This window comes from Trachypithecus francoisi, unplaced genomic scaffold, assembly GCF_009764315.1.
Source record: "Trachypithecus francoisi isolate TF-2019V2 unplaced genomic scaffold, Tfra_2.0 Lachesis_group15, whole genome shotgun sequence".
In the NCBI taxonomy this organism is placed as follows: Eukaryota; Metazoa; Chordata; class Mammalia; order Primates; family Cercopithecidae; genus Trachypithecus; species Trachypithecus francoisi.
The window spans coordinates 75,318,283-75,462,461 of NW_022681460.1; the positions used below are offsets into that span (position 1 = coordinate 75,318,283).

At 35.4% G+C, this 144,179-nt stretch overlaps 1 long non-coding RNA gene across 1 annotated transcript; it reads right to left on the reverse strand.

Annotated features, from left to right (window-relative positions):
- Nucleotides 1-123,195: 123,195 nt before the first annotated feature.
- LOC117098060 lies at nucleotides 123,196-124,715 on the reverse strand. The gene is made up of 2 exons (XR_004443154.1): nucleotides 124,650-124,715; nucleotides 123,196-123,315 (listed from the first exon to the last, which is right to left on the reverse strand). It is a non-coding gene; the product is annotated as an uncharacterized LOC117098060 (long non-coding RNA).
- Nucleotides 124,716-144,179: the final 19,464 nt, after the last annotated feature.

Genomic DNA, 144,179 nt, shown 5'->3' on the forward strand with positions numbered 1-144,179 from the left:
AAGACATGACTGGCACTAGAGTGAACAGTTATATGCTGAAATCATATTAATTTTTAAAAACTAAATCTGAGCCTTGTTAATTAAAGATGACTGAAATGTAAATATGTCATATTATTTTGACCAAAGAATATGTCATGTTTTAATTTCAAATCAATCAGAAAATGATAGAGGAAAATTGAGAACATTTTATTGAAGGACAAAACTATAAATAATGTATTTTCTTTTATCCGTATACTCTATGTAAATGCTGTAAATGTTCTAAAGTGCAATAAAATTAAGAGAAATGAATAATCTTTTAGTTAACAGCATTTTAATTAGACATGTTATAAATATGGCAAAAAATTATTTACTGTATGCATAAATTATATAAGGCGCATATATATATTAGATTGCTAGGGGTACCAAAATGAACTACGTGGCTTAAACAACAGAATTTTCTTTTTTTCAATTTTGAAAGCTAAAGGTCCAAGAATAAGGGGTCAGTAAAGTTCATGTCTTCTAAGCACTCTCTCTTTGCCCTGTAATGGCCATTTTCTCCCTCTGTCTTAAAACGTCTTCCCTGTGTGTGTGCCTGTATTAATCTCCACTTCTTATAAAGAAACCAGTTAGATTAGATTTGAGCCCCCCCAACTAATGTGATAATTTAATTTTAATTATATTTTTAAAGACCCTATCTTTGAATATATCTGTATTCTGAGATACAGGGATCCAGGACTTCATTGTATGATTTCTGGGATGAGAGACACAATTTAGCCCATAACACTATATATGCACAGACACGGAATATGTACATCTTGCATATTGCAGGAACATATAAGTTTACCAAACTAAATGAGAATGATAGTGACACAGTAATGATTGCTTCTAGAAAAATTGGAAAATGGGCCAGAATTTATTGTTTAAAAAAATTGGCCATATATTTTAACCCTTTAATAGAGCATAACATAGACATATACAGTAAGTATAACATTTTGTAGGCTAGACACGCCCATAAAACTAGAGCCTAGATTACAAAATATGATGTTACTTGTTTTCCAGTAGACTTCATGCATTGTCTTTTAGGTACTGCCAACCAGGGATAAATACTAACATGACTTCTACATGATAGATTAGTGTTGTCCTTTTTTGTACCTTAGAAAGTATAAATTCATGAAATTTCTACCACAATCAAGACAGAAAACACTATCTGCCACCTCTAAAAGTTTCTCCCGTCACTTGGTAAAATCTCCCTTCTGCTCCTTACCCTTATCTATAGGTGACCTTTGATCTGCTCCGTAGTTATAAATTATAAATTTATAATTTATTATAATTATAAATTAGCTCATATTTTGTAGAACTTTATATAAATGAAAGCATATAGTTTATCTTCTTTTTTACCTGGCTTATTTCACTCAGCGTAATTATTTTGAGATTTTTATCTTCAATAAGGGGCATTATGAAAGAGAAAAACTGAAAAATCACAATACAAACAGTATAAAAATAAAGGAAACATAAAAGCTTATGAGAGAATATTATGAAATTACATCTCATAAAAATTGCAAATACAGATTAAATTTTAATTTTACAGAAGTATCTCAAAGTAATGAGAAATCTGAAACAATTTGTTTTAGAGTGGATTGTTAGTTAAGTAGTTAATTTTATTTCTCTATGTCAGCAAAGAATAATTCAAAATTGAAACAAAACAACTATTCACAATAACTTCAAGAATATCAAGAATTTAGGTAGAATTCATAGAAACTATGAATAAGCTCTGTACACTAAAACTACAAAGCACTGCTGAGAGAAAGTAAAGATGACATGAATAATGAATAATAAATATTGTGCTCATGGGTTGAAAGATTTAATCTTGCTAAGATGTTAATTTCCCTAAATCATCTATAGATTCAATATAATCCAAATCAAATTCCCAACAAGCTTTGTTGTGTACATTGTCAAACTATTCATAAGATTTATATAGAAATTAAATGGAGTTAGAAAAGACAAAGCAATTTTGGAAAATGAGAATAAAATTGAGACTATCTGATTTCAAGATTTACTAGAAAGCTTTGTTAATCAAAACAGCATGACATTAGCATAAAGAAAGAAACATATATCAATTGAAGAGAGCAGTCTAGAAATAGACCCAAATAGATGTGGTCAATTGATTTTCAAACATGCCAGGTTAGTTCAGTAACAAATAGTGCTGAGCAGTTGGCTTGTCATATGCAAAAGTGTGAAACACAAACTTGACTTCACACTGTACTCAAAAGTCAATTCAAAGTATATGTACTTTGATCACAAAAATATAAATGAAAACACGTTCACCAAAGCCTTCTATTTTAAAGTCCCCAGTATTTTGTTCAAGATAGTCGAAAATTGGAAACCACCCAAATGCCTATCAACAGGTGAATTCATAAACAATCCGCGGTAGATACATACAATGAAATATTACTCAGCAATTTAAAAAAAAAAAAAAACAGTTGAATACATCCAACAACACGGGTGAATCTCAAAAGTATTATGTCAAGTGAAAGGAGCCATACACAAGACAGTAAATAATTTATTATGTTGTGTCGAATTCTAGAAATAGCAAACTTAAAATGATAGAAGCAGAGCAGTGGTACCAGAGTCCAGGTAGAGGGAGAAAATGACTGCAAAGGAGCATTTTTTTATAAAACAATTGTGGTGGTGGCAATGTTACTTTATAAGTTTATTGCAATTGTAACATCAACACTGGTGAATTGCATTGTACATAAATTATAGATAATAAAATTGTTAAAATGTATCTTGTCATACAGACTCAGATACTTTGAAATATGCTTTCTACCATAGTTAACAGATCATTTCTATCTATATCCAGCACACATAATAGTACAAAAAGTGGTAGAGTAGAAAAAGGGGAGCCTACTCCTCAAATAATTTAATGAAGTTAGTAATATGGTAAGAACAAATTAAATGGAGATACTATATTAATATAAGCATAATAATCATAATCTAGTATCACCCCATCATAATTATAAAAATTCTAAACAAAGTATAGACAAATCAAGTCCATTTCATATAAAATGTATTATTAAAGAAGTTAGTTATCCAAAAGTTCTTTCTAATAGTGTTACAAATAACTTATTTTATTATCAGATTAATAGAGCTAAACACAAATCACAAAAATGGCAATATATTTCAATAGTCTTTCATGATAAAATTCACTGAAAGATTTTAATGACTAGAAATTTCTTAAACTGATATTCAGAAATGAGAAAGTTCTAGCTGACCTAATACCAGTAACATACTAAATAATAAAACTTAGACAAATTTGATTTTAGTTAGGAATAAAAATGCATTCCCTTTATCCCCACATTACTATTTTTATTCAACATATTCAATATTGTAATGAATATTATAATCAGTGAGAAAAAAATGCAACAAGCAAATATTATAAAAATTGCAAAGAAAGCAACACAGCTGTCTTTGTTTAAATATAACCACAATATAATCTACAGATAGCATATTACAAATAATAAAACAGAAAAAATAAAGCCAGAAGTGTAAGCCTAGCATCTTGAAGGTTAAATTCTAAGATTATTCTAAAACTGAATACACCAACCACAGATTCAGGAAGTGGTGCCAATCTAAAGAAAGATAAATGTAAAGAAAGCCAGATTAAGTGATATCTAGCAGATGATAAAACCATATCTTCAATTTGATGAAATAAAATCGCTATTATGCTAGACTTTCTGTTAAAATAGCCTTCAAAAATGAGATGAAATAAATACATTTCAATTGGGAAAAATTGTCAGCAGTCACAAACATGAAATAATACAGGAAAAGATATTTTTCAGGTTAAATGAAAACGGCAATGCATGAGAGCATGAATGTGTACAAGGAAATAAAGACAATAGAATACAGCAAATATGTGAAAAAACTAAATGAATATAGATGCATAAAACAGAAGTAATAATATCCTAAAAGATTTTAAAACACATGTTTAAAATTTCTACAACAATATTACAAAAAAGGGAAAGGGTAAACAAAGTTGAAGTATGTTATTAGACATTAATAAGTCAAAGCTGTGTCTCAAATGCCACAAAAATAGTAAATCAATGCAAAACTAATAGCTCATTGACAGAGAAACAGAATATGCTACAGTTATACCAATATATAGGGATTATAGGTCAGAGAACCAAAGGGTAGAAGTAGGAGTGACCCTGCCTACTTCCAATGTACTTTAGAGATATCGTGAATGGAGATAAGGGATGGGGCACAAAACTGTTCACTCCTGCATCAACCAGTCATTAGATTTTGACTAACCCTAAGAAGAAGGCAAACACCTGGGCAAAGCAGCTGCTTCCTGCTGAAGGCAGAGCCTAATGAATGACTCAGATGTGAGCCTTTAGCAGTCAAGAGTCCCGGTAGATGAAGAAATGAATACTTTGACCCAGAAAATGTGACCTTGAACACTACTCCAGAGTATTCACTACAATGATTTAGAATAAAAGATTAAAATCATTTATCTACTAAAAGGTAAGAAAGAAGGGAATATAAAAACAGCAGACTTGACAAACAGGAAGAAATAGCCAGTGGGTGGAATTGAGCTGAAATATGTAGCAGTTATATTAAACGGAAATTGGCCAAAGACCAAGATAGATATTATCAAACTGGAAATAAATAAAAAACAAAATATATAATGTTATTAAGAGGCACAGATTGAATACTATAAAAGAAAAAGAGAGAGACAGGTTGAAAATTTAGGAATAAAGAATATAAAATATTGAACCACTAAGAACAAGAAAGCTGGAATGACTATGCTAACAACAGAAATAAAATACCTCAAAATAATAATTATTCACTGTATTAGGAGAGTCATTTCACAGTTACATAAGGGTTAGTCAAGGATACCTCAGAACCCTAAGTGGCAAAAATGTAATAACAACTCAAAATTTAGGAAGCAAATCTTGTCAAACTGAAGGGAAAAATTAAAAAACCTATAAACATAAGTGTGATTTTAACACTCTTCTCTCAATAATTAATAGAATAAGTGGATAAAAAATAAGAATAAAGAATGTTTGGACAACATTATCCAGCTACTTGACCTAATTGATAATCCATTATCATTATAACTAATGACTATAAATTATACATTCTTTAACAGTAAACAAAATATATTTATCAATATTTGTCATATGCTAGAATATAAAACAAGTTTGAATAAACTTAAATTATTTGAATAATAAAAAGTAGAGTATCTGAACAAAAAATGTGTTAAATTAGAATATAACATGATATTGTAAAAATCCCAAATATGAAAAATAAACCCAGGGATGAAAGAAGATATCATAAAAGAACTTTTAGAATAATTAATAATCCCAAAGTATCAAAATTTGTGGCATGAAGCTGAAACAATTCATAGGGAAACATTTCTGAAATTAGAAGTTATTTGTAAAAGAACAGAAGGGTTTAAAAATTAGTGATCTAAGCTTCCATTTAAGAAACTTGAAAAATAGCATATTTTAGCCAGAGTATAAATAAAACAAAGACATGAAATGATAAAGAGAATAGCAGACATCGCTGAATTAAAAACCATACAAACAATAAAGAAAATAGAGGAAAAATGATGCAATTGATAAACCCCTAGAAATATAGAACAAAAAAAGATGACAAGGCAAAATTTCAATATAAAGGCTGCCAAAAGGATATCATTACCCCTAAGACATTGAAAAATAATAATGAACATATTATGAACAGTATTTTGTCAATAAATTTGATAACTTGGATGAAATGTAAAATTAAAATAAAAACAGAATGTACAAAAACTAAAATAAAAACAGAATGTACAAAAAACAAAAAAAAGAAAATGAAACAGAAAACCCTTATGGCTCTACATCAATTTAAAATATGGCACTTTTAACTGAAAAACTTCTCTGAAAAAAGTTCTAGGCCCAAATGTCTTTACTAGTAAATGCTGTCAAACATATAAGACAGATATAAAAATCTTACAAAAATACTTTCGGAAGACAGAGAAAAAAGGACCATATCACAAATCATTTTATGAGAATACTATTTTAAAGTAAAACTTCAGAAGAACATCACAAGAGAGAATATTATAGACCAATATTGCTCATAAGTTAGGTGATGAAATTAAGGTCATTAAGAAATCAAACATTCTAATATATAAATTTATATAAAACTATTAGTAGATTCCTGGAATACAGGATTGGCTTGACTTAAAAACAGTCAGTGTAATTCCTCATGTTAAGCAAATAAAGGAGAAAAAACATGATCAACTAACCGTATCCAGAACAATTATTTGATAAAATTCAACATTCATAGTAGAAATCATTAATACAGTAATCATTAATAGAACATTAATACAGTAGAAGGGCATTTCTCAATCTGATAAACGCCATCTAGAAAAAACATACAACCAGCAACTAACTATATATGTATCTTCTTAATTTTAGGCAACCAAACTGACTGTTATACAACAGAATGTTATATAAACAGAGATAGCCTTAAGACTATATATGTCTTATATATGTTTTCTCATATATATAAGAAACATTTATATATATGAAAAACATTTTATATATACATATGAGAGAAAACATGTATATGTTGACATTATAGTATGGAAAATATTTCTATATATAGAAAGTTTGGTTGCCTAAAATTAAGAACATAGCAAAGGTTCCTACTCTTACTATCTCAATTCAATATTGCACTGGAGGTCTTAGACATCAAAATAAAGCATGACAAATAAGTATGAATTATCATATTACAAGAAAGAAATAAAATTATTTTTTATCTCTAGACAACATAATTGTGTACATACACAATCTTTAATAATCTACAAAAACTAGAAAAAGTAATTTAGTCTAGCAGCCTTACAAAATAAAAAATGTATAATAGTTAAATATATTTGCATATACCACAGTAATTTAAAAGCAATTAGCAAATACATTCACAGAATAATAAAAAAAAATGCTTTAAAATAATCATAAAATAGGTGTAAAAGCATTACACAGAAAAACAGAAATCATTATTGTGAGAAATAAAATAGACTGAAGTAAGTGGCACACTACATCATGTTCTTAACACTTTTTAATATGTTAATTTTTTTCAACACAATCCAATTCAATGTCAAAATTTTGTTTTTTTGCTTTGGTAAGAATTGTCAAGATCATTTTAAAACCTAAAGTGTATCTAGATATGCAAAGCAAGTATAAGATTAAAAACATCTTCAAAAATGAAAGAAAATTGGAAGAATGATACTATGTACATTTTGAGCATTGTTTACATATTATGAATAAAAATTTCAAATATGCAGAAAAGTTAAAAGAACTATACAGTGAATACACATATACCCATCAGCCTAGCGCCCACAATTCTAACATTTGCTATATTGTTGTATCATATTTATCTATTCATCACTAATATACATGATAATATTTTTAATGACAATATGCATGGGTGATTGTATGTGAAGCTATGTATAAGAATACTAACAGCAATTACCTCGGAGAAGTGGGAATGCAGGTGACTCTAACATCTTCCTTATGATTCTTGGAAATCCTATTAATTCTTTTTAAAAAAAAAAACAAAAAATCTTTGTTCCCATCGTTATAAAATATTAAGATTTTTTTATTATGGACAAAAAATAATAATAAGGAGAGATTACACTCCAAAAGCACCAACTCACTTTTGGCACCACTTCCGTAAACTGAGCCAGACCAGCATTTTTGCTTCTTGAGGATAAATGTCCTTCCCTATCTTTTTTTCTTGTTTACCACTGGCATGCCAGTGCATGATACAGTGGCTGGCACTTTAAAAGTGCTCAATGGCTCTTTGTGGAATGAATGAGTTACAATTATAGTCCTATCAAGGTTAATGATTTGTCTTTTGGTAGAGTTTACACGCTTCTTGAGCCCTGGGAGGAGCATCTTCTTTAATGAATGGTGTGACTGATCCTGCTACCCTATAGAGTGGTTGTCCCTCTTTGAAAAGACCTGCCATGTGAGTGGATCATCATTTTGGGGGGCCCAAGGTAAACTTGAAAATTGTTATTTTGTGAATTTCTCTTCACATTCTTTACATTTCTGGTGTTCTTCAGGGTTTTCTTTTTCTCCTAAGGTTGTTTACTTAATTATAGTTTCAAAACAATACATTTCATTCTGTTTTGGTACGCAGTTCTATGATTTATGATAAATGTAGAGTATTACAGCCATCACCAAAATCAAAATATAAAGTATTTTCATCACCACAGAAAGTTTCCCTGACCCCTTTAGTCAGTCCTCTTTCCACATTCTCAGTTCCCATCAAATACTAATTAATTTTTATCTCTATAGATTGATATTTGCCAGAATGTTATATAAACAGAAAAATACAGTTTTAACATATGGCTTCTTTAATTTAGCATAATGCTATAGAGAGTCATTCATGTTGTTGCATATATTGGTAGTGTTTTCATTGCTGAGTAATATTCTATTACATGAATGTACTACAATTTGCATATTCATTCACCAATTGATAGCCATTTGTGTATTTCCGGTTTAAGGTTATATGAGACAAGCTACTATAAACATTTGAAATGGGAGAGCTCTTTTATCCCCCTTTCAGGACATGTGACAAGGGTGTGGCTTGCTCCTTCTGTCACCCTGCTGCTCAACCGCCTAGTGGGAGCATACAGACAGACAGGTGCAGAGCATGTGGGGAGCACTTTTGGGCTCCAGACCCATGACAGTATCTAGAGGTGAGTGTCTATGACCCCTGAAACCCGAGTGCGCATATGTTACAGTGTGCTCTTTCAGCTTTGCTGTTTGCAGACAACTTCTGTTAATCAGCTCGATAGACCCTCTGCCTTATCCTAAGGGCAGAGGGCCAGTGTGACAGTCTTCTTTGTCCTAAGTTCTTGCCTAGTGTGTGGGAAGAATCACACCACATGTGGGCTGGAAGGATGAGTACAAGGTTTTATTGAGTGGTGGAGGTGCTCTCGGCGAGAGAGATGGGGAAAAGGGAGTGGAGGATGGAGCAGAAAGGTAGTCTTCCTCTGAAGTCGGGCCACCCAGAAGCTGGATTCTTCTCTGACTGTCACCAGCTGAACTCCCCTAAGTGTCCAGACATCCTTCCTCTTCTCTCTTTCTCTGCCACGTTGCATTGTTCTGCCATCACTGGTCTGCTGGTTCTGATGTCCAGCCAATTGTGCGTGCCCCCTACAGTCTTGGGTTTAAATGGGCACAGGATCACACAGGCGGGCCAGAGTGATCATGCAAAATGCAGCATGTGGGCATGAAAACAGGAGCGCCCGGTTTCACTTAAATCCGTGGACACAGCCCGTAGGGTGGAACCCTGGCCTGGGACCCTGTCCTTCTCTAACCGGCACTTTCCTGCCCCTCTCCCATATCACATTCACATACAAGTCTTCTTATGTTCACATGTTTCCTTTATCCTTGGATAAATAAATGGGAATGAAATTGCTTCCACAAATACTAAGTATGTGTTTATGCACAAAGCACCAGATTGCTTTCCAAAATCAGGATAACGGTTACTTTTGGGAAAAAATTAGGCTCTGATCTCCAAGCACAGATAGGAGAATTGAGCTAATGGAAATACTTGCTAGTGAAAATATTGCACAGGAATGTTTTTTATATTGTTCTTAAGCCATATATTTATGTTTTGTTTACATTTTTACAGATGTATTACATTTTTCAATTCAGAAAGATGAAAAAATGGGGAGCGGGAGAACCTGAACCAAGAACATTATCCCCTCAATCAAGGTATGTGTTTAAATATTTGAAAAGAGCCCGAGTTCATTTATGTTTCCTATCTCACAAGACTGACATTTACAGCTAATGTTTAGTTAATTAGATTTAATATCCTATTCATATGGTAAACAAAATTTATTGGATGTTTACAACCTTCCCACCCAGTTTGAATAACAAAAGAATGATGAATAGTATATTAAATAATGTGGCTTGTTTGGTGTGAATTTGAGTGACTACAGTATATATCAAATATTTAATACTCTTTTGTGATAAATTTTTGATTATTACAGAAGACTTGAATGATTGGTAATCAGTCAGGCTTTAGTTTCTTTGTAACATTAGCTTGTCCACTATGTGACTTTTGTATCTTTTCAGTGTACCATATTTATATGTTACCTGACAGATGTTTGGACAGTTTCAAAAGTGCCAAAGTTGAAATATCTTCTAGTTAAAAATCTTCAAAAATTATCTCAAATATTTTTAGTTCCGACTCCCTTTTTCTTTTGGTGATGACTTAGTAGACTCGTACTTAAGACTGCTTAGACTTTATAAATCTCTTTTGTACATTGTTTTAACCAGCCCTTTAACATTTCAACAAGTTATAAACTTTCATTCAATCCTGTGACACTCCTGAGCATGGACTAGATGCATAGCTCTGTGTTAGTCACCGAGGGATAATAAAGATCAGTAGACATCTAATGCAAAAATGTGGAGTTGTCAGAAAAATCTGTTTTATTTTAGCAATGTTTATGGCTACTTGAATTTAAACAAGTATTTTTTTATTTTCCTTTGATTAAGCCTCATCAAATACAAATGTTGATTAAATCTTGTCAGTAGATGGATCTACATATTGAATTGATAGATAAAAGATTCATTCACAAGATGAAAACGAAAGCAAACAAAATAAAATCATTACCTTGGGGGAAATGCCAAAAGACATTATTAATGTCTTTCGTGAATTCACATCAGAGATGAGATTTTTTTTTTCTTTTTTGGTTTTACAGAGTTCTAATTTCATTAAAAATCACATTTATTTAAGATTTATAATAAAGTGTATTAAAATAAACCAAGTAACAAAACAGTGAATGCCTGATAAAAATAAATTGAATGCAAATGCCATTGATTACTCTGTAAATCTCTTTGTTTTCTGACCCCAACATCCTTACTGGCTGTGTCATTATTTGCTCATTCCTTTTACACATTGCTTTGACTAAACTGATTTTAATATTAACTATTTAATGATTTGATGAATTGACCATTTGCCAAACATCAAATTCAGATAAAATAGCAATAATACTTACATTTTTTGTGTGTTTAAAATATTAATGTTTTTACTGTTTGTGATACAGTCAATATTTTAAGATAATAAAAATATTATTATTCTGATTGAATACTGCAGTCTCCTTTCCAAAAGCATTCCTAGGTTCCCTACAGAACATAACAACATTGCTTAGCTTAATGTTTTAAGTCCCTCCACCATCTGTTTACTGATGTGTCTCATGCTTCTTTTGACACAGGTAGAAGACACAAGCAAAAGTGACCACTCTCTATTTTTATCAGCTACTATTTAAAATCAATATTAAAGAAACTAATCAAATGTTGAGGTTGCCAGAACTCTTCTTTTAGGTTTCCCTTATTCTCTGTTCTTTAAATATTAACAAAAAAAAAAAAAAAATAGTTGCCACATGCTCCCTCATTGTTGCTTTGTTGTTTTTTAGGTTGCACATCACTTTTGGACTACTTCTAGGAGAAATAACAGGTCAATTAGTGTGGGTTCCAAACACACCATCATTTTACAAAATACATTCATGGTAAAGAAAGAAATATTGATGACAAACACAATCAAGTAGCACATAATTCAAATATCTTAGAGGGAAATTCTGGCTTCCTAATAGCAATAATGTAACACATCAAGAATGTTTAATCTAATTTTTTAAATACAAATATTTTCACTTTGGGAACTTCCCCCTCCCTACTCTGTTTGAAAGAAAAAATGTTTTTTAGTCTTTTTGCCCTTCCAAGTACTTCTCAGTATCTGTCAGGAAAATAATTAAATAGGAAGCTAATTTTCAGTATTGAAAGGAGATGAAATCTGCTTTATTTCTTTAAAAAATTGAGTTGTGTTATCTAAGGCATAGCTTTCTACACATTATAATTATGTAATGTTATATTCTTCTTCTGTCCCCTCTTTATTCTTTAAAGGGAATGCCCAATTAAAAGAGATCACATTGATCTGATAGAAGACAAAAAGATTAAAGTCAATTATATGCATACCAGGGAAAAGGAACTTTTACTAAAAATCTGGGGTGACTTGTATTAGAAGTCTACCAGTATTCTGAGTCTATACCATCACCTTGAAATAGAAAATAGAATAGCTATATATTCATGGCAAATAATTTTAGAATAAACTGCAAACCAAAACAATGTGATAAATAGTTTCCTTGGGAGAATAAATACACTCTGGAACTCAAGTCATTCTGCATGGATATATTTTAGATTTCTAAAATGAAAAATGAAAACTCCCCAGGAATGGCCATCTTCCTAGTGTGGAATCTAGAATATACATTATGTATATTTTCAACCACTCTATTAACAGACTCAGCATATTCTTTCCTTTCAAGGCTTCACTCTCTATTTGCATTTAGCACCCTGCCTTTCACACTTCAGCTGTAGTATGCAAAATTTTACTCACTCTAACAAAAACAATCAGATCATTTCTCTGTGGGAGTATAACCCACATAGATCATGTTACTCGAGTTAACAGAGTATAAATGTTATAAATGTTCATCTTTCAGTTTGAATCACTATTGGAAAATCCTGGATTCTCCTGAAACCTTTTGAATCCCAGTGTGAAATAAAACATGAATCTATGAGCAATGTCAGAAAAAGGAACAGAGGATGGTGCCTCACTCAGGTTGGATCTGGGAGGTACTGATGTGGTTTCTACAGTCAGATCCTCCTGGCTCTCTCAGTAGCTCCGCTCTGGTAGTCTGAGATGTTAGATGAGGTAGCAGGTTCCATATTGCATCTATACTCTTAATAATTCTTTACTCTGCTAAGTAATATTGCATTTTATAAAATTAACAGGTTCAAAATCTGTAGGTTACCTTACCATTTTACACAGTCACCGGCATTCTACTGAATTTCTAAGTAAGAAAAAAAATGGACTTGTTTGTCCTAGCCATGGGAATGTTTCTCAAGTGGAAAGAAAAGTACATCCATTAGTCTAGTAAAGATCACAAGAATTCATTTATGGTCTTCACTGAAGAGCCCTTTCTGGTCAAAAAATCTTGCCAATATTAATGAGATTTTTTATCTTTACAGAAAGAAGGGAGGCCTGAAACAAGAGAGCACAGTAGTAGAGAAAAACATAATTAAACCGTTTGCCCTCTCTTTGAGCATATTGTTTCTTTTCAACTCCAAGACTAATTTTCAGTTATGATTTTATTGAGATATAATTCATATAGCACAGAGTTTATCATTTAAAGTGTACAGTTTAATGTTTTTTAAAAATATCCACAGATATTGGCAGCCACCACCAAAGTCCATTGTGGAATATTTTCATTACCTCAAAAAGAATTCTTATGCCTTTTATCAGTCATCCTTTTACTTTTTATACCTTTATACCTATATTAGCAACCACTACCGAAGTCCATTGTAGAATATTTTTATTATCTCAAAAATAAGCCTTATAACATTTATCTGTCACCCCTCCATTCCCCCAGCCCTAGGCAACCATTAAATTATTTTTGTCTCTGTAGATTTTCCTCTTATGAACATCTCATATAAATGGAATTAAGCAACATGTGGTCATTTGTAACTGCCCTCTTTCACCTAGTATAACATTTTCAAAGTCCATCCATGTTGTAGCATGTATCAGCAGTCCATTCCTACTCTTCTTCGTTGATGAATAATACTGTATTGTATGAATGTACCACATTTGATTATCCCTTCATGAATTGATGGAAATTTATTTCTTTCCACAATTTCACTATTATGAATAATGTTGTTATTTAACATTCATGTACAAGTTTTGAGGCGAAATTTCTTTTCATTCTCTTGGGTAAATGCCTAGGAGTGGAAGTAGTGAGTCAAATGGTAAATATGTTTAACCATTTCAGAAATGGTCAGACTGATTTTCAGAGTGACTACACCATCTTACATTCCAACCACCTATGTATAAGCCTTCTGAATTCTCCACATCCACACCACCTGTTATTATCTAGCTTTATAAATACAGTCATTCTGTATGTGCATAGGAAGAGGTATTTCATGGTGGTTTTGATTTGCATTTCTGTGGGGGCTAATGACATTAAACTACATACTTTAATAAGCATCTCTTCATGTGTTTATTGAACATATGTATGCTTCTTTGAAGAAACATTTGTTCAGATCCTTTGTCCATTTTTCATTGGATTATTTGTTTCACTATTATTGAGTTGAAAATATTCTTTATAGTTTTAGATAAAAACCCCTTATTGGAAATAAAATTTACAAATATTTTCTCCCATTTATGGATCTTTCTGTTTTCTTGAGGTACAACAGAAAAAAAAAAAAAAAACTGTATAGAATTTTGAAATTTGAGCAAATCTAACATCTATTTTCTTCTTTTGTTGTTCATGCTTTTGATGTTAAATATATGATTCTATGGCCAAATCCTAGGTCATAAAGTTTAAGCTTCACATTTTCTTCTAAAAGTTGTATAGCTTTAGTTCTTAATTTAATTATGTGGTCCATTTTTCATTTGTTTTTGTATATGGTGTGGGGTAAGAGTTCAATTTCTTTGCTTTGCAAAGGGGAAATCCAGTTGTTCTGTCACCATCTGCTAAAAATATAGTTATTTCCTCATTGAATGCTCTTGTCACACTTGCCAAAATCAGTTGAACCATAGATACATGGGTATATTTCCGGATTCTCAATTTTAGCTTTTTTATTTATACATGTCTACTTTCACTGGTAGTATGCTGTCTTAATTAATATTGCTTTGCCATAAGTCCAAATTGAGAACTGTGATTTCTTATTTTCAGATTGATTGGCTATTTGGGATTGCTTGCAATTCCATACAAATTTTAGGATTAACTTGCCAATTTTTATTTTAAAAAATCAAGCAAGATAGTATTTTTGTTATGTGATCTCTGGAGTATCGCTTCTCCAGCTGGAAACCTCTGTGTCTGCTGGTGCCTTTTCCTGAATTCTTGTCCGGCGTCCAGGAAGAATGAAATATGCAGACTAGTGGAGGGTGAGCAAGATAAAGAGGAGCTTTATTGACTGTTAGAACAGCTCAGAGGTGACATGCAGTGAGTAGCTCCTCTCTGTAGCCAGGACATCCTCTTGTCTCTGCAGCTCTCAGAGGAGGCCTGGAGAGGGTAGCTGCTCTCTGCAGATGGTCCTCCTGATGTCTGCCCAGCTCCTAGCAGAGAGGATTGCTCCTCTCTGCAGTTGGTCGTCCTACCTCTCCATCCTCTGCCCTGCTTCTGGCTGAGTCCAGGGCTTTCATAGACCTCTAAGGGGAGGGAGGAAGTGCCTGCTGACTGGCCCAGAAAAGGCACCACAAGTTTCCACTCTGGTCCGTGGGACTGAGCCTGGACCTCATCCCTCAGGCCCTCGCTGGCCTGAAGGTGCGGCCTTACTGGGGGCCCTCCCCTTTCTGCAGAGGAGCCTGTCTGCCTCCAGCCAGGGCTGCTTGTACCAAGGGATACCTGCAGGCCAGTGAGGAGCCACCCTTAGCCCCACCTCACCCTTCCCTCTCAGACTGGTGGGCCCCAAATTCCTGAGTGGACCAAAGCCTGGCATGTCAGCACTGCCCTTAGCCTGCACACACCCAGCAGGGCTGTGGTAGTGCGCCGTAGGCTGGGTCCCAGACCAGTTCCTAGATTGGAGCAGGCAGCGGGAGCAGAGAGAGGCCAGACAGTGGGAGCAAACACTCCCAAGCCTGCAGCAGTGGGAACAGACACTCCGGGGCTGGTGGGACTGGGAAGTAGAGATGGGAGGTAGGGTCCAGTGTGCAGACTGCAGAGACACAAAATTTTGCGCCTGGGAGGGGAGCTCCTGCCCAGTCAACTCAGAAGAGGCAGGGCTCCTGCTTTTCCCCAGCTCTTGCTGATTTCCTGGAGCACGCAGCCCCTGCCAGGTGCCAAAAGCAGGGAGAATCCAGGCACTTCTGAACATGTAAGGGCAGGGGTCTCTTCCAGGGCCCCCAAGATTGCAGGAACGCCTGAGTCTGCAGCAGTGGTTTGTGCGGTTGCAGCTGGGCCCAGAGGGGCAGAGATCCTGCCTCCTCCATGGAGTGGGAGGCCGCAGTCTTCAGTGCTGATTGGGAGGCTGCAGCTGCACCTGGATGGCAGGGATCCTGCCTGCTCCTGGCCCCCCAAGACCACAGGGAGGCTCAGATCTGTAGCCACAACTTGAATGGCTGCAGCCCCGCCCAGGACAGTGGGGCTCCTGCCTGCTCCATGGAACAGGAGGCCACGGTTTACAGCCATAGTTTGGGCAGTGGCCTCACCCCAACTCAGAAGGAGCAGGGCTCCTACTTGTCCGCAGCTCCCTCTGGCTTCACTGATAATGCAGTCCCAGCCATGCCTCCCTGCAACCGGCCTGATGGCAGTGGCCACTGCCATCAATTTGATAGGGACTACATTTAATATATAAATCATTGTGGGAAGTATTAACACTCTAAAAATGTCTTTCAATAGATGAACATAGGAGGTCCTTGCATTTATTAGTCTTCCTTAGTTTCTTTCAACAATAGTTTACAGTTTACAGACTACAATTCTTACATCTTTTTTTTTTTTTTGGTTAAAAGCATTTGCAAGAAATTATATTATGTTTCTCTCATTGATTGTAAATGGTATTATTCTCTTTCTTTCTTGAAATTTCAGTAGCGTTAGGAGTACAAGTGGTTTCTAGTTATGTGGATGAGTTGTATACTGGTAAGGTCTCGAGTTTTAGTGTACCCATCACCCAAGTAGTGTGCATTGTACCCAACAGGTGATTTTTATCCCTCACATTCCTCCCAATCTCCCCTCTTTTGAGTCTCCTATCCATTATACCACTCTGTGTGTCTTTTCATCCCATAGATTAGCTCCCACTTATAAGTGAGACCATGCGGTATTTGGTTTTATTTCTCAGTTACATCATTTAGGGTAATGGCCTCCAATTCCATCGAAGTTGCTATAAAAGACATCACTTCATTCTTTTCTGGCTTAGTAGTATTCTGGAATTATCTTCATAATTTCATTTTTGGATTGTTTATTTGGAGTATATGGAAATGCAACTTATTATTGTCTGTTAATGGATCTTGCAAATTTGTTGAACTCATCAACTAGCATTAACTCTAACAGTTTTTTAAAAATTAATTCTTTACAATTTTCTGTGTGTAAGGCTATGTCTTTAAAATAAGAATAGTTTTACTTCTTCTTTTCCACTACATGCTTTTTATTTAATCTTGTCCTAATTATCCTGGCTAGAACGAGTACAGTGTTGAATAGCAGTGGTAAAAACAACATTGTTGTCTTGTTCCTAATCTTAGGGATCTTAAGGCTCTCAGGAAAGCATATAGTCTTTCACCATTAAGGATGATGTTATCTATGGGTTACCATAGGTCTAATGAATCAGAATAGCATTCCTTCTGATTTTAGTTTGATGAGTGCTTCTATTAAGAAATGGTTTTGGATTTTTTTTCAAATGCTTTTCATCTATCCATTTAGATGATCATGTGGTTTTTCTTTTTAATACCATTGACATTGTATATTACATTAATTTGCTTTGGAATAAGTAAAACAACTTTAAATTTCTGGAATAAATTTATTTATTTATAATAGTGTATAACACTTTTTATATGTGGCTGGATTCAGTTTGCTTGTATGCTGTTTAGGATTTTTGCATCTGTTTTCATACTTGCCAGTCAGTAATTTTCTTGTGATGCCCTTGTTTGGTTTTAGTATTGGGGTCAGGGTATTACTGGTCTTACAGAATAAGATGGGAAATATTCCCTCTTGTAATTTTGGAAGAGTTTCAAAAGAATTTTTAATTCTTTAAACTTTTGGTAGACTTCACCAGTGAAGTCATCTGGGGCTGAGATTTTCTTGTGTGGATAGATTCAGATTACTAATTCAACTTCTTTATTTTTCATAGGCCTCCACAAATTATTTTTGTTTTGTTTTGTTTTGTTTTTGAGACAGAGTCTTGCTCTGTCACCCAGGCTAGGATACAGTGGTACTGTCTCAGCTCACTGCAACCTCCACTTCCCAGGTTCAAGCGATTCTCCTGCTTCAGCCTCCAGAGTAACTGGGACAACAGACGTGTCCTACCACGCCCGGTTAATTTTTGAATTTTTAGTAGAGATGGAGTTTCTCCATGTTGGCCAGACTGGTCTTGAACTTCTGGCCTCAGGTCATTTGCCTGCCTTGGCCTTCCAAAGTGTTGATATTACAGATATGAGCCACTGCATCTGGCCCAACTTGTATTTTTAATCTAAAATCATTTTTGGTAGTTTTCATCTTTCTGGGAATTTTTCCATTTTAACAAAGTTGTCTAATTAGTTGGCATTCAAATATTCATAGTATTCTTTTACAACCTTTTGTAATTTCTTTGAAGTTGGTTATAATGTTGCCTTCCACATTTCTAATTCTAGTAACTTGAGAATTTTCTCTTTTTAATTGAACTACCTAGCTAAGGTTTGTCAATTTGTTAATCTCTTCTAAAACTCAGTTTTCAATGTAATTGATTTTCTCTGTTGTTTTTCTATTATTTATTTCATTAATTCCCTCTCCAACTTTTATTCTATTACGCTTTCTGCTTGCTTTACATAGTTTGCTCTTTTTTTCCCAATGTCCTCATCATGTAAGTGGAAAATTGATTTCAGATCTTTATTCTTTCTAAATAAAGGTATATATAGTTATTAATCTCCCTGTAATCACTGCTTTAGTTACATACTATATGTTAGAACAAGTTCTTTATTTTTGTTAATCTGATAGTAATTTCAAATTTTCCTTTTGGCTTCTTCTTTGACTCATTGATTATTTAGGAATATGTGGTTTTATTTTCATATGTTTGTGAGTTTTCCAAATTTCTTTCTCTAATTGATATCTAATTTTATTCAGCCGTGGTTGGAGAAGGCACTTCACATCATTTGTAGGTTTTAAAATCTATTGAAGCTTATTTTGGGCCTAGCACATGGTCTACCTGGTGAGTTTCCAACTTCAATGAAGAAGAACTTATGTTCTGTTGCTGTTAGCTGGCATGTTTCACAGATATCTATGGTGTCCTAAAGATGTCCAGTTGGTTTATAATGTCGTTCCAGTCATTTGTTTTCTTGTTAATCTTTACAAGATTTTTTATCAATTATTGAAATTGATATATTGAACTTTCCAATTATTGCTGTAAAATTGGGTCTTTACTCCTTATTTTCTGTCAATTTTAGTTTCATGTATTTTCACACTCTGTTGTTAATTGCATATATGTTTACAATTGTTATATCCTTGTGGTAGGTGTATGTTTTTATTATTATAAAATATTTATCTGTCTAGTAACTTTTTAAAATTTGTTTTTAGGGCTATTTTCTCTGATGTCAGTAGAGCCACTGTATCTTTCTTGTGATGGCAGTTTGCATGAAATATCTTTTCCATCCTTTCAGACTATTGCATCTTTGAATCAGAAATATGTCTCATGTAGACAGAATAAGATTGATGCTTATTTTGTTTTGTTTTGCTTTAATCCTGTCTGGCAGTTTGCGTTTTCATTGGATTGTTTAATGTGTTCCAATTTAATATTACTGTGGATATAATTGCATTTAAATCTACCATTTTACCTTTTGTTCTCAATATGTGGCATATCTTTTTGTTCCTCTATCCTCCTTTAATATCTTTTTTTTGCTTTAAGTGAATATTTTATAATGTAACACTTTAGTAATTTTAATTATTTACTTTTTGAGTGTTTTCCTTAATGGTTGACCTAGGACTTGCCATCTGTATCTTAACTTTTCAGATACATCTCCATATTCACATTCGCTTAATTTCAGTGAAATACGTAAATTTTTTTCCCATATATCTCTATTCACTTTGAGGTATTATTGTTCTACATATTACATCTATGAATATTATGCACTCAGCAATACAGTTATAATTATTACTTTACATGATTTTGTCATTGAAAGAATAAATAAGTATATGTATAGGTTTCGTTATTTTAATCTTCTTATATATATCATTTCCGATTCTCTTTATTTTGAGTTACTGTCTTCAGTTATTTCTGTAGCCCAATAGCATCTTTACTATGCTGTGTCTAGTTGTAAATCACTTCTCATTTATTCTACTTGGAGTTCTTTGAGATTCTTAGATGCATATATTAATATTTTTCAAAAAATTTGGAAAATGTCAGCAATCATTTATTTTAATTTCTTTTCTGATTCTTTATTTATCTCTACCCACACTGATTCTCCTATTACATGTATATTAATGCACTTAAAGGTGACCAACACATCTCTGAAGCTTTGTTAAATTTTCTTCAATAATTTTTCTGGTTTTCTGATTGCATAATTTCTATTGGTCAATATTCAAGTTCACTAAGTCTTCTCCCAGTTTATATCTACTATTAAGGCCTTCTAGTAAATTTTTCATTTTAATTATTTTATACTTTAACTCCAGCATATCCATTTGGTTCTTTTTATACTATCTCTTTATTGATATTCTTTATTTAATGAGCTACTGTTATCATAACTTCATGTAATTTATCATTGTTTTCTTTAGTTCTTCAAACACATTTATGATGGAAATTTTTGTTAATCCCAAAATCTGGATCACTTTCACGGGCAGCTTATGTTGCCATTTCCAGAAAATTAGATGACTTGTTTTCCCCAGATTATGGGTCATTTTTTTCTGTTTCTGTTGTCTCATACTTTTGCATTGGAAACTGGACGTTTGTGATGTTATATTGTAGCAACTCAGGGTGCTGGTCACCTCCTTCCCTTTCCCCAAGACTTATTATTGTTATTTGCTATTTTACTTGTTTGTACATGGTTGGGTTATTTTACTGAATGCTCTACTCAGTGCTAAGTCTCTGATGTTGCTCCTTGGGGAATGTGGCTTTGGATATTCCCACTGTCACCTCGGAATATCTGTGATTTTGACAAGGATGTCTTTTCTTTTATTTGACTGCACTGACTTATCAGCCTCCACTGATTACAGACTGATTGCTCTATTTTTTCCCCCCAACAATGCCCTGGGATATATATTAATTCACATAACAATCTCATAAATTCTAATTTCTTTAAAGGGAAAGTTCCTAAGGTCCATGTCTCATATTTATTCTAACTCCAGAAAGTTTCTTCCAGATATTTATTCCATGCTTACCTCCAGCAAACCAGTAAGTCTATAGGCTTAGCCTGTGTCTACAATGAAGCTATCAATCTGGCTCCGGTTGCCTTTCGCTACATTATCCACTTTTTTTAAAAGTGTACCCTTAGGCTTGAAAATCTCCATCCTCTGTTGCAAAAGAAGGAAGTTTTTTGGAGAAGGCTTTTGATCCCTCTCTTCGACAGTATGTTCCCCTTACCCTCACGACCCTGGGCATGGCTGTGGAGTTGGGATTGACGGCAATGTCTGTGCTTCTCTCTGAATGACACCCTCCTTTTAGGAGTTGGGTGATTAATGTAGGAAATAACAACAGTGCCAGATTTCTTGGCTTGTTGTTTGGTGTGAAACCTGCACCCCATAAGCCAGGGCAAGAGGGAATGATGTCCTCACATTCTCCGCAGTGCCACTCCCAAGATAGAGCCTCCAAATGCCACTCCCAAGATAGAGCCTCCAAACCACATATGGGGGCTAGGTGGAAAAAAGAAAAAAAGGGATGCTCACCTCTCACCACACTCACCTGAAACTTAGCCTCAGTAACAGATAACCGGGAACAAGATGAGAAATCCTGGTGTTCTCCCCTTCCAGGAAGATAATCACTCTGACTGGGACTGGGAGTTGGGTGGGAAGAGATCTCTGTGCACTTAGTTGTAACACTGCAAAGTAGAGTTTCCATTATTGGGAGGAGGGAAAGCATGGATCCTGGTTCAGAAACCGTAAAGTCTGTTAATTCTTATCAAGTTTTCATTGATTTTCTTGCATAAATACATATTTATTTACTATATATCTTTAGGGCCATTTCCAGAAAATTAGATGGCTGTAATTTTTACAGTTTTCAACAATTTCACTGAAGAATGGGTTCATGGATCTCCTCATGTTGTTATACTGGATGTAGCTCCCTTATGTCTATTTTTAAGTCTCTTTGCATGTCATCATTCTTCTCAAACTGTGATTAATATCTGAGTATTCAAGATATTCCAGAAAGTTTGGCAAGGCAATATGATAAACTTGGAGTGGCTTTATACCCCTTGATTTAATGCACATATATAGAGTAAAATATATATATTATGGTACATATATTATTTTAATAACACATGTGATTCAGATAGGTTTTAAACATAAAATCTGAAACAAACAAACAAAAAAAGAAACCTCTTATATTAGGGTTTTCCAGAGGAACAGAACCAATAGGATATATATTCACTTTAAAGGAAGTTTATTAGGTTATTAGGGAGAATTGGCTCACATGATTACACGGTGAAATCTCATGATAGGCAAGCTAGGGAAAGAGAGAAACCAGTTAGTTCAAGTTGGAAAGCTTCAAAACCAGGGAAGCTAACAGTACAGCCTTCAGTCTATGGCTGAAGGTCAGAGAGACCCCATGAAGTCACTGTTGCAAGTCCCAGAATTCAAAGGCCGAATAACCTGGAGTCTGATGTCCAGTGGAAGGGGAGGGGAAGCAAGCATCTGGCATGGGAAGAAGAAAGAAAAACAACCAGAAGACTGATAGGTGAGATAAACAAACTTATCCCACCGTTTTCCACCTGTTTTGTTCTTGTTGCACTGGCAGCCGATTGGATGATCCCCACCCACATTGAAGGTGAGTCTTCCTCTCCCAATCCACCAACCCAAATGTCAATCTCCTCTGGCAACACTCTCGAAACACACCTAGAAACAATAAGTTACCAGCCATGTAAGCATCCCTCAGTCCAATCAAGTTGACACCTAATATTAACCATCACAACACTCTGGTAGTGGACTACCTGAGGCAACATTTCCAGACCCTTAGCATTACTAGCAACTTCCTACAGGATGTATATTGGGAAGATGGCAAGTGACCCACCTGTCAGTAGGCAAAGAGTAAAATTTGAAACCAAACTTGGCAAACAATACATAAAAATAAAATTACCTGTGATCTATAATAATATCTTCCTGAAAACTTAGAAGACTTGCTTATTCTGTGTTGTATATTAAATGATGTAATGTGCATTATGTTATGCAAAATTAAACTAAAAGATACAGTTTTCAAGGGCTCTCTAATTTAAAACAAGAGTATGAGCAAAGTACTGAATTCTTTCACAATTTAAAATGAAATGTAGAAGAGATTAATGTAATATAAGCCCACATAGTCTAACACACAACAAAAACAATTGTTTAAAGATTCAGTTCTAGTTACAAAAATATTCTATTACTTCTAAGGCCTACCCTTTGCCCTCAACTTCTATAGACATGTCCTTCTCAATAGCTCTTCATCTTTCTATATTCTTTCTTCTCTTCCCTCAAGATTTAACTATGCAGTTTTTTATGTTCATATGATTTTAACCACATTCTTGCACTTAATTATTCCCCAAAGAACATCTCTGTTTTGTCCTTTCTATCTCCCTTTATTCCACCAATCTAATTACATAGAGCATTGTGTTCCAGAAAAATACTGACAGATCATTTTCCCAGTCGACTTCCCCAACTATTAAGATGAATCTTACCCCTCACTTTCATTTTCTCCTTCTATTGACTCTAGTGCTGAATTTAGCACATCCTCTAAAATGAAAGTGTGCTAATGATTTCAGGGAACTATAAAACATGAAGATTACAAACATTTCGATACACTGCCAAGAGAACATAACACAGTACTCAATGTATCACCACTTGATAAATAGTTTCAGACTCTTAGGGTTTCTTCTGAAGCTAAAATTAGAAGTTTGAAGTGCTGTAATAGAATATCGTGTACATTCCTAATTTATGTTCAAGATACACAAATCATCAAGAAGAAATCTGCTTCTAAGATGCTGATTCTGAAATATGTTCCCAGTGTATTTTCAGAGAGTAGAATACTTCCCCGCTTGCCAGTTATCTTGTTATCTTTGGCGTTATATCGTTCTTTGCACAAAATGTGGTTCCTAACCTGAGTATTGACTGCCAAATTATTTCTTGCTACAAATATACAAACAAATACAGATTCCACCAGATGCTTTCTGTTGTCTTTCCTTTAGTTAACTTTTTGGTAGAATTCTTATTTGGGGTTGGTTTTCAAGTATGGAATTCCTACTCAAGGATTCCAGCTTATCCGTGGAATCATGCTGCACTCACACCCCAACTAAACCCAAAATCAGATTTTTAAAAATTCGTATATTAGCATCTTGTAAATTAAATTAGAAGTGTTCCACAGTACTGTGATCACCCATAATATCTAGTAAATAAGTCCTTAGTTGAAAAATAGCCTGTAATTTTGGAATTTAGCTGAATGATTTAAAATGTCATCTACGAAGGATAAGGTAATAGGTGCTCAAGTTCATACTGAAAGCTTTAAATCTGAATTCTGCCATTTACTGGCTATATGAATTTGAAAAAAAATAGTATACTCTATGTGTTACATTCCTTATTAAAATAGGTCTAATAAAGTATGACGTTCACAGGGTTAAGTGTGATAGTGCCTATAAAGATTAAATACGGGCCGGGTGTGGTGGTTCACGCCTGTAATCCCAGCATTTTGGAAGGTAGAGGCGGGTGGTTCCCAAGGTCAGGAGATTGAGACCATCCTGGCTAACACGGTGAAACCCCGTCTCTACCAAAAATACAAAAAATTAGCCAGGTGTGGTGACAGGCGCCTGTAGTACCAGCTACTCAGGATGCTGAGGCAAGAGAATCGCTTAAACCCAGGAGACGGAGGTTGCAGTGAGCTGAGATCGCGCTGCTGCACTGGAGCCTGGGCGATAAAGTGAGGCTCTATCTCAAAAAAAAAAAAAAAAAAAAAATTACACATGATAATAGTTAAAAAATGAACTCCTGCCATGTATGGAGTTTTAGCTTTTAATAATAAAAATTTAAACTACTTTGCCAAGAGCTGTATATTGTTTTTAAGATTATAAGTTGACTATATCATGTTACTTTTGCAATTAAAAAACCTGTTAAGTAATACACAGTTCTCTGAAGGTCACTTAGCTAGTAAATATATGAGCTGAGAGAGGGAACATAGAACTCAATATTACACAGTACTGAGTATAATCAAAAGCTCATAATATTTTAAAATAGCATTTATTGAGTGCTTAATAAGTGCGAGGGAGGGGTATGTTTTAATCATTTGCATTTTTAGGAACCCTTAAAAAAATCAGCTGTTCATATTCTCCATTTCCAGAAAACAATAACTTGTTTCTTCCATCTTTCTAATGAGTTAAATTACCCCCTAAACTATTACTTTTTTTTTTTTTTTTTTTTTTGTAGGAGCTACAAAAAGAGCTCCTTTGTCCAATACCCTTTACCAGAACCTGGAAGAACAGTTGATATCTGTGAGAAAGAATGAAGTTTATTGACCTTAAATACTAGGGAAAACTCTGCTGTCAGCCAACTCAATATTAATAGGTGTTGAATATCTACAGATATAAAATAAGTAAATAAATTTCTCTCTGTCTTTATAAAACATATGGATATCATTAAATTGAATTTTAAGTAGACTGACATAATGTGTTGTGGACTCTTCCAAAGGAAGATTTCCAGGGACATGGAAAGTTATTAAAATCATTTATTCTGTCTACTCAGGAGGCTGAGACAGGAGAATCATTTGAGGCCGGGAGGCAGAGGTTGCTGTGAGCCACGATCATGTCACTGAACTGCAGCCTGGATGACAGAGTGACTCTCTGTCCCCCCGCCAAAAAAAGAGAATTAATGTTCATAAATACAGTCAATTTGTATGCTGGTTCTTCGCCTGTCAATTTTCTTCTCAGTCAGATCTCTAAATGCCTAGTCTTTAAATGTCAAAATAATTATTTTGAAATTCATTATGCTGTCGATTTTATCAATAGCTCATTCCTTTTATTTAATATGCAGTATTCCAGTTTGTATATACCATAGTTTACCCACTCACCTTCTGTTTGACATTTGGATTGCTTCCAGTTTGGGGTTTTTACAAATTAAGGTGCTCTGAATATTCATGTAAAGTTTTTATATACCAGCATGTTTTCATTTCTACTGGGTTAGCACTTAGTAGTGGAATGGCTAGATCCCATGTTGGGTATATGTTTAACGTGAAGAAACCGCCAAACTATTTTCCAGAATGTATTATCTTATATTCCCACCAGCAGGTTATAAGAGTTCTAGATACTCCATATCTTTCTTAGGACATATTTTTAGTTAGATTTTTTAAATTTTATTTTAGACATTCTAAGAGATTTGAAGTTCTATTTATGATTTTAATTTGCTTTTCTCCAAGGAATAATGATGCTAAGCATTTGTGCATTTATTTTCAATCCTCATGCATGTCTCTGTGTGTGTGCAAAATGTTCAAATATTTTATTCACTTTTTAATTGGGTTGATTGTTACCTTATTATTGAACTGTGATAGGCCTCATACTTTCTGGATATAATTTATTTACTAGATATATGATTTGCAATTATTTTCTCCCTATAAGTGGCATGCTTATTCTTTTAGCAGTTTCTTTCAAAGAGCAGCTCTTAACTTTTACGACATTCAGTTAACCAGTTATTTTTCTTTTATAGATCATGCTTTTGGTATTGCATCTAAAACATTTTATGCCTAGCCTGAAGTCACAAAGATATGTTCCTATTTTTTTCTTTGATAAATCTTAAATTTTTTGCTTCATATTTAGGTCTAAGATTCATTTTTAGTTTTTTTATATGTGATATGATACAGGATTGAAATTCATTTTTATATGGATAGCTAAGTGTTTCAGCATCATTAATAGAAAAAGAAATTATTTATTGATTTTGGTGAATTAACATTGAAACTTTGTGAAAATCGGTTGACCATATGTGTTAGTCTATATCTGACCTCTATTCTATTTCACATTGCTTTGTCTATATGTATTATAATAAATCAGAATCTTGATTATTTAGCTTAGTAGTAACTCAAATTAAATCAGTCAGTGTAATAATAGTTGTCCAGTGTCATCTTCTTCTTTAGGTTGTTTGGGTTAGTTTAGATCTTTCGCATTTTCCTGTGGTTATTTGAATGAGCATGTTGATTGCTACAAAACAATTCTGCTTGAAATATTCTTAGAATTATGATGTAACCATACATCATTTAAAAAAAATGACCTCTTTAATAATGTGATACATGAACACATCATGTATCTCAATTAATTTAGATATTCTTCAATTTCTTTCAGCAATATTTTCTAGTTTTCAGTGTAAACATCTTACAGGTTTTAGTATTTTTATTCTCTAGTAGATTATAGTTCTTGATATTTCTATAAATCCTACTGTTGTCTTATTAGTTAAGTTTTGAATTGTTCATTGCCAGTGTATAGAAACATAACTGATATTAGATAAAATAGGCATTTTATCGTACAACATTGCAAAAAAACGAAAACTAATTCACGTATTAGTTCTTACTTGTTTTGTTGATACTACCTGTATGATTATGTTGCTTGTGAATAAAAAGTTACACTTCTTTTTTAATGGGAATGATTTTCATTTCTTTTGTTGTCGCACTATTTAAACCTTCAAAACAATATTTAATGGAAGTGTGATGGAGGACATCTTTGAATTATTCCTGATCTTAAGGGGGAAAAACATTCCATATTTTACTTTCCATTGATGTCCATTGTAGGTTTTTTTTTTTCAAGGAAAATAAATTATTTATTCTGATGACTTTTTGCTTATCATGCTGTGAGCAAGTAATATGCCATGATTTTACCCCTCCTAACTGATTTTCATAGATTTTATCATCAAATTGCTGATGTACAGTGAGGGAATGGATCAGCAAGGATATATATACTTATTTTTCAACCTGAAAAAACTGTCTTGCTTATGAAGATGCATTTCGAGGTTCAGTAGATCATTACTTGCTTTACTTTAGCTATGTAGACATTACCTAATCAAAAGACGGCAAAATAATGATTCAAATATATGCTTGAAATTCCAGTGAGTTCCGAATTCCTACACAAGTGTGTCAGAATATTTGGGTCTTTTTTTCTTTTCTTTTCTGTCTTTTTCTTTTTCTTTTTCTTTTTCTTTTTTTTTTTCTAAGACGAAGTGTTGCTCTGTTGCCCAAGCTGGAGTGCAGTTGTGTGATCTCTGCTCACTGTAACCTCCGCCTCCCAGGTTCAAGCAATTCTCATGCCTCAGCTTCCGCAGTAGCGGGGATTACAGGCACAAGCCATCATGCTGGCTACTTTTTGTGTTTTTAGTAGAGACGGGATTTCATCTTGTTGGCCAGGCTGGTCTTGAACTCCTGACCTCAAGTGATCTGCCTGCCTTGGCCTCCCAAAGTACTGGGATTACAGGCGTGAGCCATTTTCATAGCTGTCTTTTCCATTAGATTGAAGTTCCCAAGAGCAGGGAACACTGATACTAATATATGCAACCTTTGGTATTGATGCTTGGAAAACAGAAGAAAAAACAAGCAAAAAAAAAAAAAGATTAAAAAGGAGATGGAGGCTATAGAAGAAATAATATAATGGATGGACCTTCTCTTACCCTTACAGAACTTAAGATGCAATGAGGAAATCAAAGCTCTCACCACATTGAATAACTCAAGCAAGAGAATGTCTAGGTGAGAATAATAAGCAGTAGGATTTTAACTAGGAGCATTTAAGTGACATTTCAAAGCTCTCTAGTATACATTTAATTCATAGACTTTGTTTCTGGACAATTGTGTGACGTTTCTAATAATTAAATGTCACCTTCTTCCATTCTATGGTCACTGGGCAGCCAGTTGTTGATACTTTGTGTATTAAATAGCAAAGTCCATCTCAAGCTTGTCATTATATCTCTAAGCAAAGGTCAGGAATCTAAAGGATTTTGATTTGCCAGTTCTATTTAAATAGAATTTTTTTTTTTACTATTATTATTATACTTTAGTTCTAGGGTACATGTGCATAATGTGCAGGTTTGTTACATATGTATATTTGTGTCACGTTGGTGTGCTGCACCCATCAACTCGTCAGCACCCATCAACTCGTCATTTACATCAGGTATCACTCACAATGCAGTCCCTCCCCCCTCCTCCCTCCCCATAATAGGCCCTGGTGTGTGATGTTCCCCTTCCCGAGTCCAAGTGATCTCATTGTTCAGTTCCCACCTATGAGTGAGAACATGCAGTGTTTGGTTTTCTGTTCTTGCGATAGTTTGCTGAGAATGATGGTTTCCAGCTGCATCCATGTCCCTACAAAGGACACAAACTCATCCTTTTTCATGGCTGCACAGTATTCCATGGTGTACATGTGCCACATTTTCTTAATCCAGTCTGTCACTGATGGACATTTGGGTTGATTCCAAGTCTTTGCTGTTGTGAATAGTGCCACAATGAACATACGTGTGCATGTGTCTTTATAGCAGCATGATTTATAATCCTTTGGGTATATACCCAGTATGGGATGGCTGGGTCAAATGGTACTTCTAGTTCTAGATCCTTGAGGAATCGTCATACTGTTTTCCACAATGGTTGAACTAGTTTACAATCCCACCAACAGTGTAAAAGTGTTCCTATTTCTCCACATCCTCTCCAGCACCTGTTGTTTCCTGACTTTTTAATGATTGCCATTCTAACTGGTGTGAGATGGTATCTCATTGTGATTTTGATTTGCATTTCTCTGATGGCCAGTGATGATGAGCATTTTTTTAATGTGTCTGTAGGCTGTATGCATGTCTTCTTTTGAGGAATGTCTGTTCATATCCTTTGCCCACTTTTTGATGGGGTTGTTTGTTTTTTTTCTTGTAAATTTGTTTGAGTTCTTTGTAGGTTCTGGATATTAGCCCTTTGTCAGATGAGTAGATTGCAAAAATGTTCTCCCATTGTGTAGGTTGCCTGTTCAATTTGATGGTAGTTTTTTTTTGTTTGTTTGTTTTTGTTTTTTTGCTGTGCAGAAGCTCTTTAGTTTAATTAGATCCCATTTGTCAATTTTGGCTTTTGTTGCCATTGCTTTTGGTGTTTTAGATATGAAATCCAGGAAGAAGTTGAATCCCTAAATCGACCAATAACAGGCTCTGAAATTGAGGCAATGATTAATAACCTACCAACCAAACAAAGTCCAAGACCAGATGGATTCACAGCTGAATTCTACCAGAGGTACAAGGAGGAGCTGGTACCATTCCTTCTGAAACTATTCCAATCAATAGAAAAAGAGGGGATCCTCTCTAACTCATTTTATGAGGCCAACATCATCCTGATACCAAAGCCTGGCAGAGACACAACAAAAAAAGAGAATTTTAGACCAATATCCCTGATGAACATCGATGCAAAAATCCCCAGTAAAACACTGGTAAACGGAATCCAGCAGCACATCAAAAAGCTTATCCACCATGATCAAGTGGGCTTCATCCCTGGGATGCAAGGCGGGTTCAACATATGCAAATCAATAAACATAATCCAGTATATGAACAGAACCAGACACAAAAACCACATGATTATCTCAATAGATGCAGAAAAGGCCTTTGACAAAATTCAACAGCCCTTTTTGCTAAAAACGCTCAATAAATTCATTATTGATGGAACGTATCTCAAAATAATAAGACCTATTTATGACAAACCTACAACCAATATCATACCGAATGGGCAAAAACTGGAAGCATTCCCTTTGAAAACTGGCACAAGACAGGGATGCCCTCTCTCACCACTCCTATTCAACATAGTGTTGGAAGTTCTGGCTAGGGCAATCAGGCAAGAGAAAGAAATCAAGGGTATTCAATTAGGAAAAGAGGAAGTCAAATTGTCCCTGTTTGCAGATGACATGATTGTATATTTAGAAAACCCTATCACTTCAGTCCCAAATCTCCTTACGCTGATAAGCAACTTCAGCAAAGTCTCAGGATACAAAATTAATGTGCAAAAATCACAAGCATTCTTATACACCACTAACAGACAAACAGAGAGCCAAATAATGAATGAACTTCCATTCACAATGGCTTCAAAGAGAATAAAATACCTAGGAATCCAAATTACAAGGGATGTCAAGGACCTCTTCAAGGAGAACTACAAACCACTGCTCAGTGAAATCAAAGAGGACACCAACAAATGGAAGAACATACCATGCTCATGGATAGGAAGAATCAATATCGTGAAAATGGCCATACTGCCCAAGGTGATTTATAGATTCAATGCCATCCCCATCAAGCTACCAATGAGTTTCTTCACAGAATTGGAAAAAATTGCTTTAAAGTTCCTATGGAACCAAAAAAGAGCCTGCATTGCCAAGACAATCCTAAGTCAAAAGAACAAAGCTGGAGGCATCACGCTACCTGACTTCAAACTATACTACAAGGCTACAGTAACCAAAACAGCATGGTACTGGTACCAAAACAGAGATATAGACCAATGGAACAGAAGAGAGTGCTCAGAGGCCTGGCGCGGTGGCTCAAGCCTGTAATCCCAGCACTTTGGGAGGCTGAGATGGGCGGATCACGAGGTCAGGAGATCGAGACCATCCTGGCGAACACGGTGAAACCCCCTCTCTACTAAAAATACAAGAACTAGCCGGGCGAGGCGGCGGGCACCTGTAGTCCCAGCTACTCGGGAGGCTGAGGCAGGAGAATGGTGTAAACTTGGGAGGCGGAGCTTGCAGTGAGCTGAGATCCGGCCACTGCACTCCAGTCCGGGCGACAGAGCGAGACTCCGCCTCAAAAAAAAAAAAAAAAAAAAAGAGTGCTCAGAAATAATACCACACATCTACAGCCATATGATCTTTGACAAACCTGAGAAAAACAAGAAATGGGGAAAGGATTCCCTATTTAATAAATGGTACTGGGAAAATTGGCTAGCCATAAGTAGAAAGCTGAAACTGGATCCTTTCCTTACTCCTTATATGAAAATTAATTCAAGATGGATTAGAGACTTAAATGTTGAACCTAATACCATAAAAACCCTAGAAGAAAACCTAGGTAATACCATTCAAGACATAGGCATGGGCAAGGACTTCATGTCTAAAACATTGTAGGTTTTTAAAGATGTGTCCCATCCGTTTAAGTCCCCCCTAATCCAACGTTGGTGAGATTTTTTTTTCAGTTTTAGATGTTGGATTTTATAAAATACTGATTGTTTTAAGAAAACACCTATTAAGTTGACATATGGTTTTATTTTTTTAGTGTGTTCATAAAGCAAATGACATGAATTACTATCTAATGTGAATGCAAAGTTTCATTCCTGGGATTAAAATAAACTCAATCATTTTCCTATATTGCTGGATCCACTTTGCTAAAAATGTTAAAAGAATCATACACCTATATTCGTATGGTGTACTGATCTGTGTTTTTCTTTACTTGTATTCTGTGTGACAGACTTTGGTACCACAGCAATGTTGGTCTCTTTCAAGGATATTGGCATTATTCCCTCTTATTTTTTGGGGGGAAGATTTTATGTAGAATCTGTTTTCTTACTTGTTCTTTAAATGTGTTGGAAGAATTCATCGGAGAAATCATATAGGCGTGGCATGAACCAACATTGTCCAATGAAACACTTACATGTATGAAGCCAGTTACATGTATTTAGATCAAGAGATCAAGAAATAAGAAAAGATAAATGGGCCAGTAGTCTAATTAACTTTTAGATGTTGAAACATTTTTCCGTAAAATGAATAAAACCATCTACATATTAAATATTATTTTATTAACATGTTGATTTTGACTGTGTGCTTTTTTTTTTTTTTTTTTTTTTTTTTGAGACGGAGTCTCGCTCTGTAGCCCCGGCTGGAGTGCAGTGGCCGGATCTCAGCTCACTGCAAGCTCCGCCTCCCGGGTTTACGCCATTCTCCTGCCTCAGCCTCCCAAGTAGCTGGGACTACAGGCGCCCGCCAACTCGCCCGGCTAGTTTTCTGTATTTTTTAGTAGAGACGGGGTTTTGCCGTGTTAGCTAGGTTGGTCTCGATCTCCTGACCTCGCGATCCACCCGTCTCGGCCTCCCAAAGTGCTGGGATTACAGGCTTGAGCCACCGTGCCCGGCCGACTGTGTGCTTTTTTAAATGACAGAATGAAAGTTGCTAAATATGAGATATAATATCTAAATGTGTGCTTCATTATAAGATACAACTTTAAAATAATAATTTTTAATTCAGAACATTGGTGGTAACAGCAAATTATGATTCTATGTTTTATCTTGGTAAAAAAAATCAAAACATTTGACTATAGACACATATTTATAGTAATTAAAGAAACCAATGATTACCAATATATAAGTTGCATTTTTAATATTTGTTGACATATATAGGAGCAAAATGAGTTTTGTTTATTAATAATACCACCTATTTTACAGTTTTGCTGGTGATCAGTAAGATTATATTAAAAAACTCTTAGGTCTTCCCTATGCTTTTCTCACGAGGGATATATAAAATATAATTCTGCTTTAATCTCAGACTTACACATTCCTATTATTCTCCCTGCATGTATACTATTTCCTTTTTTAGTACATAATGTAGTTGCAGAGTTAGCAATATTAACAAACACATGTTTAAGAAACCATGACCTCTAAGTTAAGAACACATCTCTGGCATTAATGACTTCCAAATATATTTCACCTAAGGCCTTATAAGTCATTGATGTCTGGAAATGCCTAACCTTCGTTTCTTAATTATTATCTTAAGTTGTGAAAACTCTTACAAAGAACATAAAAATTAAACATATTTCCATTTGAGAAGGTCAAATGCTCTATTTTTGTGGGTACACTGTTATACTCTAGTACTAGTCAAAAGTCTAGTCAGTAAGCAGTAGAAAAACACTATTAATCTTAAGGAATTAATTTTCTAGAGTTCAACTTTGTAGTCTTGGTTACTGTTTAACTGATAATAGTATGAATTGTAATAACTAACAGGTTTGCAAAACTGTATATTATGTTCATCCCTGGGATAAAGTCTATATATCAAAGCTGTCGTAACTCTTCAAATAATAATATTGATAGAAATATTCCCACTAACATTTTGTACACACATTCCTGGCATATAATATCATATGACAATATGAAGATAGCAGTGGCTGGAAGGACTCTGAAAGGAAACATCCAAAGCATCATAATCACCTACTGATTGTATGGATGTTCCTTGTGTTAATTTGTTGAGCTGTATAATTGTGTTTTTTATGTGTATTAAAATTTTATAAAAAGTTTTGAAGCTTAAACTTTTTAAAGCATTTTATATACACAACTTATATACACATTTTATATACACAACTTAAAAAGCATTTTATATACACAACTCATGGGAAACAAACAGAATAGCTGAATGTATCTGTCATCCTTAGGCATTGATTGAAGAACTGGTAAATTCATAAACCCTATGTATTTACTGACACGAATACAAGTAAAAGAGTTTATTTATTCTTTCATTTATAATCAGAGTTTTGTTCAATGCAAAATCATTGACTTGAAAATGGAAAAGGAGAACTGTGAGATAATAAACCACAAAGTTTTTGTATATCAGGCAAATCTGTCACTTTATAGGTAGGAATATAGTAAATACTAATTATCAGATTACATCACTAAAGCATCTGTAGAAACCAAAAGCATGAACCCTGGAAGTTCCCTTCACTAGATGACTCCTTTTTAATCTGTTTGCTTTCATTCTGATGTTTCTCTTTAGACCTCTGCTTCCCAGGGCCTTTAGAGTCATGTATTAGTCTGTTCTCACACTGCTATGAAGAAATACCGAGACTGGGTAATTTGTAAAGAAAAAAGATTTAATTGACTAACAGTTTAGCATGGCTGGGGAGGCCTCAGGAAACTTACAATCATGGCAGAAGGTACCTCTTCACAGGGCAGCAGGAGAGAGAATGAGTGCCAGCAGGTGAAATGCCAGATGCTTATAAAATCATCAGATTATTATTATGGGGATTATTGTGGAGACTACACCTCAAGATGAGATTTGAGTGGGGACACAGCCAAACCACATCATTCTGCCCAGACCCTTCTCAAATCTCATGTCCTCACATTTTAAATCATAATCATGCCTTCCCCCAAAGGAAGACTAAGTCCCCCAAAGTCTTAATTCATTCCAGCATTAACTCAAAAGTCTGAACCCAAAGTTTCATCTTCCACCTATTAGCCTATAAAATCAAAAGCAAGTTAGTTACTTTTTAGATACAATGAGAATATAGGCATTGAGAGAAATTCACCTAAACAAATGGGCTACAGGTCCCATGTAAGTCTAAAATCCAATAGGGAAGTCATTAAGCCTAAAAGTTCCAAAATGATCTCCTTTGACTCCATGGCTCACATCTAGGTAATGCTGATGGCAAGAGGTGGGCTCCCACAGCCTTGTGCAGCTCCACCCCTGCAGCTTTGCAGAGTACAGCCCCTCTCCTGGTTGTTTTCATGGCAGGTGTTGCGTGTCTATGACTTTTCCAGGTGCACAGTGCAAGCTGTTGGTGGATCTACCATTGCAGGATCTGGAGGATGGTGACCTACTTCTTACAGCTCCACTAGGCGGTGCCACAGTGGAGACTCTGTTTGGGGACTCCAACCCCACATTTCCGCAGAGCACACAGCAGGAGGACCCTGGACCCTGGACCTGGGCCCACAAAATTATTTCTCCCTCCTCTGTCTCTGGGCCTGTGATGGGAGAGGCTGCTGTGAAGCCCTCTGATATGCCCTGTAAACATTTTCTCCACTGTCATGGCAATTAGCATTTGGCTCCTGCTTACTTGTTCAAATTTGTGCAGCTGGCTTGAATTTCTCCCCAGAAAATGGGTTTTTCCTTTCTAATTCATCATCAGGCTGCAAAGTTCCCAAACTTTTATGCTCTGTCACCTCTTGAATGCTTTGCTGCTTAGAAATTTCTTCTTCCAGATACCCTAAATATCTCTCTCAAGTTCAAAGTTCCACAGATCTCTAGGTCAGGGCAAAATGTCTCCAGTCTCTTTGCTGAAGCATAGTAAGAGTCAACTTTGCTCCAGTTCCCAACAAGTTCCTCAGCTCCATCTGAGACCACCTCTGTCTGAACTTCATTGTCCATATCACAACCAGCATTTTGGTCAAAGTCATTTAACAAGTTTCTAGGAAGTTCCAAACTTTCCCACATTTTCCTGTCTTCTGAGCCCTCCAAGTCTCCAGGAAGTTCCAAACTTCCCACATTTTCCTGTCTTCTTCTGAGCCTTCTAATTTGTATCAATCTCTGCTTGTTAACTAGTTCCAAAGTTACTTTTACGTTTTTGGGTATCCTTAGAGCAGCACCTTACTCCCTCAGTATCAATTTACTGTATTAGTCTGTTCTCACACTGCTATGAAAAAATATCCAAGACTGAGTAATTTATAAAGGAAATAGGTTTAATTGACTTACGATTCTGCATTGCTGGGGAGGCCTCAGGAAACTTACAATCATGGCAGAATGTAAAGGAGGAGCAGGCACCTTCTTCACAGGGCAGCAGGATGGAGTAAGTGCAGCAGGGGAAGTGTCAGACATTTATAAAACCATCAGATCTTATAAGAACTCACTCATTACAGGAGAACAGCATGGGGGAAACCACCCTCATGATTCAATTACCTCCCACCAGGTCCCTCCCATGACACGTGGTGATTATAGAGATTACAATTCAAGATGAGATTTAGGTGAGGTCATAGCCAAACCATATCAAGTCATAACCAACATTCTGTTGTGATCTATACCACACTGTCTTTGGGTTTTAAATCAAGACTCCATGATATCACCTCATCCCAATTGATCCAGCAATCATCAAAAACTAAAGCTATCATTTTTAAATGATTATAGTAGCTTTATCCTTTTTTAATGTGGTAATTATCTGTTAAAAATGTAAAGCAAATATATTTTGTGAATGTGCCTTTTGTTTATGCTCTCAGATAAACCATCTTCTATTCCACATGGCTTCTTCTGGAAAGTAGAAGCAAAGGAATCTCTGAGTCCGCCATGGATTTGAGTGAGAAGTGATTCTAGGTGTGGACACAGAGTTGAAAAATTCTGCTGTGTGATGAAGGAAGGAATAATAAGAAACTGAAATGAGAGAATCCAGGCTTGAGGACACGTATTTGGTTCCAGTAAGAAGGGCTAGTACACCAAACGGTAAAATTCTCATTATGGTTAATTTAGGAGGCTTGGAGATTTAGTAATTTACTCTAGACTAATAATCCTTTGTCAGATTCAATACCAAACTCGACAGAGAACATATGAACAAATTTGGAATACCATATGTCTGGAGAGCTATTTTGTACATTCCATAAGATGTCTACCCCACTGAGCTTTGTTTTTTTATTTTTTATTTTTTGTAAAATATTGTAAGCCACTATTGAAGAAAATTTCCAGGGATTTTTGTGTTAACCCTTCTTTCAGGAACTACTCCCAAGATTTTCTTATTCTGATAGTAATCCTGTAAGAATTGAGTTTCAATATTCATTTATAAACCTCTTAACTATACTGACTAATAGTCTTTCCCAGCTGAGACTGTGCTTGCAGTAATCAACACCAGCCCAACATTGTTACAGGCCTTTAAGGATATTCCAAGAACATCACACATCGAATGAAGTGATTTTTCAGGATTAGATATGTGCATTCTGCCATACATGGTAAGCCCATTCTGCCATCACACGAATCCAGCAAAACAGCTCCATTTGAGAAGATAAAGTGTTTTGTATGTGTTTGTTATGATCCATATTTCTCTCACAACCCTTCAGTAAAGCAGGGTTCCCAGGTTGCAGGCCTTACTACGGGGCATGTTCATCAATAAACCCTGAATGTTGCTTATTGGTGACTATAGTGCATGGAAATGTGTAGGGAGTCTAAAAGATATTCCTGGAGTAGAAGGAAAAATAAAACATGGCCTTTTTTACTGCTGTTGTAACAAATTAGCACACGTTTAGTAGTTTAAGATCATATAAATGTACTCTTAAAGTTCTAGATATGAGAAGTCTGAAAGAGGCAAACAGTTCTCTCTTCTTTTTAGGAGCTCTGAGGAGAACCTGTTTCCATAACTTTTCTGGCTGCTGGAGGCTACCTTCGTTGACTCATGGTCCCATCTTCTATCCACCAAATCAGCAGTGTAGCATCTTCCAATTTATATCTCTTGGTGGTGGCTTTCACATTGCCTTTGTCTTTTCTGACTGTGGTCCTTCTGCATCCTTATGAAAATCCTTTCAATCACATTGGAACCACCTAAATAAATCCAAGATAATCTTGCCTTCAGAAGATTATTGGCTTAATCACATCTGAAAAGTCCTTTTTGCAATATAAGGTAACACACAGTCTACATGGATCAGGACATGACCATCTTTCATGAGCCACTATCCTGTCTATCACACTTGGGTAATATGTACCAAGTGATATCAATCTAAATCCTAGACATGAGCATTCCTGCATGCAAGCCAGAGAGAAATAAATCAGAATATCTATACGAAAATGAGAAAGTTGCAGGAAAGTGATATGAGACAGTCTAGAGAACAAGTCAAATAATGTTTTATTGGAAAACAACCATTCTCATTCATTTGCAGATTGCCGATGACTGCTTTTATGTAACAATGGCAGAGTTGAGTAATTGTGACAGATAACGTATGGCTCACAAAACCAAAACTACTTACTATCTGGCCCTTTATGCAAAAAGTCTGCCAATCCCTTGTACAGATAATTACCTGAAAGGAAAGCTATAGCATTTCTTTTCGAAATGAGTATGATATTAGATTCCTAGGGCTGCTATAGAAAAGTACCACAAACAACATAAATTTATTCTTTCACAGTTCTAAGGATGAGAAATATAAAATTGACCGGGTCATACTTTTTCTGAAGACTCTGTCCTTCCCTGTCTCTTGTAGATTCTGGTGATTGTCAGCAGTTCTTGGCATTCCTTGGTAGTAGATGGACCACTCCAATCTCTGCCGCTGTTTTCACATGGCCTTTCCTGTACAGTAGACTCTCCTTATCTGTGGGAAATACATTCCCAGACACCCCGGGCATGCTGGAAACTGCAAATAGCACCAAACTCTACATATACTCTGCTTTTTCCTGTACATACAAACCTAAGATAAAATTTAATTTATAAATTAGGCACAGTAAAAGATTAGCAATAACATGATAAAAACTTTACATTACGTTATGCTATAATAAAAGTTATATGAATATAGTTTCTCTCAAAAAATGTTACTGTATTGTACTCGCTCTTCTTCTTGTGATCTGACAACTGAGACAGCTACTAAGTTCCTAATGGGCCAGTAGTGACACAGCATGAATTAAACCAAATGGTGCAAGATATCATCACACTACTCACAATGACATACACTTTAAGACAGGAATTGTTTATTTCTGGAATGTTCCATTTAATGTTTTTAGACCATAATTGACTGTCAGCAACTGAACCTACAGAAAGTAAAGCTGCAACTAAGTGAGACTACTGTATGTCTCTGTCAAAACTTCCCTCTTGCTATAAAGACATCACTCATTGGAATAGAGCCCTCTCTATCCAGTAGAGCCCCCCTTACCTTTATTATAACTTCAAAGACCTTATTTTCAAATAAGGTCACATTCAAAGTTTCCTGGGGTTAGGACTGTAACATACCTTTTATAGGAGACACAATTCAACCCATAACAGACAGAAACATAAGAAATGTTTTCCTAACGTGGACATGAACAGTGTCCTTCACTCCCACTCTGCCTGACCTCAATCAAAATATAGACTAAAGGCTGGGTGTGGTGGCTCACGCCTGTAATCCCACCACTCTGGGAGGCCAAGCCGGACAGATCACGAGGTCAGGAGATTGGGAACATCCTGGTTAACATGGTGAAACCCTGTCTCTACTAAAAATACAAAACATTAGCCAGGCGTGGTGGCGGATGCCTGTAGTCCTAGCTACCAGGGAGGCTGAGGCAGGAGAATGTTGTGAACCCAGGAGGCGGAGTGTGCAGTGAGCCGAGATGGCACCACTGCACTCCAGCCTGGGCAACAGAGTGAGACTCTATCTCAGAAAAGAAAAAAATAAAAAAAGATATAGACTAGATTCCTCCATCCAAGTAAAAGGTATCAACTCATTTAAGTAGCAGCGCAGTAGTTCCATTTGAAACAGGAATGCTAAAGATTAGCAGAGTAGCTTCAAATACATGCTGACTTCAATGAACCAACACTCTTGGTTCCCATGTGATTATGTAGCCTCATTTGAAAAACTGAACCAGTGCCTTTTGGTTTTGGTTTTGGTTTTACTCTTGACTCTCTGTGTCAAGATATGTGCCCACATATCCAAAGAAGGGGCAGAGAGAGAGAGATAAGAGAGACAGAAAAAATATGGCTATATTCTCCACAGCCAGGATACATTTTGAAATACCACAATCTCTTCTTGAATTCCTGAGATTTGGAACAGATTTTATCCAGAAGTTTTTTACTTGTGTTTCATGCCCCTAAGTAGTTTTGTTTTATACTGTCTATTAAATGGAAGCTGCCATAGTAGAGATTGTCATAATACTCTTGTAAATGTGCCCAAATGTTATTAAGCAATAAAACTTTCTCATAAATATAATTCATGAATATGAAAATGCTCATAAATGATATTTAATCCTTAAGGGGAGCCACAGAAGCTCTGAAACCGTGAGATGATATATCGGTTTTGGACTTTGTCTAAGCTTCTCTGGTACACTTTAAAGTTGAAAAGAATGAATACTGACTTAGAACTATAGTGCAAGTTATAAATTAGGAAAAATCATCATATCATAGGCTGTTCTGAGAAAAAATAGCATCCTCATTTGGGATCATTATTCGCTGTTGATTAGATTGTGTTGTTGGATCTATTTTATCTCCTAATTTATAGGATATTTCAAATATTTGTAGGAAAAGAAGAATTTAATTTTAATTTTAATTAATATTTTTACCCTTCAAAATGCTACATTTAAAAATAATAAACACACTAAGGGAAATTTTTTATTCATTTATGTTAACTTTCATACTACTTTATTCAAAATTTCATAATTATCATTTATCATATTTTTATTATAGTCATTTGTTTATGACTGTCACCCCTTCTAAACTGCAAAGACCTTGAAAGTAACACAGTGTTTCATTTAGCTCTGTAATCAGTGCCTGCATGTGAACATATTATAATCATTTAATGAATGTTCTTGTATTTTTTAAAAACTTAAATTGAGAATAAACTGGCAAAATTCCTAATAATTAAGCAGTATGCACATATCCAATAAAAACAAAATTTGTAAATAAATGGTAATGAATGTTATTGAAGAAAATCATTAATTACAGTTACTCACTGAATAAGATAGGGTTTGTGTTTTTATGGTCAGTGACAGGCAATATTCAATGGTGATCTCCTAAGATTATAATATGGCATTTTTACTGTACCTTTTCCATAATAAGCCATGTTTGGATATACAAATACCACTGTGTTACAATTGCCTGCAGCATTCAGGACAGTATCATGTTGCACAAGTCTGAAGCCTAGGAGCAAAAGATTATAAGTGCATAGTAGACTATATACCATCTGGGTTTGAATAAGCACACTCTATGAAGTCCACACAAGGACGAAATCACCTAAGGTCATTTTGCTTAGAACATATTATCATCATTAAGTGACACGTGTGTGTGTGTGTGTGTGTGTGTGTGTGTGTATGTATAAATTGAGATTTTATATGCATTGAAAGCAAGTTATCTGTTGTGGTGGTTTTCTGTTGTGTTCACTTTAATGTTCAACAAAACTTCATATGCTCTAAGAATTTGGGAATCCATGAATTTCCTGGTAGAAGATATATTAGTCAGGGTTCTCCAGAGAAACAGAACTAATAGGATATCTATCCATAGATAGATAGATAGAGATTAATTATAAGAATTGGCTTACACGATTATAGAGATGCTGAAAAGTCCCATAGTCTGCTGCCTGCAAGCAGGAGACCTGGGAAAGCTGGTAGTCTCATCAAGTCTAAATGCCTGAGAATCAGAGATGGCAGCCAGTGGTGTAAATCCTGGTCCAAGGGCAGAGAAAGACTAACGTCCCAGCTCAGCAGGCAGGAAGCAAAGGGGCAAATTACTCCTTCCTCCATCTTTTTGTTCTGTTCAGTCCTTCAGCGAACTGGATGATGGCCTCCCACTTTGAGGAGGACACTCTACTTGACTGAATCCAACAATTCAAATACTAATTTCATTCAGAAATGTTATCGCAGGCACACCCAGAAATAATGCTTAATCTAGGCAGCCTATGGCCCATTCCAGTTGACACATAAAATTAACCATCACAAATATTTAGAGAAACATGATTACATAGGCCTCTTTTAACCCTCTATAGAAATGTACTTATATATGTGATATATATGTATACATATATAATACACATAAAAGTTATAAAACATAACTTATACATGCTATATACATATATAACTTTTCAGTTTATAGTTAATATTTATGTTTCAAAAGACAGTCAATAAACACATATTGAACTCTGATCTGATTTCAAGCACTGTGCTAGGCCTTTGGGGCACAGGTTGAATAAAGCATAGCCCTCCTCTGCTCACATTCTTAGTAGTAACAACATCTACCAAGGGTCTTTCATATTTTGTGTAAATAATATTTTTAATACTATCACATACCTTTGAAACATTTTTTAGGAAGTGGCATGTTATGATTACCAACAAACATTTTGAGGTACTAAACCCTTCTCGGTTTTTGTTTAAGTTGTATTAAAATGCCTATTTAAAAGAGATTATTATAGTTCAGTGAAACTCTTTAAATACTTTCCAGAATAATCATGTATCAAAAAAGATTACTTAGTTATGTGTTTGTCATTTGTCTAACTAGTCTTGCTACATAATCTACAGCTGCTTTCCTGAGTTAGCAGTTGCTATCACTAAGTTATAATCTTCCTTCATCTCCTTTACCTGTTTCCTGCCCCATACAGTCAAACCACAAGTTCACAGCACGTTCATCTTTCAAGAGCAATCTAAAAAATCACCAGTGTTGTATCTGCACTAAGCTGGAAATAGCTCTGTTCTCCAAATTCTATGGTATTCTATCAGAACATGTTTCACTGAGGCTTTATGTATTTCAATGGAGCCATGTCACACGTTATCTACTAGGTGTGAGCTGCTAGGAGGAGAGAACATTTCTCACTCATATTTGAATTCACGTAATACCTAACAGAGTGCCTTACACAGGATGCATCGGAAAAGAAAATAGTTTTTGGATTAGTACATAAATTAGTAACATTTAATATTAACTCTTGGAAGTACTCTCATTCAATCACATACAAACCATCGGATAATATCCTATATGACTCTGAGAACACTCTCAATTGAATCAGAATTCAAGATTATTGGGATTTTGACATTTGTTCATTATATCTGGCTTTGGGAATACATGATAATTGGGTTGAGAGGGATATGAGGACTTTTACTGTCATCAACAATTGTTTTCTCAAAATAATTAATTGAGAGCTGTCTCTCAAACATATTCTAAGTAAAATATAATGAAATGAGAATAGGAAATTATAATTTTTGACCACATACAGAAAAGTTACGTTTATAATCTTAGACCTGTTTTAGCAATTAATAAATTAAAGTCATGTAAGATATTTTTCTGACAAATAAGTGTAAATGGAAATTTAACTTCTTTGGAATAACTGAGTTTCCACAATTAATGCCAATGTTTCTTCCATTTTTGGAAGACTAATACTTGACAGGCATACAAACCGGACTTTTATATTTCCCAAAAGAAGACATATGTACTTTTGGATACAGAAAATAAGTACCAGATCTTGTGTATTGTAAAGTGAAAAAAAAAAAAAAAAAGTTTCAATTTATTTTCTGAACCTCACTGATTACATAGAGGAAGGAAGTTAATACTTAGAGGGATACATTTTATTCCACCTTATTGGCTAGTGGCATTACATATGATCTCACATTTAATCATTAACACCTTTAAAACAAAATATATTTTTCCTGTTTCATAAATAAATAGTTGAGTTTTTGATACTTTTCTAAGGTTGAATAGCTAGTAACAGTTGGAATTAGAACCTAAATATGTCTAACTCTATATTCCATGTTCTTTCCACTTCCAGAAACTGTGATGTGTTAGTAAATGTTTAACAGATGGCTGGTGTGGGAGAGGCCTGATTTATAGCCTTGGTTGATTTTCAGGGCACACATGCTCTTGCCTTGATAAGTTTCAAACTACCAATACCACCTTAATAAAGATGGATTGACTGAAAAATTAACTCTTGGGTGCTGGGAACAACCACCTCCAGCACACTGCTACAACAAACGGTTTTGTTATGGGCAGTTATAGCATCAGGACAAGCTCATAGAGAGGACATCAGTTGTTCCACCTGTTAAGGCTGAGTCAAAATAGAAAGAAATGACATCCTAGGAGTTTGGAAAAATAAGAAATAGTGAGCAAACACCAAGTCAAAATCAAAAATTTATAGTGGTTATATACCAGGAAGAAAATAAGAGATTACATATGAGGAAGCCTAGAAAGTTATTTTTGTTGTCTTCAGCCCATATTTCTCCATGTCCCATTGTGAGATTTTTAAATATTATGTGAATGCATATCCCTCAGATCGCATAGTTTGTAATTGCAAAAACTGGAAACAATTTAAATGCCTATCAACAGTGGAATGCACAGATGGTAATACATGGTAAAATAGTCATATAATACCATACAGCAGTGGAAAAAAGTGAACTACCACATAAGTCAGCATGGATAAACCTCAAAAATATTAAAATGGAACAACATAATGGACACAAAAATACAAGCAGAGGAATTCCATTTAAATAAGTTTTTACAATAGGTAAAACTAATCAGTGTATTCATTTGCAATGTATATGCAGAGAGTAAATTCCATTAAAATAAGTCAAAGTAATGATTAAAAATCAATTCTGGGTAGTGGTTTTCTGTAAGAACAGAGATGGAAGATAGAATGTGGCTTGGGTATACAAGACGCTTTTGCATGTTGCTAATATTTTATTTCTTGATCTAATGTCTGGATATGTAACTATATATTTTATTTTGAATTTTATTTGTTCTTAAAATTTGCTTATCTGTTCACACACATGTCAATACAATAATTTGCAATAATATTTTGAAGACTCAATAACAATTCTAGCCACAATTGGTAGAAAGTGCATAAAATAATTTAAATTTATTACTTTTGCTCGTGGTGTATGCATAGTGTATTGTCATGTAAGCTGAGTGAAATGCAGTACTATATAAGATTTATAAGGGCTCTGTTTTCCTCACTTCTCTATATTTAGTGATTAGAGTGTCAAAGTACATAAAAGGCACTTGACAATTCTCAAATCTGATCCCCTTAACACTTGAACAACATATTTATAGTTGGTATAAAAATATTGGCCGGGCGCGGTGGCTCAAGCCTGTAATCCCAGCACTTTGGGAGGCCGAGACGGGCGGATCACGAGGTCAGGAGATCGAGACCATCCTGGCTAATACGGTGAAACCCCGTCTCTACTAAAAATACAAAAACTAGCCGGGCGAGGTGGCGGGCGCCTGTAGTCCCAGCTACTTGGGAGGCTGAGGCAGGAGAATGGCGGAAACCCAGGAGGCGGAGCTTGCAGTGAGCTGAGATCTGGCCACTGCACTCCAGTCCGGGCGACAGAGCGAGACTTCGCCTCAAAAAAAAAAAAAAAAAAAAAAAAAAAATATTGATATACCATTTTAAGAGCAGTCAAATATAAAAACAAACCCAAATTCAAAACAACAACAAAAAGTTCAAGAAACAGTTATTTAACATCATAAAACCTTAAGAATGTAAACATTCTAATAAAAATTAAAATATTTGGAAAATTTGAAAATTCATTTATATTAAAACCATGTAGTACAGTAAAACGAGAAGAATTGTTGAATATATACCGAAGTGTGTTAAATTTAACAACAGGTGTCAGTGTACTAAAAACAAAATTTTGTGCTTGTAAGACAGTAGTTTTATAATAATCATATATCATTATATATAAAACTAAAATAGGGATAAGATAAATCAAGCAGAGAAAAACCAATATAAACATCAATGTGCAGAGTAATAATTGAATATGATATTTTTATTAATGGTAAATCAACTATATATATAAGATTCATAACAGATCATTTGAATTAGTAGAACTGGATAAAAAGTATGCATATTTTGAACTCAATTAATTATCAATATTATTTGCTAATACAGTTTAAAATTATGTAATTATTTATTATTGCTATACATTGGATACTGGACCTTACACAACCTAGAGAGCTCACATTTAAGTAGTGACAATGTATACATTAAACATAATTATAATATCAAAATTGAACTAATAGTATAACTGAAAAGTATTAAGTAGGTCGGTGAGTACATACAGAAGAATTTGCAAGAAAGATAGTGTTGCCTTGTTTTATAAAAAAAATTATTTAGTATTTTTCTCATAAAACATTAAGATAACATTTTTCAAATTATTAAGAGAATATATTATCCATTATTCCACCAAATATCATCACTAAAACCTATATTCTTCAATCTTTTGTATACATGTTTTAACATTTTAATAATGAGGTAATCTATATTTGAGACCTACCTTATTCATCTAATATTATAAATAAAGCATTTTACGAATATCTTTGGTAAATAACTTAAAGTACTCTTTATTTGAATCCGTTTTGACAAGTACAATTACTGTTTCCAAGGATCTACATGCTTTTAGACCCTGTTACAGATTGCTGATTTAAAGATTTTTACCAATTCATGACATTAGAAATACGAGGAACAATTATTAACATTAGAAATACGAAGAACAATTATTTCTTTGACACAGCACTGCTTTGCAGATTGATTTGTACCCTATTATCAGAGACATTGAAAATACTTTCAAAAGTATGTTGACTGATTAGATTTCTTCTTTTATGTAGTATTCTATTATGTTCTTTTCTATTTTATTGGTGATTTGTTTATACATGTAAGATCTGCACAACGAAGAAGCTTTAAAACATCTTTGCAGAGAAATAGGGAAGGAAAAAATTAATCATTTTAACAAATGGACTAAACATATTGGTTTTCAAGTTAATAATCAAGCCCATATAATATATAACCCATCCCACATCTGTTTATTTGTGATAATAAGAAAATATTATTAAAACTTATGCTATAAGAACATATGAAAGGAGACTCAACGTAGTTTTCTTTTTTTTTTTTTTTTTTTGAGACGGAGTCTCGCTCTGTCGCCCAGGCTGGAGTGCAGTGGCCGGATCTCAGCTCACTGCAAGCTCCGCCTCCCGGGTTCACGCCATTCTCCTGCCTCAGCCTCCCGAGTAGCTGGGACTACAGGCGCCCGCCACCTTGCCCGGCTAGTTTTTTTGTATTTTTTAGTAGAGACGGGGTTTCACTGTGTTAGTCAGGATGGTCTACGATCTCCTGACCTCGTGATCCGCCCGTCTCGGCCTCCCAAAGTGCTGGGATTACAGGCTTGAGCCACCGCGCCCGGCCTTAACGTAGTTTTCAAATAACAAGGATAATAAACAGTAGAGAGCAGTGAAAAGGGAATGAAGACAAGAGAGGTAACATTACCAAAAGGCCCTATCACAATCTTAACACCAAGGACAGAATATTGCAAAAAGTCACTTACGATAGTAAAATAAACTCATTCTAATGTATTTGTCCCAATGTAATATTACTGTCTTTGTTTTGTAGGCATGTATCCTCAAAAGAGAAAGAAAGTGACTTGTGAAAGAAGGAGTATTGTTCAGTAAAGCCAAATTGTGGTTGATTGCCAACTCAAAATTTTGTACTAACATTATCTATAAAAATTGTGTTTGGTTTTATTTCACTGTGAAACACATTTTTAAAATATACATATTGTTATATTTTTGTATTATATTAATGACACCTGAATTATTTTGAGTCTTTTGTACCCATTTTATAAAATTTTCCATTTCACTGATTTCTGGCATTAATTTGTATTATTTCTTACTTCCTAGTTTCTTGGAGCTTACATTGTTCCTTTTTCTTTAGCTCTTATGGTGACAGTATAGGTAATTGATTTTCAATTTTTAGTATTTTTAATATATGCATTTAAACTATAATATTCTTTTAAGTATTTTGTAGTAGAATTTTACAGCCTTTGATAGATCATATTGTTATCCGTAATCACTTCAAATTATTTATTAATTTCCATTGTAATATCTTCTTGGACCAATGAGTTACTTTGTTTCATGTAAATATTCAAACATTTACTTATTTTTGTCTTTCAATAATAGAACCATAATTTAATTCATAGTTATCAGAAAACCTTTACTACATTAATTTCAAACTTTTGCTATTTTGCAGATGTATTGATGACACAACAGTGCATCTTAAAAAATTTACTGTATGCATTTTCTGGTTATTGATTGCAGTGCTCAGTATGTCACTAGAACAAACCGGTTACTTTTCTTGTTCAAATCTTATATATAGCTAATAATTTTTTTGACAACTTGTCTACCACTTATAGAATGAGGTATATTAAAATTTTCAAACATTATCATGAATTTGTCTATCTGTACTTTTGTTTTGGTCAGCTTTTTAAATATAATTGATGCCAACTTATAAAGAGTGTATAAATTTATAGTTGCATAAACTTCCTTTTAAATTGATTTTTATACACTTATGAAATGTCCATCTCCCATAATAGCTCCTGTATATCTTTTCCAATCATTTTATTCTGAATTTATCTGAGTTGTTTTTCTTCAACTTTTATTTTAAGTTCTGGGGTAAAAGTTCAGGATGTGCAGGTTTGTTACATAGGTAAATACGTGCCATAGTGGTTTGCTGCACAGATCAACCCCATCACCTATGTATTAAGCCCAGCATAGCAGTTTTTCTTGATGTTCTTCCTCCCCCTTCCACAATGGCCCCATAGGGCTGGACAGGCCCCAGTGTAGTGTTTCCTTCTCCATGTGTCCATGTGTTCTCATCGTTCATCTTCTACTTATAAGTGAGAACGTGCAGTGTTTGGTTTTCTGTTCCTGTGTTAGTTTGTTGAGGATAATGGCTTACAGCTGCATCCATGTCCCTTCAAAGGATTTGATCTTGTTCCTTTTTATGGCTGCATAGTATTTCATGGTGTATATGTACCATATTTTCTTTATCTAGTCTATCATTAACGGGCATTTGGGTTGATTCCATATTTTTGCTATTGTGAATATGCACCCAATTTTTAATACAGCTTCTATTAGAAATCATAGACTGAAAAATCTCAAAAATGTCCTCCTAATACATCAAGGAGGATATTAATGTAAACTGTTGATAATTCTATACATATTTATCTACTCTTAAATTACTAGCAAAGGAGAATCTACATATAGAAGAGATCACTTATTTTCATGTGTGAGAAAAAGAAGTGATAGCAAAGCTTACAGTTATGTAAATATTATTGACAACAAAGTGAACAAATTGGCCATCTATAGATATATTGATTATGTTGTAGTTGCGAGTATCATAATCAGAATATTGCCATTTTTTTCTCATAGATCATAGAGCAAGATATAGACAAATAAACATTTTGGCAGGAAATAAGCAAGTACATCCGGATGACAACAGCATTGTCCTGGTATTAAAATTAGTTTTCACTATATATTTTCTACAATTGTATGAAAATCCTTGTTTTTCCATAATAAAGGTAAATTTCAATGAATGGCTTTCCCTAATTTTATAGCTATCCAATGTCAAAGCAACAAACTGAACATTGCAAAACCTAGCCCAAAACCCATGTTTGGTTTGGTTTATGCAGTGCTAATTTATTTTTATTAATCAATTATATTGCTGATCCCAATGTGGAATGTTTTCAAAATACATAAAAATATAAATACAAAAATAAACATAATCTATTATTCCACTACCTACAGTCATTCACTACTAATGTGCTGGCATATTTCCTTTGAACCTTTACATATATAATTTTATACATAGTTGATAAGAATGTTTGTATATTTTACCCATTTATTTTTAAATCTCTCTTAAAAGCCTGATATCACAATACTCTTTCTACAAAACAAAAACAAAGTTAGATTAGTTTTATAGGATATTTTCAGTGGTCTATAGTTAAGCTGAAGGAGACATTTCTAAGTAGTTCATACACTTCAACAATAATTGAAAAACCTTTATTCCAATTTACTTTATTAAAGTCAAGTGGTTGACTCATATTTGGATCGCATTCGTGCATTCATAGAGTTATTAAATGATAGGATTGGTATTTGCTGCTGGTCACTTTGGATAAAATAATTCTAATGTCTTCATTATTTAATCTGTTAGCATTTAATCTGTTAGGATTTTCTGGAGTTTTCTGTCTGAAGTTAGATCATAAAAATTTGTGTTCCAGTGAGTAAAGTACCTAAGTATGCATAATTACATTAATTATTCATTGGAAGTTAAATGTCTTAAACTTTTCTCTAGATCTACAAATTGGTATCTATGTATTTTGCTCCCATGTCATGATGGATTACTATTCAAATAATTGATCAATAACTCATAGTTTCCCGGGTAGCAGAAATATGAGTGACTTATAAACTGAAATTACAACTTGTTGCAATGTGAATCATCTCAATTCTAAATTGTGTGTGTGTGTTTCCAAATTCTTGTCTTTGAAATGTTGTGAATTATTGGATGAACCGGTGAAATTATTTTGTGATGCCCCATTACATAGTACCAACCTTCATGGCACAATTTTCGGGTGAAAAAAAAAGAGAAAACAAAATATAATAATGTTACCAATAAAAAAATAGACTATTTGGTGTGAGAGCCAAATTTGTTTGCTAACCAAACCTTAAAATTAGAAAAAATTACTTACCTGTTCATTGGCAACTTTGGAGCAGTGCTTCCCCATCTGAAGGATGTGCCCCAATAATATTGAAGGTCTGATCTAAGAAATGACTCCTGCTCTGGGCAAATAGCTTGTTCCCAAAGAAAAACTGCAAAACTGAGCTGAATGTAAGCAATCATTTTATTTCAAATAAATCAATGATACTTAATTTTTACATGTAACTTGCAGAAAGAATGATTAAAATGGAAAACGGTGTTCGGGAGTGCTACACCAAAAAAACATTGTCCACTTGGAAAGAAATGAAATGTGAAAGTAAGCATTCTCTTAGCAAAACATATAAACATACACACACATAAACATTATGTAACATGAACATGTTCCGATTGTATTAAAACTTTTAAAAAATACCATTGTAAAAACAATGTTCCATTAAAAGGATGTAATTTATAATTCACTTAACCAATTACCCCCATAACATCGATGATTTTGGATGATAACTAGTTTAAATTACATCTGTTTCTCTCCCTAATCATACATTTTCCAGTTATGTAGTAATTCTTGGCACAGTCATTCGCCTGTGCCTTACAGTCACTTTCTCCTCTGTCTAGGTAGGCACTCTAGTGAAATGAAATTTTTTTCTGAAATAATAAAGCAGTTTGACATTATTCACTCCTCAATTTCATAATCTTTTAAATCTAAGTCCATTACATTTTTATCTGCTTTTAACATACTACTTATGTATTCTTTTGAGAAAGCATCCTGATTCTCACTTCAGTTACTTATGATTTAAATTTGCATACTGTCTTTCTTCTGAAAAGCTTATAGTGTTGAATAAAAACACTCTCAACTTTCATTAAACATCTGTCACAATCCAGTGCTAAAAAGCAGCAGGAAGCTTTACAACAATAACTAAAGAAATACATTGAAAAAAATAAATAAAGGGTAATAAGAAGAAATTTATTATACCATCATTCAGAGCCCTCTGATCTAGCTGCAAAATAATTTTTAACTATGAATATTGAATATTGAATAATGTTAAATGTATTTCTTACATATAATTCATTTTCTTGAGAAAGCTAAATAGGTGATTCTGAATATCATGTGTAATTTCTTACATCAGCAAATTCAACCCTTTATGTAAAATTCCTACATATTTATATTCTTACGTCCATCAGTGGAGACTGCGCCATTCATTTCTCAGTGCTGAAAGTAAAAAGTGAGTTGACTAGGTTGGCTAGGCAGTGGCAGTGGGGGCATAGTGTTTAAATCTCTATTTCCATAAGCAGATATTGAGGAATTTGGGTAAAAATAAGATAGCCATGAACAGTTACAAAAATTGAGTGAAAAGTATTCATCAAAAGAAAGAAGCCTGTATGTTAACAACTATTTGGGAGGACCTGAAAGAAAATCCAGGTGGTTTACAGTTCTGAGAGTAAGAGAACTCTGAAATATTAGCTGCTACCAAACTGAGAGGTCACGGAGCTAATTTCAACGGAATAATCTGGCAACACAGCCAAATCCAGGTCAGGCTTTATCAAGCTCCCATTTATGGAAAAAGGCAAGAAGACTACGGAAGGGTTGAAAAATACCAGAATATTCCGTAACAGAGGGACTTTCATATTAGTCAAATGAGGCACCTTTTTAAAATAAAAATTTACACTGAGAAGAAACTGTTCAGAGTAGAAATTCCATCTAAAATATGGACTCACTGGTCAGAGGAAGAGAAGTGTCATAAGATAAAAAAGAATACTGTGCTAGATAAGAAGCATAAAGCCCAGAAACACAAAAGATTTTATGATAATAAAAACAGGATAATGTAAGTTAGAAATGTAATCAAAGTATAAATAAAACCACATCTACTACAATTCAAAAAACTTAGAGTTAGATAGTTTGTTTTAAAAGGGGGTAACTTAAGGGCTGACAGTACTCAGGGAAGAGTCAGAAATGACAAAAGGATTGATTTTGACATTGAATGTTAAACTAGAAAACACAAGAGAATAAATAAATGCCACAGATATCATTATGAAATAAATAAGAGATGGAAAGGAGAAAAATAAAATGAAGATTTTTTAAAAGGATATTGTAAAAGGTGATGGTCAAAGAAGATCGGTAGTGAAAGACCAATCTCTATCTCCAGTTATAGAGATAATTGGAGTCTCCCATAATGGAAAAGAAAAGCACTGTAGCAGAAAAAAAAAATGTTAAAGTGTATAATTAATGCATATACTCTGAAATAAAATATGACTCAAACCTATGTATTAGGATGGCAAGCACACAAAAGGAAAAATATCCCAGAATGGGGAAAACCAAAATGTGTTCTAGTAATTCTGTTAAACTCTAAAGTAATACTTAGACTGAAAAAAAAAAAAAAAAAAAAAAGGGTACATCCATTTATAAGGATTAGCATCAGACATGTACATGAGAAAGATAAAGAGACCGAATCACATGGTAAGTATTTTTCTCTCTGATACAATGTGGACTCTGGAAATCACCTGTCAGAAGCAAAAAAATAATAATAATAACACATACACACACACACACACACACACAGTTGGTCTAACAGAAAAATTCAGTACTATGCTGTGAAGAAGAGAACTCTTTAAAGATATTCAGAAACATTAAAGGGCAGAAAGAATCAATATATAATAGGCAAATTGAAATAAGAGAAATGCATTCAAACTGCTAAACCCAGCAATATGACTTTCAGGTATATGCTCAACCGATATGTGCACCAAAAAACATACACAAGATTGACTATAGAATATTGAACATTGTAATGCTCAGTTGAAAAGAAACTATTTGTGATAGCAAAAATTTCAAAACAACAAATATTTCTGACAACATTGTAATGATTAAACAAATTTAATGTATTTTCAGAATAGAATACTATAACGGAATGATAATAAACAAATTATTACTACACATATAAATAGGATTAGAATCTTATAATATTAAGCCAAAATAACCAGACATAGGACTATACACTATATAAGTGAATTTGTATAAAATTCAAAAAATGAAAACCAAGATTATGATGATAAAATTCCAGAAAGCATTTAGATTTTAAGTGGGATGATGACTGGATGTATACAGAAATGGGGGGCGGGGGGTGGCTTTTTGTTGCTGGCATTGTTCTTTTTTTAATTGAATGTTGTTTACACAGGAAGATTTACTTTGTAGAAATTCTTTGAGGTAGAACAATCTGAGCATTTTTTCAATTTATATGGTTTATTTAGTCAAAAGTTGTATTTATTGACACTCAGCTATTATGAGCATAAGATGTAATTTTAGACATTAGAAATCTCCATTATCATACACCAATGACATCAGAGTATATGGTTAAAAGTGTGTGTGTGTGTGCATGTGTTCCTGTGTGTGTGTATTGTGTTGGGCTTATACATGTGAGATTAAGAAATGTAAGGAATGAAAAGGATTTCTATCCACTGATCCCTTGAACATGTATAGTTTAGTGATACAAGTTCTGATAAATAAATAAAATAAAGTAATAAAGTAATACTAATAAAGTATTAGATAAATACTACAAGTCAGGTTAAAAGGTCTAATATGTGTTTGATATTAGGAAATAATGATTTTAAAGGTTCTTTTACTTTTTATTAAGTACAATGTTAGCATACACTAAGATAGAAAATGTTAATTAATAAATTTTATGTGCTCATCATCCTTCATCAAAAATAAACAGTTCACCAGTCTTATTTCATCTGGGACCCCTACATTTGTCTGTATTTAGGAGAAACTACTATAAATTATTTTAATAAATATTTCAGAATTTGTATGTGCTATATTTTATTTTAGATAAATATCATGATATGTGTTGCTTAGCTCATTAACAATAAACTCTTGATATTATCTAATATTGACCAGGCTTAGTGGCTCAGGCATGTAATCGCAACACTTTGGGAGGCCAACGTGGGAACAAAGCTTGAGTCCAGAAGGTCAAGATTAGCCTGGGCAAAATAGCGAGACCTCATTGCTAAAAAAAATAATTTTAATTAGCCAACCGTGTTAGTGAACACCTGTAGCCCTAGCTACTTGGGAAGGCTTGCTTGAACCCGAGTTTGAGGCTGCAATGAGCTATGGTCACATCACTGTGCTTTAGCCCAGGTGACAGAGCAAGACCCTGTCTCAAAAATAAAATGCATAACTTTTTTTAAAAATCAATACTTAGAATATATTCAAGTTTTAGCAATAGTCTCAAAACAGTATATTTATAGTTTATTTGTTTCAGATGAGATGCAACAAAATGGTTGTTTGGGCTCTTGTTGTTGTTGTTGTTGTTTTTCTGTAACAGTCTTATTCATCTCTTTAGCGTATTTTCGCCATTGATATTCACAGGGAAACTAGGACGTTTGTTTTGCAAAATATACCAAACCCTGGATTCAGCCAAATACTCCATTATGACTTAATTTTTGTTTTATTCTATATATTTCCTGTACATTGACATCTATATAAATAAATATTCAATTAAATTCAGGTTTAAATTTTTAGGCAAAAATGCTTCATAGATTTTTCTATAACATTTTTATTACAACACATTGTAGAATACATAACATGCATTTCTCCACTATTACTGATGCCAAGATTAATCAATAAGTCCAGTTATTATCAATATGATCATTATTAAATGCACCTTCAACTTTTCATGTCACTATTTTAATACTCAGTACTAATGACTCATTTATCTATTAGAATAGCTAAGCTAAAATTCTTCTATAATGAAAAAAAGATCATTTACTGAGTTTTCTTGCTTACGTTGAAAAAAATATTATTCAGGAAAGCCATTTGACTTGTTTCTCTTTTTAAAAACGTCAATACTCAGATTATTGAGTTGATCTACTAACAGATTTTGAGATAGATAATGATCATGGGGGTGGGTGTTAATATGAATTCATTGATTTTTAAAAAGTTATTCTTTATTTTAAAATTAATTTAGATTCACATGCACTTGTAAGAAACAACACAGAAAGATCACATATACTCAGATTCCCTCACTGGTAACAATTTGAAAAACTAGAATAGAGTATTACATTCAGAAGACTGACATTGCAACAGTCCACTGATTTTATTCACATTCTCTGGTTTTACTTAAAGTTGGCTTTGTGTGTTAGTTCCATACATTTTGGTCACATATGTACATTTGTGTATCCACCATCGCATTAAAGATAAGGAATAGTTGCATCACCACATGTATTCTCAGACTGCCCTCTTGTCAGCATAGTTACATTCCCTGCTTCTCCCTCTCCCTAAACCCTGGCAACCAGTAAGTGGCTTTCTATGTCTACAATTTTACCTTTAAAATGATGTTATTTAAATAGAATCATATAGTATGTAATCTTTGGGATTGCTTTCTTTTTCCCCACACAGAATATTCCCTAAAAATGCATTCGAGTTAATGTATGTATTAATAATTCCTTCTTTTTACTGCTGAGTCTTATTCCATGGTATGCATGTACTACAGCATGTTTAATTAGTCCATTGAAGGATATCCGTGGTACTTCTAGGTTTGAGCTTTTAGTTGACTATTAATAAAAATGCAATAAATACTCACATACAGATTTGTAATGTAAACTTAATTTTTCAGTTCTCTGGGATGAATGCTTGGGTGTCATCCTATGGTATTTCCATATTTAGTTTTATAAGAAACGAGCAAACTGTTTTCCTGAATGGCTATATCATTTTATATTTCTACCAGGAATTTATGAATGATCTAGTTTCTCTGCATTCTCACTAGCATTTGGTGCTGTCATTATTTTTTATTTTATCCATTCTATTAATTATACAAATACATCTTATTTTGATTTTAATACTTAATGAATTAAGTATATTTTCATATGCTTAGTTACAACATGTGGATTCTCTTTGATGAAATGTCTATTTTCCCATTTTAAATTGAATTTTTAATGAAGAATTTTAATAGTTCTTATATTGTAGATACTGTTTCTTTATCAGATATGTGGTTTACAAAAATTTTCTCCCAGTTTGTAGTTTGTCTTTTTCCCCTCTTCACAGGTTCTTTCACAGAGCAGTCAGTTTTCTTCTTTTTAATTTTTTGGATTGTTAGTTTGGTTATCCATCCAGGAATATGAAGGCATAATTGACAAATAAAAATTACACGTATTTATGGTATATAGTCTGATGTTTTGATATATGTTTACATTGTGAAGTGATTAAACCAAGATACTTAACGTATCTATCACATCACATATATTTTATGTGATGAGAACATTTAAGACCTACTCTCTTAGCAATTTTCAAACATACGAAACATGATTATCAACTATGTCATCTTGCTGTGCAATACTCTCCAGAACTTATTAACCCTAATAGTTTTTAATTTTGATGGTGTCCACTTAATTAATTTTTCTTGTAGTGGATTGTGTTTTTGGTGTCAAGTCTAAAACGTCTGCCTAGTCCTTGATGTAGAAAGTTTTCTCCTATTTTTTCTAAGATTTTTATAGTTTTCTGTTTTACAATTTAATTCCCTAATCTATCTTGAGTTGATTTTTGAATGAAGTGTGAGACTTAAATTGAGGCTTGTTTTATTTTATTTTGCCTATGGCTGTGCAATTATTTTAACATCATTTATTGCAAAGGATATCCATACTTATATAATTACTTTTCTCCTTTGTAAAAAGTCAATCAGACATATTTATATGGGTCTATTTTCGAGTTATCTATTCTGCTCTATTGATCTATATGTCTCTCTATCAATATGGCACTATAATTATAATGATAGGTATAAAACAAGTACTAAAGTTAGATGGAGTCATTCTTTTACTTTATTCTATTTATCAAGATTGTTTTAGCTATTCTGAGTTTTCTTTCTGTATAAACTTTAAAAACAAGTTGTTTTTATGTCTACAAAAGTAACATAGTGGGATTTTGATAGGACTTTTGTTAAGCTTATAGATTAATTTGAGAAGAACTAAAATATTTATTAAGCTGACTCTTCCAATTCATGCGGATGGTATATCTCTTTATTTGCTTAAGTCTTACTTAATTTCAGTCATCTATTTTTGTAATTTTCAGCATACGCAACCTGTACCTATTTTGCTAAATGTATATCTGACAAGAATTTTAAAGTAACTGTCATAAAATGTACTCAAAAACAATTAAAATCATACTAAATTAAATAAAAATATCATATTCAGTGAAAAACATAAGTTGTAAAAAGGAACCAAATGCAAATCATAGAACCTAAAAATACAACAAACACAAAAAACCTTTTAAAAGTTTACTGGATGCATTCAACAGTAGAGTAGAAGTTACTGAGAGTAGAATTAGCTTGCAGGAGACTGGATCAATAGGGTTTACTCAGTCTGAGCACAGATATAAAACAGATTGCAGGAAAAATAAACACAGCCTCAGTCTAAGAGATCTGTTAGGTAGCAACCAAAAATTCCAACATTCATGTGATTGGATTCCCAAAATAGCAAAGAAAGATACTGGAGTAAAAAAGTACTCAATGAAACAACGGCAGAAATATTCCCTAATTTAGTAAAAAGGCATAAATCTTTAACTTCAAGAAAATGAACAAACCCCAAAGAGAATAAACTAAAAAAATCCACACCAAGACAGATTATAATTAATCTTCTGAGAACTAAAAACAAGGATCAAAACTTGAAGGCATTCAGAGAGAGATGATGCATTATTTACAGAGGCACATCAATTTGAATAGCAACCAATTTCTCAACAACAATCAGGTGGCCAAATAGGAATGGCACATTATTCAAGTGCTGAAAAAAATGAATTATTAACAGCAAATTCTGTATACATTGAAATTATCCTTCAGAAATTAAGGGAAATGACATTTTCACTCTAAAGAAACATGTATCACTAGCATACACACTACCACAAAATTTTAAATTATAGTTTTTAACCAGAAAGGAAATAATACAAGAAAGAGACATGGAGCATTAGGAAGAAACAGAAAAAAAAAAAAAAAAAAAGAAAAGAAAAGAATAAATATTGGTAAATACAATAAGTAGACTTCTCATGAGTTTTTTTTAAATTAAATATAGGATTAAAATGAAATGTATAGCACCAACTGACATTCAAGATCATAATATTTGTTAATACCAGTGGACTAATAAGTCAGCGACATATGCACATTGTGATCATCTGAAAAATCCCTCTTAAAACTGTACAAGGTGACGCATTTAAACATAAAAATAAGTCAAGATGAAACCCTGAAAGATGGTCAAGCAATCCGTGAGAATGCAAGAAAAAAGAAACAGAGGAATGAAATAATTAAACCCTAATGTAAGCCCTAACATAATAATCATCAATCATTACCTTAAAAGTAAATGGTTCAATTATTTGTTGTAATACAACAATGCAAAATGTAGTACAGGGAAAGGCAAAGTGGATAAAATAATAATAAAAGTAAATCCCACCCCTTAACTACATAAGCAACTCACTTCAATTTCAACACAATAGGTAGTTTGAAAATAGAGATAGAAAAATATACCCCATGGAAACATTTATCAAAAAAACACAAGTGACCGAGTTCACTAACATCAGATAAAATATACTTTAGAGCAAAGAAAATTACCAGGAGCAGAGAGGAACATACATACTGATAACAAGATCAATCCACAAAGATATAATTGTTCTAAATGTGTGCACACAAAAGAATCCCAAAATATAAGAATCAAAAACTTTGTGCTACTATATTACTACAAAATTTAAAAGTAAAAATATTACTACTAGAAATTAAAACCACTGTATGTATCTTTATATTTTATTATGATGCTGTTTCTCCATAGAAAAATCTAAAATAGAATATAGTACAAACTGTAGCACTATTTTTCACTTCACATACATATTTCCCTGGGTATGTTTGTAATACATTGATATATAATTAGATTTATTTGTGTTAAAACATATTCAGACTTCAGAGATGGCTAGCTTTTTTCTTGATTTGTTTATATTTAATTAAGTTTGAGATTATAATCAACCTGTAGATTCACAATTTCTCATGATCAATTTTTTCAGTACATGAACATGGCGTATCTCTTATTTAATTTGTCATTAGTCATTAATATTTTGTTTTTTTAAATAAACCTTATGCATACTATATTTTTCAGTTTATTTATATTTCAAGAGTTTAGATTCTATTTCCAGTGGTATTAGTTTTAAAATCCTTATATGTTCGTTGCAGATATATAGAAATGGAATTGATCATTGTATAGTACATAATTTTTATTCATTGGCTGATAGATTCACTTACTTTTTTCAACATTTTTTCTGTATTTTGTTTTAGATTGTTTCAGTTATAATTTTGTTGTCAATAAATAATGGAAATTTTACTTATTTTTTACAACATTTTTATTAGTTTTATGGTTTTATTTTTAATCTGTCATCGAGCTAATATAGAAATGTCATAAAATATGAAGTAGAAGTTGTGACTATGGGCATTGCTAATCATTCCAGATAGAAATAAACTTTCAGTAATTCCCCATTATATATGTTTTTTTCTGTGGTTTCTAGTAGTGTTTAGAAAATAAATTCCTTTCTATTTCTGATTTGCAATTAGGTTTTATCTTAAATGAATGTTGAGATTTATCAAATACTTTTTCATATCTATTCATATGAATACATGCTTAATTCCTTTTTATTGTAATAATAAGTTATATTAAAATTTTTAAAGCTAAATAAACATACTCTACTGGAATAAACCCATACTGGACATTATGTGGTAACTTAACATAGCAGGATTTGATTCCATAATATTCTGTTCAGGAGTTTGACATCTAAATTACTGATGAAAATTACTGTGTAAATGTGGTTGTCTGTTAAATCTTTGTCAGGTGTAATCGTACAAGTATGATGGGTTGAATTGTGTCTCCCTAAATTTTATAGGTTGAATTCCACACTCCTAGTATCTAAGAATGTGGTTGTATTTAAAGATAGTGTTTCTAAATCAGTAATTAATTTAAAATATGGTCATTGGGTTGGCCCCAATCAAGTGTGACTGATGTCCTTATAAGAAGAGGTAATTAACACAGACACACGTGGAAGAAAGACCATATAAAGAGAAAGGGAGAAAACAGCCATTCTACAAGCCAAGGAAAGAGTGCTCAGAAGAAACCCACCCTGATGGTACCTTAATCTTGGACTTCTGTTTCCAGAATTGCAAAAAAAAAAAGGCTGTTGTTTAAGCCATGTAGTCTGTGACATTTTGTTACAGCAGTCCTAACAAACTAATACAACTATTTTACATGAACTCCTAAAACGTGTTATGAAATGTCTTTAATATGGTTTGGCTGTACCCTCCCCCCACAACATACACACAAATCGCATCTTGAATTGTAGCTCCCATAATTTCCACTTGTCTTGGGAGAGACCCAGTGTGAGATTATTGAATCACGGGGCTGGGTTTTCCCATGCTGTTCTTGTGAGAGTAAATAATTCTCACAAGATCTGAGGGTTTTATAAAGGGCAGTTCCCCTACACACACTCTCTTGCCTGCCACCATGTAAGATGTGCCTTTGCTCCTCCTTCTCTTTCTGCAGTGATTGTGAGGCCTCCCCAGCCATGTGGAAATGTGAATCCATTAAACCTCTTTTTCTTTATAAATTACCCAGTCTTGGGTATTTCTTCATAGCAGTATGAAAATGGACTAATACAGTTTTTTTTTTGTTTGTTTGTTTGTTTGTTTGTTTGTTTGTTGGGACGGAGTCTCGCTCTGTCGCCCGGGCTGGAGTGCAGAGGCCGGATCTCAGCTCACTGCAAGCTCCGCCTGCCGGGTGTAGGCCATTCTCCTGCCTCAGCCTCCCAAGTAGCTGGGACTACAGGAGCCCACCACCTCGCCCGGCTAGTTTTTTTGTATTTTTTAGTACAGACGGGGTTTCACAGTGCTAGCCAGGATGGTCTCGATCTCCTGACCTCCTGATCCGCCCGTCTCAGTCTCCCAAAGTGCTGGGATTACAGGCTTGAGCCACTGGGCCGGGCGTTTGTTTGTTTTTATTTGTTTCTTTCTTTTTAAATTTTCTCTAAGAGTGGGTATTGCAATCTCTTGATTCTGTCTTTTGAGGTGTTTCATTTCTTCTTGTGTTTAGTTTGATAAACTGTGTTTTTCATGAAATTTGTTCATTTTATCTACCTACTAGAATTTACTTGCATAAAATTGCTTCAAGGTGCCATTTGCTTTTCCTTTTATTGGTTGAAGATCTGTAGTGATGCTCATCATTTATTATAAATTTTGGTAAATTTGTGTTTTCTCTCTTGTTTATCTGATTGGTCAGTTATATTGGACTTTTCTTAAATGAACCAGCCATTAATTTAAAAAAAAATATATTATTAATATGTCTTCTATTTTATTGGTTTTTATTGTTATCTTTACTATATGCTCTGTGTTAGATATACTTTTTTGTTTGTTTGTTTGTTTTGGTTTCTTAATGTCAGAGCTTATATCTTTGATTTTAAATGTGTCAATTTAAATCAGCACAGAAAAATATAACATTTCCTATAACCACTACTTGTGTTGCACCTCATATATTTTGAAAATTTGTCTTTTCATTATTATACAGTTCAAACACGTTTTTATGTCACTGTTGGAACAAACATGTATTTGTTGATATTAATTTTCTAATATTTAGATATTTGAAATGCCACTAGCATATTAGGTAAAATATTTAAGTATGAACTAAGCCAATTAAAAATTGAGATTCAGGAAGAGATATTAAAAGATTGATTTGGATTGAAGAAAAAATGGATAAGTTTGGTGGGACCTAGGGTGATCTTAAAACTTGTTTAACGAAGTATAATAGAGAATGAAAGTTTTGTAACAGTACAGAGATGGGTTAAAAGAAAAGATTCTTGTACTGAGTGCTGCCAATAATTCAAAAACAAAACGCTCAGTTAAATGAAACTACAGGCAATTAAGTAATGGATTGCTAAACCACTAGGCAGTAATTGTATACTCAAGAATATTGGTCAAACATAAATATATAGTATCAACTACAATCTGGGAGAAATGACATCTGTTAGTAGAGATTCTGTTTTATCTAAGTTAGCTAGTCATACACAGACCATTTTATAATAGTGTAAAGAATAGCAAAATGTGTGTATATAGCAAATACTTTTCTATATCTCGTATACTCCTATGCATTAGAATTATACTCCTTACCATACAAATTTGTTTATGTATGATAAAAACAGAAATTAGTGACACTGAATTCTATTTTGAAGCAAACTATTATATATCTATAATGCAGGCTTTTTTCTCTTCAAATGTCCTATCTTTAAGGAAACGTGTTGCTCATGTTTGTATCAAATCAACATTATGCCTTATGGCACAAAAGTGCTAATGAAACACAGCCACATATAATATTTTTACTTATATGAAAATAATTTTCTTGAGGCTGTGCTGACCCATTGAAATTAATCTTATTTAAAATCCAATATTATGCTTTGAAAATAAATTTAAAGCTTCAGTTCTTTTACCAAATTATCTTTTGTATATATAGATTATATAACTTTAATTACATTTATTATTTTGTCTTCTGCTGCTGAACAAAGCAGAAATGAATGTAATTCTTATGTTTTCAAAGACACATAAATGAAATATATGTTTGATCACTTATTCAAATACCATTATATGGGAAATGATTACTTATTAAATCTAGGGAGAAAATTGATTTTACTTTCTCTTCAGAACAGGTCACTCATAACTAGTTAATACATTTTATTCTTCACATTCATTTTTATGCAGTTTTTCTTACCATTTACTTTCTCAACTCGAAGCTTTCTGCTTGTAGACACAAACACATGTCCTCACATAAACACAGACATGAATGCACAGAAAACAGACTGATTGTGGAAACTTAAATAAATAGAGGTATATTCAACAGGAGCCATGTGAGGTCCATTTTTATTGGTATTTCTCTCAAGAAAAAAAATAAAGTGGTATACTTCTCATATAGTCAAATAATTTTAATTCAAAAAAAGAAACGTATTTTCTTTTGCCCATTAAAAATATATTATTTTCCTAGATTTTATTGTAATAAAATATACATATCATAAACTATATCATCTTAACTATTTTCACATGTACAGTTCAGTGTATTAAATATATTCTTAATGTGCGACCATCACTATCATTCATCTCTAAAAATCCTTTCATCTTATAAAACTAAAACTGTATACTCCCTGGTTTTCCTTCTCCCTAGCCCCAGAAAACTATCATTCAACTTTCTGTCTCTATGATTTACCTCATATATGTGGACTCACACAGTATTTGTAACTGGCTTATTTCACTTAGGTGACCTTAAGATTCATCCTTGTTGTAACATATGTCAAAATCTGCTTCTTTTTTAAGGCTGAATAATGTTCCATTGTATATACATACCACAATTTGCTTTTCCATTAATCCATCAATAAGACATTTGGTTTGGTTCCATCTTTTGGCTACTGTGAATAATGCTGTTGCAGATAATTAGGTGTACAAATATCTCTTTAAGATCTTTCTTTCAATTCTTTTGGGCATATACTCAGAAGTGAAATTGCTGAATTCTATGGTAATTATATTTATTATTATTTTTTTGAGAAAACACCATACTTGTTTTCTTATTGGGTGTGCCGTTTTGCATTTCCACAAGCATTGCAGTTTCTCAGTGTTTTCTTCAATAGTTGTTATTTTCTGGTTTGTTTGATAGTACCCATCATGATGCTTACAAAGTGGTATTTCATTGTAGTTTTGATCTGCATTTTCTTAATAGTGATACTGAGTATATTTTCATGTACTTATTGGACATTTCCATTATCTTGCTTTGAGAAATGCCTATTTAAGTTTTTTGCTAATTTTGGAATTGAGTTGTTTGCTTTTGTTGTTGTAGAGTTTTATAAGTTCTCTATATATTCTGGATATTAATTCCATATCAGAAAATATTTTTCCCATTCATCTAATGGACAGAGATAATTTTACTTTTTCCTTTCCAATTCAAATGCATTTTGGTTATTTTTGTTGCCTGATGTCTCTGACTAGAACTTCTAGTGCTTCGAAGTGATTAGTCTGAGCATCCTCGTCTTTTTCCCTCTTAGAGAAAAAGTTGTTAGACATTCCTCATTGAGTATGATGCTTCCTGCCTGTTTTTCTATTTGGCTTTATTACTTGAGGTAGTTTCCTTCTAAAAATAGTTTGTTGAGTATTTTTCCCATGCAAGGATGTTGAGTTTTGTCAAATGATTTTTTCTGCATCAATCAAGATAATTATGTTTTTTTCTTTCATTTATTTTGTTTATGTCTTGTTACATTTATAGATTTTCATAAGTTGAACCATTTTTGCATTCCAAGAATAAATCCTCCTTGGTCATTGTGTATAATCCTTTTAATATTCTGCTGAATTCCAGTTTCATAGTATTTTTTGAGAACTTTTATATTTATATTTTTAAAGAGATATTGGTATAGTTTTCTTATAGTGTCACTGATTTTGGTAGCAGGGTGCTATTTTTTTGGCTCTGCATCTCCAACCAAATCTCATCTCAAATTGTAATCTCCCACATGCGGAGGGAAGAACATGTTGGCAAGTGATTAGGTCAGGGGGGCAGATTCCTCCATGCTCTTCTCATTATTGTGAGGGAGTTCTCACGAGATCTGTTGGTTTTAAAAGTGGCAGTTTTTGCTGTGCGCTCTCTCTCTCTCTCTCTCGCTCTCTCTCTCTGCTGCCTTGTGAAAAAGGTATTTGCTTCTCCTTTGCCTTCTGCCATGATTGTAAGTTTCCTGAGGACTTCCCAGCCATGTGGAATTGTGAGTCAATTAAACTTCTTTCCTTTATAAATTATGGAGTCTCAGGAAATATTTCTACGGTATTGTGAAAATGGACTAATATGGAAATTGGCACCAAGATTGGGATACCTCTATAATGATAAACTGAAAATGTGGAAACAACTTTGGAACTGGGTAACAGGAAGAAGTTGCAACAGTCTGGAGGGCTCGGAAGAAGACGGGAAGATGTGAAAAAGTTTGGAACTTCCTAGAAAATTGTTGAATAACTTTGACCAAAATGCTGACAGTGATACAGATAATGAATTCCAGCCTGAGGTGATCTCAGATGGAGATGAACTTATTGGGAAGTGGAGTAATGGTGATTCTTGATATGCTTTAACAAAGAGACTGGTGACATTTTGTCCCTACCCTATAGATCTGTAAAATTTTGAACTTGAGAGAGTATTTAGGGTATCCAGCAGAAGAAATTTCAAAGCAGCGAAACATTAAAGAAGTGACCTGGCTTTTCCTGAAAGCATACACTTATATGCTCTCACAAAGGGATGATGTGAAATTGGAACTTATGTTTAAAATGGAAGCAGAGCATACAATTTTTGAAAACTTGCAGCCTGGCCATTTGATAGAAAAGAAACAAAAAAAAGCATTTTCTGGGGAGACATTCAAACTGGTTGCAGAAATTTTTATAAGTAACAAGGAGTCGAACATTAATAGCCAAGAAAATGGGAAGAAAATGTCTCCAGGGCATGTCGGAGGTCTTCACAGCAACCCTTACCATAACAAAGTTGGAGGCCTAGGAGGGAAAGATGGGTTATTAGCGGTCCCCAGGCCTCCCCTGCTGTATGCCACTCCAGGAGATGGCAACTTGCATCCCAACTGCTGCAATTCCAGCTGTGGCTAAAGGGGCTATGGTATAGCTTGGGTCATTGCTTCAGAGGGTACAAGCCCCAGCCTTGAAGGCTTCCATGTAGTGTTGAGCCTACACATGTGCAGACTACAAGAGTTGAGGTTTGGAAACCTCCACCTAGGTTTCATAGGATGTATGGAAACACCTGAATGTTCAGACAGAAGTCTGCTGCAAGGGCAGAGCCCTATGAAGAACCTCTGAAAGGATAGTGCAGAAGGGAAATGTGGGGTTGGGACCTCACACAGAATCTCCACTGAGGCACTGCCTAGTGGAGCTGTGATAAGAGGTCTACCATCATCCAGACCACAGAATGGTAGATTCACTGACATCTTGCACTGTGTACATGAAAAAGCCGCAGGCATTAAATGCCAGCTTGTGAAAGCAGCCGCAGGGGCTATAGCCTGCACCACCACTGTGGCAGAGCTACCCAAGGCTGTGGGGGCCTACCCCCTGCATCAGCGTTCCCTGGATGTGAGACATGGAGTCAAAGGAGATTTTGAAAATGTAAGATTTAATAACTGCCCAGTGGGATTTTGGACTTGAATGGGGCCTGTGTCCCCTTTGTTTTGGTCAATTTCTGCCTTTTGGAATGAAAACATTTACCCAACTCCTATGGCCCCATCGTATCTTGGAAGTACCTTTTTTTTTTTTTTTTTTTTTTTCCACAAGCAGAAGGGACTTACCTTGTCTCAGATGAAACTTTGAACTTGGACTTGTTAGTTAATACTGGAATGCGTTAAGACTTTGGAAGACTGTTGAGAAAGCATTATTGTGTTTAAAAATGTGAGAAGGACATGAGATTTCAAGGGGGTTGAGGGGAAGAATTATATGGTTTGGCTCTGTCTTCCCAAACAAATCTCATCTCTAATTGTAATCCCCACATGTCAATGGAGGGACCTGGTGGCTGGTGATTGGATAATGGGGGCAGTTTCCTCCGTGCTGTTCTTATTACAGTGAGGGAGTTCTCAGGAGATGTGATGATTTTAGCTGGGGAATGCTCTCATCCTTTCTCTCTTTCTGTCTCCAGCCCCCTTGTGAAGAAGGTACTTGCTTCCCCTTAACTTTCACCATGGTTGAAAGTTTCATGAGACATTCCCAGCCATAGAGAACTGTGAATCAGTGAAACCTCTTTTTTAAATAAATTACTCAGTGTCAGGTAGTATCATTATTGCAGTGTGAAAATGGACTAATACAGAGGAAAATGCTGGCCCCATAGTATGAGTTAGAGAATGTTCCCACGTCTCAATTTTTAGAAAAGGTTTGAGATGGATTAGTGGTGATTCTTCTTTCAATGTTTGGTAGAACATTTTTATATGCTTATAGCTTATGTGTCCTTCATTTCCTGCATTGCTGTCTTCTTCTATGTTTTGCTATTTCTTCTGTAGTGAAACATTTACATTGCTTTCCTATTTCCTTTTTTATATATTCTACAGTTAATGTCTATGTGGTTAATATGGAAATTACATTTAATTTAACATACTAAAGTTATATCCTAATCTTATGTCAGCTTAACTTCAATACCATATAATAATTTTAATGTATATTATTATGCAGTCATAATTGTAGCAGCTTCATTCCCATTCATTTTGGTTCTTGATGCCACAAGATATTTTTATACATTGTGTCCCCTAAAATATAAACATAATTATTATAAAATTTGTAGTTTTTAAAAATTATTTAGAAAACAAATGGTGAATTACCAGTAAAAGTAATAACAATACTAGCTTTTACACTAATAATTGCTTTTTGAAATTTTATTAGTCTTTTTTAAATCATGTAGAAAACAAAAAGTGAACTTATCAACCATTGTTAGAATAATAGTAGCTTTTGGCCGGGCACGGTGGCTCAAGCCTGTAATCCCAGCACTTTGGGAGGCTGAGATGGGCGGATCAGGAGGTCAGGAGATCAAGACCATCCTGGCTAACACGGTGAAACCCCGTCTCTACTAAAAAATACAAAAAACTAGCCGGGTGAGGTGGCAATGCCTGTAGTCCCAGCTACCCAGGAGGCTGAGGCAGGAGAATGGCGTGAACCCAGTAGGCGGAGCTTGCAGTGAGCTGAGATCCGGGCACAGCACTCCAGCCTTGGTGACAGAGCGATACTCGGTCTCAAAAAAAAAAAAAAAAAAAAAAAAAAGAATAATATTAGCTTTTATAACTGACAGTGTGCTTAATTTTACTAATGTATTTATTTCTTCATATGATTTCAAGTTATTGTCTGGTGCCCTTTTATGTCACCCTGCAGGACTCCCTTGAATATTTCTTGTAGGGAAGGGCTAGTGGTAACAAACTCCCTCAGCTTTTGTTTATCTGGGAACGTCTTAGTTTCTCCTCACTTCTGGAGGAGAATTTTACTGGATATAGGATTATTGGTTGACAAGTTTTTTTGTTTGTTTGATTTTGTTTTTAGCACTTTTAACCCCAAACTCCAAAGTTTTGATAAGAAAGTTGCTGATAATCTCATTATGGATACCTTGTATGTGAAGTCGTTTCTCTCTTGCTGCTTTCAAGATTTTCTTTGTCTGTCAAATGTTTCATTGCAATATGCCTTGGCATAAGTCTTTTTGAGTTCATCTTACTTGGAATATGTTAATCTTTTTAGATGTTTATATTCAGGTCTTTCATCCAATTTGGAAAGTATTCGTCCATTATTTCTTCACATATTCTCTTTAACCTTTCTCTCTTCTCTTTTTGGAACTCCCACAATGCATATGTTGGTTCATTTGGTGATGTCTCACAGGTTCCATAGACCTTTTCTGCAGTACTTCTTTTTCTCTTCCTCAAACTTGATATTTTCCATTATCCAATTTTCAAATTTACTGATTCTTTTTTCTGCCAGATAAAATTTGCCTCTGAATACCTCCATTATTTTTTTCATTTATGATATTATTCTTTCACTTCCAGAATCTTAGTTTTCTTTTAGATTTTCTATCTCCTTTATATTTCCATTTTGTTCAAACATTGGTTTCAGAGAGGTTTTGTTTGCTTTCACTTTTTCTATATCATCCTTTATTTCTTTGAGCAATGTTAAGATAGTTGTTTTAAAGTCTTTGTCTAGTAGGTCTTCCACCAGGTTGTTTTAAGGAACATTTCTGTTGATTAATTTTTCCCTATGAATTGGCTATACTATCCTGTTTCTCTTTAAATTTTACAATTTTTGTGTTGAAAACTGGATATTTGAACCTGATAATGTGGTAACTCTGAAGCTCAGGCTCTCTCCCTTCCCCATAATTTTCTATTTTTGTTTAGTGTTTTTAGGTTTTTAAAATTATTTTTGTAGGCCTTCCCTATGCCCAGGATCATCCTGAGGTTTAAATTTACAGTCTTCTCAGATCTTTTCTGAGTCCATACCTTTCCCTAGGCATGTGCCAACACTTTATATTTTTTTCTATTTTTTCCTAATTGTTTTTGAATGTCCTAGATTTTAGTATCTGGCATCCAAGAAGGAAAATAAGAAGAAAAAAAAAGAGAGAGAGAGAAAGAAAAAAGAATACTGACCACCCAGATCCCCTGGAAATCACTTCAGCCAAAGTGGGAGGGACTGACAACTAATGGAGTTTATATGCCACTCCAAAATATCTTACTGTCACACATGAACTATTTTTAGTTAAAGGCATTTAAAAAACAGGAGACACAAAAAGATTACTCTGACTTTCATGCTGTTTTTTAAAGTCAGAAGATGAAATTACCATATGAAAGATGCCCTCCCTATACTAGAAGGGAAATGACATTCTTACTAAGGTATATGTGTGTGTGTATATATATACACATAGATAGATAGATAGATAGATAGATAGATAGATAGATAGATAGACACACATACACATATATATGTGTGTGTGCATATATGTGTGTATGTGTGTGTATATATATATATATATCTTTAGGTCTTAATGTCCTTATATGGGCTCCTGTGTCACATAAAACTTACACTAAGTACATTTGTATATTTTTTTCTACTCATCTGTCAATTTTTTTCCTGTCCCAACAGATTAAACCTAAGACAGTAGAGGTAAAATTTTGCATCCCCTACAAAACATGGCAGGGATGTATACCATTAATTATTACTTGCCTCTTTGCTTATACCCCTGTGATCAGAAACAGTAATCAGAGATCAGAGCAAAAATCCCCAATACTTGAAGGACAATATATTTTTTGCCTATCCTGGCTCTTGCAAGCTGAATGCAGGTTCTTCCAGGAATACATGAACAGCTGTCTGTCATGGGGCTTCAGGTGCTAGATTGGAAGCTATTTCTATGCTGTGAGCTGAAATTTTTTGAAATTCACTGAAATTTATCATCGAAGCATTTGCCTGGAGGATTCTAGCCTTAAAAAGACTTCAGAGTTTGAAAATAGTTACATCATACAGATTCGTCAAGTGTTTTGTTGTTTACACTGAGAGATAGATTCCTTGCACTGTCTACTCTGATACCTTCCCCAAATCCATTCAACAACACAGGTTTCCAAAAAATCAAAACACTAAACATATGACCTAATTCCCTGTTTTTAGAAATAAAGGTTGTCAATAACATATAGAAAATTTTAACAGAAAAATTGCACTAACTGTATTTTAAGTGTCAGTAATAACTACCAATTGATAGGGTAATAAGAGTCCTGAACTGAGCACATATTTCAATAATAGAAGCATATTTATCCTGTTTTAGGACTCTGAGTGCTCTATAACACTTAATACTAATAAAAACTTTGGAAGATATCTGTCATTTCAATTCAATTATTTTATCAGTATTTATGTTGATTTTAAATAGATATTTCCCAGAATTATTTTAAGAATACATGCATTATTGAGTTTCCGAGCTTGTGAGACTCTTGTCTCATGCATTTAATTATCATGGAAAACCACCTCAGTGATCACGTTTCCCTGTGCAGATAATCCTGGAACGCTGTGTCCTAAATAAACATGAAGACAGATTCTTACCGGTCTTCATGTAGAGAGAAATGTTGAATGAAATAAAGCACTGATGTTAAATCATTGACATTGATGTTATCAGCTCATGCAGCATAATTGAACTATCCTCAAAGATATAAGAGGCTAAAAGGGAAATACATTTGATTCTTCAACATGAAGAGATTAGGTGCACTGAACCTCCTTGCAGTCAAAAATCTGCATGTAACTTTTGACTATCTACAAACTTAACTAATAGCCTGTTGACTGGAAGTATACCAACAATGTAGACAGTGGATTAACACATATTTTGTATATTGTATATATTATATACACTGTCTCACCATAAAATATAAAAGATAGAACAAAGAAAATGATATTAATAAAGTCATAAGGAACAGGAAATATATTTACTACTTATTAAGTGGAAGTGTGTCATCATAAAGATCTTCATCCTCTTCATCTTCACATTGAGTAGGCTGAGGAGGCAGAGTAGAGAAGGGTTTGGTCTTGCTGCTTCAGGAGTGGCAGAGATGGCAGACATAGAGAAGGTATAAGGGGAGGCAGCAGAGGCGGGCACACATGGGGAAATTTTATTGAAAAAAATCCTCATGTAAATGAACCCATGCAGTTCAAACCCATGTTGCTCAGTGGTGAATTGTTCTAATATACTGTGTTATCTGGCAAAATAATTTCTGAACCTTGGAACTAATTTTACTTGTCACTAAAATTATTGTAACATTTAATCAAGTAGTATAACATTCTTTGAGTTATTTCAGCTTAAGTATTTTAATCTAATATATTGCATATATATATATGATCTAGCACAATCCACAAACATCAGTCATATTTCCAACACACTTTAGCTAATGTATATACATGTTTTACAAAAGTCTTTCCTATGTCTAGAGATGATTCTTCCCTGTGGATTGACTTATATTTTGCTTGGATATAAATGGTAACAATAAACTTTCAGAATGCTTTAGTGTTAATAGATCAAAGGAAAATGAGTTCTAGAATTTTTCTTAAACTTAGGATAATCACTTGCTATAAATGGTATATTGCCTTTTTATTAATATAACGTAGTTACAGTTATAATTACAATTCATATTACAATTTATTTATATTGCATAGATGTAATTAATAGTGCCTTTTTACCCTTAAAATCACCCATTTAGAAAACAAATTGTATCGTCACTCGCTCACAAGTGTATTATAGAATGTGAAACAAATACTGTGACTTGTAAAGATTAATTAAAATTAGATATACGGACCATATTAATACCTTACCCCCACTGTAATATAATCTGTGTGAGGGTGAGGCATTCACACTCTATCACCAGCACCTAGTAAGGAATCTGATGTGAAAAAATATGTATTTAGTGAATTCATAGATGATAAAGCAAGGTGAGAGGACTAATGTACTAATGGTAGATTTAGGGTACAAAAAGATTGTAATAGACTGAAGTCAGTTGACTGAGACTAAAATCATATATGAGTAGAAATCCTTAATTGGTTTTCAAAATTTTTCTTTTAAAAAAATAAGATATCTTTTTATATCTAAAGACATATGGAAAATTTCAAGACTTTAAAAATATATGGATTTATTTATTCACTGCCTACTTCCAAAAATAAATAATTTTGCGACAGTGAAAGAAAATAGGATACTATGATTTATTTTATAATTTGCATACTATTAAATTGTATTGATCAGAAAGAAAAAATTCCACTCTACTTGGCACTGAGTGTACCATGTCTGTTTGATTGTTTAGCTTGGTGTTTAATGACTTAGAAAAAGAGAGACTCTGAGAATGTACAGGATATTTTAAATCAGTTCTACATTTGCTAAGGGAATTGAGACTATTTAGCATGGAGAGGAGAATACTTAACAGGTTATAATAATTGTTTGCAAATATTTGGAATACTGTAATATATAAAAGAGTGTTCAGATTTTGTTTATCTCTAGAGGGCAGAAATAAGACCAAACCAATAAATGAAAATTTTGAGGAGACAATTTTCAACTCTATGTGAGAATGTGCCAGAAATTAATACTGTTTAGCAGTATAATGAGCTGATTCAGAAAATATGGAATGCCATATGTTAGAGATGTCCGTCTTTCAGGAATAGAAGTTATTTCTTCCTTGGCAGAAAAAAGTTGAACATTTAAGATATTTAACAACCTTCAGATTCCACATATTTATTGTCATTATATCATACTGAGATATATGATAGAATGGGAGTTATGAATGTACTGATATGATTAAAACAAAAATTAGAATTGTAGGCCATTCAAATATACCACTTTTATACTAGGAGTATGGTCAATGTTATTAGGAAAATAACTATAATTATGACAAAATTGCCTTTCTCTAATCTCTAGCAGAATAGCTGGAGTGCCAAAATCTCAATGTTTATCTCTTTCTCTGGCAGTTTCTTTGGGAATGGTTCACAAGTTTTCTTTGAGTACATTAAACTCTGTCTCTTCTCATCTGTCACAGACAAAAAAAAAAAAAAAAAAGTCATTCTTCCATACCAGTAGTGAGCTGGGAGCTCCTTTCCATTATTTTTCTTTTTTGGAGGCAGATAATTTTCCCAGTACTTTATGAAAATTTTCTTTTACCGTTATCAAGTTACTCTTATAGAAATCAAGTTTTAAGGGAAACATCGTGGTATTTTCATGTTACTCTAAACGGGAAGAGCATTCTTCCATATATTATTAATTTTTAAAATTAATAGACAATAGTATTCTTGCCTTTGTAAGTTATTTTTTTAAATAAGATTCATAGTGTTTTGTGTTCCAGTTTTTAATTTAACTTGCTGTTTTAGTTTAAGACATTCTTCTGTAATTCAGAAATTAACATGTTTTCCTTAAAGATGGTTTGCAAGAAAATCAGGATAACACTACATTAGGGAAAAGTATAGAACTTCCATTCCCAGCGATATTTTTTTTCATCTTCACATTACTCAAGAAAGGAGAAAATATTTGTCCTCTCGTTTCCTTTTTTTAATTCTAACTGTTAAAACTTCCCCAATCTTCTATATAAAGTATTTTTAACTTATTCAGTGAAGATTGCAGAAGGTACCTATTGTCTCCTCAGTCTAACATTCTTCTCTTTTCTCTTCCCAGGAACTGCTCACACCTATTGCAATATCCACCAAATTATAGTAAAGAATGGGAAGGATCATGGCAGGATTGTAGCCACCATTGAAACAAGATTAATCTATCTTTTGTTGGAGATTAATTTGTAATGAGAAAAGAGAAAAGGGAAGAAAAAAAGGCAGCAAGAAAGGCAAGTGTGCTGAGAGGGTTTAAGTTTTTAGTTCTAGTTGGTCTGAAGGTGCGTTGACATTAACATTAAATTATTAAATGGAGGGGTTCTAACCTGACTTGGATTCCATGAGGCAATAAATTTCTTATCAAAGCTAGTGAAAATAAAATTTCTGGTCACTAAAAGCCAACAGATTAATAATTAATATGAAAAAACTATGTATTTGGTTAGGCTAGTTTCTGCGATCTTGTCAGGTATTAACCTTTAACTATAGGTTTAACTCAATTTCTTACTTATATTTTTTATACTATATTTTCCTGAAACACGTATTTTTAGCCCAAATTAAGGATCTCCACTTTCCTTCTTGTAAGCAGATTTAACACCAACACTACACAGGTTAAGAGGAACCTTAGAGCTAAGGCTGAGTGTCATTGCCTCCACGAGTACCTTTTAATTCTCCTCTCTTTCTTGACCATTTTAAAACTTTAGAACTGGTAGGATGCTGGAAAGTCAAAGGATCAACAGGGTCCTTAATGACTTTTTGTATTTTAATATTAACAAAGAAAGGAGATTCATGTTGATGGCAAAATTTATGAAGATTGGCATATCATAAGCTTCTGCTCATGTAATTTTAAGGAGGAAGCAGACAAAAATATGAATTCATCTCGAGGGCATCTTGTGAAAGCCAGATCCGAAGGTTTCTTTGACAGAACCTCCAACAGCCTGCGCACTGAGAGGAATGTGCACTGGGGTAGAGCTGTGGGAAGTTCCTGCCCTTTGCAGTGGGGAGGAGCCTGGCCTCTCTCTCCTTTCCAAGGTGGGGAACCTGGAAGTCAATCTGCAAGGCAGGAAGTACACTATCAGGACTCTGGCTTTGTGGATTGTCCTTGTTTCCCTTTTTTTTTTTTTTTCCTTTTTGCCCAGTAAATCCCATTTTCTCACCTTTCAAATAGTCTACAAGCCTAATGTTTCATGGTCATGTGACAAGGACCCCATCTTTAGCTGAAATAAGGGAAAACCCTGCAACAATCATAGTCTTTGTTTTTAAGCTGTTGTGCACAGTAAGCTGGAAGTATCTGGGAAGGTCTGTCACCCCCAGGAGCAGTCCCTAACCAATAAATGTCAAATGCAGAAAGTAAACACCCAAGCCTCCTTGCCCCTAATCAGTACCACCTTGAGATGTGTTCTCAGTGGCCTCTAGCACTCCTTGACAGGCTTCAGCCAGAGTTTTCTGAGACCGCTTAATATCAGGCTCTTGCTTGATTTCCTTCCCTGTCCTACTTCATTCCCTACTGGATTTCCATGAAATCACATTTTAATAAATCACTTTCACATGAGTCCTTATGTCAAGCACTTCTAGAAATCTTAAACTAACATATAAACTAATGATGTGAGAAGTAATATCCCAAGCCTAGGATTTTTGTCCATAAAGAAGAGAACCTATGAAAAAGGGACTGCTAATTATTCAAATTTTAATATGAGAAAAACTTACCCACTTTCTCTATAATCCTACCATTATGTTTTATTCTAATTTAGTATTACACATAATTTTCTTCTGAATTCTTCAATAGTAGCCAAATACAGCTCTTTATTATTTAACACTACACACCCTGTGAATATTTGTATACATTCATATAGAGCTATTTTATAGTGCACACTAACTATTCATAAAAATAAACAATAATTATCAAGTGTTTCTCAACCATAAATGGGGTAATTATCACTTTATTTTTGTAGTACTAAAGACAGGAATAATTTTATGAGCAAGTATATTCCCTCCAACCTAATCATCCACATAAAGCACTCACATACATTTATGATATAAAAGTATAAGACGCTGAAGTCAGAGTTCAAGCTCTTCTAAGACTTAAAGTGCCTCAATAGTGGAAAGGCAAGAGAGTTTATTCTTTTATTTATTTATTTAGTCCAATTATTTTGTACAATTTTAAAAATTTCTCTAGAACTTATGATTTTTAGAAAAATCTTTTAAAAAGATTTTTCGAACAAAATGAATCAGTGGATCATGACATTAAAATAACTGCTTATATTTTACAAGCTTAATAATCCTCATCACCAAAACTTAAATAGGATATTGTATGGAAGCCATTGGTACCCTGCTTGGTTCCCTTCCCTGAAGGATCTTTCTGTGAGTGTTATAGCAGCTCATGCCTTACAGCTGGTCCCTTCTCAAATTGCCATTCACCATACAGAAGCCACCTGGCCTGGGCAGTGTTACCAGATGTAGCAAATAAAAATGCATGACACACAATTAGATGTGAATTTCAGATAAACAACATATACTTATTTTAAGTATAAATACATCTCATGCAATATTTGAGACATATTTTTACTATAAGATTATTCACTGTTTATCTTAAATTCAAATGTAACTGAGGCTCCTGTATTTAATCTGGAAATCCTATGCCTAAAAAGTAACCTCCCTTCTCTATTCTCTTCCCTCTTCTCCAACCCTCCCTTCCTTCTAGATTGACAAACACGGGGAAAAAAAAGTGAACCCGCTTGTCTTAGGTGGGATCATGCTTGAGAAATATATGTGACCATTCTGAATAGTCTCTAGGTGAGACCTCCTCTTTGCTTAGTTTTGTTTCCCTACCTATATTAGTCACAGTTCCCAAGAGAAAGAGAACCAATAAAGTATAAGTAGATATATGGAAAGAGATTTATTATGAGGGGTTGGCTCACACAATTATGGAGGCTGAGAAGTCCTATGATCTGTTTTCCTTAATTTATTTTCCCTGAGATTATGCCTCAGTAATTAATCACTTTCACAAGAATCCCAAACTCAGGCTCTGTTTTTAGGGTACCAAACCTAAGATAGCTGATGCCAGGAGCGGTCCTAGGAAGTAATCCCAATGACAAATATTTCACAAATATGTGGAATATAAACTGACCAGAATACAGTGAGGATGGCAACTGTACTGGTAGGTGGGGTATTGATTACCTCTGGCATGCTATAGGATTTCAATTGCTGACTTTCACCATTAGTAAAGGAGAGTTGGAGAAGGCAACGGGGGCAAGACAGGCACTAGTGGGTGCAATGTCTGGCTTTTAATATGCATAAGAAAATAATAACTAAGAAAACAGTGGGATTATGTTATTGCTAAGTGCCACTGATGAAAGAGAAAGAGAAAACAGGTTCAACTGTATTGTATTTTTAATCAGTAATTTAGATTTTATTAATCATTATTTTATTTTATTTTTATTTTTTATTTTAATTTTTTGAGCAGGGGTTTCACTCTTGCTGCCCAGGCTGGGGTGCAATGGCTCAATCTTGGCTCACTGCAACCTCCGCTTCCCCAGTTCAAGTGGTTCTCCTGCCTCAGCCTCCCTAGTAGCTGGGATTACAGGCATGGGCCATCATGCCTGGCTAATTTTGTACTTTTAGTAGAGATGGGGTTTCTCCATGTTGGTTAGGCTGGTCTTGAACTCTGAACCTCAGGTGATCTGCCCCATATAGGCCTCCCAAAGTGCTGAGATTACAGGTATGAGCCACCGCGTCTGGCCGTTAATCATTATTTTAAAGAAAAATGTAAGAATCTGAGGACTTTATTGCCAGTCTTCAAAGGAGAATTCATCTTGTGTAGCCAGAGTAAATACTTAGCTGGAAACAAGGCATATGAGCTCATTATGACAGTGGCAGACTTTCAAAGGCTGAGACTCAGTCTACCAAATCTGTGCCAAAATCAGGGCCCTGTTAGGAAAGACATGGAACCCTGAAATTTGAGATGAGAATATCTTGAGAACCCTGATTTTACAGATTTCTTGGGACACTCAAGGCAAGCAAAATTGTCTCACTCTCCTTTGTTAGAAGATAGACTTAGCCCCTACTTTGCTTGAAGACAATGCTCAGACTCAAATGGGCTTCTCAAAGAAAACTTCTGCCATTCTCAAGTTCAGGGCAAGGCCATACGATCTTCAACAGGTAACTAGATAATTTTTGGAAAAATAGGTCTTGACCTCTTACTGGACCCTGACAGAAATTGAGTATGATGGATGATCAGAAGGCTGAAGTCAACTTCTCCAATGGGAAAGACTGATCCCTTGCCAGTTTCCAGAATTGAGCCAATTCTCCAAAGCAAAACTCATTGACTAAAGGAAGAACCTGGAACACTACAGCAAGTATCTATGACAGTGATTTCTCCAGTCCTTCCCCGGACAAACTTACAGCCACATATGTGGTAACCTTATATTGGGGAAAGGTGAATATTCAAATTTCTTCCAGGGATGCTGGATATGCAGTCTGCATTAATGCTAATGCAGAGATTCATAGTATGTTCATAACGAACCTTTTAGGATTCTTAGTTAGCTACAGGCAGTTAATAAATGGATAATGGCCCACATCCACCTCATGGTGAGTCCACTGAAGTAGCGAAAGCTAAATATAGACCCACCTAGTTGTCACTTTTCCAGTCTAAAACACATATGTGGAATGGACATGCTTAGCAGTTGGCAGAACCCGCACAACTGTTCCTTGACCTATAGAGTAATAACTATTGTAGTGACAAATGACAAGTAGAAATCCTCAAAGCTGATTCGTATATAATACCTAAAGCAATACCTACTATGAATGATAGAGATCTCTGCCACCCTGAAATATGTAAGGATGCAAATATTGTGATTCTCATCATATGTCTATTTAATTCATCATAATTCATTAGCTTAGCTTGACGAAAATGGATTGTCAGAAAGTTAAGTAATTTATACTCCTAAATGGAATTGTGGTTCTAGAAGTGGTGCCAATTCTAGATTAGGTTAAAACAGCCTATGTTATGCAGTATAGAGGTCTGTAATAAGGAGAATGTATTACTTTCAATTGCCATCAGGAAGGAGAATAGAGAAGTTCTCATTCACCTGAACAGACAAGTGTGTACACTGCCTCAAGTCCTGTCATAGTTTAGTCTGATAAAAACTGGACAATCTAGACATTCTGGAAATATTACATTTGCTTACTATGTTGATAATATTATGATACTCATAACTAGTGATCAAAAATTGCTAAGTATTCTGGATGCCTTGGTAAGACACACGTGCTCTAGTGGGAGAGGTAAGAACTTTCAGAAGTAAGGGACCTCTTACACTGGGAAATATTTTGAAGTCACATAGTCTGATATGTGCTGGGACATCCACTCCAGGATACATTGCAACTCCAAGTCTTTCTACCAGGAAAAAAACAAAAACAAAAAAAACATAAAGACTGGTAAGCCCTTTTAGGGTTAGAACAGCATATTTTACACTTGGGGTTCCTCCTTTGACCCATTTACCAGGTAACCTGGAAGGCTGCTAAGACTGACTGTGCCTCTAAGCAGAAAATGGCTCTGCTGTAGGTTCAGCTGTATAAGTAGTCCTGTAATTTGGGATATACAATCCAGAAGACTCTATGTTATTAGAGTTACCCATGTTTAAAAAGATGGGTGGGGCCTCTGACAAAGAACAGTGGAAGAGTCACAACACAGACCCATAAGACTCTGGTACAAGAGACATCTTTAACAGAGAACTCTCCACAATTGGAAAAATAGATCTTGCACTGCTACAGGGCCCTACTAGAAAGTCTCTGATCATGTTACTTCGAGCGCCCATGTAGCCATAATTACCCATAGTTAGCTGTCATGCCCACTAAATCATAGGTTTAGCCAGGCCTAGTTCCAAACAATTATAAAATGGAAGCATTACTGCTTGAGCAATGCTTCAGGGCAAAACTAAGATATAAAAGGCAAAGCGGGCTACAAACAATTGGTGTGGAGTCCCGTGTTATTTACCACCTAATGCCTCTTATTCAACTCATGCCAATGTCATATAGGTACCACTCATGATGAGCTGATGAAGGAGAAAATAACATCATGCCTGACCAGCCCATGGATAGTATCAGCTTGTTACATGGACTGAAGTAAAATATGGATTCCATATACTACTTTTAATATGGTTCTGAAAGAAAATGGTGAGGGAAAAATTATTTTAATAGGTTAAGCTTTAGGCAGCACATTTGATCATTCTCTTAGCTTAAAAGTGGCCGATTATAAGGATATGCACAGGCTTATTGGTAGTGAAAAACAGATTTGCTACATAGTAAAGGGCTACATATCAGTCAAAGTTAGAAGACAGAATATAGAACATGTACCAGTAATTTGAACAGGGAATTTTTAATAAAAATATTAACTAATAACAGGGATTAATTACCAAATAGTACAGTTGGTCTCTATACAATGGGTAAACAGAAAATACAAAGAATAGCCACTACCTCGAGGACTGAGGTAGAGCATGGAAAGAAAGAAACAATTTGGAAGAGTGTTCTAGAGAGAGGCTGAGATTTAAACTTATTGGAAAGGATATGACTGGGAAGTATTGCATGGCGCAGAAATTCTCTGAAGTGCCATAGGAGAAACTGCCCACTGGAGGGCCAATGAGACCGTAGAGGAAACTGACTAAGAGGGTAAGTTGTTGCTGAAACTTGCTGGCAAACTACTCTCAGGAATGCTGTCAAAACTTTCTAAGACTCCACCCTCTGGACTGCTGATAAAACAGGTTGGAAAACTGTCCTTAAGGGTGCTAGGAAAATTCAGACTGAATGTCACTGAGAGGGTATCCCTGCGTGTCTCACATGTTGCTGGCCATCACACAGCATAGAATCAAAAAAGAAGAGAGCACACCAGAACCAGAGGAAGAAAAGTCCCTTCCTCCTAGAGAGTCCCTGAAGTGCTCTTCACTGATAGAGACTAACATTGTGACTGCTGGCAAAGGAGAAGTATTTACAAGGTTCAGCTTGAGTATTACAAAGCAGGATAAAGATAGGTAGATTTTGAGATTTGATGCAGTAAATTGATAACTGAAACAGGCCTGGAAGAAACAACATTGGAAGACTGCAAAAAAGGATGTCTGAGGAAAAGACCTGTGGTTCTAATTATGGGAAGGGGCAGAAAGTGTGAGTATATTTTTAAATCAGTCAAATGCTTGCAAGAGAACATCCATTAGAGAAGGTGCCCCAAACAACCAAGTAGTCAAAATGGCATGGCTAACTGATTTCAGCCAGCCCCTCTATTTGGACACCATAGTGCTTATGCAGCGGGTTCATAAGTAAAGCAGCTGTAGTGGCTGAAACGTAGACTATCCATGAGCTCAACTGCATTGGAACTGTTTTACCAAGGCTGATCAGTCCACTGCTACTACTAAATGTGCATCCATCCAGTGACAAAGAACAATGCTGAGTCCTTGATATGACACCATTCCTTTAAGAGATCAACCAGTCATTTTGTGGTGTGTTAATTATATCAAATACTTTCAATATTAATGCATTCCAGGTATGGATTTCCCTTTTTTACCTGTTATATGGAATCCTATATATGATCACACCAGAACTAGGGGCATATTTTACAGAAAAGAATGTGGAAAGAGAAACCTGATCATAGAACCAACTATTTTAACACATAGTGCACCATTCAAAAGCTGCTGGCTTCATAAAACATTGGAAGGGCCTCTTGAATGTGTCATCTTGGAGAAGACATTCTGAGAGCTGGAAATAGCATTATACACAATGTGGCCATCATATGTAGTGTTTCCAGTAGTTGAATAGTGTTTCCAGTAGTTGAATAGTGTTTCCAGTAGTTGAATACCACTGGCCATCATATGTAGTGTTTCCAGTAGTTGAATACATAGGTTTAGGAACCAAGAGCTGAAAGTTGGTATGGCTCCACTCACCATCACTCCCTATGACTGTCTCGGGGAACTGTGTGTTCTTGCTGAAACTTTAGATGCAGTTTGTCAAGAGGTCTTTATCTAAGACATATTGATGTTTTACTAACAGCATAGTAAGTGTGCCATGGAAATAAAAGTGTGATTGCTACTCCTCATGTCAATAGACCAGCAGACTGTTAGGGGCAATTGACCCAAACATTTAAGAGAGTGTAGGATCACTGCTATATAAAAGAGACATCACAGAATATATTTGGCATTCTGATATTCTATTCACTGAGGCATCTATTTATGCTTGCATGACATTTTTTTAAAACATATATCTTGACATAATTTTAGACTTATACTGCAGTTGCAAAAATAGTATAGAAAGTTTCTATGTTTATTTCATATTAACTTCCTCTAGTATTAGAATCTTACATACACAATACCAGTCTCAAAACTAAGTAATTAACATAGGTACAATGCTATCAACTAAACTACAAACTTGAATTGAATTTCACTACTTTTCTTCATGAGTAGATTTTTACTAGTTTCTCCTTTTCTTGTCTGAAATTCAATGTGAGACCCCACATCACATTTAATTTTCATGGTTCCTTATTCTCCTCCTCTCTGTGACAGTTCATCGTTTCCATGATCTTTACACTTTTGAAAAGTAGGTCAGGTATTTTGCAGAATGTTTCTCATTTGGGATCATCTGAACATCTGACCGAGTTTGTGGATTTGGGGGAAGAATGCCACGCAGATGATATGCCCTTCTCATTGCATCACGTTAAGAAGCACATGATATCAATTGTCTTCTTACTTATTGCTGGTGACATTGAATTTGATTGTTTGTTTCAGATAATGTCTGTTAGAGTTCTCCACTGTAAAATTATCTTTTTATGTTTCCAGTCTATTCATTACACAAGCATTACTAGAACCAGCCCATCTTCAAGGGAAGAGAATTATGCTTCACCTCCTGGAGGGAGAAGTATCAAAAACTGGTAAACACATGTAAAAAAAAAAAAAAAAAAAAAAAAAAAAAGACATGGGAATTAATAAATAATTAGAGGAAGACACTTTATGGCAATGTAAATACCCTAATTTTCTTCCGTTTTCACCCACTAATTGTATGGCTCATCAATTCATTTTGCCTGCAGAAATTATTGCTGTGGTGCTCTTCTCCAGTGTTTTTCTATTTTTATTACTTCTACTTCCATTAATTGGAATGCTCCTTTAAGTAAGAATTGTCTCATTTCCCCATTTTTTTATTTACCGTATCATTTATTTACATCAGTATAGATTTGTTGATATTTAATCTTTGGATTATAATCCAATTCTATCATTTCATTGTTCAAATTGTTCCAGCTGTAGCCTATGAGAGCTCCTTCAGGCCAGCTTCTGTATCATACTATTTTTTATTTTTAGCAATTTATTACTTTCTGTCATTTCTGTTTTTAATTAGAAACGGCAATAACAGCAACCACAGCCTGATGAAGTCATGGCAAATAGGGGTTCAAAACCCTTTGTCACGCCACTCACCAAACCATTTGGAAGGTAGTGCCTGTCTAGCAGAAGGGGAATCTAGTAGCTGTGGTAGAGTGAGATGATGCTGTAAGACTAACTGTTGACCCACCGGGATCAGTTGGTTGCATTTCTTGCTATAAACCCTTTCCTTATAAATGTTTCCAAAAATTGTGAGCAAGTAACATGGCTGGATGAAGTAAACTTATTTAGAAAAGAAAGTGAATCTAAGTCATTCAAGCGGTGGTATTTACAGATGCCGACGTTGCAACATCCAGGCCCCTTCATTGCCACCCTCATTCCCTCCAGGTGAATTGAGTGTTGATTACTAATGGTGTAAAGATGCCCTCTTGTCTGGAGGATTCTCTCAGTTTAATGCAAGCTTTCTCATCCAGAGGTTAGATAGCTGCTCACCAGCCAGCAAACAGTGATGGAATGACATAGAGGTACAAACTACTGACCCCTTGCTTCAAGTTGAGAGCAAATCACTGGTCTGATTTGTGTCCCAGATTTCCCTGTGCATTAAGGCTCAGCTAGAATTCACTTGAGAACACATGCATGTTTGTTTTTCTCCTCCTGCCTTTATTCTATTCCTCTCACTTATCTTCTCTTAAGCACATGCCTCAATAAAACACTTTAAAGAGAATCCCTACCTTAAATATAAATAACTGACCTAAACAGATAGGAAGAGTATCAATGCCTGCTTAGTGAATATTCTGTTTTCAATGTCTTCACTATTAAACATAATTCTGGTAAGACCACCCCTATTCAAATCCACCCTTTGTACTTTCTTCTTCTTCAGTCAATATGTTCACCTATTCTCTTTATTTTACTTCCATGGATATCTCAGTCCTTGTCACTTCTCTTCATTCCTAGCATAATTGATTCACATGTGTGGCCTGGTATACTAAATGCCTCTGGTGTCTTCCTTTCTATTCCACCTTAAGTTTACTTACAGAATGATTTCCTCCGTGAAAATAATCATCAAATAACTTACTGTGCTCTATTGCACCCTCTTATGCATGGCCGTAGTGAGACCAAATCATTAATTGAATAGCTACCAAGACCCAGTACACTTCCAGATGCTTTACCTAAATTATAACATTTAATTGCATAAAGCAACTTTTTTATCTCTAGGAATCAGTACCATTTCTGAAAAACACACAGGGATGAATGAATGAAAAAGGGAGTAAAATAAGGGAAATGTTTTATGTATCTGAAGCAAAAGTCATAAATGGAATTGATGAACAGAAAAGAAATTCTGTCACCATCATGTTAAGTGGTTTCTTGTGTTGGCACAGAGAGTTTAGGTCAATGGTTTCAAAGTGTGGTGCAGGGACCCCAGCATTGCCTTGACAGCTAATGAAATGTGCAAAGCAATGACGGGGGTCCCACACTCCTGTAAAGCCAGACATTAACATTATTTGAAAAGAAGCAAAGCAATGTTTCTCTTCTCAATAATTTTTTTTTTAATTTTGAAAATAAAATCCTTTTTAATGAAAATGTTGTATTTATGTTCATTTTTATTTTTTTCTTCTAAAATAAATAAATAATATACATATATTTAATTGCTCAGTTTTAATTTTAATCAACAAAAGCTTTTCTGGATCGTCAATAAATTGGAAGACCACAGAATAGGCTCGGAGACCAAAAAGTTAAGAACTACTGGTTTAGGTCAGTTGCTCAATTTTAATTATATATTAATGGTGAAGGGGAGAATAAGCAGTTTTATTCTTAGTACGATATTTTTCCATATTAAAACTATATCCCATGGTATGTGTGTGTGTATATATATGTATATATATAAATATGTGTGTATATATATGTGTGTGTGTATATATATATTTCTGAAGTGTTTCAGTGCCTTTAATTTTAATTTAACTTAAAATTATAGTACACCAGCTCAGAACTACTCCCCATATCCCCAAACACTCACAGGTCCTACTTTTACAGAAATGTTTCAAAAGTACACTTGGCAGAAATTATAAAACCAGCCTATGATTTTAACACTTGAAACTTTAAAAGCGATAGAAAACTCTACAATTATATCTTACATCTAATATCTTAGATATTAAAGAAGATATATCATATACCTTAGAAATATTAAATATTAATCTAATATATTAAACATATAAGTAGAAATTTAAAATATTTTTAAAAAACATTAAGTTGCTTTCAATTTGAGAAACTTCCATTATAAAGTTTTTTTTTAATTCTGCATTTTATCTTGGAATATTGATATAGCATTTGAAGGACAGCAAGACTAGGATTGCCATTTATTGTGTTTTTGTTTGTTTGTTTCTTTGCTTGCTTTTATGGAGATGGAGTCTCGCTCTGTCGCCCGGGCTGAACTGCAGGGGCGTGATGTCAGTTCACTGCATCCTCTGCCTCCTAGGTTCAAGCAATTCTGTTTCAGCCACCCAAGTACCTGGGACTACAGATGTATGCTGCCACACTAGACTAATTTTTTGTATTTTAGTAGAGATGGGGTTTCACTGTGTTGCCCAGGCTGGTCTCAAATTCTGCTCTCAGGAAATCCATCCTCCTCAGCCTCCCAAAGTGCTAGGATTTCAGGCATGAGTCACCGTGCCAGGCCCATTTTCTATAGTTTTAATAGAAACAAATTGCATTGAGTTTGAAATTTCATTGGTGATTTATTTGTAATTCAATATATGTGAACACAAATGTATGAGTCACTGTTGATTGTTAAGTTATATCCAGCATTTATAATGTAGTTTCCTAAATAATTTTGAAATTGAAAATCAAACAGATAAAATATTTCATACACTCGGGATTATTAATATACTCAACAATATTTATATGCACAAAACTCTAGATCCAGGCCTACTTATAAACCTCAGTGAGAATATGTTGCTCTTTATTTAAAATCAAAATATAAGCCTATTAAGAAGTAACAAGCAATACCTAATGACTAACTTTACTTTAAATTTACAGTTATTTTTATTAGAGGATAAAATAATAACTTCAACAATCAGAATACAAGATAAACAAATGTTAAATTTTTCCTCTCTATTATTTTGGTTGATTTTGTTTTCAAAGGAAATTCTTTCCTTGAACCATAGGAAATGAGAACATTGTAAATGAACAAATTTGATAAAAGTTTTGCTACTGACATTTACATCTAAAACTGAGAATAACTCACTGTCAGTTTTTATCAGATTTTTAAAATTAGTTTGTAAAGTACATAAAGGTAAGTATTAAAAATTGTGATAAAGTTGACATGGTAATAAGAGGTACATGTGAGTAAATTTAATGGTGATAATGGGTCTAACAAGGGAGGAATGCCTGAATCCTGCCCCAAGTAAGCAAATCTGCCACCCAAAGTCTCTCTGGGAGTTTATGGACAGGGGATCAAGAAAACTAAAATAATATATTATTATTTTATTGAGCTTAGTCCAAAATTCCACTTAGATTTTGAACAAGTTGTACTGGACCCTGTTTAAATTACTTTAAAATCTATCCCAGGGAGATCTCAGGAGCTCCTTGAAATCATGAGAGTTTCAATTATTGCTCTATTTCTCAGGACTTCCAAAACCAGTATGCACGTTTGGCTTTCACCAGTCTGATGAGAAGCATATTGAGTACTAGCCTTGGACTGGTTAGTGGGCCATGTAAGAGGAAACAGAGGGTTGGGAAGAAAGACTGAAAGAGGTAATTTGACCCAAAGCCTAAGCCACATGTTTATCTTAGGCCAGGACAATAGCCTAAAGCCAGCTCCCAAACTGACAAGAAAAGGCCAAGGGGCCAATCAACACCATACTTCTGTGAAATTTTTGGAGGAAGGATGTTCAGAAAGGGTTTCCCCAATTAATCTCATAAGTGACAGCCTGACTTTAGGTTTTAGAATCTTTTATGTGGTTTTCTGCATTTTTAAATTTCTTTGAAAACCACCCTTGATGTAAACATGTTCAATCAGGGTTCTATAATATTTCTTATTCATATCAATATCTGCTATCCTTGAACACTACAGTGGGAGGGAAAAACAATAATGGAAAAGTATTGTTTTTGTTTGTTTGTTTTTTGGTTTTTGATTTCTTAGTGCTTCTCAACCACATGTAGTTACTGGGATACCTTTAGTGACTCAGAGCTCTAACTGCCCATTTTAGGAGGAAAATGAAATCAGAAAAGCAACGCCTAAACTTTTGAAGTCACTTCCTAGATCCTTCCTACACCTCTATGACTCTCTCCTGCTAGTTCTGACATCCATGACCTCAAGACCTTTTGATTATCCCTCTTTGGCACCTCCAGAAGCTTCAGACCTGGTTCAGAACAAAACATTGTTTAATCACAAGGCCAGCTTACATGTTGCACTACCAGTTGACCTATATTTTAGTTATCATTTTGTTTTTGTTCAGCTGTGTTACCCAAACACACCAATACCCAAACCCTGCCTTTAACACAAATAAATGGAAGTTTAATAAATTAGATCATTTCACTCTTGTAATTACATTAATTTAAGATTCAAATTCTTAACTTTCCTCTAAATCACTCCCACCATTTTCTTTTGGCCCAAATCAGAGTGGTTTTATGCAAGAACAGCCATAAAGCCCACAGCAGGAGGTGTCATTGAAAGAATATACCAACTCAGAACCACTCACCATGTCCCCAAACACACAAAGGTTCTACTTTTGCAAAGAAATTTTCAAAAGTACACTTGCAGACATTATAAAACGAGCCTTTGATTTAAACCTACATAACATATACGCAAATTCTTAAATGCTACTTCTTTAAACTTTATAATCTAAATATAATCCCTTAATACAATCCTATGTGAGCAAAAATAATAGTTCTGAGTTCTAAAATATAGTAAATAATATGTTGTGCAATGTTGTTTTTATTGGCTATAGGCCACAGATGAAACAGCGCTACCTGAAAGAAAACAGTAGAGACAATGGAATTCTTGGTTTATAAGGGCCAATTTTCATTGGTCCAAAAATGTCTATATTGTGTACTATGAATATTGTTGTATAATTAATTCTGCTCCCCCACCCCATTTATATGTTGAAGTCCTAACCTCCAGCACCTCAGAATGCGAACTTAGTTAGTTATAGAGTTAATGCAGATGTAATTAGTTAAGTCATGCTTGAGTAGGGTGGGACCCTGGTCCAACATTACTGGTGCTCTTATGAAGAGCGGAAATGGGAAGATAGACATGAACACAGGGAAAATGCAATGTGAAGATAAAGACAAGATCTGGGTGATGCTTCTACATACCAAGGAATGCTAAAGATTGCCAGAAAACCACCAAGAGCAAAAGACTAGATTCTTCTCTACAGCACTCAGAAAGGACCAATTCTAGGTGGAGCAAGATGGTGGAATACAAGGCTCCACTAAGCTGAGTGCAGTGGCTCATGCCTGTAATCCCAGCACTTTGGGAGGCCAAGGTGGGTGGATCATCTGAGGTCAGGAGTTCGAGACCAGCCTGGGCCAATATGGTGAAACCACATCTCTACTAAAACTACAAAAATTAGCAGGGCATGGTGTGGGCACCTGTAGTCCCAGCTACTTGGGAGGCTGAGACGGGAGAATTGCTTGAACCCAGGAGGCAAGGGTTGCAGTGAGCAGAGATTGTGCCACTGCGCTCCAGCCTGGGTGACAGAGTAAGACTCCATCTCAAAAAAAAAAAAAAGGCTCCACTAATCATTCCCCACACCAGGACACCAATTTAACAACTGTTTACACAGAAAAATCCTTCATAAGGGCCAAAACACAGGTGAGTACTCATAGTACCTAGTTTTAACTTCATATCGCCCAAACAGGCACTGAAAAGATATAAAAAAAAAACAGTCCTAAACCCCTGATGCCACCCCTTCCCTACCCTTGGCAGTAGTGGCATGGTGCAAAGAGTGTCTCCAGGCACTGGGGGAGGGAGAACACAGCAGGTATGAGGCATTGAACTCAGTGCTGCACTGTTAGAGAGGAAAGGAAAATTGAATCAAACTCGGCTGACTCCTGACCAAGGAGGGAGCATTTAAACCAGCCCTAGCCACAGAAAAATTACCTATCCTAAAGGATGGAACTTGAGTTCCCACAAACCTCATCACTGAGGGCCCAAGTACTCTGTGTCTTCAAATAAACTTGAAAGGCAATGTAGTCCATAAAGACTGCAACTCACAGGCGAGTCCTAGTGCTGAACTAGGCCGAGAGACAGTGGACTGGGAGGACATGTGACATGTTGAGAGACTAGCTGGGGTGACTAAGGGAGTGCCACTGGTATCACTTCCCTTAACCCCCGGCTACCCCAGTTTGGCTCCAAAAGAGATACCATCCTGGCTTGGGACGGTGGCTCACACCTGTAATCCCAGCACTTTGGAAGGCCAAGATGAGTGGATCACTTGAGATCAGGAGTTCAAGAACAGCCTGGACAACGTGATGAAACTCCGTCTGTACTAAAAATACAAAAATTAGCAGGGAATGGTGGTACATGCCTGTAATCCCAAGCACTCCGGAGGCTGAGGCAGGAGAATCGCTTGAATCTGAGAGGCAGAGGTTGCAGTGAGCCGAGATCATGCCACTGCACTCCAGTCTGGGTGACAAAGTAAGACTTTGTCTCAAAAAAAAAAAAAAAAAAAGAGAGATAAAAGAGATACTATCCTTCCACTTGAGAGCAGAGGGATTAGTGCAAAGGACTTTGTCTTTTATCTTGGATACCAGCTAAGCCACCACAGGACAGAGCAGCAATCAGAGTTGTGAGGTCCTCATTCTAAGCCTTAGCTCCCAGATGACATTCCTAGACACACCATGGCACAGAAGGAAAACTGTTGTCTTGAAGGAAAAAAAAACTCAGTGCTGGCAGCATTCATCATCTGCTAACTGGAGAGCCCTTGGGCCATGAATAGCCAGCAGCAATACCCGGGTACTATGTTGGGGGCTTTGGATGAGCCTCTGAAATTTGCTGGCTTCAGGTACCAGCACAGCCCACAGGCATGTAGAGCATCAAGCAAGCTCTTGGGTTCCCTGATTTCAGGACTTGACACTTGGATGGCATTTCTGGACCTGCCCTGGGCCAGAAGGGAGCCCACTGCTCTGAAGGTTGAGTCCCAGGCCAGGCAGCATTCTCCATGAACTGACTTAAGAGACCTTGGGTTGTGCACATGTACACTAGAACTTAAAGTATATTAAAAAAAAAAAAAAAAAAAGAGAGAGAGAGAGACCTTGGGTCTTAAGGGAACATTGACTGTAGTCTGGCAATACTCTTCATGGCCTGGGATGGCAATGTCTATAGGGTGAGGCTCTTCTGACAGTGAAAAGGGGAGGGAAGACTCAGAAGGACTGTGTCCCATGGTTTGAGTGCCAGCACAGCTGCAGTACAACAGAACACCAGGTAGACTTATCAGATTTTTGACTCTAGTCCCTGACTTCCTGATGGCAACTCTAGACCCATGTAGGGCCTGGAGACCTCCCTGCCCTGAAGGGAAGAGTACAGGCCTGACTGGCTTTGCAACCTGCTAGTTGTAGAGCCTCAGGACCTTGAGTGAACATAGGCAGTACCCAGGAAGTGGTGACAGCAGGTCTTGTGTGAGGTCCACTTCTGTGATAGCTTCAGATCTGACCCAGCACAGTGATACTGATGTTGACAACAAAGGTGCTTGTGTCACTCCAACCCCAGTTTTAGGTAGCTCAGAGAAGAGACAGAGAGACTCTGTTTGCAAGAAAATAAGGGAAGAGAACAAGTGTCACTCCGTAGTAATCCAGAGAATTCTCCCAGATCTTGTCCAGGACCATCAAGTAGGTTCCTCTATGAGCCTGTAAGAACCACAGCATTACTGGGCTTGGGGTACCTCTTAAAGCAAATACAGTGTAGATCACAACACCCAGGTCTTTGCAAATATCTGGAAAGCCTTTCCACGAAGTAGGACTAAAAATAAGCCCAGACAGTGAAGACTACAATAAATACCTAACTCTTCAATATCCAGACACCAAAGAACACCTGCTAGTATCAACGCCATGCATGAAAACATGACCTCACCAAATGAACTAAATAAGAAATCAGAGACCAAGCCTGGAAAAACAGATATATATGATGTTTCAGACAGAGGATTTAAAATAGCTGTGTTGTGGAAACTCAAAGAAATTAAAGATAACAGAGAGAAAGGCGACCGGGCGCGGTGGCTCAAGCCTGTAATCCCAGCACTTTGGGAGGCCGAAACGGGCGGATCACAAGGTCAGGAGATCAAGACCATCCTGGCTAACACGGTGAAACCCCGTCTCTTCTAAAAAATACAAAAAAAAAAAAAAACTAGCAGGGCGAGGTGGCGGGCGCCTGTAGTCCCAGCTATTCGGGAGGCTGAGGCAGGAGAATGGCGTAAACCCGGGAGGCAGAGTTTGCAGTGAGCTGAGAACCAGCCACTGCACTCCAGCCTGGGCGACAGAGCGAGACTCCGTCTCAAAAAAAAAAAAAAAAAAAAAAAAAAAAACACATACACACAGAAGGAATTCCGAATTCTATCAGATAAATTTAACAAAGAGATTGAAATAATTTTGAAAAAATCAAGCAGAAATTATGGAGCTGAAAATGCAACTGACATAGTGAAGAATGCATCAGAGTCATTTAATAGCAGAACTGATCAAGCAGAAGAAAGAATTAGTGAGCTAGAAGACAGCCTATTTGAACATGCACAGTTAGAGGAGACAAAATAAAATAAAATTAAAAATAATGAAGCACACCTACAGAATCTAGAAAATAGCCTCAAAAGAGCAAATCTAAGAGTTACTGGCCTTAAAGAGGAGGTAGAGAAAGAGATGGGGCAGAAACTTTATTCAAAGGGTTAATAACAGAGAACTTTCCAAACCTAAAGAAATGTATCAATAACCAAGCATAAGAAGGTTATAGAACACTAAGTACATTTAACATAAAGAAGATAATACAAGACATTCAATAATAAAACTCCCATAGCTCAAAAATAAAGGATTATAAAAACAGCAAGAGAACATGTAACATATAATGGAGCTCCAATATATATGTCAGCACACTTTCTAGTGGAAACCTTACAGGCCAGGTAACAGTAGCATGACATATTTAAAATGCTGAAGAAAAAATCCTTTTAACCCAGAGGAGTATATCTGGTGAAAATATCCTTCAAACAAGGAGAAATAAAGAATTTACCAGAGAAACAAAAGCTGGGGAATGTCATTAACGCTAGACGAGATCTACAAGAAATGTTAAAGGAAGTACTTCAATCAGAAGGAAAAGGACATTAATGAGCAACAATAAATAATCTGCATGTACAAAACTCGTTAGCAGTAGAAAAACACAAAATACTATGACACTGTAACTGCAGTGTGTGAACTAGTCTTATGCTAAGTAGAAAGAATAAATGCTGAAACAATAAAAAATTACCAATTAACTTTTGAACCAATCAAAAACTACCACAATTTTGAACCAATCAAAAATTACTACAACTTTTTAAGACATAGTACAATAAGATGTAAATAGAAATAACAAAAGTTAAAATGCAAGGAGACAAAGTTAAGGCATATAATTTTTATGAGTTTTCTTTTAGTTTGTTTGTTATTTTGTTTATGCAAATAGTCTTAAGTTGTTATCAGACTGAAGTAATGGATTATAAGATAGTATTTGTGAGCCTCATGGTAACCATAAACTAAAAAACATACAATGGAGACACAAAAAATAAAAAGCAACAAACTAAATCATATCACCAGAGAAAATTACCTTTACTAAAAGCACATAGGAAAGACAGAAAGAAGGAAGAGATGACCACAAAACATCCAGCAAACAAATTAACAAGACGGCAGGATTAAGTTCTTTCTTATCAATAATAACATTGAATGTAAATGGACTAAACTCTCCAATCAAAAGACATATGCTGGCTAAATGGAAAAAAACAAGATCCATTTATCTGTTTTCTACAAGAAATGCACTGTAACTATAAAAACACACATACACTGAAAATAAAAGGAGGGCATAAAACAGCAGGAGTCACTATATTGATATTAGAGGAAATAGATTTCAAGATAACAACTATAAGAAGAGGCAGAGAAAGTCACTAAATAAAAATAAAGTAGTTTATTCAGCAAAAAGATATAAAAGTTTTAAATATATACGCAACTAACACTGGAACACCCAGGTATATAAAGCAAATATTATCAGCAATAAAGGCAGAGACAGACCCTGATATGGTTTGGCTCTGTCCTCACCTAAATCTCACACTGAATTATAACTCCCATAATTCCCATGTGTTGTGGGAGGGACCTGGTGGAAGATAATTGAATCATGGGAGCCCTTTTCCCCTTGTTGTTCTCCTATGGTAGTAAATAAGTCTCACAAGATCTAATGGTTTTATAAGGGAAAACCACTTTCACTTGGCTCTCCACTCTTTTCTTGCTACCATGTGAGCTGTGCCTCTCACCTTCTGCCATGATTATGAGGCCGCCCCAGTAACATGGAACTATGAGTCCATTAAACCTGCTTTTCTTTTCTTTTTTTTTTTTTTTTTTTTTTTGTTGTTGTTGTTGAGATGTAGTCTCACTCTGTTACCCAGGCTGGAGAGTAATGGCATGATTTTGGGTAACTGTAGCCTCCGCCTCCTGGGTTCAAGTGATTCTCCTACCTCAGCCTCCTGAGTAGCTTGGATTACAGGTGCGTGCCACCATGCCTGGCTAATTTTTGTATTTTTAGTAGAGATGGGGTTTCACCATGTTGGTCAGGCTGGTCTTAAACTCCTGACTTTTTGATCCACCCACCTTGGCTTCCCAAAGTGCTAGAAACCTCCTTTTCTTATAAATTACCCAGTCTCGGTTATGTATTTATCAACAGTATGGAAACAATAAATTGGTATCGGGAATGGGACATGGTTGTAAAGACACCTGAAAATGTGTATGAAACTGGGTAATGGACAGACTTTGGAACAGTTTGGAGGACTCAGAAGAAGACAGAAAAATGTGAGAAAGTTTGGAACTTCCTAGAGACTTGTTGAATGGCTTTGACCAAAATACTGATAAGAATATGGACCATTAAATTCCATTTGAGGTGGTCTCAGATGAGGAAGTTGTTGGAAACTGGGATAAAGGTCACTCTTGCTATGTAATAGCAAAGAGACTGGTGGCATTTTACCCCTGCTTTAGAGAGTTGTGGAGCTTTCATCTTGAGAGAGATGATTTAGGTTATCTGGCAGAAGAAATTTCTAAGCAGCAAAACATTCAAGAGGTGACTTAGATGCTGTTAAAAGCATTCAATTTTAGAAGGGAAACAGAGCATAAACGTTCAGAAAATTTGCAGCTTGACAATGCAACAGAAAAGAAAAGTCCATTTTCTGAAATGAAATTTAAACCAGCCATAGAAATTTGCATAAGTAATGAGAAGTCAAATGTTAATCACCAAGACAACAGGTAAAATATTTCCAGGGCATTTTGGAGACCTTTGAGGCAACCTCTCCCATCACAGGCCTGGAGGCCTAGGAGGGAAAAATGATTTCATGGCCCAGGCCCAGGGCCACCCTGCTGTGTGCAGCCTAGGGACTTGGCATCCTAGGTCCCAGCTGCTCTAGCCATAGCTAAAAGGGCCAAGGTACAGCTAGGGCCATGGCTTCAAAACCAGAAAAAGATACATTTCAAAAAGGTCAACATCTCCAGTGAATATTGATGCAAAAATCCTCAACCCAATACTAGCAAACCAAATTCAGCAATAGCTAGAAAGATCATGTATCATGACCAAGTGGAATTTATCCCTATGATGCAAGGATGGTCCAACACACACAAATCAATCAATGTGATAAATCATATAAATGTAAAGAAAGATAAAAATTATATGATAATTTCAGTTAATGCTGAAAAAACATTGGATAATATTCTACATATATTAATCATGCAAAAACCTCAGAAAACTAAGGATAGAAGGAACATACTTCAACATAATAAAAGCCATATATGACATACCTATAGCTAGTGTCATACTGAATGGGGAAGCACTTAAAGCCTTTCCTCTAAATTCTAGAACACAACAAGGATGCTCACTATCACCACTATTATTCAGCATACTACTGGAAGTCCTAACTGAGGCAATCAGATGAAAGAAAGATATAAAAAGAGGTCAAATTGGAAAAGAATAAGTCAAATTATCCTTTTTTGCAAATGATATGATCTCATACATGGAAAAACCAAAAGACTACACAGAAAACTATTAGAACTTATAAACAAATTCAGTAAAGTTGCAGGATACAAAAATCAACATAAAAATCAGTTGCATTTCTATATTCCAACAGTGAACAATGTGAAAAGAAATTAAGAAAGTAATCTCATTTACAATAGCCACAGATAAATTTAAATACCCAGGAGTTAATTTGACCAAAGACATAAAGTATCTCCATTACAAAAATTATAAAACAATCATGAAAGAAATTGAAGAGAACATCAAAAAATGAAAAATATTCCTTGTTCATGGATTGGAAGAATCAATATTGTCAAAAATGTTCATACTATGCAAAGCCATCTAGGTATTCAATGCAATCTCTATCAAAATGCCAATGGCATTCTTCATAGAAACAGAAAAAAAGTTAAATTTTATATGGAACCACAAAAGACCCAGAATGGCCATAGCTATCGTAAGCTGAAAGAACAAACTGGAGGAATTGCATTACCTGACTTTAAATGATACTACAGAGATACAGTAACCAAAACAGTAAGGCACTGGCCTACAAACAGACACGTAGACCAATGGAACAGACTAGAGAACCTAGAAAAAAGTCCACACACCTAGAGTGAACTCATTTTCATGAAAGGTACCAAGAACATACACTGGCGAAAAGACAATCTGTTCAATAAATGGTGTTGGAAAAACCAAATATCCATATGCAGAAGTAAAAAACTAGACTCCTTCTTCTAACCAAATACAAAAATCAAATAAAAATAGGTTAAAGACTTTAATACCTCAAACCATGAAGCTACTACAAGAAAACATTGGAGAAAATCTTCAGGACATTGGTCTGGGTAAAAATTTCTTGAGCAGTACCCCACAAGCACAGGTGACCAAAGCAAAAATAAACAAATGGGATTACATCAAGTTAAAAAGCTTCTGTACAGCAAAGAGTACAATCAACAAAGTGAAGAGACAAACCAAGGAATGAGAGAAAATATATGTGCTAACCACCCATCTGAAAAAAAGATTAATAACCAGAATATATATGGAGCTACAACAAATCTATAGGAAAAAAATCTAATAATTAATCAAAAAATGGGCAAAAGATTTGGATAGTTCTCAAAAAAAGAAATACAAATGGCAATCAGGCATATGAAAAGATAGCCAACATCATTGATCATCAGAGAAATGAAAATCAAAACTACAATGAGATATCATCTCACCCCAGTTAAGATGGCTTATATTCAAAAGACAGGCGATAACAAATGCTGGTGAGGGTGTGAAGAAAAGGGAAGCCTCATACACTGTTGGTGGGAATGTAAATTAGTACAACCACTATAGAGAACAGCTTGAAGGTTCCTCAAAATACTAAAAATAGAGTTACCATATGATTCAGCAATCCCACAGCTGGGTATATACCTAAGAGAAAGAAAAACAGTGTATCAAAGAGATAGCCATACTCCTGTATTTGTTGCAGCACTGTTTACACTATGTAAGATTTGGAGGCAATCTAAGTATCCACCAACAGATGAATGGATAAGGAAAATGTGGTTCATGCACAATGAAGTACTATTCAGCCATAAAAAAGGATGAAATCTTGCCATTTGCCACAACTTAGTTGGAATTGGAGATCATTATGTTAATTGAAATAAGCCAGACACAGAAAGAAAAACATCATATGTTCTCACTTATTTGTGGGATCTAAAACTCAAAACAATTGAACTCATGGACATAAAAAGTAGAAAGATGGTTACCAGAGTCTAAAAAGGATAATGGAGGTGCAGGTGGGAGGGAGGTGGAGATGGTTAATAGGTACAAAAAGTAGAAAAAATGAATAAGGCCTACTATTTGATAGCACAAATGTTTATATAGTCAACAATAACTTAATTGTACAATTTAAAATAAAGAGTGTAATTTTTTTTTTGTAACTCAGAATAAATGCTTGAGGGGATGGATACCCCATTCTCCATGATGTGCTTATGTGACATTGCATTCCTGTATCAAAACACCTAATATATCCCATAAATATATACACTGACTGTGTACCCACAAAATGTTTTTTAAAATTTTTTTGAGAAGAAAGAACTGCCAGGTGCGGTGGCTCATGCCTGTAATTCCGGCACTTTGGGAGGCTGAGGGGAGCAGATCACCTGAGGTTGGGAGTTTGAGACCAGCCTGACCAACATAGAGAAATCCTGTCTCTACTAAAAATACAAAATTAGCTAGGCTTGGTGGAGCATGACTGTAATCTCAGCTACTCGGGAGGCTGAGGCAGGAGAATCTCTTGAGCCCAGGAGGCAGAGGTTACGGTGAGCTGAGATCGTGCCATTGCACTCCAACCTGGGCAACAAGATCAAAACTCCATGTCAGAAGAGGAAGGAAAGAAAGGAAAAGAAAAGAAAGGAAAGAAAGAACCAAGAACCAATTCTGCTTAATCCTTGATCTCAACCTTCTGGCCTCTTGAACTGTGAGACCATATGCTACTCTCTTTTAAGCCATTCAATTTATGGTACTTTGTTACGGAAGCCCTAGTAAATTAATACAAATATTTATAACTTATTTATTTGTTTATCAATTTGTTTGCAATCATCTAATGAATACTTGTGAAAATATCAACTGTTCTGTTCAAAGAGATGAGACTATGCTTCAGTAACAACATCAAAATAGTAGATTTCTGTAACAAAGCTTATTTCTAGTTTCACTACCTGTCTAGAGGATTGACTGGAGTCAGTTTGTCCCATCCCTCTTAACTGTAATTGCATTACAGATGTAATAGTTCACCATAACAGGGAGAAATATGGTGAATTACACTGGCTCTTAAAACTTCTCTCTGGAGGTGACACATAGCATACCATTGGCCAGTGAAAGTCACATGGCATCATTTAATATCAAAAGACAGGGAACAATCCTACAATAAGACCTAAAGGAAAAGAATCAAAATACATAAGAACAGTCTAATAATTGCCAACTGACTCCAATTTAACATATTATCATTAACATATATCACTATAATCTTGTTTTGGAACATTTCCATTGTCCCAAACACTTCCCTTTATTACACTAGCAGTCAATTTCTTCTTGCAACTTACCTTCCCTAGGAGAAGTGACTAAAATTTTGCATTCTGTCTATATGAATATCTTTTCTAGACATTTGGTATAAATGAAATCACACACTATGTAGTCTAGCTTCAAGTAACATTATATCTCGTTACATAAACTGTAAAATATTTACAGCAATATGACTTAATATGACTCAATTTTCACCTATCATCTGTTGTGCTATTGTTAGCATAAATTTCATTTATAAATCTGTTATAACCCTCAGCCTACACTTATACATTTTTGTCTTTAAGAATCAATTATCTTTTAAATATTTTTAAATGAAAAAAACAAGTCATATTAAACAAATATATAGTATTATTAAAACTCAAAGTAAGAAAATATACAACTCAATTTTAAAAATTGGACAAAAGACTTGAACAAATACTTTACTAAAGGAGAGGACACTAACTACTTTACAAAAGTAAACACCACCAGTGGCTTATAAGAATATAAGGATATGCTAAAAATCATTAACAGGGCAATTTAAATTGAAGTGAAAATGATTACTTCTATATGTCAAGGTTAAATTTTAAAAAATGACAAATGCAAGTATTGACAAGGATGTTGAGCTGAAACTGTCATGACTGGAACTCATAGCTGAAAGCCTTTTATAAAGTTTTACACATATACCATACTACTCCTATGTCTAAATAATTACTCTCCATTATGAAATCTATGTACACACACACACTTGAACACAAATGCTCGTAACCACATTTTTTTGTAATGGCCAACAACTTTAAATAATCTCAATATGCATCAACAGGTAAATGAAAACAAATTTTGGCATATAAATATAAGGATTACATCTTAACATAAAAAGAAATAAATTATTGATATATATATACATACATTTGTGTGTGTGTATGAATAAAACAATATGGATAAATCTCAACAAGATTGTAATAAGCTAAAGAACCCAGACACAAAAGACCACATACTGTGTGAATATATTTATAAGAGATTCTAGTGCAGACAAAGCAAATATAAAGTGAAATAAATCAAATCAATAATTGCCTAAGAGGATAAAAATGTTCTACATCTCGATTGTATGGTTACTATATATATTAATATATTGTCAGAACTCAGTATTTTGTATGAGCTCATGCAAGTGCCTTTTATCATACATAAAATATACATCTATAACGTTGATTTGAAAAATGCCTTTTTATCTGTAGTCACCCTGTATAATCTAGTAACAGACAGTAAGTAATATTTGCAATTCCCATGTTTAATACTAAATATGTTAGTGAATATCTCACTTTCCCCTTAATGTATGTTTATTATGACCTAAATTTCAATCCATCTTTGAAATAGATCCTTTGCATTCTTTCCAGTTTAACTTAAACCTCATAGAAGGGTAATATGAGAAAACTTTATGGTGATGGAATACATGTATATCTTGGTATGGTGGTAGAACCACAAGCCTACACGTGTGATAAAATTGTGTAGAACTAAATACATACATACACACACACTCACACACGACTGTAAGTAAAACTACTTTTTTGAGACATATTTATCTTTTTAATTAAGCTTTGTAATTTGCGATTATTGCATATTGACATACCAGTGTGAAAATCTAATAAAATTAGTGGATTGTATCGATGTTAATATCCTGGTTCTGATATTATAGTATAGTTTCGCAAGATGTTATAACTGGTGGTAAATGTGTAAAATGTATAAGGGATCTGTTTTATTTCTTACAATTGCATGTGAATCTACGATTATCTCAAAGTTAAAAACTGAATATGACCCAAGAGAAATTAGTTTATTAAAAATCTTCTACATTCACTGCTCTCACTTACACTATATCTTAGCAACCTGATTCAAAAAACAGGAACCTCTAAAGGCAAGTTTTCTTGAACAAAAATTTGATTTTATAGCTATATAAATCTCATTTAGTTGTCTTCGAAGTTGTTCCAGGTATAATTTCTGTTTTCTCTGATTTCCTGTTGCATTTTTTCTATTCATCATAGCACACTAAAAATTCACTGTAGTTGAACACACATTCTAGGACCTATAATCTATAACAATAATCTTGACTGATAAGTAAACAAAGCCATTTAGGAAGCATGTATAATGGGGCAGTCTTTAGATAGACACCTGTGTCATGTTCCTTTACTCAAACACATATGTAGTTCACAATAAGATAAAGAATTTAAACATTGGCCCCAGGGAGGAGACCCAGGAGTCTCTCCATGCCCTGACTTCTATGTATCACTCTCACAATACAAGACTATTGTTGGGCCTAATTTTCTTGGCAGTAGAATCACTGCGTGAGTACATATCAGAGATAGTAGGATAACCTTTCTCTCTCATCCACTCTGCAGGAGTAATGAGAATATATAGTACGGTTTCATAAATAGCTGTTGTCTTCGAGGGGTACTTCTTAGATGTGTTTTGCTCTTCCAAATATCAGTCTAATGCTGAGCCAGCCACGGAGAGGGATTAAATAACTGTTGCTTGGCTATTTATTCTTCATACTGAAATTTTTCATCCTAAAATAGAAGTAACAGGGAGAAAAATCTGCTGGAAAACTAAACTCTTGACACGGAAGAAGAGATAATAAAATTTCCAAGCCTACAGGAAAAGATTCTGTTCTTCATTTTCTTAAGCAGTTTAGTTACTTTTGAGTAAAAATGAGAGATTAGAAGAGTAGTATTTATTTTGTTTTGTTGCTAACGAGCAATCGGAAATAGTCACTAGTAGAACCTTGGAGAGTGCCTAGTCCAGTCAAGGTGACCATGACTAAAAGACCTCCAAATTAATACCGTAGAGAGTTGCCTTTAGCTCTTTATTCCTCATTTCTGCCACCAGCTATTCATTATAGTCTGTCCTATTTTTGCTGCTGTTTACTATTTTTATAAAGCAAACAAAGAATTTGTGGTTCTAATGACTGCCACCAAGACATGAGTGGATCTGTTCTTGGCCTGTTTAATCTTGGATCACTTAGTGTCACATTGCACTAGTGAACCCATCTTTAAAGCAATGGATGCTACCTTCATTTATACTTCTTGTTCCAAATCAATTAAATTGTTATAAACTACTTAAGATGACTTTTATTTTATACTTTAACTTAATGCTAAATGCATCTTTTCATGAAACAAACTCAAAGTTAAACCTGCCTTCAAGTCAGTAAATGCGTATAGTCCCGAAATGTCTTATTTCCTTAAAAACATATTCAATTTTCCCTTGTTAATTTTATTTTGTATGATTTTCTATGTTCTTTAAATAATAAGTTTCTAGGTTTGAACAGTGATCTATCAGAGGTAATTCTGCCTTAGGAGCTAATCAACCACCTGGGAATCAAGGACTCTGATTTTTAATTTCCTTTCTTTGACTAACTTGCCAAAATTTGGGGATAATTACTAATTTTGGGGACATTAAATTTGCCTTAAGTAGAGTAGGGTGAATAACATAGTAAGGATTTGGTGAGGTGGAACTAATGGATTTTAATACTTTGCAATCATAAAATATTTCAGGGGATATTTGGAAGTGGGTCTATGATTCTATCAAACTAAACTATTAAACCTGAAAATGAATGCTCAATCTCTGTAAATGTGTTTATTCAGTTTCTGAATTTTGCAGATTTCAAAGTTTTGATTTATTCAATGATAGGATAAGAACACGTAAAATTAAAGAAACATTTCTCTTGTTCATATTGAAAACATCTCTGAAGACTAAATAGTAAATGAGGCCTAAAATGAACAGTCAGCTTAAGCCCAGCAGGAGAGTTCCTCAGAGGGGAACAGATTTGGAAACTAACACTTTTCCATTTGCTGTGTCGCTACAGAGGTGTAAATTTCTGGGAAGTCATGCAGACTGCTTAAATGAGAAGATCTGCAAAGGGAAGAAAATTCTGCTTTTCTGGTCATCTCAAACTCCTATCCTTCCCGTGCAGCATAACCTTTTATTTCTTATCAATATATTATACCTTTCAAGATTATGTATCTACCATATATTCTAAATTGACTATTTGTCAGTCAGCTTTGCTTTTTATAAGAAAATTGAGCCAAGTTTAGAAAAGTGAAAGTTTCTGATGTTGCAATCAATGTAGATGGAAAGGGCATTGTTGATTCCAGCAGAACATAAAATAATGCATGTCCTTTCGGTTCAAAAAGGCTGATCACTGAGGTTTCCCAAACTCAAAGCATATGGAAGTCTATTGAGGTGAATTGTTAAGCTTTCTTCTATTAGACGTTCAACCGTTATTGTTAGTAACAGTAATTGCAACAATGATAGTGATACAACTTATTCAACATAGACTACTTGCTAGATATCCATGTATTTGTTTTCTGTATGCCATCTTTTATTTCCTCATAATCACTTTTGGAGGTATTTTTATCATCATCTTATAGGTGAACATGCTGCAACTTAGAGAAGTTGAGTAATTTACTTAAGTTAATACAACTCGTAAGTGGTGGATCTAGACACAAACTCAACTTTCTCTGACTCCAAAGACCATCATGCCACATTCCCTTGGCATTACCATCTCCCTTCAATAGAAAATGCTGTACTGCATTAGTCAGACTGAATGTTGGCCTCGGGATGTGATAGAATTCTGAGAACTAGGATGACTCCAATTTTCCTGACATGGAGTCTAAAATTTCCTAATTGAGCATTACATAAATTGGATCATTAGAAATTTCTTTGAAAAGTAAATACTATTTATTCACAGATGACTGAGAATACATATCAGTTTATCTTTTCAGCCATGGAGTGCTTGTGATCATGAAATGAGCATTTTAACAGAGAAGGTTGCAATCCAAGATAAGGGGAAGTCTGTGAAGTAGGGAAGCCTTCTACCCCAGGTCCCTTTCCAGTACCTATGTTTCGCGGTTCTCTGCTTTTCCTCCAGTCTTCTCATTATGGTCACCAGGTTTCCTTTCTCACTCCCATGTCTCTCTCACTCCCCATGATTTCCCCCCTCCTCCTCCCCGTTCCTTCTTTCTTTCTCTCCCTCCTTCCCACCTCTGACCTTTAAGTCTGAAGTCTACACAATGTGCCTACTCACACTTGCATATTCAAGTTTGTTTCATTTGGGGCTGGAGAAATTTAACAACTTAATTTATTTATTACCCCTCAGGGACAGAGTTAAAGTGTTAAGGCTGACCAATTGAGGTGTTCATTTGTTTGGTCACACCAACCTAATAAAAAACCTCTAAGTCACAATTCTCTCTTGAGGAAATCAGATTGAAGGACAACAGATAAAGTTATTTTTGGGACTTTAAGTGATTATAGAGACTTGTTAAAGGTGGATAAAGGCCGATTGGCATTGTGGAAAGATGAGTGTGCTGATCTCAGAGATCATCATTGATAACACTGAGTTTATAACTATATAATATTTGTCAATATGATAAATGGCAATTCTAGAACAGGACTAACAAACATTTTCTGCAAAGGCTAGAGAGTAAATATTTTCTGTCTCCATCATGATTTCTCAGTTTTGCCATTGTAGTGAGAAATTAGCTGCACACAATGAGTAAATAAATGACCATGACTCTGTTCCTACAATAAGTTTTTATTCACAAAAATGGGTAGATGGCAGAGTTGGCACACAGTGTATAATTTTTTGACCTCTATTCTAGATTCTTATTTTTCACTGCCTATATCTAACCAATCACCATAACTTAAATAATCTACCTCTAAACAGGTTTTATCATCTTCTTTCCCTTCCTAGGTGCTTATTATGTGATATTCCATGAGTTAATAAATGCTTATGCATTATCTCTTTTAAACTTTCCCAATGCCTGCCAGTTGTCCTTACTCTCCCAATTTTAAGGCTTAGAAAAATTGAGTAACCTGCCTCACACCAAGCAATTATTAAGTAGCTGGAATATGTCTCATGGGAAAGTCTATGGTTATAATAATCTCTGATCTTCCATCTAATATTTTTGCCTCAATTCCCAGCCCTGAACAAAGGTACTAGAATAATTAACCAAATCCCAAGCATACTCAGGTTCCTTACTTGATTAAAAGTCTTCAATGAGCTGGCCTCAGCTTACCTCTCCAGCTTTGCTCCAACAAGAACCTCCTTATTTTAACCCACCCCCACCCCATCACATAAACATTCCCATAGCTGAGTTTAGAGATCAGCCATACTAAACTGCTTTAAATCTCATTAAGTAAATAAAGCAGCTTCCATGCCAACATAGCTTTGCTCAGTTTGTTGTTAATTCCTGATGTCCCCTTTCCCTCCTCCCCTTCCTCTCTTTGTCTCACCTCTTTATCATTTTCTGTCTTTCCCTGTGTTTCCAATGTTTTTCCAAGAAAACTTTCTGGATGCAACTGTTCCATAGAAACTTTATCATTGTAACCAAATGTTTTTTCTTCATAGCACATATATTTTTGTATGTTTGTTTGCTTTACTGTATACAATTTTGGTTGTTTTTATATTATATCTGCCTCTTTCTATTATATAGACTAGTATATCATTGGTAGGTACAGAAAGCAGGGAAATTCTGGACAGAAGAGGAAGGGTCCCCAGCAAGAGCCCCACCCTCAAGCTGAAAAGCCTGGAACCGCAGCCCAAAGTGAGAACTTACATCCCTGTTTTCCAACTTCAATGTTGTCTTTTCCATAACCACCCATGACCCACCCTGCCCCCATCTTGTGCTCATCAAAACCCCAGCAGCGAGGAGAAGCAGCTTGACATTGGAGACAGCGGTTGAACGTAAGAGAGAAGCAGCTTGATTTCAGAGGGACAGCTTGATGGTGATGCTTGGGAGAGGAGCCCTACGGGGGATGACCAGACTCCAGGGAAAGATTACCTTCCCTAACTATGCCCTTCTCAGCTCCCCTTCCCACTGAGAGTCACGTTCACTGTCAATAAAACTTCCCACATTTACTATCTTCAGTTCAGTTGTGAAACCTCATTCTCACTGGATGCTGGACAAGAACTCAGGTGTCATGAGTGTGGGTGCAAAAGGCTGTCACACTGATCCTCTACCGAGCTGTTCCTATTTAAGCTGTCCACAGATGGCAAAGCTACAAGGGCATTGTTACACTTCCTCTGGGTATTCAGTGGTCACAGTCGCCCTCCTCTAGACACTGTCACAGGGCCAGTGTGAAGTCTCTTGTTGGGCCTCAACAGTGCTCACCCTGGCTCCTGCACCCACTCACCTGTGCTCTCCCTGCCACAAGGGGTGGAGCAGTGAACAAGTGGAGTTCGCCCCTGCCGACGCCCATGCACTCCAGTTCCCACCCATGATGGGTTCAGGACAATATCCTGCTTCACCATCTAGGATGGAATTTGGCTGCTCTTTACGCAGCTAGAAACTTTTACATAATTTTTAAGAGTAGAGAGTCATGTGGATATGAGGAGGGTACATGAAAAGGGTGACAAAATAATCTGGGGTTATTCAAAATATATATTAAGTCTTTGCAAATATGAAAGTGTACCTTGTTGAGAAAGGTCACAGATAGGTACAGATTTACAGGGATTTTATTTGTGAGTTTTTGTTTGGGGAGAGAAAGGAGAGCTACAATGTGAGAGACATGTATTATGATCTAAGCGATGTGACTGAGGTAGGGCTGCATCTATGGTACACACATTGCTTTATAGTGGAGATTTTATCTAGATAAAATAAGAATAGTCATATAATTAATAATACAGAACAGTATTTCATATCAAATGAAAATATTGTATGAAATAAAATATTCAAAGCACTGCGTTTAGGAGTATTCAAAAACTCTGGTGATGATAGTGACCCTCATGGAGATAATCAAGTGTTACAATTGTTCTAAGATGTAGATTTAAGAATGAAACCCTAAGCAAAAAATCTTTAAAAATAACTGAAACATCTTTTGAGATATTTGTCATGTTTAGTTTAAGACTATACTGAAAAATAATTTAACATGTAAAAGTACACGACATTTTTATATCAATTAGGGCAAATGTTTTCACAGTTTATTAATAATGTATTTGTCTTGCTATTTATGTTTCACAAAGCAGTACATTTTACTTGATTTTAGAGTTTCTGTTCTTTTATCTCTGGAACTGACTTTTTAGTATTTCAGTTAAAAAATTAAATTTTAAATGTTAAAAGCCCATTTATGCTACAAAGTAACATTGTAAGTTAGTTTGGAAGCTCTCCCACTAGACTGAAGGGGCCACATGGAGGTAAACAACACATTCTACAGAAATTACCAAAAAACAGTCACAGTGCTGGCAGTTATACAGCTAGGGATGAACAACTTGGGGAAAAGGAAGCTGCTTTGTGAATTTACCTGAAAATAGTGTCTACTAATGAACTATTCCAAGCACATTAGTGGCCTGAGGGAGTCTTCTCCATGTCTCAGAAGTGTAGTGCTTGATAGCTCACACACTTCACTCATAACAACTGTAGGATGATCCCAGCCTGCAGTCCTGTCTCTTAACAAGGATGCAAGGAATTCCCCAGAGACATCCCAGGAGAGACATTTCTGCATTATTGTTCCCAATCTCAGAAAAGCAAACAGAACATAAAGAAAACTACAGTTTTATAAATCCTGATTCCATAAAAATAGTTGGGAATATGAAATGCCAGTCTTGAAATTGTCAAAATATGCTGTTTTATCTTTTTTGGATAATAATGAGAAATAATGTGTAAAGCATCATATCTCATGAAGGGTAACATTGCCTCAAACCACTTCATGGAATGCTGTGTCTAAGTCCATTGCTGTTCAACCATAATGAACAGGTAACCATGGGATACAATGATTACATATGGTTTTAATGAGACTGATTTAATCTATAGAAAGTGTGAAGGTAGAAAATGACCTATTAGATTTGGTGGCAAATAAAGATCCATACATGTATCAACTGACAGAAGTTTACTTCTATTTTACAAAACAAAATTTAATGGTAGTGGGGTGATGAAATTCTTATGTTCATATTAAAAATCTCTGAAGGAATGATTGGTGTTCATCAACGCTAATACATTAAAAAATACTGGCTATGTTAGTAAACTTCAAACCTATGATTCTTAAGCTCTCCTTCCTGTCACCAAAACAAAAACTCACAAATATAATCCCTGTAAATCTGTACCTGTCTGTGACACTTCTAACAAAGAAATTCATAGAGATGCCACGGGATAGTTTAAATGTTCAGGGGAAACCACAGATATGTCATACAAACCACTAGACACTAGATTTTCTACATTCATTTTGAAAATGTCATATTTACAAAGGTGGGATTTAGAAATTTGCTGTGATCTACAGCAAGTACTACAGGAAATGAGGGTGGTACTCTCCAACGTATGAAAAGTTGTGCAGTGCCCAACTCGTGCACTCATCCCACTAGTAAGTAATTTTGGTTATTTAAAAATAAAATAAGTATGTATTTTTTCAATTTATGTGTATTATTTTTTCAAATGGATACTGTCTTCTTAGAACAAAAATAATTGTTGTTTGGACCTTTCTATTTACTAAACATAACTATTAGGTTTTTGGCTTTGCTTTTGGTCCTGTAATCAATGTAAAAAAAGTATTGAGAGACTGAGGTTCTGTGAATCCAGAAAGTTATAAAATCTCTTCTCTGATCTCATACAACATGAGTGCTAAAAAATATAACAAAACGACAAAGGAACAAAAATCTCTAACTGGATATTAGACATCAATGTCAAAAATATTTGATTCAAAACAAAAGGAGATAATTGTGCTATCAACATCTTCATCATTACTACGTACCTAATATGAAACTAATGACTACTACATGTAATTTCTAATTCTTATAGCAATCCACTTATATAGATATGAATGATGTTGTTGAAGATTTTACCTAATGAAATCAAGATTACGGAACAAGTAGATGGTCTGTCAGAACAAGTGGATTGCCATGTCTTCTTTCGGCATCCCAACACCTATTTCCTGAACTATTTTTCTTTTATATGCCAAGCATACTTGACACTAAGAATTCTAAAAAGGATACTCAGTTCGTTCTAATTGTGTTTACTTTGGAATTGAATTTTAAGAAGGAAGCTAATGAACTGAAATATTTGTAGAGTGATGAGGAGAGGAAATTTAATATTAAATTATGTGAAGAATTATTGAAAATGTAAAGATGTTTTCCTAGAAAGAAAATAGTTTTATGGAAACAAAATACTTTTCTAACATTTGAAGGATGATTAATTCAAAGAAACCTCACATTGATTTCATGTTGCTGGAGTAGAGGATCATCAGGGAGAGAGATAGTGGCTCAAGATAAATACGGATTTGCTATAATGAGAGTTTTCAAAAATGATATGAGTTGCATTTGGAAAGTAATGGCATTTCTATCTTTGTAGGCATTTAACGCAGATACTTATTGGAGTAATTAGTGGGTCAATTTTAGATGTGATGCCTGTGTTGGAAAACATTTGAACTAGAATACATACAGATTTCCAAAATTACCACTTCCCATAGTCAAGGTTGTACTGGCTACTAATAACGAAATTAGAAATACGATCAAATACTGGATTCCCTATGGCTCAGATGGACTCAGAGAGTTCTGACTGAGAGAGGAATTAGAGTCCACAGAATCAATTTAAGACAACAACAACTGAAATAAGAAATGAACAAACAAAAACTATTGAGAATTAGGAAGAGCGCAGTTCAGAGGAACCAAAGGTTGGGATTAAAGTCGGGGTAATAGAGTCAAGGAAGTGAACCTGAAAGAAGAGTAAGTCAAGATCAAAGTGGGAGTTGAAAGAAGTGAGGTGGAAGGTCTATGATTCAAATTTTAGCGACAATAGTTTGGTCCATTTGAGATCTGATGTAGAAATACTTTTGGCCTTGCCAAAATATCACATATTGTGATCATAATTTCATTAAGTTCATGATGTTAGCTGCCTTTTTTTGAATTGTCCCCTTGACATCAGTGTTCTTGAAAATCATGCAGGTTGCTATTTCTGAGAGTGCTTCTTTCCCTGTTCAATTGAAATGAATAATGGTTTACTAATAGAGTGACTCAAGCAGACAACTATAGAAACAATATTTAGATAGAATTAGTCAAAACAAACGCAATCTGTTTCAGGCATTAGTAGCTTTATTATATGGTTTATGAATTTATGTGGAATACAGAATCACATGGAGAATAATTTTGGTTAAACAATGTAGGCAAGAATAAGAACTATGAACAATTCAAGTGTCTTTTAAGCATACACTGCTGGACAAAAATCTCCCATCAGTTTCAGTAAGGATTGAACATTTTTCTTCCCTGGGCTAGAAATGCTCCAGAATGCCACCAGTTGAGGCATTCTTGAATCAAGCAGCAGGGGATTGCCAACAGTCTCAGGCCTTGTAATAGATTGTAAGGGACAGAGATGCCCCATTGAGAATCACAGGAACAACTGGCTCCAAACTATCTTGTCTTAGACTCTAAATCTTTTTAACAATGATGGAAGAGAGTTGCCAAGAGGAAGACTAGAAAAGAGATATGGGAAGAACTAAAAGAAAAACTTGTTTTCTGCTTACGGTAATCTGTATTTTCTGAAGTCAGACCTCCCTATTGTGCAATGAAATGCTGACAGCAGTAAATGAGAATAGGTTCTTGAACACAACAGCACAGTGCCAGAGGCTCTTTAACAGTACTCTCTGCTTACTATTGGGCTCAAAGTCAAATAAGTTAGTTGAGAGGCAGCAATAATCTGATGAGCCAGCACAAACTCTACCTGAGTGGAATGCTGTGGTCATCAGGTCTACCTTGCTATCAGCAATTAAAAATTAACCATGGCATTTTCAAAAGAAGAATGTAGCAATTCATATGAAGCTTATTTTCCACTTGACATAGGTCTTAACAGCATCTGCTTTCTCAAGTCAGGACAGATACATGCAATGAACCTCTTTTGTGTGCAATGTGCAAAGCTAGGTCATTAACACACCTGCCAGGAAAGCAAGGGGGAAGGAAAAAAACATTATTTCTCTTGGTAAACTCATTCATTTAAAACATCCAGTTTTTCCCGCGCTGTACTTTGAACACCCCTATTATCTCCTCTTGCCCTTACAAACAAGTGGTTTGAATTTTAATCAGCTGGATGCAATCAGGGGTTGAAATAAATAGTGTTATTGAATCATTTTTACAGAGAAAAGACAGTTGCATACCTATACTGTATATGTTTCTGATTTTCACAAGGGTGGAATGCCCTTGCTATGGACTGAAACAAACAATGTTTTATTTTTGTTTCAACCTCTGTTGACTTTCCTCTGCTTTCCTTTCCCCTAGAATGCCAGGGCCTCAGTTCCGAGAATAATTAGCAACACCCTCTGGTGATAACAGGGCCACAGCAACCCAACAGCGATATCTTACAGGCGCCAGCTGTGCTTCAGTATTTATTTATTAAGATCACAATATTTACACAGTATGAGTTCATTGAGATGGTGGGGAATTAAGCAATGCTCTAGCAGCTAAATTTTATGTGTATTTTAAAATGGAGATGAAAAAACTTCTAGGCTATGTACTGTTTACTTCCCTGGACAACAGAAAGAAAGAAGAAAGAAAGAGAGAAAGAGAAAATCAAGCTTCTAATTCCATTCCAGCCCGGTTTTGCTAGCAATTTGGTGTATAAGCCCTAGATGGGTTTTGCAGGCGTGCACTGCAGTGATTACTACAGTGAAACCTGCTTGTCCAACACAGAGGAGAAGCTTAACACTGCTGTAGGTGCATGGAATGACACTCAAAGAAACCAGGCAACAAGTTGTTATTGGCTGATAACTCTACTCAGCCCAGAGGTGTGAATGAGCAATCTAGAAATTTACTCCAAATCTCCCCTTCACATGAATTACTATAGTTTTTCATTGACTCTTCTGTAAGTATTTGTTATCACAGTGATAGGCCACACATGTTCTGATGTTCCTCTGCAAAGTGATTTGCTTTGCAAAACCCTATCTTAGGGAGGGTCTTTGATGTTGATAGATAATTTTAGGAATTTAGTTTGAAAAAAAATGATCAATGTGTATTTTAGGTGAGAAAATGATGAATGGCTGGAACAAGGAATGCATGCATTTTTTTTTAACATTTGGAACTTCCTGATATTTCTGTTTTGAAGTCCCTCAAGTAAGAGTTGGTTCTATTTTTAAAATATAAATATGATTAATTAATGGATAGGAATCATAGTTTATAGGAACAACAGGTTCATATGCCTGCTGTGCAATAACATATCCATTAAGCTGAGACAGCAAGGTTTGCAGCAAAGAAAGAGTTTAATGATCTCAGGGCACTGAATGAGGAGATAGGAGGAGCTCCTCAAATCCATCTCCCCAAAAAGTTCTAGGTTGGGGTTGTTAAGGAGATCACGAAATGTCAGGGGCTGGAAAATTGAAGTCATTGATTAGTCAGTGTAAGGAAGGTGAAATAATCAGAATACAGAAACTGCATTCTTTGGTGAGCTGGCTTCTTGCAGGATCCTTTTGACCAGCTGATGTCAGTACTTTCATCAGTATGCAGGACCTGAAGGAATAACTCAAAAAGAAAATTTAACATTTTGAAGTGTTCAAGTTATTCTCTATAGAGCAGTTAAGGAGAATTACAATCTTGCAAGACAGTCTACATGATTCTATGCCAATAGGCACCAAAACAAGCAGGTCAGAGAGTAAACTGACTTAATGACTAATACTGAATGTGCGGCAAAAATGATTTACTTTTATTTCTCCCTTTCTCTTCCCTGATTAATTTTATAAAGTTTATAGGGGCCATTTCAGTAAGATATTATGGTAAGTGAAATAAGCCAGGCACAAAAAGACAAATGCTACATGATCTCACTTATATGAGGAACCTAAAGAAATCAAACTCACAGAGGCAGAGAGAAGAATGGTGGGGTCTGGTGGGGGAGGGAATAGACTAGGGGAGCGGATATTGAATTGGAGGAGAGGGAAATGTGAAGATGTTAGTCAAAGGGTATAAACTTTTGGTTATGCAGGATGAATAATTCTGAAGCTCTCATGCAGCATGGTGGGTATGGTTAATAACACTGTATTGTATAGTTGAAATTTGCCAAGAGAATAGATCTTACATGTTCTTACCACACACACTCAAAAATGGTAATGAAGGAAATTATAACATTTTACCCCAAAATATAGCTCTCTGGAATGATTATTTTAGATTAAAAATTCTTAGAGATCAACAGGCTCTGGAAGAGACTTTCCCTTTATCTACATAAAGATAGGATGACCCACTAAAGGGAACAAGAACATTGTCCTTGTTTTTATTCATGTTCTTCCTGTTATTTCATTATCCAGGACAGGAAAGAAGACCAAAACTGTAACCATACCTGAACAGACTCTTTTTCAAGATAATTACTGTCTCCAAGGATCATTTAAATTCCGGAGATAACTATTTTCAGGTTAATTTCTGTTCCAGATCCAATCATTCTTTTTAGTAATCATTTATGCCCCTCAATAGAATTTCTCCTCTCCCATCTCTCATAACCTGTTTTACCAGGATCCAAGTCCTCATTGTTTCTGTAACCTTGAGATGACCTATAATTTTCCGTACCTCATTAGGAAGTTGGATCTTTATTCTGAATGCTTTCATATACGTGTTAAATAAATTTGGATGCCTTTTCTCCTGTTAATCAATCTTCCAAGTCAGATATTTTCAGTGAGCCCATAGGGACCAATGGCCTTGGCCCTACAGTAACTATGTTAGATGATGAATATGTTAATTTACTTGATAGTGGCAATAAATTCACAATATATACATATATTAAAACATCATGTTGTACGTCTTAAACATATACTTTTTTGTTTGTTTGTTTGTTTTTGAGATGGAGTCTCGCTCTGTCGCCAGGCTGGAGTGCAATGGCACAATCTCAGCTCACTGCAACCTGTATCTCCCAGGTTCAGGAAATTCTCCTGCCTCACCCTCCTGAGTAGCTGGGACTACAGGTGCGTGCCACCATGCCCAGCTAATTTTTGTATTTTTAGTAAAGACGAGGTTTCACCATGTTGGCCAGGATGGTTTCGATCTCCTGACCTCATGATCTGCCTGCCTCAGCCTCTCAAAGTGCTAGGATTACAGGTGTGAGCTACCGCGCCCAGCCATAAATATATAAAATTTTTATATGACAACTATGCCTCAAAAAAGCTGAGATTTAAAAAAGAAATCATAATAGAATGTGGGGCATTTGAATTGTTCTTTTATCATGGTTACCTCAAACAAGTCACATTTTCTTCATTAAATTTTTTCGTGTCATAAACATATAGAGAAAGATATTTGCCATCAAGTTATTAATGGTTCAATATTTTATCATCAGTTTTGAGCAGGTGTAGCGACTCATGCTTTTAATTCCAGCATTTTGAAAGGTCAAAGTAGGAGGATTGCTTGATGCCAGGAATGCAAGCCCAGCTTGGGCAATGTAGTGAGACCCCATCTCTACAAAAAATTTTTCAAAATTAGCCAGGTGTGGTGGTGCATGCCTGTAATTCTACCTACTTAGGAGGCTGAAGCACTAGGATGGCTTAAGCACAGGTGCTTGAGGCTTCAGTGAGCTATGATTGTACTATTGCGCTCTAGTTTGGGCAACAGAGTGAGACTCTGTCTCAAAAAAAATAGCTTAACATTTTTTAAATATTTTGATTAAGAGGGCTTAATGTAGTTGTGTAAATAGTCTTCAAAATTAATGAATAAATCATTTTCAAAATTTAATATGAGACATTCTGTCAGTATTGAAGAAAGTAGAAAGACTCCAAAATTGAGTTTTGTCAACAAGTAATAATAATGATAGGTTATCCTAATTATTAACAATATTACATCTAAGTATATTATATTTCTAATTATATTATTTATAAAACATTGTAAATTATGAAATAATATATTTAATTATTTAGAGTAATATGCTTATATAATTACACTTAATAAAGAACATTACTGACAAAAATCTTTCTTAAAATTGTTTCATATATTTGCATCAATTTTAAGAAAGACTTATCAGGTGATAATCTTGCACAAGGTCATAAATTATAAAGTTATTCTCAAACACTGGTTATTTTCATGCCAGCTTGATCCTTTTAAAAATTAAAAAGAGAATAATGCAGCAGTTCAGTTGACATTTAATATTGTATTGTCCGTATTACTTTATCTTTCATGGACCTTATTGCCTTTATTTTATTAAAATACAATAATCTAACTTGAATAAGAAATCTGATTTTCTCTATCATTTTAACTTCTGTTTAGAAAAGTAGCTGCAAAGGAACATGGTTTTTTTATATATATATATATAAACTTACTAGTAAAGTAACAGGTACACACAGAAAAGTGAACAGCAGATGATCACACAGATTAATGATTTACATCTGTATATCCAGACCCAGATCAAAGAATGAATTAATATCAGAAAACAGAACCCCTCTTTGGCACCTCCCATATTCTGTCTATGCCCTCCAGATAACTACTATTCTGATTTTCAAAGGCACAGATTAGTTTAAAGAATACTAACAGTCACAAAATTCCATATTAATTTCTACTTTAACCTTGTTAATATTCTGAATGTTAATGCATTAAAATGATTAAGGATAAAGATGGAAAGGGGGCGGGTGATCTTTCCTCCCCATTATAAGGGTCATGGCCAACATGCCTATAACAAAACATGGATTAATAAAAGAAAGGCATAACAGATTTATATACTATGGAAGCTTTCAAAATGAAGACCAAAGACCCTAGGAAAGCTATTTTTATCCCTAGAGTTGATGAACAATGGACAACTGTGTAAAACTGTGATTGGACAAAAAGAGTATGAGCTAATGAGAACAGACTGAGGAGAGAACCCAGCAAGGCCTATCAGTTCAGATTGTTGATGGAAAAAACAAACTCCATAAAATATTTAAAGAAGTTTATTCTGAGACAATATGAGTGACCACAGCCCAGGGAGCAGTCTCAAGAGGTCTTGAAAAAATGTGTCTGAGACAGTTGGATTACAGTTTGGTTCCATACATTTTAAGAAGACAGAAATTGTACGTATAATTATAAATCAATACATGGAAGCTGTACATAGCTTCAGCCTAATAGGGTGGAATATCTTGAAGCAGGTGCTAGGGGATAGGGGCTGCAGGGGCAATTAGGTAGATTCATAGATTTTTCTAACAGGAAATTGGCTGAAAAAGTCAAGCCTTATTTAAAGACTTGGAGTCATTAGAAAGAATTGCTTAAGATAAGGGGGTTACTGAAGTCATGGTTCTTATTATGTAGACGAAGCCTTATAGCTAGCAGTCTTCAGTGAGAATAGATGGTAAATGTCTCTTTTCAAACCTTAAATGTGTCAGATTCTCATTTAATCTTTCTTAGATTCTAGAAACACCTGAAAAGACAAAGTCTGGTTGCATTAATGGAGATTCTCAATGGATGCAAATATCCCCCACAAAAGAAGGGTTTGCAGGACCATTTTTAAATATGTCAGAAAAATATATTTTTGAATAAAATATTTTGATTTCCTTCCGGGTATGTTCTCATGTGATGCTATACCAGCTTCAGGTCAAAGGTGGAATCTTATTGCCACAAAGAGTCTGTTTTCTTCATCTTATGATCAGCATGTCAATGCTGGTCAGTTATATCTAAACTCCAAAAGGGATGGGGGGTATAATGAGGTGTGTTGACCACCCTACCTATCATGGCTGGCAATCAGGTTTTTCAGGTTTTTCTGCAGTCCCCTTGGCAAAGAGGCAGTCAACTCATTTTACTGAGGTGCTTAAAATTTTATTTTTGATTTACAGGATTTTTCTTGGCTTCTCTGTGCAGCATTCCATCCTCAGAGAAATACTTTGCTTCTGAGGCCTTTACTTTGGGGTATTATTTTCTAAGCCCCAATAATAGCAAGAAAAATGGCTCTGAATTTTAAGTGGAAGAGCATACATGCATCTGAATAGCAACTGCTGACAGGGAAAACTGCTGTGTTTATATTTAGAACAGAAAACAAGTCTGTTCTATCTTCACTTTACTACAGGCAAAATTCAGTAAGCTGCTGCTGCCTCAGACACTTTTACCTTGTAAATTGCCTGCAAGTGATTTAGTTCAAAGTTACAATGCTAGAAGAGTTTTTCAATTCTAGATAGAAATAATTCTAGATAAGATGGGAATCTAAACACTACCTAAAGCTAACAGTGGCTCAGTCTTGGTTGTTATTTGTTGTTGTTGTTGTTGTTGTTCAGTTTTAAGTGATCATATAAAATGTGCATTGAGAGACACTCAGGATTTTTTGATTCTCAAAAGCAGGCAGATTTCTTTAACTTTAATTAATGTTGAGAGACTCTCCAAAATAAATCATGAGATACATTTTTACATTTTGTTCCTCTGATGTAATTTAAGGACTATTTCAATACTCATGGCTTATAAATAATGGAGTACATGGAGCAACTTTCTACATAAAAAGCATAGTTCACCAATAGTGATATATAAAAGATGGCTTAATAATCCCCTGTAATCCCATTCAATTAGGGAGTATATTTTTGCATGTAAGTAAGTATTTAGTGATTTCCATTATTAAACATCTTTTTGCACTTGAGATCCTTGAATCTTTTCACTAATGAAGCAACACACCATTAACACTGTCTACTGAAACCCTGGAAATCTTAAATTATATAGAAAAAAATTAATGTATAGGAACAGAGTGTGCAAACTGACAGTGGAGAAGGCTGCCTTCCTATTATATATTCTGAATCTTAGATTAAAATCCTCAAAATGCATGCACTTTTTGGCAGGTTATAAATGAGTGGTCCTAGGACCATGGGGGCAGAGATCCTTCAGGACAACTCCTAATGACTTGAATGTTTCAGATACTCATTATTTCAAGAGGCAAGGACCTTCACTCATCAACCAGACTATTACCTCAAATGGAGAGGATGTAGGATTATACCAGCAAGCAAAAATATAAAACTGTTTAATTCAGATTTTTTTTTTTTTTTTTTTTTTTTTTTTTTTTTTTTTTTTTTTTGAGGCGGAGTCTCACTCTGTCGCCCGGACTGGAGTGCAGTGGCCGGATCTCAGCTCACTGCAAGCTCCGCCTCCTGGGTTTACACCATTCTCCTGCCTCAGCCTCCCTAGTAGCTGGGACTACAGGTGCCCGCCACCTCGCCCGGCTAGTTTTTGTATTTTTAGTAGAGACGGGGTTTCACCGTGTAGACCAGGATGGTCTCGATCTCCTGACCTCGTGATCCGCCCGTCTCAGCCTCCCAAAGTGCTGAGATTACAGGCTTGAGCCACCGCGCCCGGCTAATTCAGATTTTTTAAGTGATTTTTTTTCTCTGTCCAACTAAATGCAGCTCTCCCTATTTTTTGTTTATTTCATCTCATCAACTGTTCATCAAAGATGAATGGTTATTAACAGCCTCTGACAAAGTTTTAATGCATGTGGTCAGAACTGTAGACGGTTCAAAATAATATCCAACAGGTTAAACAGGACAAAATAAGAGTGATGCCATAAATGCTAAATGTCAGTGATGTGATCATTAAAAACATTAAATATTTTCCAAAAGATTCACATTATATAATGCATATTTAATATTTTTGTTTGTTTTGTAGTCAAATAATCCAGGTCTAATAAGTTTTGCACATATTATCTCATTTTTTAGCATTATTTTTAAAATTGATTTATGTCCTGGCATAATATGTTAAGATCGTTAATTTTATGTGTCAACTTACAGGGTTAAGGGATGCCATAAACCTGGTAAAACATTATTTTTTAGTACGTCTGTGAGGATGTTTCCAGAAGAAAATTGCATTTGAATCTGTAGGCTGAGTGAAGAAGATGGTCCTCACCAATGTGGGTGAGCATTATCCAACATGCTGAGAGACTGAATAGAAGATAAAAGCAGAGAAAAGGCAAAATTTGCTTTATATTTTTGAGTGTGGATATGTATCTTCTGCCCTCAGACATTGGTACTTTTGGTTTGGGTAATTTCAGGCTTGTTCCTGGATTTACACCATTGTCCCTCCAACCTCAGTGGTTCTCAGGGTTTCTGATTTGGACTGGGACTTATACCATTGGGATCTCTGGTCCTCAGACCTTAGGATTCAGACTGAATTAAACCACTGGCTTTCCTAGTTCTCCAGCAAACAGACAGCAGCTTATGGCTTCTGAGCCTTCACAGTTGTGTGAGTCAATTCCTATAGGTCTTCTCTTATATATATTATAATATATAATATACATAATGATATTATATTGTATACAGCATTAGTTCTATTTCTCTAGAGAACCTTGAATAATGCATATGCATGTAAATTTAAATAAATAATTCTAAAATGTATTCAAAATATTGAAATAGACTGGGTGCAGTGGCTCACACCTGTAATCCCAACATTTGGGGAAGTTCAAGGCAGGTGAATTGCTTGAGCTCAGGAGTTCAAGACCAGTCTGGGCAACATAGTGAGACCTTATATCTGCAAAAAATTTAAAAATTAGTCAGGCATGGTGGCATGTACCTGTAGTCCCAGCTTCTCAGGAGGTTGAGTCAGAAGGATCTCTTGAGCCTGAGAGGTCAAGGTTGCAGTGAGCCATGATTGTATCACTGCACTCCAGCCTGGCCTGCGTGACAGGGCAAGACATGGTTCCAAAACAACAACAACAACAACAACAACAACAACTACACTATATATATAGTGCATATATTTATATATTTTTTAGATCATGTCTTGCCTGTCTCATGCGTGAGAGAGAAATGTGAGGATGAGACAGAGAGGGAAAGAGAGAGAGAGAGAGATAAACATTTTACTAGATTTCTATTTTTTTTTTTTTTTTCTTGCTCTGTTGCCCAAGCTGGAGTGCAGTGGTACAATTTTGGCTCATTGCAATCTCTGTCTCTTAGGTTCAAGTGATTCTCCTGTCTCTGCCTCCCAAGTAGTTGGAATTACAGGCATGCACCACCATACCCAGCTATTTTTTTTTTTTTGTAGTTTTAGTAGGGACATGGTTTCACCATGTTGCTAAGGCTGGTCTTGAACTCTTGACCTCAAGGGATCTGCCTGCCTGATCCCACAAAGAACTGGGATTGCAGACATGAGCCACTTGTACCTGGTCCTTTCTCTAGATTTCCAAAATTTAAATTTGAAAAACATCTCTTGAATACAAAATACCCAATGCATTTATTTTAGTCTAATTTACTGCTACTTTCTTTATAAATTGAATCTTTTCACTTGTCCAAGAAGCCTGAGTCACATGATATTGCCTCTCCTCCCAGTCTGGAATTTATAGTAAAAATTCTAGTCATTTCCCTTGGACCTATCCTCAGTGAATAGTGTAGTTTATTCCTGGGCCATGTATGGCAGCATACATGATCTCAAACGAAGTGAAATGTTCTTTAGAGAACTTCTGTCTAGTCTGCTATTGCAGTTGTGAAAAAAAAAAAAAAAAATCACTGGAACTGAAATCTTGGGGGTATGTTCATTTTCTATCTGAGAAATAAAAACAAAACTCTAAGCCCCACAACCTACTGAATAGACCCTTTCTTGGCCAAGCAACCTTGAAAACTGAGTTCTCAGCCATGACAACATGGGAGGTCAGATACACCTTGTTATAGCCTCTCCATCGATAACCACCATTAGGTTTTCTTACATAAGGGCTAATCAGAAACTAGCCCTTTCAGAAGACTCCAACATTGGTATACCGACTGCCTGACTGCTGCCCCTTCTTTTTGCAGCTCCAACAAAACAACCCATCAGCATCTCTTCCTGGTAGGAGACCATCCACTATGGAGTCTACAGAGGATGATCAGTATGGTTTTCCTGTCCTCTGCTTCACCTTTTGACGTGACAGAGCCAGAAACTACACCCTTGGATCATGCTAATATCTCTATTTTCTGAACATGGATCCCACAGAGAATCATGAAGCTCAATTGCACAAGCATATGTTTCTCCTTTCATAAATATTCATTACTCTTCCTATAGCTTATTAAATACATATATTTGGTCCCCTTGCTCAGCATAAATTCCTCTTCCCTTTGTCCCTACCTCAAAGTGTCTGTGTCTGGCTTCTGACCAGAGGCTTCTCTTCTCAATCTGCCAGAATGGCCACTCTTCAGGCCACAAGCCTTCATGAAAAATAAAGTCCTCCTTTTCAAATATATGAACCTTGTCATTCTTCAGTTGACAATCAGATAATTATTTTAGGTGCTTGAATAAGTTTCTCAAACTCCTGATCATTTCCTGCTTTTTTAATAAAATGAAAATCTTGAGAATTTATTTCACAGAGTAGTAATAAGCTACACTCTTTCTATTTTCCTCTGGTGAATACTCCATTCTTTTAGGAACCCTGTATTCCACTCAATGCTGCCCCTAATGCCACAGGTGTGGAATTATCAGATTCCAGGTACAATAATCAGACTTGCTCACTCTCTTGGTGAAAGGGAATTGGGACACAAAAGATAGTAATCAAATAATGGTGGGTTTTGTAGTTTCTTATATGCACAAAACAGTGAACAAAACAGACAGAACTCCTGTCCTCACGGAGTTTTCATTCTAGTTCTAAACAACAATGTGTGTGTTTTTTCACATCAACCAATTATTTAATTATCGGCAAACACTGACTGGGTGTCCTACAATTTAACTCAATTCTGACCCTGACTAACTGGAATTAGAACAGGCCATATAGATTAAGGATTCAGTCTCACAAAATGTTCCTTACTTCAGATGCCAGTTGCAAGTAGAGGATCCCTAAGTTACTCACAACTCCTTTCCAACTTGGCTACAAGTTACAAGTCAGTGTTTCATGGGACGCCCTTCTCGTGTTCAATAATTTGCTGGGACAGTCCACAGAATCCAAGAAAACAGTTTACTTACTATTTAGTAATTAGAAATGCTTCTTTTTTTTTTTTTTGAGATGGAGTTTTGCTCTTGTTGTCCAGGCTGAAGTGCAATGGTACAATCTTGGCTCACTGCAACCTCTGCCTTCCGGGTTCAAGCAATTCTCCTGTCTCAGCCTCCTGAGTAGCTGGGATTACAGGCGCAGGCCACCACAGCCAGCTAATTTTTTTATTTTTAGTAGAGAGGGGGTTTCATTATATTGGTCAGGTTCATCTCGAACTCCTGACCTCAAGTGATCCACCTGCCTCCCAAGGTGCTAGGATTACAGGTGTGTGCCACCACGGCCAGTGTACAAATGCTATTTTAAAGGACACAAATGAACAGCCAGAAGTAAAGATACATGGGGTGAGATCCAGAAGGGTCCCAAGCACAGGAACTTCCATGCCAGTGTGCCACTCTCCTGGCATGTGCATACCTTCTTGTTCACCAATCCAGATGCTCTCCAAACCCCATTTTTAGGGTTTCTATGGAGGCTTTATTATTAAAGCACGATTGATTTAATCATTGGCCCTTAGTGATTAAGTCAGTCTCTAACCCCACTCCTTTTTCTGAAGATTGGGGGATGGGGTTGAATGTTCTAACCTCGAATTACATGATTGGTTCCCTTGGCAACAAGGCCTGTATTCTTAGGTACTTTCCAAAAGTCACCTCATTAACATAAACTCAGGTGGGGTTGAAAGGGGCTCGTTATGAATAACAAAAGATACTCCTTTCATTTTTATGCTCCTGAGCTATTTCAGGAACTGGGGTGATTGCGGGGGCATATAATAACAAAGACATTTCAATTACCTCTACCACTCAGAAAGTTACAACAATTTTAGAAGTTCTGTGCCAGGAACCAGGGACAAAGAGCAAACATATAACTATTATTATATCATAAAAATCACAAAAATAAACATTTCACTAGTAAAGGCCAGAGCATGTCAATAGTGAAAAGTATTGAGGAGAAAAATAAGCAACAGTGGGGAGAAGAAATGTTAGTACTAGGTGATTTGCTTTATGCGACCACCAGAGCCGGCGCCAGAGAAAAGGCAAGTAGGCAAGATAAAAAGAAACTTTATTAGCTAGCCAATGTGAAGGAAGAAAGGGCGAAGTTCACCGGTCTCCGGCGGCGGAGGCGGAGGAAGTCACTCCAGCGTTCTGGGGCGAGGTTGCTGGGTCCCCATACGAGGAGGGGGCCCAGAAGTTTGCGCCCGGCGCCTGCTGGGAGCGGCTTTTGTGTCTTGGGCCTGAGAGTGGGAGGGCGGTAGGCGGGATGCGGGCCGGTCGAGGGCCGTGCGGTGGGCGCAGCCAGGTAGGCTTCAGTTTCCTGGGTCGGACATCATGCTGTGCCTGCGCAGTTGACCTGTGCCTTTCCCGGGCGCAGGAAAGTTGGTGATGAAGAACCCGGAAGTATGCCATCTTAGTCACCTTTGTTCTTTGTTTCTCTCTCCCTCCGTCCAGACAGTCCAACCTTTTATTGATTATGATGATTGGGTCAGCATCCTCTGTTCGGCTGCTTCCTGCTGTCAGGGGGTGTTGTTATGACGGTCCATGGTTGGCACCTGGACGTAGGGATGTAGGAGCATCTGGTTGAAGGCGACACGGGTGATCTCTTGAACTTTGGCTCAGAGAAATTTGATTATAATGGGGGCAAAATATAGGATAAGACAGAGAATTAATACAGGGATGAGGAATGGGAGCACCTGTTGCATTATTGGTAATAACCATATGGGTGGACCAGGGGTTAAGGGAGTATTATAGTTTTTTAGTTTTGTTTTAATGTGGCTTAGGGTTTGGATATTAGTGTCAACTAGACCTGACTCATTTATGTAATAGCAACATTCTTCTCCTAAGAAAAGACATGTTCTTCCTTTTTCAGCTGGAAGAAGATCTAGTGCTCTCCTGTTCTGTGCTGCCACCTGAGCTACTGAAGTGATTTAGTGTTGTAAAGAGGCTAGACTTTCAGCCGACGCCTCTATAGCTTCTTGAATTTGGGCGGTTAGAGATCGGGTACATTGTACAGAGTAGGCAAGAGCCCCAGTTCCAAGTCCTAACGCCACTAAGGAGGAGGCTAGGGAAATCCTGATGACTAAGGGAAGGAAGACAGCCTGTTTTTGGAGATTATTAGGAGGAGAGTTAAATTGTAGGGTGAGTTCAGCCACTTCGGCTTTGCTATATACGGTTAAACTAGGTACTAAGGACACTGGGACACAGAGGGATTGGCTGATGGATGTGTGGTTAAGGACCTTGAAGACGGTTTTATTACACCAGAAATAACTTCCAACAGGGGCTGTCTGGGTCTTATTGGGCGATTGGGTGTACTTACACCAAGGAGGAGTTCGGGGCAGAGTAGCAGAAAGGGAGGATTGGATTTTTTGGGTTTTGGTATAGTGGGACTTGGAGTAAGAACGGTTTTTGCGAAGTGCCTGTAGAGTTAGTTGTAGCCTTGAAAGCAGTAGGTAAGGGGACTGCCACTAAGGGGGCTCTTTCAAGGGCTGCACAGAGGAAACACTGGGAGAGATTTGTTATGTGAGCTGCCTGTGTTAGATTTAACCCTTGACGGACAAGCTTTAACTATGAGAAGGGGTCCTTATGGGGGGGGGGGTGTAGTTGGTCTTGTAGGGCCTGTTCCTGTGATTGAATGGCTAAGATTAAATTTTGTAGGACATGTATATTTTTAGGGAGGGATTTTTGTTGAACAAGTGTCCTTTTTATTAAGAGGGTTGCAGTCGGATATGAATCTTAAATAGGATCTCTGTAGAGTCCTCCTTTTACTCCGCCAGCTGTTGGAGTGTATAAGAAGAGTAGTAATGTAAGTATAAAGTAGGACTCCATTTTGGCGTTTTTTAAGGGGGAGAGAAGGACATTGACTTAGTCAACAGCGGAGAGCTTTGCAGCTGATAGAGAAGAAGCAGAAGTATAAAGAGAAAAGAATTTAGATAACAGTAATTATTTTACCTGGTATTAGATGGGCAACAGTGGTGACGTAGCAGAGGTAGTTGCTAGGAGATGGCATTGTCCGCCACCGTTTAGATGTAAGGACACCGGTTTGCCTAGTGTCTGGAGTATTGTTTGGTTTTAGTTAAGACTAGGCCAGAGATCAGACACTGGTTTGCCTAGTGCCTTAGGTGCCTAAAGGTCTAAAACAATTATTAGAGGAGATATAAGAAGCAGGTAATAGAATGATGACAGTAATAGAATGATGAGAGAATAGTTAGGAAGGAGCCGAGGAAGAGGAGGGCAGGAATAGACTGAAGAGGAAGGCGGAATGAGAGTAAGAGACAGCTACCATAAGAATGAGAGGGAGTGTGGAAGGTGGGTAGGCGGAAGTGCTGAGGGATGGAAGGAGGGGCAGCCTCAACAATGGTAGGAGGGACTGAGGAGGAGGGTGGAACTACAGCAGGAGCGGAAGGGGAAGGTGGAGCAGAAGGGGAAGGTGGGGCCGAAGCGGGAGGGGGAAGTGGAGTATACCGCCGGAGTGGAAGGAGGGGAGCTGACACAGGCAAGTCAGACAGGAAAGATGACTCTTTTCTGACTTTGCTAGGTCTGTGCCTTAGCCAACTTGACTTGGGCTAAGGAACATTGGCTACACAAGTCTGGTCGAGAACGCAAGTCTTAAAACTTTTGTATATAATTTATTTTAGACTACTTACTTAAGTGCTGGCAGAAATTATTGAGGTTGATTAAAATGTTATGGTCTAGGGTACCTTCAGGCGGCCATTGAGACTGGTTGTCTAATTTATATTGTGGCCACGCCACAGTGGAGAGGAAAATCAGTTGCTTTCGTTTAAGATCTTACTCTAATTGTAAAGTTTTGAGATTTTTTGGAAGACACCTTAAAGGGGAGTCTCTAGGTATTTTGGATTGGGGGTTTCCCATTGCTTTCCTCTCACCTATAGGCGGAAATGGAAACCGAACTCTACCTGGCTACAAAGAGTCCTTTGGAGCCACTAGAGACCGGTGGGAGGCTCCTGGAGCCGGAATGGAGATTACCTCCAGGCGGATGTCTCTGTCCTGGATGGGTCTCACACGGACTGGAATGGAGTTCCTTTGGGCAGACATCTCTACCTTTGGGAAGTCTCCTGTGGGTCACCTGGTGACCAAAAGAAAAATATTGGGCCTGCGCAGGACTTCTGGCCAAGGAATATGAGAGGGAGGCAAGAGGTACTCACAAGGAGGGGGCCGGGGAAGTTCACGCCGCGTGCCTGCTGGGAGCAGCGCCTGCCCAGAGCAGCTTTTGTGTTTTGGGCCTGGGAGTGGAAGGGCGGTAGGCGGGATGCGGGCGGGTTGAGGGCCCTGCAGTGGGCGCAGCCAGGTAGGCTTCAGTTTCCTCGGTGGGATGTCATGCTGTGCCTGCGCAGTTGACCTGTGCCTTTCCCCGCGGGAAAGTTGGTGATGAAGAACCGGAAGTACGCCATCTTAGTCACCTTTGTTCTTTGTTTCCCTCTCCCTCCGTCCAGACACTAGGTGTTTGCAATCTTGAAGATCAGAAAACAATATCCCAGAATATGATCCATTGATGTGGTGAAATAAAGAAGCAACCTCAAGATCTCTCTAACCTCTCTCTTCCCTGCAGCCCTGTCTCAAACCCTCTGTCTTTTCCTAAGCACAAGGAGAGGCTTTACTTTAATATTCCCTTATGCTTTGAGATCACATCTGCCAAAGAAAACACAATTGCCTTCTACTCCTTCCCTGAAATTTTATTACCAGAAGACAGGAATGTAACCACATCTGGATGGACTCTGTCACAAGATACTGTCTCTGGACTCATTGAAATTCCTAAGAGAATCATTTACAGGATAATGTCTCCCTTCCAGGCCCATTTATCTCTCCTAAAATTATTTACTACTCCTCTAAAATTATCTATAGGCCCCCACTACCCTCTCCCCTATATATGGTATATTTATACTTTCACCATCTAGCTCTTCTTTGAGTCACATATTTTGTATGACTCTTATGGACATGTGCATGTCAATAAATTTGTATGCCTTTTCTCCTGTTAATCTATTGTTAGGTTATTTTGGAATGCTCAAACCTTCAGAGAAGGACAGGTTCTTTTAATTTCTGTGACATTTTTAAGATCTTTATGGTTAAAGAAAATGAAAGCAATACTAGTACAGCATTTTTGGTGCTTATTTCAATTAATGTCTTTGGTTGATACCTCTCTGCCCCCAAAATAGTTCACACTATCAGACTCAAACAATAAAAAAATTAAATATTATAGAAAAAATAATATTCTAGGGACACTCAATATCCCACATTATTATAAGAGATTTTTATTATAATTGATATTAGGTATCAACTTGATAGGATTGAAGGATGCCTAGATAGTTGCTAAAGTGTTGTTTCTGAATGTGTCTGAGAGAGTGTTGTCAGAGGAGACTGACATCTGAGTCAGTGGACTGGGAGAGAAAGACCCCACCCTCAATGTGGATGGGCACCATCCACTCGATTGCCAGTGCTACTAGAACAAAGCAGGCAGAAGAAGGTGGGATAAGCTGGCTTGCTAAGTCTCCTGGCTTTCATCTTTCTCCTGTGCTGGATGCTTCCTTCTGTTCTTCCTGCCCTTAGACATCATATTCTAGGATCTTCTGCCTTTGAACTCTTGGACCGGTGTAGGTCACATGAACTCTTGGACCGGTGTAGGTGTTTGCCAGAGGTTGTTGGGCCTTTGGCCACAGATTGAAGTTTGTACTGTTGGCTTCCCTGTTTTTGAGGCTTTTGGACTCTGACTGAGCCACTGTTGGTTTCTTTCTCTCTCAACTTGCAGATGGCCTATCTTGGGACTTCACTTTTTGATTATGTGAGATAATTCTTTCTAATAAACCTCCTTTCATGCATACATATGAAAAGGAATGTGTATATATATATATATATATATATGATAAGATATGTATTCCCAAACATATATCCTATTAATTCTGTCTCTCCAGAGAATCCTGACTAATACAACCTCCATTTAGAAATTGCTGACATAGACTATTAACATTAGAAAAATTCCCTGGGCACTGAGATCGTGATAAGCTCTCAGCATCCCTGCAATACTAGCAATGTGCAAAATATAGATTCACCAGTTGGGAATTCAGTAGTTTCTAAGTATATCCCTACTAGTATGATAACTTATTTATGTGACACAGACTGAATTGTCTATTCAGTGTCAGTTATTACTTATTTCTTATATACATTTCTCAAGAGTTACCAGAATCAACAAGTGAACGAGACCATAATTAATCTTGATCCCCAAAAACTCACATATATATTTTACACCTGTTATTTTGCATGCCAACCTGTATAAAACATAAATAGCTTTTTATTAAAAGAATTTTACACTATGTGAGGGTCTGTTAGCTAGAGAGAGAGTAGAGCATCTGAAGTCAGAGTTTATCCCAACTATAATTAATGTGTTTGGTCTACTTTTAGTTGTTTGGATTCCATGCAATTTATTTACTCTGAATGTTTACATCTATATAAAGTCACATATAAATATTATTGTTGTACGAGTTATTCATAAATTATTTTACGCAGATAGAAAAATGTATCCTTGGGAAGTTTGCATTTTTTAAAGCATTTCCAGAAAAGCTTCTCATAAAACCCTGGCCCTTAGAGCCAGGCTGGCAATCTTTGATATGCAAATGCAGGCCATTAGAACTGGGTCCACCCAACATGGTGATTCCCCTGACCTTCTTGCCCAGACTTTTAATAGCTTTGAAGATTGTAACATTGGACTAGAGAAGGAATGTACAGGATGTCATGCGCGTCCATGTGAAGAGACCACCAAACAGGGATTGTGTGAGTAATAAAACTTTTTAATCACCTGGGTGCAGGCGGGCTGAGTCCGAAAAGAGAGTCAGCGAAGGGAGGTAAGTGTGGGGCCATTTTATAGGATTTGGGTAGTTAAAGGAAAATTCCAGTCACAGGGTTGTTTTCTGGCGGGCAGGAGTGGGGGTCACAAGGTGCTCAGTGGGGGAGATTTTTGAGCCAGGATGAGCCAGGAAAAGGAATTTCACAAGGTAATGTCATCGCTTAAGGAAAGGACCGGCCATTTTCACTTCTTTTGTGGTGGAATGTCACCAGTTAAGGTGGGGCAGGGCCTTTTCACTTCTTTTGTGATTCTTCAGTTACTTCAGGTCATCTGGGGATATACCTGCAAGTCACAGGGGATGCGATGGCTTGGCTTGGGCTCAGAGGCCTGACACAGGACTCATAAAGAACTAACAGGTTCACAAATATCAAGCAAAACAAGAGTTAGCTAAATGGACTGTACTCAGAAAGTTAAAGCAAACTTTTTTACTTTTGCTTGGAATATTGTTAATCCTTGTTTTGGTTTTCAGAGTCAAGGAAACTTATTTAAACTATTTATGGTCTTTAATAATTGAGTAAGGTATACTCCTATGAACAAAATTTGGAGCATGCTTGTTTTTCTCTGCTTGGTTCCTCTAAAATTTGGAGACTATCGGGGAGTACTCTTAACTTATGGCAATGTAGTTGTTTGCATCAGTGCAGTAAGAATACATTTTTCTTTGTCAACAGGACACAATTGCAAAAACTGGTTACGTTACCAAGCTTTGGCTGAAAGGGTGATTTTCCCTTTAAGAAATCAAGCTTGACATGCAGAGCTAATAAAAGTCCCTTTGGGAGAACCGGTCTCATACTTTGTCTACACAAGATTCCTAACCTGTGGTCAGGTCAGTAAAGAATGTCAGTTTCTAACAGGTCTGGAAGCTCCGAGTTTATCTTGGGACCTCAAGAGGAGAGGATCGCCCAACTTACAGGTAGCAGGGGATACAAACTCATGACTAGGCTTGGCTTCAAAAGTCTTATCTGAAATTCCTTGTGGAACAGAGTTTCATCAAAGCCAACCCAAAAGGCCTATGTAAAAAATAACCATTCTTGCTGCACTTTATGAAAATAATCAAGCCTAGTATAAGACTAAAGTTTATTAATAATTAGTTTTTACCAAAAATGAGGACTGGAGAGAAAAGTTTTGCTCCAAAACTTATCATATACATTGTCATTAAATCTCAGTCTCATTCATTGTTTTTAAGCTTTCTGCTTACACTTTAACCCTGCTTATTCCTGTGAATCAAGTGGTGATCTTCTGCAGCTTGAAAAAATAGGATAGGTAATGTAAAAATGTGAACCAATATGCTAGTTCTGGACAGTTATCTTGCAAATTCTGCCAAGTAATGAAAGTGAGTAAGGTGCCCATAACCCAGAGGTTTCTTTGTTTGGGAAAATAAAACCAAAGAACTTCATAGACCCCCAAAGGGGAATTCTATATCTTGGCAAGTAAAATTTTAGATGGAAATTATCTACTACACAACACTTGTGGGAATTGCTATGCTTGCTCTACTGTTTGCAATAGGGTTATACATGGTAGTACCTTCCAACTGAAATATTGGAGAGAGAGTTTCCATTGCAGAAGTATTGTGCTTAATTATTAGCCTTAGAGCAGGAATAATAGTTGACAAAAAGGAAGGATGAAAGTTTTACTACCACTGAATCTGCTAGGGCTTTTTGTTGGGTTTAGCGATGCACTTTTAAATGAAACATGCTGCTTTTAGATTAACACCTCTAGTAAAGTAGAAGAAAATCTGCAGATACTTAAAGATCAAATCAAAATTATTGACAGGCTTATGGAAAATGCTGGCTTCAGCCCCACGTGGATACAATCCTTCTTTAGTGAATTCCAGTCTTCTTTATGAAATTGGTTAGCCCCTTTATGAAGCCTTCTTTGGCTTATACATCTTGTATTAACATTTTAACTGTCTATGCTCAATACTATTGAGCATTACATAAACAATGTTACATTGCTCAATACTATAATTCAAATTGTTTCTTCTCTCCTAGAAGCAATCAAACTCCAAATGCTGCTGTAAACTGAATCACACAGGGACATGCCATTCTTTCAAGGATCCTTATATCGACCCCAGGAGGAATCCTAGCTGTTGCTCCCCATTCAATGCCCCTCTGCAGCAGGAAGTAGCCAGAAAGAGTCATCACCCAAAACCCCCAAGCAGCAGTTAGTGTGGCATCTCCACAGGGGGGAATATTGTAGAGGTTATTAAGAAATTATTTTAGGCAGATACAGAGGAAAAGGGGTCCTTGGGAAGTTTTCATTTTTTAAAGCATCTCCAGAAGTTTCTTGTAAAGCCATGCCTCTTAGAGCCAGACCAGCAACCTTTGATATGCAAGTGCCAGCCATTAGAAACTGGATCCACCCAATGTGGCAATTCCCACAGCCTTCTTGCCTTTTCCCCACATGCTCCTGGCAACATGATCACCCCCACATATCCCCATGTGTATAGAATATCCATCGCACTCTGTATTTGCTTATGAAAAGGCTAGGGTGGGAGGATAAGCTTTTTTGCAGGCTATGTGAATGACATGCCTGGTCAAATCAATCCCCTGAACCCTATGCAAATCATATATTACCTCCTTCAGCCTCTGTATATATACCTGGCTGTTGTCCACTGCACTTGAGGACCTCCTCTTTTGGCTTTGGAGCCCCCTTCCCTCTGTCTCTGAATCGGAGTAGCTTCTTTCTTCTGTCTTCTCCCTTCCTTCTTGCCTATTAAACTCTCCACTCCTTAAAACCAGTCCAGGTGCATGTGTCCATGCTGTTTTATCTAAACCGGCATGAGGACCAAGAACCCTGGTGTTCCTCCACTTATCAGAACCAAATCATTTTGAGTTGTTAAATCCTACTAGAAGGCAGGACTGAAGGCTAATGAGTGGGAAAATGATAGAGACAACACATTAAACATGTAGAAAATCTCAGTTGCGGGATAATGGAAAGAAAAAAAGAAAGCTAAATAGGAAAATGAAAATCCCTCATCCTCTTCAAGATCCCTCATTGCAATGGTATTTCACACGTGGCCTTAGATTTGCCTGCATTACAATTATTAAGTACCTGTTTTATTTCTTTTTACTCAAAAAAAGTCTCAAAAGCAAATAATATAATGTTACCCATTTTACAAATGATACAATGTTGTGAAATGCTATCCTAGAGTTCTAGGTCAAGCAAAACTATGTTACAAATTTGTGGTAAATATAATAAAATAATTACAAACAGAACAATACAGTAAATAATGACTAATTTGGGAGGCATCAAGTATACATGTTATTATTTTATGCATCCACTTAAAGAATAAAGAACAATGTTTAGCTTATTTATTAAGATAATGAAGGAGGGTAATGAGAGGAAACAGAAAATAAGTTGACATAAATCCCAATTTGCCGCAAACATTTTGATGAGGCTATCTCACGATTTAAAAGACTAGTTGTGAGAATATTTTTAGAATGTTGAGTTATGCTGTTTACAAAACATACTGGCAAATATATCAGATAAATAACAATGAAAACAAGGTAGATAATTTATAATCCAAATTATAACATATACATAAGTTCATAGTTATGTAAATACATAACTGAGTAAATAAAAAGAGACAAATAATCCTTAGAGAATAATATATACATATATTATCTATATTATATTTTCTCTCTATATATTCTGCCTTCCAAGAGTTGGACCTGAATCCCTTCACCTTGAGTATGGACTGTATTTAACAATTCTCTGAAGAATAGACTACAGAAAGGGAAAAAAAGCAATTCTTTCGTAGAAAACTGGCAAACACCATTATTAACTAAATGATCAAGCTTGTATCATCAGTGATAAATTATGTCGACATCATGTACTCCCTGATAGAATATAATGAGAGTGGCTTGTAACTGAGGGAGTCTTCTTCCCCAAAACCTATATCTAATCCAAATACAAATACAAACACGTTAGACAAACTTACATTGAGGAACATTCCATAGATATTTGAACAATACACATTAGCCCTCTTATCTTCAAAAAAACATGAAAGTGTGAGAAACAGTAACAAAACAGATGAGGTGAAAGACACGTGATAACTAAATGGAATATGGTATTCAGTGTTGGCTCCTAGTACAGAGAAAGGACATTAGTGGAAAATTGGACAAATCAAAATAGTACTTGGAGTTTACTTAAGTAATGTACCACCACTGTTGGTTCTGAATTTTAACAAGCATACTACGGTTATATAAGATGTTAACATTAGAAGATAGAAATAAAGGAACACTCTATATCATCTTTGCAACTTTTTGGCAAATCTAAGATTAATCCTAAATAAAAAAGTTTACCAAAAGAAAGAAAATAGAAATTTAACAGCAGAAAAAATGGAGCCCCCAAAATATTTTAAATAAACACATTAATGTTTAATGATAAAAGCAACGATTCACTAGAAATGTATTACTGTTACAAAACATGTACCTGATATCAAGTCCTCAGGAACTTAAAGGGATACAGATTATGAAGTTAAAATTCCAGTGACATTCTGAAAACTACTGCTCCAAAACACATGCCTGATACCAAGTCCTCAATAATTTAAAGGAATACAGACTATGCAGTGAAACTTCCAATGAAACTGTGAAATATTAATACAGTTCTCTGGATAACAAGTGACTCATATAGATAAAGCTAAATATAAGAAAGAAATTTCATTAACATGTTTAAAAACTGACCTTACAAGTGTTAATAAAGCATGGTGAATAATAACTAGATAATATACCCTTTCCAGTATCCACAAGAAGTGTTTACAAAAGTTGATTAAGTTCAGGCCACAGAGAAGGTCAAACAAAGAGTCAAACGGAAATGAAAATTTCCTGAGAACTGAGAGATAAAGAAAATACTACATCTCTGTTTTTTAAGATATACATAAAGACAAATTACTTATATCGTGTACCCTTGAACAACATGAGAGTTAGGGACACTGATACCCTGTACAGTCAAAAATCCACATATAACTTTTTTGATTCTCCAAAAACTTAAATATCAATAGGCTACTGCTGACAGGAAGCCTGAACAATAACATAACTGATTAACACATATTTTGTATGTTATATGTATGATATAATGTATGTATTTATTATTTTTATTATGTATTATTATTTTATTTTTATATATTATTATTATTATTTATTTTTTTTTTTTTTTTTTTTGACACAGAGTCTCACTCTGTCACCCAGGATGGAGTGCAGTGGTGCGATCTTGGCTCACTGCACCCTCCACCTTATGGATTCAAGAAATTCTCCTGTCTCAGTCTCCCTAGTAGCTGAGATTACAGGTGTCCACAACCACACCCAGATACTTTTTTATATTTTAGTAGAGACAGGGTTTCACCACATTGGCCAGGCTGGTCTCGAGCCCCTGACTTCAAGCAATCTTAGCCTCCCAAAGTGCTGAGATTACAGGCGTGAGCCACCGCGCCCAAACAATTTTGTCTTACAATAAAGAAAGAGAGAAAAGAAAATATTAAGAGTCATAAGAAAAAAAATATTTACTATTCATTAAGTGGAAGTAGTTCATCATAAAGGTCTTCATCCTTATCATCTTCAGATTAAGTAGGACACAGAGGAGAAAAGGAGAGATGGCCTTGCTGTCTCAGGGGGGACAGAGATGAGTGAGGTGGAGAAAGTGGAAAGGGAGGCAGGAAAGGCAGGGATACTGGGCGTAACTTTACAGAAATACATGGTAATTTCTGTCTGACTTTTTAACCTTTTCATTTATCTAAAAATGTTTCCATGCAATATCAATCTTTTCACTATTTGCTCTAGTTTAGTGCCCATATCATAAAAAGGTGCACCCTGTGAAAGAAATCAAAGCAGTCTGGAATAATTAAAACTCTTTTGCCTGATTGTCTAATATCAATTTGTTTTCTGACACTGCTTCCTCTACGTCTTCTTCCCCATTGTCTGTTACTTATTCAGAAGTAGGCATCTCCATCAAGTGGTTTTTATTAGTTCTTGAATTTTTCCAAGATCCATATCTTAAAACCCACACCCCCTCCTTTTTTTTTTTTTTTTTTTCTGTATCCACAATCTATTTCATGGTTTTCTTAATTGGCTCCATTGTACATACTGAGAATTAATGTGCAACATCTAGACACTATTTTCTCCAGCACAAATACATTGTGTCTGGCTTGATAGCCTTTTCTATAACAATGATGCCATCTTTAATAATGTAATCCTTTACACATTTCATAATGTTCCATAGCATTGACAATTACTTTCACAGAGTATCATATGTAATGAACCTTAAAAGTCCTCATGACTGTCTCATATAGAGGTTGAATTAGAGACATTGAGTTTGGGGGCAAGCAGACTACTTTAATGCCTTCAGTGTTGCACTGATGGGATTCTGGAAGACTAGGGACATTGTCCAATATCAAAAGAACTTCAAAAGGCAGTCCGTATGGGCAAGGTACTTCCTTGGAACACGAATGGAACTAATCTAGAAAAAAAGGTCTCATAATCCAACCAAAAGGCTGGAAGCTGGTATTTATCTTTTCTCTTCAAAAGGACAGCAGCTTTATGGATAAAGGCAGTCCTTATCATAAACCCAACAGCATTTGCACAAAATGCTGTAGCCTACAAAAAAATGTAGCCTATACTTTTTTGCCTTAAATCCTGATACTTACTTCTCTTCCTTAATAATAGATGTCTTTTGTAACTTTTTTATTGTTGTTGTTTTTCCAGAATAGGATACTTTTATCTGCATTAAAAACCCATTCAGGCAGGTATCCTTTCTCCTCAATGATTTTGTTAATGGCATCTCAGAACTAGTCTGCCAACTTTTGGTGGGCAGAAGATGGTCCTCCTGCTGAGGGTTTTTAACCCAAATCTCTTTTTATATTAATTAAACCATCCTTTGCTGGCATTACGTTCTCCAGTTTTAGATCCTGTATCATTCTTTTGCTTAAAGTGGTCATATAATGACTTTGTTTTTATCAAATCATATTAGAGTTTATAGACACGCCTTTCTTATAGCAATTCTGCAGCCACATAAAAGCTGTATTTTCAATATAAGATACAAAGATATTTCACAAAAAGTGCAAGGCATTTGGTGTAGCTGCAGTGATGACTTCACAAATTTTCTTTGCTTTTTTAAATAATGACTCTTATACTGGATTCATTTATCTTAAAATAGCAGGCAGCCACAGTAACCAACTTCAATCTATGACCGTATATATCAAGCATTCAACTCTTTCTTGTAATGTCGTTACTTTTCGCTGTTTCTTGGGAATGCTTTCAGCATCACTAGTGGCCCTTTGTATGGGTACAGTGGTGTTATTTCAGGTTGACAGTATTGCACTAAACACAACGAAACACACATGGTTCTTACAAAAGAACCATGAAAGATCAATTTTTACTGCAATCTGTAATTTACTGGAGAGAGGAATTGCTCAAGCAGTGATAATTAGTGTCACAGAGCACTTTTTAAAATTTTTCATTTATTTATTTATTTTTATTTCAACCGTTTGGGGGGTATAGGTGGTTATTGGTTAAATTGATAAGTTATTTAGTGGTGAATTTTAAGATTTTAGTGCACCCATCATCCAAGAAATGTACACTGTACATTATTTAATCTTTTATCCGTCACTTTCTCCCAATCTTCCCCACTCCAAGTCCCCAGAGTCCATTCTATCATTCTGTATGTCTATGCATCCTCATAGCTTAGCTCCACTTATAACTGAGAATATACAGTATTTGGTTTTCTATTCCTGAATTACTTCAATTAGAATAATTAAATACTTCAGAATTGGTATTTAGAATAATTACTAATTATTCTATGAATAATGGTCATTATCATTCAGAATAATGGTCTCCAGCTCCATACAAGTTGCTGCAAAATACATTATTTCATTCCACTTTATGGCTGAGTAGTATTCCATGGTGTGTGTGTGTGTGTATATGTGTGTGTGTGTTTATGTGTGTGTGTGTATATATATACACACACACACATATATATCACATTTTCTTTATCCACTCATCGATAGATGTGCACTTAGGTTGGTTCTTTGCAATTGTGAACTGTGCTGCTATACAATGAATGTGCAAATATCTTTTTCATACAATGACTTTTTTTTCTTTGGGTAGATATCCAATAGTGGGATTTCTGGATTGAATGGTATATCTACTTTTAGTTCTTTAAGGAATCTCCATACTGGTTTCCATAGTGGTTGTACTAATTTGCATTCCCACCAGCAGTGTAAAAGTGTTTCCTTTTAAGCTTATCCACTCCAACACTCTTAAAAAAAAAAAAAAAAAAAAACTCTTTAATTATGTTCATTCTGGCAGGAGTAAGGTGGTATCTTATTGTGGTTTTCACTTGCATTTCCTTGATGATTAGTGATGTTGAGCATTTTTTTTTATTTGTTTGTTGGCTGTTTGTATATCTTCTTTTGAGAAACATCTATTCATGTCATTTGCCTACTTTTTGATGGGAATTTTCTTTTTCTTGATTATTTGAGTTCTTTGTAGATTGTGGATACTAGTCCTTTGTCAGACGCATAGTTTTTGAATATTTTCTCCTACTCCATTGGTTGTCTTTATACTCCACTGATTATTTCTTTTGCTGTGCAAAAGCAATTTTAGTTCAATGAGGTCTCATTTATTTACTTTTTCTGTTTCAGTTGTATTTGCTTTTGGGGTCTTTGCCTAAACCAATGTCAAAAAGAGTTTTTCTGATGTTATCTTCTATAATGTATATGGTTTCAGGTCTTAGATTTAAGTCTTTGATCCATCTTGAGTTGATTTTTATGTAAGGTGAGAGATAGGTTTACAGTTTCATTTTTCTGCATGTGGCATGTGCATAGAGCCAGTACTATCCATTGAATAGGGTGTCCTTTCCCCAATTCATGTTTTTGTATGCTTTGTCGAAGATCAATTGACTGCAAGCATTTGGTTTTATTTTTGAGTTCTTTATTCTGTTCCATTGGTCTAAGTGCCTATGTTTATATCAGTACTGTGCTGTTTTGGGAACTAGAGCCGTATACAGTAATTTGAAGTCTGATAATGTGATGCCTTTAGATTTGTTCTTTTGCTTATTATAGCTCTGGTTATGTGGGCTCTCCTTTGGTTTTGTAAGAATTTTAGATTTATTTTCTATAGTTCTGTGAAAAATGATGACATTTTCATGGGAATTGCATTGAATCTGTGATTGCTTTGAGCTGTATGGTCATTTTTACAATACTGATTCTTCCCATACATGAGCATGGAATGTGTTTTGATTTGTTTGCATCATCTACAACTTATTTCAGCAGTATTTTGTAGTTTTCCTTGTAATGATCTTTCACCTCCTTAAGTATATTCCTTAGTATATTATTATTCTTTTGTAGCTGTTGTAAAAGGAATTGAGTTCCTGATTTGATTCTCAGCCTTGTTGGTGGTGGTGTATAGCAGGGCTACTGATTTCTGTACATTGGTTTTGTAACCTGAGACTTTAGATTTTACTAAAATTGCTTATCAATTGTAGAAGTCTTTTGGATGAGACTTCAGGGTTTTCTAGGAATACAATCATATCATCAGTGAACAGTGACAATTTGACTTCCTATTTTCCAATTTGGATGCCCTTTATTACTTTTTTTCTTGCCCCACCGGGCATTTTTAGGTGGATACTTGCAACACTTGAGCTCACAGCAGTAGTAGGTGGCTAAAAAATTATTACAGTAGCACAGTATATATTACAATTAATTTTACACAGTTATAATTTAATACTATCTTTACATTTGTTTATATTTCTCTCTACTGAGAATAGCAACATGTATGGTGTATTTATATATGTCAGTATTGATAAATTTCAACATTTTATAATAAATTAATGTATATTTTATGATAGTAAATAATAAAATAGATTATTTTATGCATTCATGACAGACATTTTCCTTAATTTTTTTATATTTCTGGGCTACCTGATTTGTGAGTTTTTTCAAATTGTTGCACATCTCCACACAACTAGTCAATATATTTATTTTTATAAATCCTCATTATAAGTAGACTCATACAGCTCAACTCTGTATTGTTCAAGGGTCAACTATATTAGCAAAACCAAAAATACTACTTTTGTTTGTTCAATGCTGTTTTCAGTATTTCCATCTTATAGGTGGCAGAGCACTTTAGGTTACTAAAACCTCTGAAAATATCTTTAAAGATATAATTAATCTAGCATTTCTCAACTTTTTCCTAACCAACAAAACCTCTTTCATACAACACCTAATAAGTTCTCATGTACGGACTATTCTACGGGACACTTGGACAAAATGTCTTCAAACATGTTTTTCTGGTTTACAGAAGCAAATGATTAACATTGTGTACTAAATGGCAAAACGTTAATGTAAATGTTTAATACTTAGAAGTCACTCCTCCTGTAACTTTAAAATACATTTTGAAGTAGTTAAGCTTCAAAATGCATTTAAAATCTTATTTTTTTCTTTTTTCTCCTTTTTCCCTAGTCTTGATGAAGTAAAATGTAGAAGCATTTTTTTCCTTAGTCTTAAAACATACCTTTGAAATGTACTTTGAAACTCTGCTCTCTCTGTTTCCCATCAGACACTTGGTTGAATCATGCACACTTTCCCACCAGATGCTTGGTTGCATCTAACTTCATGCTTGTTAAGAAATTCCATGGGCTAATTTTACAACAAGCCAGTCAAGGAGTCCCAGCTGTGGAATTCTCTTCGATTTGGAGATTACCTAACTTGAAATGGACAATCTACAACCTGGATGCAGCTGAAATGGCTTCAGCTGGTATTCTAGGTGGACAATAGTTCAACACAGCCCTTGCAACAAGACATACAGACCTGCATCCTATATTACTCCTGCATGTTTCCCCTACCAAGTCTCTCCTTTTTAAACCCCTTCCCTCAGTCTAACACTGTAGATGGCTCAGGTGAGGCTTGAGCCTGGCCATTCCCCCTTCTGCTAGCATTTGAATAAAAGCTACTTTGTTTTTTACCACACCTTGCTTCTTTTTATTTATTTATTTTTTATTATATTTTAAGTTCTGGGTTACAACACCTTGTTTCTTATGCTTTAACTTCTGAGCAGTGAGCAGCTGAACTTGAGTTGGTTACACTGCCTTTAAATAACAGACTCGTTGAGATTTAGATTGAATGAGTCAAGCATTTTAATGATCCATTCAGACTACTTGGCCAATAAACTGTTGGTACAGAATAAAGCTTTCTAAATAAATTTTGCCCCAGTCTTTATTTTTACATAATACAAATTTAACCTATTAGCAAAAGCAGTAAGGAGAAGGTGCTAAAGCCTCACATTAATGCTAATATGAGAATAATATATTACCATGCATATTAACTTCAATAAATATTTCCTTTCTTTAAAAACATGCATCAAAATTCTGACTAGACATTGAATTCTGTAAAACATTGAAATAGTTGCTGGTGAGATATTTTTAGAGAAGTTTGGAAATTTAAATGAAATATTACTATTCAAATATGAAATTGCAATGAACAAAATGTCCCTTCAAACAGCAAGTCACTCTATAGTTACGGAAGAGTTGAACCCTTTACAGGATTTTGTAGTATATCTCCACATCATGGATGTTCTTAATGATAATTATTTAATTGACTCTATAATTACAGTTTAGGATGCAGTTCAATTATTAAAAGACTTGTAGATGTGAAATATTTTATTCAAAATGTTGTTTAAAAAACTTGTTTGGCTTCTGTTCTAATGGACATTATATCTGCATCTAGCATTTTCATTTACTGAGTCCTGACACCTTCTCTCATTTGAATGATGTTATTAGCAGTTTTAAATGAAGTAAATGTTCTTCAAAACATTATAAATTACTCATTAAGTATCTGATAATGTGTTTAAATGGGCAACTCACCAACAAAGTCTAGGGGAATCAATAATGAAGCTTAATTCAATCTACTACAGCTCTGCTAGCTAGTATACCATTTACAAATTTAAGAGTATTTAAACTGCTGAGACATTTTCTGGCATTTTAATAGGCTCTTTTATAACAATATTTTTCCCTTGTATAAGCAATCATGACTATTGTTAATGGAGTCAATTCAAAACTCATTGGCCTTTTCTATTTTGTTTTGTTTGTTTGTTTGTTTCTCCTCTTAGGCGGCCATCCACCTCAGTCCATCATTTATTACTGACATTCCTGGCAGAATAGAATCAGGTTCACTCATCAGAGATAACTGTAGGGTACATTTTAGGGGGAATAAAGGTGGAACCTTTGTAGTATGGAAGATCAATCATATGGAAGAAGAGAAAATACTTAATTCCAGAATTTTAAATAAATTCCAGTAGATAGCATTGAATCAAGTTGGGAGGATATCAAAGACTTTCATTTATCAGCCAATGCTCTATATACTGACAAACAAAATAAAGAGATTTAATCTGAGTTCCAGTTAACTTTGTCTTCACTTTTGCAGCTACATTAAATTAGGTTTTAAAACACCTAATTTGAGTCTCAAAGTTTTATGTCTACTTTCCTGCCCTAGAGTTAACCATTGATTACACAAATGACAGCATATCAGTTTTTTTCTTGTAAATAATAATAAACGCTGTGAAGAGCTGTGGAGGCAGTCATGTTTGCAACTGCAGGTTTGTTTGAAGTAACGCAATTAAAATGTAACAACAATTTGGGTAACGGGAATGTCCACATCGAAAAATCTCTGTGTGGGTGTGTGGGTGTGTGTGCACGTGCACATGCAAGTAACTAGTGTCTATATCATCCCTATGTATTTAAATAAAATTAAAATAGTTCAACACTTATTGATAATTACTGATAAGCTGAAGTATTTTTAGTCATTTCTGGATATAATTTCTGAAGCTTCAACTTATATTCAGAAATTTTAACCGTGTGTAGAAAAAATTGCAACAGTTGGTTTCTTTTCTAATTTCCACAAATAGTAGAGGAAAGTAACAATTCTTCCTATGTCTGCCAAAAAACAAACTCTGTTGTTTTTCTTATACATACAAAAACAGGAAGTGGTTTCAAGTTAAATTAAAAGAAAAATAGTAGCTCTCGTAATGTTTAATATAGTGTATAGCTTATATAGGTTTTTTTTTTTAAAGCTTGGCAATTTAATGTGTTCCTCTATTATATTTAGTATTCCTCTCTTTTCATTCTTTCTTTTTCATTCAAGAACATTAGCCTGTACAGACATTTTGAGTGCTGACTATCCAAATATTAAAAATTAAAAAAATAAAAAATAGTTTTCTTACTCAAAGATTAAGGACAATATTCTATTAACAAGTACTCTGATGGCATTTTGGAGAAAACTATAATTTTTTTAAACAGCAGAATAGAAATGATTTGTTAAGAAATCTTACCATTTGGCTTGTACTAAAAAGGGACGTCTCAGAAACTGTTGACAAGTAGGAGGCCAGTTGATTTTTTTTTTTTTTTTCCAATTAGAAGAGCTTATTAGTCTTGAAGCTTAAAAACTTTCTTTTGAAAGCTAGAATAATCATATTCTTGTAACTTAAACTAGAGTGAGTGCAGCTTTTAAAAAGGGCACTTAAACATAACTATTTCAGGAGTGGTAACTCTATGAACTTGTAGGTAGTAAACTTAAAAAAAATTCTAAGAAAACAGTAAAGGTAATTTATTTATATACTCGTAATTGATTTAATTTTTTCTTTACAATGGTGCTGATTTACTCAAGTTATATAGGCTTTCAATTAAATTCAATAAGTTTACCTTAAGTATCTACCACATGGAAGGATCTGCACTAACGCTTTAGGGAATAAAATAATGAATGACAGTATCTGGTCCCAGGATATTTATATTTTTACTAGACAGGCTGATGAAATTTGGTAAAATTTTATACTGTATAAATGTATTAAGAAATCTACAATTATTACCAAAAACAATTGAGAATTAAAACAATTTCGTTGTAATTTCATGTGATAGAAACCAGCCTAAGCACTCTCCATATGCCATTTTAGCTGATCCTCCTACAATATGTGTTACCTAACTATTCTATCAGGAAAGTGAAATTGAGTGAAATTAAGTACACTTCTTTATGCTCCTAATTACTATGTGGCAGATCTAAGCTACAAACCCAGAATTAGCCCCAAAGACACTAGAAATTGTATTAGATGAAAATGAACAGGTACAGTTTGGCTAGCAAACATGTTTAAATGATATTTGGTCTCCCACTAAGAGAAACAAGCAAACTTATAAGAATAAATAAATAAAAAGAAATATTAACAAAAAATGATTTTTAAAAAGAAATCGAAAAATCTTAAAAGTAAGAAATAAGTGGCAAGGAAGTGTTATAAGCAAATAGACTTTAAGAGGTTCAACCTTTTTCATAGTCAAAGAGGTAAAAAGAAAAGTGAAAAGTGAGGAGCGCCTCTGCCCGGCCAGCCGCCTCACCGTCCGGAAGTGAGGAGCGCCTCTGCCCGGCTGCGGATCATCAGTCCAAATGTGAAGGTGGCAGCCTTGTGTGTGATCTTTCTGCCCTCCCCAAGTTTGCATTTTCGACAGTAAAGTTTACTTTTAAATTAAAATTTTTTAATTGAGGAAAAAAATAAAGAAAAGTTGAAATGTGACTATTTTACATTTTAGTATGAACTACTTCAAAGTCAATGTTTGTCATTAAAATATATATTATATATATATGCCTATTCCCACACTGCTATAAAGAAATATCTAAAATTGGATAATTTTTAAAGAAAAAAGGTTTAATTAGCTCACAGTGTCGCAGGCTGTACAGGAAGCCTTACAGCTTCTGCTGCTGTGGAGACCTCAGGGAGATTTCAATCGTGGCGGAAGACAAAACAGGCGCCGCCACTTCATATGGCCAAAGCAGGAGGAATAGAGAGAGTGGGGAGGTGCTACACACTTTTAAACAACCAAATCTCACCAGAACTCACTCACTATGACTAAAACAGCAGAAAGGGGGATGGTGTTAAACCATTCATGAGAAACCGCCCCATGATCCAATCACCTCCCACCACGCCCCACCTCCAACATCGAGAATTACAATTTGGGCAGGGACACAAATCCAAACCATATCAATATACATGTGGTAAAAAGTGTTATCTCCTCTATTTGTACTCCAATATTTTCCTCCTCCAATCTAAACATATGCAATCAATGTGTGCCATTTTAGGTTTTTTTTTTTTCCTGTGCATTATAAATATATAGTTTACAGGATAGATAAATATAAACATATGCTTATAAACATAGATATATACACGAATAAATAGAAAAACAGAAAAACACATTGACATAGATCAAATATGTAATGAATTTTGTTTTCACATGAATAGTTTTATACTGTATAGTTTTCTTTTTTGTTTTTTGTTTTTTTAATCATTGTCTTTTCATCTTAACAATACATTCGGTGATCTTTTCATGTCAATATATCTAGCATATTCTTTTTAACAACTATATAGAATGTCATGATATGGATGACCAAATTTACCTAAATGTTTTTCTATTATTTAGAAACAATAGTTACATGTTACAAAACTATTCTATCAGGAAAGTGAGATTTTTTTGGTTTGTTTTTAAAAATAGGTTGTTTTTTTTTTTGCTTGCAAAATATAAAATATAATAGAATTGACTTCCTTGATTTTCTAGGTTTAATGGAGTGAAAGGTTTGGATTTGATAAATACTACCTATTTGC